The 108048-nt window shown below is 44.1% G+C and overlaps 3 protein-coding genes across 6 annotated transcripts; all 3 read left to right on the forward strand.

The window, feature by feature from the left end:
* The first annotated feature begins 15806 nt into the window (after positions 1-15806).
* Dstyk (dual serine/threonine and tyrosine protein kinase) lies at positions 15807-64923 on the forward strand. The gene is given in 14 exon segments (XM_052736902.1): positions 15807-16276; positions 32412-32800; positions 46108-46771; positions 51592-51719; positions 51721-51828; positions 52703-52786; positions 53706-53882; positions 54528-54657; positions 55023-55179; positions 55590-55722; positions 57097-57210; positions 58657-58771; positions 60975-61109; positions 61443-64923. Coding segments are annotated over 14 exon segments (2787 nt in total). The 5' UTR covers positions 15807-16011; the 3' UTR covers positions 61631-64923.
* A 7224-nt stretch (positions 64924-72147) lies between these two features.
* Rbbp5 (RB binding protein 5, histone lysine methyltransferase complex subunit) lies at positions 72148-101274 on the forward strand. 4 transcript variants are annotated; one of them, XM_052736908.1, is made up of 14 exons: positions 72148-72315; positions 79828-79853; positions 80882-81054; positions 85382-85522; positions 86230-86392; positions 87805-87914; positions 89955-90074; positions 90160-90313; positions 90409-90480; positions 91020-91137; positions 92289-92358; positions 92889-93118; positions 94127-94318; positions 100167-101274. In XM_052736908.1, the coding sequence occupies exons 1-14, from the start codon at positions 72297-72299 to the stop codon at positions 100193-100195; spliced, it is 1617 nt and encodes a 538-aa protein (XP_052592868.1). In that variant the 5' UTR covers positions 72148-72296; the 3' UTR covers positions 100196-101274. The 4 variants fall into 4 exon arrangements, with proteins under 4 accessions (XP_052592868.1, XP_052592870.1, XP_052592867.1 ...); XM_052736910.1 differs by having other exon boundaries at positions 72149-72315; positions 94127-94204; XM_052736907.1 differs by lacking the exon at positions 72148-72315 and adding an exon at positions 72360-74073.
* An 884-nt stretch (positions 101275-102158) lies between these two features.
* Tmem81 (transmembrane protein 81) lies at positions 102159-105571 on the forward strand. The gene has a single exon (XM_052736911.1). It carries the CDS (start codon positions 104186-104188, stop codon positions 104972-104974), a length of 789 nt encoding a protein of 262 aa, XP_052592871.1. The 5' UTR covers positions 102159-104185; the 3' UTR covers positions 104975-105571.
* The last annotated feature ends 2477 nt before the right edge of the window (positions 105572-108048 follow it).

Consider the following 108048-nt stretch of genomic DNA (forward strand, 5'->3'; position numbering starts at 1 on the left):
CATTTAACATGACTGTCAAACAGGAATAAAAATATCCAGGGTCATTGTAAGAATTAATGACATCAACTACACAGATAAAATTCGGGTAAACCATGAGCAAGGATAGGGAGTACTAAGAAATGATCACGGTTGATGCTCAAATATGAGATGTTGAAAATGTATTTGAAGTGCTTTTCTCTGATGTCGTAAATGTAATACTGTTTCCCCCTGCCCCCCTCCCCCTTTGACATCTTCATATACCTTGTTTAAGAAGTGTGTTCATATGGACTGGAAACTTACCTGCAGGGATCACTGAGCCCTGTTCTGAGAATATACTAGATCAGTGCTCTGGGAGGGGAATACGACCCTGAAACAGACACAGGTGCATGTGGCTTTAGTGAAGCTTGTCCCTTGGAGGTCTCTTTTCCCTTTGGAGTTTAGGGTTGGAAATGTCCTCCTGACCAAATGCCTCTCATCTCCCCTTGCTTCAGAACCTGGACCTCTTCTCCATCAAAACACCTCCTCACAGGACTGAGATTATGAGAAATGGGAACAGGCAGGGAGATGAAACAAAACATTGAATCGATTCATGTCAGTATGCTGCTTGTGTCAAGCACTGGGTTTCTCAACTATGGATACACAGACAGTTTAACTATGTTTCAGAAGTCAGCCTTCAGAATCTTCTAGGCTGGGCGGTGATGGCGCAGCCTTTAATCCCAGCACTCAGGAGGCAAAGGCAGGTGGATCTCTGTGAGTTCGAGGCCAGCCTGGGCTACAGAGTGAGTTTCATGAAAGGTGCAAAGCTACACAGAAAAACCCTGTCTTGAAAAACAAAAACAAACAAACAAACAAAACAAAACAAACAAATAAACAAAACCCAGAATCTTCTAGACAACCTTCACCATGACAGTATTAACTTTGAAAAGATTGCTAGGAAACATGGCACAGTGATGCACACATTCAAGGAAGCTGAGACAGGAGAACTGTGAATTTGAGGCTAGCTCATGTAACATAGTGAAACTCTATTAAAAAAAAAGAAAAATGGGGTTGAGGATTTAGCTCAGTGGTAGAGCGCTTGCCTAGCAAGCGCAAGGCCCTGGGTTTGGTCCTCAGCTCCAGAAAAAAAGAAAGAAAAATAATTTTTAAAAGGAAGGAACTCAGGAAGGAAGGAGAATGGGGTATTACTAGGTTTTCATTTATCTATCTTTCTCCATACAGCAGCGACTCAGAGAGTATGACCCATTGTAAGGTGGTTCTATGTAGATAAAGAAATAAAATGAAGACAGTGTATTGGTTACTTTTCTGTTGCTGTGATAAAACACCACAACCAAGAGCAACTTAAAGAAAAGATGGTTTATTTTAGCTTGTGTTTCCAGAGGGATGGAGTCCATAATGGTCGGGAGGGCGTGGCGACAGGCAGAAGGAGCAGGAAGCTTGCGGATCACATCTCCATCCACACGGGAAGCAGAGAGGGATCAAACCGGAAGTGGGCTTCATCAGAACTATAAACCCTCAAAGCCTGCCCCCAGTGATGTGATTCCTCCAGTAAAAGCCCCACTCCTGAAGATTCCATAACTTCCCCCAAACAGCACCACCAACTGTGAACCAAGTGTTCAAAAACATGAGCCTACAGGAGGTGTTTCTCATTCAAACCAACACAGATGGCGTCTACTGAACTGTCAGGTAACATGGTAAAGGAAGGACATAACCATTTATGTTTATTACTTTTTAAATTCATATGAATGTGTGCCTGTGTGAGTTTATGTATGCCAGTCACATGCAGATGCCCTCAGAGAAGGGTGACAGATGCCCTGGAGCTGGAGTTACAGGCAGGTGTGAGTCACCGGATAGGGATGCTGGGAACCAGCTAGGGTCCTCTGAAAGAGAAGTATGTGCTCTTACCCACAGAGCGGTCTCTCCAGCACCAGTCCGTAACCATGGGGGGAAACAATACTAGTTTACTGACACTGCTGATGGAAAATGAATCACGGCCAAGCTATGTTCAGGGCTTCTTCTGAAAATTTTTGGGTCAGTTATTCTACACAAAACAAAATAAAAGAACAGCAACAATCACAACAAAAACCCTTTTGGAAAACCTTGTTCTTCCACTTGGCCTAAAATAAAAATGATCTTTGTTGGGGGTTGTACCAAATTCTCTTTAATTGATTGCCTTCTTTCCCCAGGCTCTGCATCCTCACAGCCAGGGAAGCCACTGATGAAATATTCAGCATTGGGATGATACTTGATGTATAATTAAGTAGGATGCATTTAGCAGTTCAATTTTATAGATCTTTAATCCTCTAGCTAATAAATATTCATGTAGACAATTTCATAAGCAAAAACAAAATATTCTTAGAAATACTATCCTCTTTGGGAAAAGAAAAACATAATCCTGAATGAGCATAGCTATGATAGACAGGAAGACGTGACACAGGACAGAGAGCGGGTAACTGCTTTGCTCGTTATGACATTTAACCTTCATGATGCAATGGAGTAAGGACCATTGAAGAAAAGAATTAAAAATGGCAAACAAGTGTCTTAGAGGATTTACCAATAAGTTTGCTCAGAAAATAGTCACACAGCAGCAGAATTTGCCTGAAGACGCATTGCCTCCGACATACTAATCAAACTTCTTAGACACCATGGAAGGTAAGGGCGGTAGAGTAGTACTTCTAAGATAATTGGGATGTAGGTTCACTGAGCATATACTTCTTTAGAGCTCACTCATTCGGGGCTGCTTGCTCTTGAGGGACCCCTCATCTCATCAGAGGAAGAAGCAAAGAGAAAATAAACTTGGCTGCCTGCTACTCGGAGAACAAACCTCGCTTGTTTAATAGAAAGCTGCGTCAGTGTTCCGCAGCCCAGCGAGCGTAATGTATGGATAACCCAGATAACTGCAGTTTCTTTCTGTAAAACCCACCCCAATTGTTCAGAAAATGTAACGGGGTGGCAACCTAAAAAGCCACCTACTGATGAGAGCATATGTATGATCATAGTATTGTAGCTCAACTTATATTAGCTGTAAAAGATTGCCATTTGTGGCCAGAATCCCATAGGCATTGACCAGGATCAGGATGTGCGCTTTTATTGAAGAGTTTTCCATATTAATCTATGAAGGGCTGGAGTGATTTCTCACTGGGAAGGCTTAATTCTGCCTTCTAAACAATAAAACCTAAAGCTCCGAGAAGCCAAGTGATTAGCTTAAGACAATGAAACAAGCGAGCACCCCAGCCAAGACAGGTTAGTCTCTTTGATTCCACTGTATTTTCTCTAAATATTTTACAGGGCTTTTAATTTTTTTTTAAAAAGTATCATACACTATGACTCACTTCGTCTTCCCAATAACCTGGTGAGGTTGAGTACTGTTAAACAACCTCCCTTCAGTTTTTAAAGGGAGGCTAGGATTTATTTTGATTGACACCGTCAGAGGTCTTAGTCAGGGCTTCATGCACATGAGACAGGCACTCTTTCAACATCTCCAGCAAGCTCCTCTAGCTTCCCGTAGTAAACATTCCATGTTTCTGGCATCTCCAACTAACTCCCTTGGGTATCCATCGAAACTTAGGCTCCTCTCTCACAGCATTACACATCACCCGCTCTGGGCTGCCTGCAGGGATCCTGACCTTTTTCCTATTGCCAGCCTCCCAAGCCTTCCTTCGAAAAGAAAGGAAGCCATTATAGGGTCATAGAAGCCCCCATGACCTTATAATTGCGTTCTGCATGCCTGCAAAGCCAACATCATGTGGATGATGCCTCAGTCCGTTGCTGAATCCAACTGTAGTTGAACTCCTTAGACCATGGCTACATTTGCCTTTGAGAGCCTGGTCAGCTGAGAGTCATGAAAAGAATCTGGAGAAACAGTGTACAAGGTGGGCCTGTTGCTGCTGGACACTCTGGAGATGCTACCCACCTATCTATCTATCTATCTATCTATCTATCTATCTATCTATCTATCTATCTATCTATCTATCTATCCATCTATCAGTCTTTTTATCCATCCATCCATTCATCCATCCATCCATCCACCCATCCATCCATCCATCCATCCATCCATCCATCCATCCATCCATCTATTTACCAGGACAGTCAGAGCTGTTACATGGAGAAAGACCAGCCTGGCCTCAAACTCATCCCAGTGCTGTGATTAAAGGCATGTGCCACCACTGCCAGGCTAGAAAGTATTTCAAATGGCTTGACTTTTTTCTGCTTTTTGACCTGTAATGGGTGGGACCAATTCCTGACATGTCTTCATGGCATCTTTCCTGATGCAAAGTGTGTGACTTTTCTTCTGATGGCACTTTTTTTCCCCCAGAAATCATGCCTTCCTTAACTTTATGTGGGCTTTATGGCCAAACTGTAGCTTTCTATGCTTTCATTTTTTACATATAGGATTACATGTATCCTACATCTTTGAAGCTGCTATGTGTCTGAGCATGACCTTAAACTTCTGATATACCTGCCTCCATCTCCCGTGTTCTAGGGTTGCAGACATGTACTACCATGCTGTCTTTAATGCAGTGCTGAGGATAGAACCCTGGGGCTTCATGCATGCTAGACAAGCACCTCTTAAACTAAGCTACATCTCCAATCTGCTGTGCCGCTTATTGCTCTGATTCTCACTGTAAACCATCAAAACGAAGCCATCAGGAACAACACCACATTCGAAATGCTGGACTGCTTTGTAATTTTCTCTGCCAGGTTAATTCGCCCATCACCTTTTAATTCAGGCTCTCTAAAATAAGTTCCTTTCTAGAATGTTACTCCTAATGGCCTCTAGTCCTTGTCTCTACATGGAACCTCACAAGCCAAGTCTTTGTTGTCCAAATGCTTGTCAGTATTCTGGTTTTCTGAGGTCCCACCTGGATCTTCATTAAGCTGAGGGCTGTAGTTACTGTTCTATTGTGTTACTGTTCTACTGCCGTGATGAAGCACCATGACCAAGGCCACTTACAAAAGGAAACATTTAATTGGGGTGTTTGCTTACAGTTTCATAGGATTAGTCCATGAGCATCTTGGTGGAAAGGATGGTGTCAGGGAGGTAGTCACGGTGCCAGTACAGAGACTAAAAGCTTACATCCTGATATATAGGCAGCAGCAGGCAGAAAGAGAGAGACAGAGACAGAGACAAAGAGAGACAGAGAGAGACAGAGAGACAGAGACAGAGAGACAGAGACAGACAGAGACAGGGAGACTGGTGAGGGCTTTTGAAACTTCGAAGCCCAACCCCCAATGACACAACTCCTCCAAGAAGACCACACCTCTCCTAATCCTTCCTAAACAGTCCATCACCTGGGAACCAAACATTCAAATATATCAGCCTATGGGGCCCATTCACATTCAAACCACCACACTGAGCTTAAGCATTTTAGACTTTCTTTAGCTCACTTCTCCAAACTTTTCCAAGTTCCACCCACAGTTCACCTCGACGATGTTCAAATCTAGTCACAGCAATGACCCCACTTCTCCATAGAACTAATTTTCTATGGATATTTTCAGCTGTGCCAAACATATTCAAGGGAAGACTAATTTCTGAAATCCATCAGAGTTTCTAAGGTTTCTGTTGACAGCCCTAATTCTGTTGACTGAGTCCTTAATGAGGTAGAAGATCACAGTAGCTCAAGGCAAAGGCTACTCAAGTCATGGTAGACAAAAAGCAGACAGAGTGGATCTTTTATCTTTTTTGTGTGTGTGTGTGTGTGTGTTTTGAGACAGGGTTTCTCTGTATAGCTTTGGAGCCTGTCCTGGAACTCACTCTGTAGACCAGGCTGACCTTGAAATCTCAAAGATCCACCTGCCTCTGCCTCCCGAGGGCTGGGATTAAAGGTGTGTGCCGCCGCCGCTGCCGCCACCGCCGCCGCCACCGCCACCGCCACCGCCACCGCCACCACCTGGCTTATCATTTTTTTGTATTTTATTTTATGTGTATGAGTGCGTTGCCTGCATGTATGTATGTATACCACACACATGCCTGGTGCCCATCACGCCACCGCCACCGCCACCGCCACCACCTGGCTTATCATTTTTTTGTATTTTTTTTTATGTGTATGAGTGCGTTGCCTGCATGTATGTATGTATACCACACACATGCCTGGTGCCCATCACGCCACCGCCACCGCCACCGCCACCACCTGGCTTATCATTTTTTTGTATTTTTTTTTTATGTGTATGAGTGCGTTGCCTGCATGTATGTATGTATACCACACACATGCCTGGTGCCCATCAAGGACAGAAGAAGGTGTCCAGTCTCCTGGAACTGGAGTTATAAGCAATGGTCTGCTGACATGTGGGTGCTGGGAATTGAACTCAGGACCTCTGGAAGAACAGCCAGTGCTCTTAACCACTGAGCCATCTCTCCAGCCCACAGATTCCTCCTTTTATCAGAAGTGATCACAGAACCAGCATTAGCTCCCAGGTTTATCGTTACCAATGTGTCAGTTACTGTGATGGTTGGTTTTAAAGTCTGTGCCACAGATTAGAATCACCCGAGTGGGGTGTGTCACCTTAGGAATTGTCCCGATTGCCTTGATCGATGTGGGATGATCTCTCCAAACTGTGGGTGGCATCTTCAGGTGGCAGCCTGGAAAATAGGTCACAGCAGAGGATGGTTTGTCTTCTGCTTCCTCTGCCTTCCCTCTCACCACTGAGCTGAGTTACTAGGCAGCTGCAGCTGCTGATTCCTTCGCTGATATCAGAACCGGCATGTCCAGGCATGCGTTGTTGACTAGGGGCCAGCTGTTTCCCAGGAACCTCCAGGCTTCTAGTGTCAGATTGGGACTGCTGAGTCACCCAGCCTCCTGGACAGAGCAACTTCTGGGTTCTCAGCCTTTCAGGTGTGAGTCACTATTTCAATATAAGCTGATTCAATAAATTATATATATATATGTATATATATATACACATACATATATACATATGTGCACACACATATATACATATATATATTGCAGAGTATTTGTTTACACTGTAAAGATGTGTCTCTGCCTAAGGCCCCTTCTGATTAGTTTAATAAAGAGCTAAATGGCCAATAGCTAGGCAGGAAAGAATAGGCAGGACTTCCGGACAGAGAGAGAGCCTGGGAGGAGGAATCTAGGTGCACAGATTCATCAAGACACAGAGAGGAAACAGGAGGTGCAGGATGGAAGAAAGGTAATGCCACATGGCAAAATGTAGATTATTATAAATGGGTTAATTTAAGTTATAAGAGCTAGTTGAGAACAAGTCTAAGCTAAGGCAGAGTTTGTTATTTGTGAGCTGGCAGCCCAAAGAAAATCTAACTACACACACACACACACACACACACACACACACACACACACACACATCCTATCACTTTTGTTTCTCTGGAGGACAGTTACCTTTATTTGGTGCCTCCTAAGTGTAAGGCATTTTATATGCTTTTCCCTATTATTATCACCCACACAATAACTACTGAAGTGAGCAATATTATTATCCTATTTGGTGGAAAAGAAAAATCAAGACTCAGAAGGGCCAATGACTGACAGATTTTACTACTGTAAAAGAAATGAGAACCCATTTCATGCGTAGTGGTTTGAATAGGAATGACCCCCATAGGCTCATATATGAATGCTTGGTCACTAAGAAGTGGTGCCACTTGACAGGGATTAGGAGGTGTGGCCTTTGTGGAGGAGGTGTGGTCTTGCTGGATGAAGTGTGTCACTGGGGGTGGACTTTGGGGTTTCAAATGCTCAAGCCAGGCTCAGTGTCTTTCTCTGCTGCCTGCTAATTTGGATGTAGAACTCTTAGCTACTGCTCCAGCACCATGTCTGCCTGTGTGCCACCATGCTTCTTGCTGTGACGATAATGGATTAAGCCTCTGAAACTGTAAGCCAGCCCCAATCAAATGTTCTCCTTTATAAGAGTTGCCATGGCGTCTCTTCACAGGAATAGAACATTGACTAAGACACCAGGTTTATAGTATGGTAATGCAGTTGATAAAAGCAGCTATTCTTCCTGGGAGTGGTGGTGCACATCTTTAGTTCCAGCACTCCAGAGGCAGAGGCAGGTCCATCTAGCTCAGGCCAGCGAGAGCTACCTAGTGAGACCCTGTCTCAGGGGAAACAAAACAAAACAACCTGAAAAAAAAAACTGCTCTTTTAAAAACATACTTGGACCTACTTTGAGGTCATGGTAGCCCTTTTAAATACAATTATAATGTAAATATAATTGTAATTATTGCTCCCATTTTACATATAAGGAGCTAAGACTAGAAAGTAAGTGACATCTCTAAGGGAATACAAATTTTAGGAGTGGAGAACAAAGATTTTAATGCAAATTTCTCTGTCAGACTCATTTCTTTAACCCCGAGTCTTTGCTGACTCCCGTAATGTACCTTTGCATCCTTGTTTCCCAAGTTATGGCCCATAGGTCAGCAGCAATGGCACCACCTGACAACGTGTTATAATTGCAAAATCTAAAGCATCTCACAGACTTATGGCCCAGTTAACTTCGGCTGTCAATTTAACATAGCCCAGAGTCATTTGAGGAAGTCTCAGTTGGGGGATTACCCAGATCAGGCTGGCCCTTGGCCATGTCTATGTGGAATTGTCTTGACTGATGATTTATATAGGAAGACCCAGGCCACTATGGGTGGCACCATCCCCAAGCAGGTAGGCCTAACTATATAAGAAAGTTAGCTGGGCAAGCCAGAAAGCAGTTTTCCTCCATGGTTTCTGTTCTAGGTTTCTGCTTGAGTTCTTGCTCAGACTTTCCTCAGTGATGGAGTGTGACCTGGGACATGTGAACTGAAGGAATCCTATCTTCATCTAAGTCGATCTTGGTCATGGGGATTATCACAGCCACAGAAAGCAAACCAGAATGCTCATTGAGTCAGAAATCTTCGTATGGAGGTCCAGTGAGGTGATTCAGTGATTAAAGGCATTGCCATCAAGCCTGATGACCCGAGTTCAATCCCTGGGGGGTGCACATGGCAGAAGGGCAAGACTGATTTCTGCAAGTTGGCCTCTGACCTCTACACACACGCATGGCACACACGTGCCCTTCCCATGCACACAAAATAAATATAAAAGTGCAATAAAAGTTAAAAAAAACCCTCCCTGTGTGGTTGCTGTGCATAGTAAAGGGTGAGTATTGTTTTGCAACACTACTAGCAATGTACAGAATAGACCAAGAAGGGAACTAGATTGTCTACAGTAACACTGATCTAGGGATTTTCAAACATGTTTGGGCTGGAAGAAGGGATGTTTTATTGCTAGACTTGGCATTGGGACCGCTGAGCCACATAAGGAGAGAACTGAATCCAAAACATTATCTCTCACCTCCACACGGGCACCGTAGCATGTGCATCCCTTCCAATCATAACACATACAATTAAAAATAAATTTGATATAGGTGATTGTTTGCCAATTCATAGGAAAAATTAAACTTTCTTCTCATCTCTTTTTCTATAATTTCCCCATTCTTCACAGCCTAGTTTCATTTAGCTGACAAGTAAGATGAAAATTGAGCCAAGTAACTTTCTCTCTCTCCCTCCCTCTCTCCGTCCCTCCCTCCCTCCTTTCCTCCTTCCCTCCCTCCCTCCCTCCCTCTCTCCTGCCTTCCTCCCTTCTTCCCTCCCTTCTTCCTTCCTTCCTTTCCTTTTTGAGACAGGATCTCTCTACACAGCTCTGTCCTGGAATTCACTATACAGACCAGGCTGGCCTTGATCTCACAGAGATCCACCTGCCTCTTCCTCTCCAGCAATGAGATTAAAGGCGTGCGCCACCATGCTTGGCAAAAAACTTTTTCTTAACTCACATGGAAGAATTAAGTATTAATAGTTTTGTTCCACAAACCCACTCGGTTTTTACCTATGCAAATAGGAGGATCAAGTCTTCAAAAATCATCTAAGCAGGGGTTGGAGAGATGGCTCAGCAGTTAAGGGCAGTGGCTGCTTTTCCAGAGTACCCAGGTTCGATTCCCAGCATACATGGTGGCTCACAACCGGCTACAACTTCAGTTCCAGGGGATCTAATGTTTTCTCCTGACCTCCAGGGCACCACAAATGCATATGGTATGCAGACACACATGCAGGGAAAACACCCATACATGTAAAATATTTTTTTAATTAAAAATATCATCTAAGCAAGAACTTGTATTAAAAAAGTTAGAAAGACATATTTGTAAGTCAGATGTGGCAGTACCTATTCAAAACCCAAGCATTTGGAAGGTGGAGGCAGGAGGATCAAGAGTTCAAGGCCAGCCTGGAATACAGAGTAAGACTTTGACACAAAACTACAAAAAGCCAGGTGTGGTGCTGTACACCATTAATTTACTTGGGAGGGAGAGACAAGAGGATCAGGAGTTCAATGCCATTCTTGGTCACATGTTGAACTTTTGAGGCCAGCCTGGGTTACATGAAATGCTATCTCCAAAATAAAATAAAATAAAATAAAAATAAAGGGGACTGGCAGAGGTTAGATTGCAAGTTCAAGATTAATCTTGGCTATGTAGGAAACTTGTCTTGAAAAAGCAAACAGCCAGGCTTGGTGGCACAGGCCTATACTCTCAGCTACTCAGAATGTTGATACAGAAGGACTGCAAGTTCGAAACAAAGAGTAAGAGGAGGACTAGGGATGTAGCTCAGTGGCAGAGTGCCCGTTTTGCGTGTGGAGCACTAGGTTCAAATTCTAGTACGGCAAATAAACAAAACCCCAAACCTATAGATATACCCGACTGGTTCATTCTAGATTGTAAGAATGTGAGTGATTTTTTCCCTCTTCAGGATTTCCTGGATATCCAGAAATGTCTACAGCAAACACTCCTTCTTGTAATACACAGCTAATGAGTGCCTACCGAAGGACAGACAGCAGGCGCTGTTCTAGACGCTTCAAGTATAGCAGGAGCAAACCAAACGTCGCTCCCCACAGCACCGTCTGCTGTCTGTGCTTTGGATCTTTCCTCATGACACTTCTAGTTTCCTGATTGGTGAATATACAGCCAAAGGCCTGGCTACTGGATGGAGAGTGAGGACCTCACGCTCCCATGTATTCACTTACGCTTCCTGCATAAGGTGGAGAACTCTTGTTTAATCCTCTCTGGAGAATAACTCCTTCAGGCTTCTTTGGGCTAGGAACTTAAAGGAGATCCAAGGCTTCAAGGGCTCTTACATAACTTTCAAAATCCTTTAAATAAAAAAAATACATTTATTGATTGGTGTGGTTCTGTGAGTGTATGTGCATGCTCATGTGAGTGCCACAGTAAGTATGTAGAGGCCATAGGACAGCTTTTGGGAGTCTGTTCTCTCCTATAATGAGTGGTTCAGGAATTGAACGCAGGTTTTCAGCCTTGCTGGCAGGTGCCTTTACTCAGTGAGCCATCTCACTGGTCCCTTAAAACCTTTTTATTTTTTCTCGATTTAAAAACGGTGGTGGCGCGCGCCTTTAATCCCAGCACTCGGGAGGCAGAGGCAGGCGGATCTCTGTGAGTTCGAGGCCAGCCTGGGCTACCAAGTGAGTTCCAGGAAAGGCACAAAGCTACACAGAGAAACCCTGTCTTGAAAAACCAAAAAAAAAAAAAAAAAAAAAAAACCCAAAAAACTTATTATTTATTTTATATGTGTGAGTGTTTTGCCTGCATGTATGTCTGTGTACCACATGGAGAGGGTATCAGATCTCCTGAAATTGGAGTCACAGACAGTTGTGAGTCACCATGTAGGTGTTGGTAATAGAACTTGGATCCTCTGGAAGAGCAGGCAGTGCTCTTAACTGCTGAACCATCTCTCCAGCCCCCAAATCTTTGTTTAATTTCTGTTCATGGCCCCTGTACAGCCTATATTTCCAGAACTGACAAAGTGCCAGCCTCTACCAACTTCAGACACTTGGGAGGAGTACAGAATGAAATCCAGGCCAGCTTAGGATATAATGAAATCTTGTTCCAAGAAATTTTTAAAAAAATCCTTCTTGTCATTTTAATGGCATTCCAGGAGAAAATAAAAGTAGATTTGAGTTCATTTTCACTAATTATTTAACTCATCAGTTCTTTATATTAACTTAAATTCTCTACTCCTCCCATTCAACACCCCATTTCCCTCATTTATCCTTTGAATTAAATATTTGAATAAATATGTATTTAAGGAGGGTTTACTGTTTTTTTTTTAACTCTTTGATCTTTTGGGGGCCTGGCACCCAGCTCCCAAATAAATACAGGGAGACTTATTCTTACTTATGAACGCCTGGCCTTAGCTTGGCTTGTTTCTAGCCAGTTTTTTCTTAACTTAAATTATGCTGTTTATCTTTTTGCCTCTGGGCTTTTACCTTTTTCTGTTTCTGTATATCTTTTCTTTCCGTCTTACTCCTTGGCTGGTTGTGTGGAGGGTGGCTGGACCCTCCTCTACTTCTTCTTTCAATCCCTCTCACGTTCTTCTCCTATTTATTCTCTCTGCCTGGCAGCCCTGCCTATCCTTTCTCCAGCCTAGCTATTGGCCGTTCAGTGGGTGTTTTAGACAGGCAAAGTAACACAGCTTCACAGAGTTAAACAAATGCAACATAAAAGAATGCAACACTTCTTTGCATCATTAAACAAATGTTCCACATCATAAATGAATGTAACACATCTTTAATGAATTTTCTACAACAGTTCACTGTTGCAGCCTTAATGGCTTAAATCTTAAAAATTATGAATGTTTGCCTGCATGTATATCTGTGCACCAGGTGTGTGCCAGGTGCCCAATGAAGCCATAAGGGGGTTTTGAATCCCAAAACTGGAATTATGTATGGTTGTAAACCACCATGTGGATTCTGGGTACTGGGTGCTGGGAACTGAACTTGGGGTCAGCTGGGTCCCGGGAACCAGGAAGAAGGCAGTGCTCTTAATCACTGTGCTTTTTTTCCAGCCCCAACACACACACACACACACACACACAAAAGACAAGGCCTCATGTAGCCCAGGCTGGCCTCAAACTAACTCACTATGGTTAAGGATTAGCTTAAACTTCTGATTCTCCTTCCTCTAGCACCCAAGTGTTGGGTTTGCAGGCTTGTGCCAGCATGCCCAGGATATACAGTGCTGGGGATTGCAGGCTTGTGCCAGCATGCCCAGTATATGCAGTGCTGGGGATTGCAGGCTTGTGCCAGCATGCCCAGTACATGCTGGGGATTGCAGATTTATGCCAGCATGTCCAGTACATGCAGTGCTGGGGGCTGCAGGCTTGTGCCAGCATGCCCAGTATATGCTGGGGGCTGCAGGTTTGTGCCAGCATGCCCAGTATATACAGTGCTGGGGATTGCAGGTTTGTGCCAGCATGCCCAGTATACACAGTGCTGGGGGCTGCAGGCTTGTGCCAGCATGCCCAGTATATACAGTGCTGGGGATTGCAGGCTGTGCCAGCATGCCCAGTATATGCAGTGCTGGGAGCTGCAGGCATGTGCCAGCATGCTCAGTATATGCTGGGGACTGCCGGCTTGTGCCAGCATGCCCAGTATATACAGTGCTGGGGGCTGCAGGCTTGTGCCAGCATGCCCAGTATATGCAGTGCTGGGGGCTGCAGGCTTGTGCTGGCATGCCCAGGATATGAGGTGCTGTGGACTGAGCCCAGTGCTTTATGCATGCTTAGTAAGCACTCTACCAACTGAGCGACACCAGCCTAACTTTAAAAATTCTAAGTAACAACAAAACACTGCTTTTCTTGGCAGATCAAAAATGGTGATACATGCTTTCACATTTTCAAATGATGCATAGATTTTAGTTCCTGCTGCAAAACCTGAACGTTCCATCAGTAAAGGACTTGCCCAACAAAACATGCCATCCATATGGTCAAATACTACACAGTTCAAAAGAATGAAGCAGATCTTTATGTTCTGGTAAGAAAGTCTTTTTAAGGCTGTAACAGAGTGTGTGTGGTGTTTATGTTTAAAGTATGTGTGCAATTTTTACCATGGTGGCTGCATCTTGCTGGGAACTAGGTGACTAGGAGACAGGGATGGAAAACCAAGGGAGACTTAGTTTTCCTCATGTACCATTTATATCTTCTGAAGTTTGTACCGGTTTCTTATATCACTTTTCTTGTTGGAAACAGGTCTTACTACCTAAGTCTGGCCTGGAACTTGCTATGTACACCAGACAGACTTTAAACCTCACCATCCTCCTGCCTCAACCTCTAACTTAATTTTTTGAGATTTATTTTATTTTTATTCTGAGTGTATAGCTGTTTTGCCTGTATGTTTGTGTACCATGTGTGCAGTGCAGGGGGACTGGAGTTACAGTTGTTAACTACCATGTGGTTGCTGGGAATTGAACCCTGGACTCCTGGAAGAACAGTCAGAGCTCTTAACCACTGAGCCATCTCTCCGGCCTCCTCCTACTTATTTTTAAAATATAAAGTACTAATCAATAGTTTTGTGATGTTGAGATGAGGTCTAGTTATGTAGTCCTGGCTGGCCATAAGCTTGTGATTATCCTTCCTCGGCCTCCTGAGTGTTGGGATTACAGGTGTGTTTCACTGTGTGTATCTCATCTAGATGGATTCCTCCTCCAGCCTGAGTGTTCTCTCCACTGATCCCCCTAACTGGAAATTCTTGTGTGTGATGAATCATCATGCACTGCTTTCTTAGAAAAGAGACAGGGTCTCACTGTGTATCCCTGGCTAGCCTGGAACTCACTGTGTGTAGATCGGGCTGGTTTTGAACTCACTGAGATCCATAAGTGCTGGCGTTAAAGGGATGTGCCACCACACCCAGCCCATGTTCTATTTTTAAACAACACTATCAACTTTCTTTTCTTGGAATTACCATTTTGTGTTTTCACTTCTGTTTTATTTACTGAGCCTTTTGGAAAGCATGGTAATACAATCTTGTAAAGGAGAAGAATGGGCAGTGGAGAACGCACAAAGGAAGGAGTAAGTTGGAAGGCACACGAGGCCCCCTCTTTGCAGCTAGCCTCCATCCAAGTGCAGATTCATTTGAATCGGTGGGCTTTTAGAAAGTGCCACAAGTTCCTGTTAAAGGCTCCATATTTCACATCAAATTAATCTAACATAATGACATCACTTATTTAAGAGCCCAGGTTACTCAAGATACCATGAGTTGGGTGTGTGTGTAAAATTTTAAAGCTAGACTTAAGAACTGAAAAGCCTTAAAAATCAACTTGTCCAGACATCATAGTTGATAAAACAGGGTTATGTCTTAGGTTACAAGGTGTGTGTGTGTGTGTGTGTGTGTGTGTGTGTGTGTGTGTGTGTAACAGGAAAAAGGTGAAGAGGTTAACTGGTGTCAAGTTCTGTCCCTTTTGTGATTGTGTTAGGAGTCCGTGACAGTCTGAGTGATGGAAGTTTGCCACACTGGCAGAAACGTAGTTAAGATAATCAGAAAGCTTTAGAAGGCTACAGACCTCAACTTCCCCTTATTCAGCCGGCTCTACAAGAAACTGTCCTTTCTTTTATATCTCACCCACCCTTTCACAAACCCCCTTCCACATCTAGAGCAGGAAAAAAGAAAACGTAGACTGTCACACAAACAGGAAAGTTTTCACTATTCCCAGGGTATTTTCAATCAATTCTCTAGTATCCGTTGTGTCCATCTGGGGTAACCATAGAGATATTCTGGCCTCAGTCTTATTTCCTCTTTCGACTATTTAAATCTTTCGCCTCGATTTGAGGTACCCCATTTCTACCGGCGTTCGGACTCCGCTGGTTTTGCCTTTCCCTGGGGACTTGTGTACAGAGCAAGAACACGTTTGAAACGAAACGAGTGTAAGCCCAGGGATCGGTCCGGTCCTCCTGCTCCCGCGCTTTCCCGTGGGCGTTGTGACATTCCACCCTGTCCAGACTACAAGTCCCAGGAGCCCGCGCAACGACGGTGTCTCGGTGAGCGCTTCCCTCGCTCCGCGGGGGAGCGGAGAAAGGTTCTGACCAGTGCCCGGCGCCCTGGCTGCTCTGCCGCGGCAGTGACGAGGCTGGAGGCCCGGCGGAACGCCGGCAGGGGCGTTGGGAGGCGGATTCCGCCTCCCCTGAGCGCTAGGGGGCGGGAAGAGGGGGCCGGGCCAGCGGCGCAGCTAGCCGCCGAGACAGCGGGCTGAGCGATGGAGGCCGACGGGCTGCCGTGGGCCGGCGAGTCCGTTTCGGGCCCCGGCCCGGGAGGCGGCGGAATGATCCGCGATCTGTGCCGGGGCTTCGGCCGCTACCGCCGCTACCTGGGACGGCTGCGGCAGAACCTGCGAGAGACCCAGAAGTTCTTCCGCGACATCAAATGCTCCCACAGCCACAGTTGTCCCTCCTCCCCCGCGGGCGGCGGCGCGGCCGAGCTTGGCCCTGCCGGCGACGTCGCCGAAGCCCCGCTGCCAGCGGGTAAGGAGGACAGGCCCGAAGGAGAGAGGAAAATTGGAGGGTGGCACCTCTGTCAGCCAAACAACCCCGGGAGGAGGCCGCCCGTGGGAGTGGGCCGCGGGGGCGGCGCGGGGCCTGGGCCGCGGGGATCTGAGATGAGGTGGGAGGACATCCCTGGGGAGAGGTGGCGAGGGCTCGGGACCGGGAGGCAGAACCCGAAAAGGCTAAGCGAGGAGTGGGAAAGTTGCTTTGAGTTGGGGGTGCGCAGTTTGGGGGCCGAGTCCTCCCAGTTAGGCATCAAGTTGGGTGTTCCTGGAGTCCCTGGACGCCTTGGGACTGCACTGGCATGTGTGTGCGCGCGCGGGGGTTTGGGTGTGTAAAATGATTGTAATCCAATCAAGAGGCAGCCCTGTGAGATGCCCTCTAAATAGGATTTGGAGTCGCCAAAGAAAAAGATACCGTAAAGGTGCCAGCAATTAACTGGCCAGAGATGTTACTTGGGCTTATGGTGAAAGAGTTAAGGAAGATTTTTTGTTGTTGTTGGGGGTGGAGTGGGGCGGTCCTGAGCCCTTAAAGAACTTGCCCTTCTTGATTTTTTTTTTTTTTCTGGGATGTGTCAGAGGTCCCAAATCACTTTAAATACTGCAAGATCTTTGATCCTCCTTGCTTGCTTTTAAACTGCAGTTGGAGGGAAACTGGAGGGTTTAGCCGCTGTGTCTCCTCAGGAAGTTGATGGAAAGGAGAAGCCACTGGCATTCCATATGGATGTGTTTGGGGGACAACATAACAGCAGATATGTCCTTGGTTTTTATTTAGTGATTCTCAAGCTGCAATGTGGGTTAAAATAACCTCAGGACTGTATTAAAAAAATGCCATGTCCCAGGCTCTGTCTCACGGATTCTTGTTGTGTAACCTTGGTAGGTGGGTCTTAAGAGTCTAATTAGCAGTCAGAGATGCTGGGATCTGATACAGGTGTTTTATTAACACTTTCAGAAATACGAATTTAGATGCTGGTGACAAGTTTGGACTTAAGGTGAACTTGTGAATTGAACCCTACACTCATATTAGATGTATGTTTAATATCTTAAATTTGTCTGAGACTCCGGAAGAGGGGATTTAAAGATGTGCTGGTAAGTTCTGATAGAGTCTTCAATGATGCTGTTCCATTGCCCAGGATAGCAATTTAAACAGTCCTTGTTTTGGGCCAGCAAGATAGCTCAGCCAGTAAATGTACCTGCTGCCAAGTTGATCAGGAGAGAACCTGCTCTTGAAAGTTGACCTTGACCACACCACACCACACACACACACACACACACACACACACACACACACACACACACACACACACACCCTGAATATATATATGTATTTTTATTTATTTATTTATTTATTTTTGGTTTTTGAAATAGGGTGTCTCTGTGTAGCCCTGGCTGTCTTGGAACTCTTGCTGTCGACCAGGCTGGCCTTGAACTCACAGGGATTCAACCTGCTTCTGCCTCCCAAGTTCTGGGATCAAAGGCATGAAATGCCACCACTGCCTGGCTGAATATATGTATTTTTAAAAGATCTTTTTTTTTCTTCTTGTCAATTTTTTTTTGGGGGGGAGGGTTGAGACAGGGTATCTCTGTGTATGTATTTTTATTTATTTATTTATTTTTGGTTTTTTGAAATAGGGTGTCTCTTTGTAGACTCTCCTGGAACTCACTCTGTAGACCAGGCTCGCTTTGAACTCACAGAGATTCGCCTGTCTCTGCTTCCTGAGTGTTGGGATTAAAGGCATGTGCCGCCGCGGCCAGGAGAAAGATCTTACTTACCTCTGGAGATAGAGAGCTCTAGGGTGATCTCTACCTCTTCTGGTAGCTTTTGACACACCCAGAGACTTGCTGTCTAGAAGAGGATATGCCCGCCATGCTTTGCAGCAGCCTCCTCCATCCCAAGACCCTCCTGTAGCTTTGCTTTAAAAGCTCTCTGGTGCTGCTCTGACTTTAAAATGACTGTCTCAGAGTTACTCCTTAAAAAAATAATCAGAATGGATTTGACTTAGATGGAGATTTTCAAATTTTCAAGCATCTTGGTTGGCCTTTGTTTTCTTTAAAGACAAACCTAAGACATACAAAAACACCTTTGTATTCTTGCTTAATTGGCTTTTCTGATTGACTGCATCGTGATCTAATTTTTGCATACTTAAGCTTTTTTTTTACCCTTTGGAATGTGCCCATCTCAATAAAATGCCAGGAGGGCACAGATGACAGGGTGGGGACCAGTTTGATTTTGTTCCATACCATGCTTCCCAGTCATCCGGGAGGGTTCTATGTTTGGGGGTGCGACTGCACCAGAGTTTCCAGTATCTCTTTCTGTGTCTAGTTGAAGGATGCTGTTGTCCTGGTTATTTTGGTTATTTTGTTAGAGAGTAGAACTACTCCGTAAAGGACAATTAGCTCCTTGACAGTTAGGTCAGAGTCACTGGGAGGTGTCTCAACTTTCTTTTGTGAGTGTTGGTTTCTGATTAATAGGGACTCAGAACATGGAGGAAAGGGGCACTCAGTTCTTAACCTAACAAGCCCTTCTTGGTTTAACGCAGTGTGATATTTGAGCAACTGAAGATCTGGAAATAGCTATATTTTGGAGTTGTTGGACTAAAAAGATGGCAACAATAATAGAGCATTTTAAAATATTTCTTTGCATACTATTTGGCATAACACATAACACCATTTTTTAAAACTTTCACTTTCAACCCTAGAGACCTAGGAAGAACCCCAAAATAGCACTTCTCTTTTATTTTTGGTAGGTATGTATTCACTCAAGTTGGTGTATAGAACATAAATAGCTCCAGGATTTTACAAGTTAAGTGTGAGCAGGAGGCCAGGCAGGGTAGGAGGGGTGTCTGTGATCTCAGCCCTGGGGGCAATTAGAAGGATCACTGTCAGGAGGGTCTCTGTTAAATTCAGGGCCAGCCTAGGCCTCATAGGGATTTCCAGACTTGCCAGGTTTACTTAGCAAAACCCTGTCTCACACTGCTCCTCCCCCTCAAAAGAAAAGAAGAAAGGAAAAGAAGTAGTAGATGGAATTAGGCATGGCAGCCCATGCCAGCCACTCCAGTGCTCAGGAGCCTGAGATGGGAGGACTGAGAGTTCTGGGTCAGCCTGGGCTGTGGCGTGGTGGTGGTGGGCACAGTATAGATTAAATAGAGCTCTTAAGATGTTGTGGCTTTGAGGAGCTTTTGCTTGTACAAAGAAAACTGAGCTGTAAAAGAAGGTTCATTGAGTGCGTTCCCCCACTGTTCAAGTTGTCTCATGTAGCCATGCGGGAGAGACCCCTCGACCTGTTGGGGTTTTTTGTTATTTGTCTTTTCTTCTCCTCTGCTAGAGCATTCAGAAGCAGTGAGATAAAGGCTTTGAACCCTTTGTAGGCCAGGCAGGGGAGAACATTACCAAATAGGAGAAGGAAAAACATTTGTCTTATTTTATGATCCAGTGCAGGGCCTGGTTATTGCAGTTCTTCTTAAAGCGCTCCATTTTAAGAAGCTGGAGTGACTCATATATGCCTGGTTGGAAGGCTGTCATTTGTGTTGCCTCCCTTTGTCTTAACTGATCATAACTGTGTTGTGTCACAGCTTCCTCATCTGGAGATGGGGGTTGTCGTCCTTACCTCTAGGATTGTTGGGAGTTAGTATTGCATGTTTAGAGCAGCTCTGCTGAGGGGCTGGTAAGTAGCAGCTGCCATTTGTTCTTGATACAGTCTCCCCGTGTTCGTCCGTCCGGGCTGCTCTTAAGCTCTGTTCAAGGGATCCCTCTGCCTCTGCATCTCAAGTGCTAGGATTACACGTACACACCCAGGCCCGCAGTAGCCATTATTAGATAGATATGTGAGGGCCTGGGATGTGCTGGTCAGTATGTTATACATGGGAGTTAAAGAGTCAAGTCAAGAAAGTTGCCTTGCCTTAGGTGAGTGGATACCAGTCCCCTCACTCTCCCTCCTTTTCTTCTTTCAATAGAGTCTCAAGATGTAGGTCAGGCTGGCCTCAAACCTGTACCCTGCCTCACCTCCTGAGTGCAGAGACTGTAGGTGTGCAGCCCGACTTTGGCTTACACTTGTAAGAAAAACTAATGATAACTGTTATTATTGCAGAGCACCTATTTTCATACGTTGGGTGATGGGAAAGAAGCTGGAGGCCTGAACTTGGTCCTCTGCAGAGGTCTAATCTCACCTCGAACTTACACACATGTAACACGTAAACTGCAAACAGGGAGGTCGAGTGGCTAGATTATAGGCCTTTGGAAATGAATTTTAATTCTTGGGGTTTTAATAGCTGTTTGCTTTTTGCTGTTCACTAGATGTGTCTCTCGGCACTCTTGGGCCTCTTTTGGTCACTCGTAGAATTTCAGAAGCCAGGCACTAACACTTACTGAAAACGGACTTCGTCCTGGAAATCTGCAGCACAGAGTGTAGTCAGCAATGGTACTGTGGCTGGGAGCTGAGCACTTGGAAGGCAGGAGGATCTGGGCTTCAGGATCAGTCTGAGCTATATACAGAGTTCCAGGCTCGCCTGGGCTTCATAGTGAGACCCTGTCTCAAAATCCAAACCAGCAAACAAAAAAGGATCCTTCCTGTCTCACTGAGGTGGGAGTGATAATGCTCACCATACATCGTTGTGACACTTAGAGACGGTGGACACTACAGCTCACGTTTAGGTATTAATAGCTGTGGCTCTTGCCTGTGGTGGGGTGTGGTGAACGCTGGATTAGCAAGGGGGAGCATGGGCTTGGAGGGAGGGGAGAGTAAGACAGAAAGGTGTACGGAAGGACAAAACGGCGCTGTACTGGAGCCAGGTCTCCAGGCTCCAGGTCCAGTCTGCTTCCATGGCTCCTGTGCTTCCCTGACTGGCATAGGAGTACAAGTGCACTCTTCCTAGAGACTGTTAATATGAGTCCTACTGTGGAACCGTGGTTTACCGTAGTAGGAGACCTTATCCCACTCAGTAAAGAAAATGTGACACACCCTCCTCAGGCCCCTTACCTGGTTCCTGTTCCCTGAGGCTCAGGGCTTTAGGGACCACCTTTGCTGATCAGAACCTCACTAGGAAATGGCCTCTTGGAGCACAATAGCCTTTGCACCCTTTCCTTTTCAGTCTGTCTCCCATCTCTCTTAAACTCCTAGGCGTGTGTGATCCTGCTACTTCAGCCTCCTGAGTAGCTGGCACTATAGACATGTGCCACTGTGTCTAGTTGAGCTGAAGTCAGAGTCCAGGCCCTATCCAAAATAACTGTTTTCATGTCCCAAAGAATGATTTTCTCGCAGTACTAACTAGACCAGAGTGCCATCAAGGTGTGAGAAGTGAGTTCTCAATGTTCATGCACTCAGCAGCTCTTTATGTAAGTCATTCTACCCGGGGACCTGAGATGCGCCATTCCAGAATTGCAGTTAGGAAAGGAAGCTTAGCATTTCATCAGGCCCCAGTGAAGGGTGTCTACAGATTGGTTCCCTCCTTAACCATCACCTGTCTTTGAAGAGATGGAGAATGATGGGATGAAGGACATATAAAACTGAAGACCTAAGCAGGGCATGGTGGTGCACAACTTTAATCCCAGCACTCAGGAGGCCGAGGCAGATGGATCTCTGTGCGTTCGAGGCCAGCCTGGTCTACATAGAATACTTCAGAACAGCCATGACTATGCAGAGACCTGTCTGAAAAACAAAACAAAACAAACAAAAGACTGAAGACCTGAATTCAAGCCCCAGAATCCATATGGTAGAAGGAAAGAACCAATTCTTCCTGTAAGTTGTCCTCTGACCTCTACAGGTGTGTGTGTGATGCATATATGTTTTTACACACACACACACACACACACACACACACACACACACACACACACACTAAAAATACTGTATTGGGGCTGGAGAGATGGCTCAGAGGTTAAGAGCACTCACTGGTTGCTTTTCCAGAGGTCCTGAGTTCAATTCCCAGCACCCATATGGTGGCTAACAATCATCTGTAGTGAGATCTGACACCCTCTTCTAAATAAATAAATAAATCTTAAAAAAATATACTGTATTGAAACCAGGCAGTGGTGGCACACGCCTTTAATTCCAGCACTTTGGGAGGCAGAGGCAGGTGGATCTCTGTGAGTTCGAGACCAGCCTGGTCTACAGAGTGAGTTCCAGGACAGGCTCTAAAGCTACACAGAGAAACCCTGTCTCAAAAAACCAAATAAATAAATAAATAAATAAATAAATAAATAAATAAAATACTGTATTGATAAAGAGTTGAGGGGTAAGTTGAGTTAGGTAAGCTCTCTCTACCATGTCTCAGTGGTAGAGAGAGCTTACCTAACTGCAAGGCCCAGAATCTCATCTCCATTTCTGCTAAAAGAAACAACAAACTTTAAAAAGGAGTTGTTAAAAGCATATTTTAGATATGCTTAAATATGTTTAAAAAGCATATTCTGTATGCTTTGTGAGTAGTGATGATTGCCCTGTTTGTGTGGTTCGTTTCGAATGTATCCCATCCCATTACCATTAGTGATCCACCCATCTTTGCCTTTCTTAGAGGAAGATGTGATGCTCCTATGGAAAGGTGGGTTCCCCCCCCCCACACACACACACAAGAGTTGCAAGATCCAAGGTGAATTTACCCTGCACGTAGGAAAATAGCCTCTATGTGGTACAGAGAATCAGTAATATAATGTGGGTGTGTGGAAGGTGCACTTTTCTTTCTTACCTCCCAGGACTTTGGCTGGGTCCCTTGTGGGGATGCCCAGTCTCAGGTCAGTCCCTTTCTGGGCTTCAGGATTCAGTTCTTTGGTGGTTTGGGATCTTGGAACTTGAGAGCTGACAGAGAACATGTGAGTGGTGATAGGGACATGAGCACTCTTGCTTTGAGCTGTATAGATCAGGGTTTCTGTGAAAGCCCCTTATGTATGTTCCTCTCAAGTCCAGACCAGAGCCCTGAAGGAAAGCCAGCCACAGCATGGGGACCTGTTGACAACCTCCTCTCCCCATCTGAAGTGCCAATCTTATGCCCTGTATTTTTGCCCTCTTCTGGGTAATGTGAATGGTGTGGATGTATTCCCCAGCTCGGTGCCGTGTGGCTGTGGGAACCTTTGGACCAGGCTCACTTTGGAATTACGCTTCTGTTCCCTGGGGCACTGTTCTCTGGGCAGGAAGCTGGAAGCAGGATCTCAGAACTGTTTTGCTTTTCACATGTCTAGCTAATTGATGCGTCAGAATTGTTCTGAAGAATAATGTCTTGGTTATGTATTCATAAAAGCCTTTGAGTTTTAAAATACATTTCTTTTTTAAAGTGCCTTTTATCTCTTTACTTGGATGGATGTAAAGTATCTAAATTTAGATTAATCAGATTAAGAACTTTAATGCATTATTTATGTCAGATTGGCTTCTCTTTGGTGGCTTTCACCCTTTCTACTCCAGATAGTGAGGAGAGAAGTTCACAAGATTCCCTGCATCTCTCTCTTCTCCTCTCTTTTCTCTCATCTCTTTCCCCCTGTTCCTCTGTTTTTCTCTCCCCACCTTTCTAACCAGACTTTGCAGGGCCCTGAAGGGGCTAGGTTACAAGACTAGTTTCTATGAAAACCCTTTCTATTCCTATTAGAGAGACCATAGCTGAGCTGTTACAGAGTTTACTTCTTAGGAATATTCTGTAGAACAGACTTTAGCTTTGAAATTGTGAAGACAGGTAAGTTCAAGGAAGGATGTGGAGAAGAACAGCCTGAGCAAAGTCATTCTTGGTTTTTAGCATACAAGGCCCCTTTAGAGAAAGTGATTTCACTTTCTCTTGGAAGAACAGCTGACCTGGTCTCTTGTGCTTTTTCCACGGAGAGAGAGAATTCCTACCAGCCTAACCTGGAAAAGCAGTCTTCTTAGTATAGACTAAAACTATTTTAGGGTGGGAAGGAGGATGCCTGTACTCTTTGGATGTGCTGATGTTTCCTCTACTCCTGGGTGAACAGGAAGGGTCACTTGCAGGCACTGGAAGGTCAAGCTTCTCTGCTGGCTTCTTCAGTAATGAACTTATAGGTAGATCTGCTGGAGTACTGCTGCCTCAGCTTGTGGAGCTGGATTCTAAATTTCATTCTGAACTACTTAGATTAGAGTCCTGAAGGCACCCTCTTCCCCCAAGAGGGAGCAGTAAACCAGAGGAAGAACCAAGATTCGTGCAGGGCAGCAGTGAGGACAAGGAAGGAACTGTTATTAAGTTGTTTATAAATACACTGAATCCTGTTGTTACTGTAGTTGACATTTTTTCCCTGTAGGGTCAAAGTATGTCCCTTGGTCTCTCTATTTCCTGGGATCTAGAGCTATGTCTTTACTGGATGTCCTTTTGGGTCATTAAAGTATTTTGAAATAATTTCAGAGACACACGAACACTTTCAGAAGCATGAAAAGAGCTCGTGTATTTGCTCATATAGCTGTTAGCATCTCCCAGTTGACCCCTGTCCCCCATGTTATGTCTCATCTTTTGGAAGCCTTTAAGAGCAAGATGCAGACAGGTTGTCTCATCTCTAAACACTCCAGTGTGCAGTTCCCCAGACAAGGACATGATTCCACATATCATCATGCAGCTCTCCGAATCAGGAAGTCAGTATGGATTCACTGCCATCCAGTCTTTGGCCACATTCGAGCTTGCTGACTATCCCGACACATGTCCCCGGCATTTCCCTTGAACGCATGTTGCATTTGGTTGTCACACCTCTTCAGACTCGCTTAGGAGCAGTTTCCTTGACCTTTCCTTGACATCTGTATCTGTGCCAAGTTACAAGAACAGTCCTTACCTTGTGTAGAATGACCAATCTGGACCCACATGTCATTGTGATGACTAGACTCAGTCATGGAGAAAAATGACATTCCCATGCCACCTGACAGAGCACAGGCTGCCCTGCCTGACTGGAGGCGTTAAGTGATCACTAGGTGGGTGTCCTCTAGCTAGCTCCACTTTAACCTCACCATTTCTCCCTTTGCTCCTGCTCAGTCTCTTATGCGAATGTGTTCTCAGATTGAACCGATAGCTTGTGCCTCAAAACCCTTTTCCTCTAGACCAGTGGTTCTCAACCTATGTATGGGTCTTGGCCTCATTGGGGTGGGAGTTTAATAACCCTTTCACAGGGGTCTCTGAAGACTGTTGGAAAACACAGATATTTATATTATGGTTCATAACAGTAGCAGAATTATAGTTATGAAGTAGCAATGAAATAATTTTATGGTTGGGGGTCACCCACATCATGAGGAACTGTACTAAAGGGCCGCAGCATCAGGAAGGCCGGGAACTGCTGCTCTAGAGTAGCATCTAGAATAGCATCCACTGATGGCCTTCACTGCTCAGTGGTAGTTTTTATAGCCATCATTCTTTCTGTCTTTCCTGTTGCTATTCTAAAGAGAGCTTGCTTTATTTATATCAGTGTGGACTTGGATTTGGGGATTTTTTTGAGTGGGTCATAACTTTTAGTATTTTTTTTATGATTAAATTATCCTGTTTGGTTAGTGAGACCCCTTTTAGTCTGGTTCCAGTGTCCTTTGGTATGTTCTCACATTTGAGTCATTCCTAATGGTTAATCTGCTTCCTTACAGATGGCAGAACTTGAGTGTGATGCATAGGCCTGGCTTCCTTCGAGGAATGGCTTCCATTTCTGCATCCCATAATGACCCAGCTCAGCTGCCTGTTGTGTTTCTGTTCCCTGTGCACCGTGATGGTGCCAGGAGCACTTTCACTCAGGAAGGAACTGTTGGCAGGCTGCTGAATGTCTTCATCTTTTCACACGGCTCTGGGGTACCAGCTTCTAGGGAGGTCTCCCTTCTTTCTCCAGTCCAGGACAACCTCTATGATTTTTAAAATATGGAGGTCTTCCCAGGGCTACCACACAGAATAACTTTAGCCATACTCCATTGTAGTAGAATATTATTTTAAGGTGTGTTACTTTTGTTTATGTTGCATTTGTTTAAGTCTGTGAAGCTGTGTTACTGTGCCTGTGTAAAACACCTGATGGTCTAATAAAGAGCTGAACGGCCAATAGTAAGGCAGGAGAAAGGATAGGTGGGGTTGGCAGGCAGAGAGAATGTATAGAGGGAAAAATCTGGGAAGAGAAGGAGCCGGAGAAGGGGAGGGCATCAGGGACCAGCCACCCAGCTACACAACCAACAAGCCATGGAGTAAGAGTAAGATTTACAGAAGTAAATGGGAAAAGCCCAGAGGCAAAAGGTAGACGGGATAATTTAAGATAAGGAAAGCTGGCTAGAAACAAGCCAAGCTAAGGCCATGCATTCATAAGTAACCATCTGTGTGTGATTTTGCCCCAAAAGAGCAAAAACACCACCACTCCATCAGCTGGACTTGAGCTTGCAATAAGAACATGCATTTTCTTAAGTCATGTGTCTCCTGTATCATTCAGAATCTTTTATATTTAGTGGATGCTCAGAGAGTCCTTTGGAAATGGTAAATATGTTTCTTATCTAGAAACTTTTTCTCTAAGCTCATGAGAATTTTGTTCTGAGTTCAATACTTCAAAACTTGTAGAAGAATTGATTGTAGCAGAAGACTGTAGCGTTTCTTTTTCAGCATAGGATTGATCCTTCCCTTTACTCTTGGCACATAGAGCTAAAGTAAAGTAAAATTTCACTACTTATTTTGGAAATGTATGTTTGTGTCACAGTTCCTTTCAGTTAACTATAGAATCCTGTTTTTTTTTATTTGCTTTTAGACAGGACTTAGGGTAGCTTGCCACAAAACATAGTATATAGAGAAGTTAAGTTAAAAATGAGATAAACAAAACCCTGAGGAATGTGGTGGCATACACCTGCAATCCCAACAGTAGGAAGGTAGATGCAGGGGGATTATAAATTTGAAGCTAGCCTAAGCTACAGAATGAGACCCTGCCTCAAACAAACAAAAAGCCAAGAGAAGGAAATGTGCTTGGGCACCAGCTGAATTAAGACTTGAATGAACTCTGAAGTCCTTGTCGGTCACTCTTGAGGTGTAGTTCTTTTTCATCTCCAGGTCGAAACCCAGTCTTCTGTAGCAAAACCAGCTTAACAAGCAAAGCACAGTGATGGATTGGAGTTTTATGTGCTCGGAGCTTCATAAACGATGACCTCCAAATCCAGGGAAAGTGGTCGTCGTGCTCAGGTCTGGTGAAGAAGGGATGGCTGGATAGAATGCACTAGCTGAGGTATAATCTAATAGTGGAGACTGAGTGGGGAGGCCCAGCATGGCCTGTCTGTTCCGTTTCCTGGGCTTCTTCTGTAGCCTTCGTTCCTCTCTGTCTGCAGCAAGACACTGCTGAAATCTAGAGAAGAGAAATGAAGTTAAGTGTGGTGGCCCATCAGTAATCCCAGCACTCACTCAGGGCCAGCCTGTCTCAAAAGAAAAAAGAAAAGGAGTGAATTTCCAGCTTTTATGGCTGGCTTGGGATGGAGGATTTCCAGTTTCCATGTCCACCTTCAGGAACAAAATTCTGAATTCTATGGATTAGTTTGGAGGAGAGTAGAACACTGGCAGGTAGAAGATCAGGAGAGAGACTTTATTTCAGAGCCCTTCCAGACTTTAACTCAAAGTATTCAGTGTGCCAAAATGCCATACTTTTGGCAGTCTATTTTCTGGATCCCAATAAGTTGCAGTAGTATAAAAAGGTAAGGAGCAGAGTCACACTTACTCCAGATAGTGCCATAGGCTGATGTTCCCTTGGCCTTTGCTCACCATGAGTATGGATGACTGATTGGGATGGGAAACAAGCAAGAATGCAAGTGTATGGATCCAAGCCCATCTACCATTTCTGCAAATACAACCCAGTATATCAGTGTATCCTAACAGGGCACTGGTGACATGATATGCCTTCTCTTTTTAGGAGTCTTCAAATCCAGACAGTAATGTATCCTGGCTGATGGGAAGAACGTTGAGAACTTTGTAGAAAGGCACCTATACAGCTCCTTGTAGAGAAGGAATTCCAAAAATATGTAGAATAACTAGTGTTTTTGAGTGTGCAGCAGTCAAAAGTAATTCTGTTTATTTATTTATTGTAAAGATTTACTCCCTTTGACCAGGCATAATGGCTCAGGTCTCTAATCTTAACACACATGGAGGCAGACACCAGTGGATCTTTGTGAGTTCAAGACCAGTCTGGTCCACATAGTGAGTTCCATCCAGGACATCCAGAGCTACATAGACAAGTCTTGGAAAAAATACCTGCCCCACCCCCAGCCAAAAAAAACCACAAAAAACAATTAAAAAAAAAAAAAGGATTTACTTTGTTTCATGTGCATGCTGTGTAAGCCCGGAATGTCAGGTGCCTGCAGAGGCCAGGAGAGAGCTTTGGATCCCTGGCTGGAATTGCAGGAGATTGTGAGTTGTTTGACATGAGGGATGGGAACTGAACTTGGGTCCTCTGGAGGAGTGGGCAGTGCTCTTAACCACTGAGCCATCATCTCTCTGGCCTGTTCGTTTTTTATACCTTATGCCCACGTTGGCTCAGACTCCTGGGCTTGCTGCCTCTGCTTTCCTAGTGCTGGGGTTACAGTGTGAGCCGCCATGCCTGGCAGGTCTCTCTGTTTTCTCTCTGGGCTTTATTCCTCATGGTCTAGAGTAACATTCATAGCGACTGTATCAGTTTGTTTTAAATTGAAGTCCTGTAATTACTAGATTTTGTATATTCAGCCCTGGCTTGGGAAATGGCGTGGTGGGTCATTGCCTAGGGTCACTGCTGAGACCAAGGTACAGCTCTGCATAACTGTTTTAGCTCCTTAGATAAGTGGAGAAACCTGGACTGCTTTTGATTTTTTTAAAGCCTATTTTCTAATTTATAAAGGAGGACAGAAATTATCTGGTAGAATCAGGAACACTGAGATGAGGCAAACAGAGATCAGTGTATAGAAAGGGATCAAAATACTATCTAGAACAAGTAAATACGGTGGCTTCCTCCTTTGTTTGCGCTTCTTCCTCCTAACTTGAAGCCTTTGTCAGAAGGAAGCTCAGTCAAGATAACTCTGTATTTAAGAACAACCACCATGAAGAAAGATGGAGAGAGAAAGCCTTGGCTTGCGTTTAGGACAATCGGATTTGAATTTTCCTGCAGTCAGAGTTGGCAGGGTTAATGTGCGCCAGCTGAGAAGCCCCGCTGTTCCCTTCTGGCAGCCCATATGCAGATACTGCTGTATTAATTACCAAAGGAAACCCGATTAGCTCCCAAGTCCTTTAACTGTCTGCGAGGCACTGCTGCAGCTCAGAGGCAGGTTTCCTCCCTCCCTCCAGTGTCAGACACAGCTTCTCGTCTCTTCTGCAGAGCTTGCTAAGACTGCACTGTAGGTCCTTAGAGCCCTTGGCTAGTCTAGTCATCTTTGATCAGAACTGCTTAATAGTAGTTCAGGAGGAGCTTGCGTAATTAAATTCATGAACAACTTAAAAATAAAAACAGCCAGGCGTGGTGACACACACCTTTAGGAATCAGAGGGTGGATCTCTGAGTTTGAGGCCAGCCTTATCTACTTAGTACCCAAGCTAGCCAGGTCTACATAGTAAGACCCTATCTCAGAATAGCATTGCCAACAACCAGACCAGTTAAAATGAGAATTTAGAACCAGAAAGAGTGTTAAAGATGGTCTAACTCTGTCAGTTCATGAGCAGTGCAAGGATCAGAAAGGGCCAGCAGACTGGCAGGATCAGAAAATCACCTCAGGGCTGTTCCCGTCGCCAGCTGTGCTCCTTGTCACAAAGGTGCCCAGAGAAGGAAGAGCATCCCATCTGCTTTCGACTTCATTTCTCTCGTGCACTTATTCAAATCTTAGGGACATGTTGGGGATGAGTGAAAAAGCTCATGGGAGAAGAAAAGGGCTTGGAGAGTGATACATTGGAAAACGAGAGAACAATGCTCTTGGTAAAGGCCTTCCCGACTCAGTAGGCTGCACATGGAATCCTGGCAGAGTGCCTGGAAATGGGCAACAGAACTGGGCTCCACCTCAGCCCCCTTGCCATTGCACTCGTTTTGGCTGCTTTGACTGGGGCAGCTCGTTTCTGCAGACTGTTTTTGTAGGAGAGATGGAGCCTGGGAAGGTGATGATTTGGGTCAGGTGACTAATGGGGTGTGTCTCTGTGGCTTTGGCTGATGCAGCATGCTTTATTGGCTCTGCTGCTGCTGCTACTTTCAGAGTTGTTGTCCTGAAAGAGGCTGGGGTTTCTTTTCCCACACTGCTAGAGGAGCAGCAGTGGCAGAACTTACTTAGGCAGAACTTACTTACTTTGATTTCCTTACAAACTGCCTTTATGATAGTGGAGTCGAGGCTGCCAGTGGGAACGGTCATTTAGGTGAGACTCTGGGAAGGGCTAGAGAAGAGGAAAACGGGGACATGGAGATGAGAGGGAAGGCAGGCCAGCTGACATCTTCCCTTCAAATCCGGCGGTTCTGTCTTCTTCACAGCTGCTCACTGTGTAACGAGGGAGGAACACTTTAGGAATGGCGGCTCTCTTGAAACGTTCGTCACGACGCTGTGCTTTGCAGATGTAGTAGACTCACTTCTATAGACAAGCTTCCCATCTGATGAATCCTTACACAGAACAAATATGTAATTTTCAGTTATGTCCTTTCACAGTCCTTGTGTTAGTGCTGAGGATGCAGAGAAATAGGAAGGTTCTTCAAGCTTTGATTCCTAGAAACAGTTATTAATAGAAGAACCTCTGCTGTATGGTGTATATTACGGACTATAGTGAACAGAGGGACACAGGACTCAGACTTGCCCATTGTTCTTTGCTGAGTAGTCACACAGACCATTGTTTGTTCCTTCCTGGTTTAGAGTGTAGGCCAGCGATTAGAGCTGTGAGTAACCTGGTGTTGGTCACTCTTGTGCTTCTTAGACAGCTGCCACACAACAGGCACTCGGGAAATGCTTTCTAGACGTTCAGAGAGTAGGTTCCCATTTCTAGTGTTGCTGCTGTAGAGGCTAAGGCCAGGGTGCTGCACTTGTGGCTAGACATGCAACAGAGGACCATAATAAATGCAGAGAGGGACTTGGGGAGGGCAGCCCTCTTGAATCTCTCTGGGGAAGGTGAGGGAGCATGAGGCAGGTACGTTCTGAAGAACTACCTTTTCAGTGAGTCAAGCCTCTTACCTCATGAACAAAACAATTCCACAAGTGGTTTGATATAATAATGTTGTTAGCTGACTAAGGCAAATAGTATCTCAGTGTTACCTACCACCTTAACCTTCAATTATGACGTGTGTGTTTGGCTCAAAGATTGGCTCTCCTGAATCCTAGATGGCTGGAGACCCCACTGCTGAAACAGTTTGAGAATGAGTGAGTTCTTTCTTGAACATTTCAGGAACCAGTTCCATATTCTTTCCCAAGCAGGTTTTTAAGCTTTCTGGTCTGTATAACACTAGGAAATCTGTTTGAGGAAGTGAACCCTTTAGGTTGACGGTGGTATCCACAAAGGAGATTATTTTTGAGATCACATCTCTTAGATTTGCCTAGATTTGATCCTGCTGGGCAGTTCTGTCCCTTTGTCTTACTCATGGTCTTGTCAGCTATCAACAGAAAGAGTGTGAGTTGATTAGGGAGTAGAGATTGCAATTAAACATCCAGTATCTTAAGAAGACTTGGCAGCTGGGGTGCCGTCATCGGCTATCAGGGTGATGAACTGCAAAACACTTTAGAGCTCATGCCATCTTGCAGAGGTTTTTACCTCCCCTCCATTTGTGTGTTTATCAGCATTTAGGCATAAAATAAGTTTAAATGAGGAGCACAAGCTAAAACTGCATAAGGTAGGGATTTAAAAGGGCTGTGTATTCAAGTATTCCACCTTCTGTCAGAAGGAAGGTTTTCATTTTGATACATTTAGATATAGTTTCTGCTTGGACTCAGACCCTAGTTATTGCCATTTAATACTCTTGTGTTTGTGAGGGACTCCTTGGAAGCTGTCCCTCCACTGTATGAAAGAAAGAGGAGGGACTGTCAGATCACTGTCACCTTTCCTTTCCCGTGATGAGCTGGTCAGGTGACTATCTGACGTTTGAAGAACATTTTCTGACTAGTGCGGTACCTCCTTTAACCAAAAGTTTCCTGGAGATTTTCCCTCTAGGACTGTGCTGTTCTAGTTGAGTCTCTCTCTCCTCCCCTCACTTTATCTACTTCTTTTTCCTCCACTCTCCCCATTCCCCAACCAGGCCAGCTGAGCTGCATTTCCTTCCCACCTAAGGAAGAGAAGTATCTCCAGCAGATTGTGGACTGCCTTCCCTGTATATTGATCCTCGGCCAGGACTGTAATGCCAAGTGCCAGCTGTTGAACCTGCTGTTGGGGGTGCAGGTGCTCCCCACCATCAAGCTGGACAGTGACGAGAGCTGTAAGCTTCGGCGTCTCCGCTTCACCTACGGGACTCAGACTCGGGTCAGCCTGGCACTCCCTGGTCAGTATGAACTAGTACACACGCTGGCTGCACACCAGAACAACTGGGAGACCATCCCTGAGGAGGACTTGGAGGTTCAGGAAGACAGCGAGGATGCTGCTCATGTTTTAGCTGAACTGGAGGTGACCATGAACCATGCTCTCCTACAGGTACCAGCCTTCCACGTGTGTCTGTGCCAGCTTCTTCTCTGGCTTTAGAAAAGTAGTCTGGTGCTGTGTATTCTGGGATCTGAAAGGAACATAGACTAGGAGGAATGTAATCCACGAAGCTGATTGGGCGGGAGCAGTTTGGTGCCTGCCTCTGCTCATCATACTGTAGGCTCTGGGGAATGTTTCTATCTGGCAGACAGGAAGGGGTGTGTGATTGTTGCATCTTGACAAGATCTTACAGAGTAGTTATCAAAGTTAAAAGGCCCTTTCTGTTTCTAGAACTGTTTTTAGCCATATCTTTCTAAAGGGACAGTGATATGATGAATAATTAATATTCTTAGTAGAACTGAGACCATGTGAAAAAAATTTATTGCTTTCTCCATAGTGCTAGCTGTTAATTTACTGAGTGGGGCAATTCATTTCCCCAACCTTATAAGGAACCCAGGTTTGATTCAATATAAGGGAACAAAGCATCCCTATCATCTGAAGAATACCTTGGCTGCTTTGTATGTAAACTCCCAAAGAAAGCTTAGGTGCTGTGCCATCTCCTGTGCTATCATGTTGCCTCTCCATCATTCCTGCCTCTGCGCAAGAAGGACTCCTCTTTTTCTGGCCTTCATTTGCTACTAGATGGCTAGGACTAGGCCATGGCTAGACAGAAATAGGGGTTGGGGAAGGATGTGGTGTTGGGGTCAGAGCAGGTAGGATTAGAAGAGCATGATAGTGCTCAAAATGCAGGGTTCTTCACCTCGCATGGCTGTGCTAGACAGGACGGGCTAGTTTGGCCCACTTGGGAGAGTGCCTCTGTCTTTGTTAGTACTTCTCCATCTACTAAGATAAGTACATCTCCATCTTCTAAGATAGTTGGTCTTTCTGTCAGTGACTGTGATCTGTAAAAGAGACAGTCTTCTCATTTCCTTCTACATGTTTCTTTTTTCTTTATGTGCTGGAGTGGGATATTGAACAATCCCCATTTTCTCTCAGTTCAGTTTTAGTGGTGGGCTTCCTCTGTTTTCAGGCACTCTACTGCTGAGCTAGCTACAGAGCAACCCAATTTGATTTAAATTTTTAGGGTTTTATTTGTTTTTATTTATTTACTTAAGTGTGTGTGTGTGTGTGTGTGTGTGTGTGTGTGTGTGTGTGTGTATGTGTGTGTATGTATGTGTGTGTTTAGTGTATGTGTAGAAGCCAGAGCACTATGTCAGGTGCTCATCAATCATGCTACACACACACACACACACACACACATACACACACACACACACACACACACACACACACACACACACACACCCCAAGATTATAATTGAGGAGGGTACTGGAATTACAATACCAGAGCGGCCTTTTCTTTGCATGGTTAAAATGAAGATTATCACTCTTCCTTAGAAGCTCTTTCCTGTGGCTAATGAGATTTCCCTTAAGCAGTTTCTCCAGATTTGCTTTCTTCTCCAGTTCTCTGATGTGGAGCTGGGAGCAGACTCCAAGGATTCTAAGCTTAGCGTCCTGTGATGCTGGGGGCTGTATGGCCTCTGTGGGTTTGGCTACCACTCTCTCTCTCACCACAGGCTTTCATCTGGTGAGTGATCAAGGGTGCTGAACTCACTGCTGGGAGCAGGGCACAGCTACCTGGAGAGTGCTCATGACCGTGAAGAAGATATTTTGTTCAGCTCCAGTTATATTTAGGATCAATGAGTTCATGCTTCTGTTTGATTTGGAGAGGGGGGTGGCAAAGAAAGGAAACATTTAGCTGAAGGAAACCAAAATTGAATTAGGGGAAATGGATGTCCCTTTGAGTTGTCAAGCTATCAAGGCAGAATTTCCCCCTGCCCTCTTATACAATGGTTATTTTTCTAATACTAACGTAAAGTCCTCATAACCTTGCCATTTTCAGCATATTCCAAAATAGACCAACTTATATCAGCTCACACTGCATGGTATTTCCAACTTGTTAGTCTGGCTAATAAACCCTGAGATTCCTGCTTTATACTTTAATAGGAGGAACACTGTTAAGCCATTAGTATTTGAGACTTTCTTTAATGTTCAAATATGGCTTTTTCCCCAGTTGGCAGTACATTTCTAATTCCTCATACAAAGTATTTTATATGCAAAAGTGCTTTCCCCTCCTATCCCCCACTTTCTGGCATCTGCATCTCCCCACCCCTTTTAAAAATCTCCTCTTACAGGGCTAATGGAGCAGTGGTCTGCCTCACACTTGTACAGTCTGGTGGGAGTGGGTGTGTGCGTGCGTGCGTGCGTGCGTGCGTGCGTGCGTGCGTTTCTTTTGTAAAGATTCGATTTGCTCAGCCTGAGAGGATTCCCTCAGCCTCAGCAGTGCTTCCTTTACTGTGGCCGTTACATAATTTCAGTTGCTCTGAGGTTGTTGTTCTTCCTCTTTTTCTCCTCCCCTCCTCCTGTTCTCCACCCTCCTCCTCATCCTCTTCCTCTCCTCCATCATCATCATCACATCATCATTGACATAAATGTTACTTATTTTGCACAAGCTGGACTCAAACTTAAAATTCTGCCTTAGCCTACCACATGCAGGGACTCCAAATATGATCCATCACAGCCAGCTGTGTTGTTCTGCCCTAATCAGTAGCCTGTTTATCCTGACAGGTGCTTCTTGGCCCTTTGGGAAATGTACATGTCACCTGCAACTAGCCTGCCACACAGCTGGCTGGTTATTGGCTCATAATGATCCTGGTGAGGTATTTCAGAGAACAGAGGAAGACTAATATTTCCAGACAAGGTCTTACTTATTTATTTGGCAAATATTTTTAATTAACCAGTTACAGTGATGATTTTTCTCTTTATAACGTCAACTAGATATCAGTGGGAATAACTTGTTTTTAATATATATACTGATTTTTTTTTTTTTTTTTTTTTTTTTTTTTTTTTTTTTTTTTTTTGGTTTTTTCGAGACAGGGTTTCTCTGTGTAGCTTTGCGCCTTTCCTGGAACTCGCTTTGTAGACCAGGCTGGCCTCGAACTCACAGAGATCCGCCTGCCTCTGCCTCCCGAGTGCTGGGATTAAAGGCGTGCGCCACCACCGCCCGGCATATACTGATTTTTAGTTATATTTTAGCAGTCAGTGCTTTCAAAATCCGGTCCCACAAAGCATCAAAAAAGAACAAAAAATTTATGCAAAAATTTAACCCTGAAATTTCCTAAGATTGTTGCTAGGAGACTAGCTTCTCTCATGTTCTGGCTAGTTATTGGCATTTATTCTGGTGCCTAATAAAACAAACATTGTATGTTGCCTGCCTTAGTTAGGGTTTCTGTTGCTGTGATGAAACACCATGACCAATAAGCAAATTGGGGAAGAAAGGGTCTATTTGGCTTACACTTCCACATCACTGTTCATCGTCAAAAGAAGTCAGGACAGGAATTCAAACAGGGCAGGAACCTGAAGGCAGGAGCTGATGCAGAGGCCGTGAAGGAGAGCTGCTTACTGGCTTGTTCCCCTGGCTTGCTCAGCCTGATTTCTTATAGACCCCAGGACCACCAGCCCAGGGGTGGCACCACTCACAATGCACTGGGCCCTCCCCCATTGATCACTAATTGAGAGAGTGCCTTATTGCTGGGTTCTATAGAGGCAGTTTCTCAACTGAAGTTCCCTCCTTTCAGATAACTGTTGTTTGTGTGTCAAGTTGACACAGGACCAGCCAGCACATTACCTTTAGTCAGATGCTGCATTGTCTATAGAATGTAGTAGTAGATGAAAAGGTAAGAGTTGATAAGTTAGAAGTAGAAAAGAAAACTATGGCAAGATGCTGTTGGGCAGAAAGAATGCATGGAATTAGGTCCAGAAGGTTTTCCAAGAGAAAATAAATAAGGGTAGGTTAGAATATCCAAAGGAGAGAAGTAGAGAGTGATATTTTAGAGAGCTCCTTGATGGAAAGAATGGATTGTTTTATGGGGCAAGAAAGGGAAACTGAAATGATGTGTTGGGTAGGATATAGGAAGTTCAGGCCAACACTGAATCATAAATACCATGGAGACAGTAAGCGTGTGGTTTTTGCCTAGCAAGCTTACCCTTCGCCTACTATACACTACATATATAGTGAAATGCAGCCATTCTGCTTACACTGTTTGCCAAAGAAAATCAGGACCATCTAGTATAGGTTAATAGACATACTAAGTAGATGTGTGGTTTAAAGGTGAATGTTTTCTTTGGTGCTAGGGATTGAACTGAAGGCCTTGTGTATACCATCATGAGTTCTATCACTGAACCAAACCTCTAGCTGGGAATTTTTGTGTTTTAAATTCTTAACTAGGTGCTAAGGATGAAACTCAGTTGGTACATGTTCTGAATAGTTTTATGTCAACTTGACACATTAGAATCATCAGAGAGGAGGAACCTCAATTAAGAAAATGCCTCCATAAGATCAGGCTGCAGACAAGCCTGAGGGACATTTTCTTAGTAATTGTTGGGTGTGTGTGGGGGGGGCTCAGCCCATTGTCAGTGATGCCACCCCTGGGCCGGTGGTCCTGGGTTCTATAAGAATGCAGGCTGAACAAGCCAGGGGAAGCAAGCCAGTAAGCAGCCCTCTTCCATGGCCTCTGCATCAGCTTCTGCCTCCAGGCCCCTGCCCTGTGTGAGTTCCTGCCCTGACTTTCTTCAGTGATGAACAGTGATGTGGAAGTGTAAGCCAAATCAACCCTTTCTTCCCCAACTTGCTTTTGGCCATGGTGTTTCATTGCAGCAATAGAAAGTACCCTAACTAAGACAGTAGAGCACCTGTCTAGCACACCCAGAACCCTGCATTCCACCCCAGCATAAATGAGGCATGGTGGGTCATACCTGTAATTCCAGCACTCTGGAGGTAGAGGCAGGAGGATCAGAAGTTCAGGGCCATCTTTAGCTACATAGAGAGTTTGAGACCACCTGAGATATATGAAATCCTGCCTCAAGAAAACAATCCTGGGTCAGGTGTGGTAGCACCCTCATCTAATCCCAGCCCTTGGGAGGCAGAGGCAGGTGGATCTCTGTGAGTTCAAAGCCAGCTTGGTCTATATATGAGTTTTAGGAATCTATGGCAATGTAGAGAGACCTTGTCTCAAAAAAACTGAAAAAGGAAGAAAAAATCCTAAGGTGTTTCTTTGTTCCACAGTGACTCTTAAATAGCACTTGATAGGACGCTGTCTCTTCTTGGCTCACTCCTCATTTGCCTTTGCCCTCCAGGCTAGCTCTTGGGGGCTGACAGTTCAGAGTCCTAATCTTCCTCTTCCATCTTCTCCCTTTGCTACTGCTGTCCTGCACAATACTGGTTTTCTCCCCTTCAAACCCTGGTATGTCTCCCTCTGAGGAAAGGCTAGTGTGGGGAGGGAGTCTTTCTCTGTCCAATCTCAGGAGGCTGGCAGGCTTGTCAGTAGGCAGAAGGTTCTGGACAGTATCTGCTCTGTCATTTCTTCTGTGGTACCTCAGCCATTCTTAGAGGATGCTGTCTTGTTTCACATGGAGTCTACCTTGCAGCCAGCGTACTTCTTAAGCATACAGTGAGAGAGGATTCTTCAGACCCCTGCTTAGCATGTCATGCCTTCTAACTCTTTCAGAACTTCCCTGATATCAGATCAGACAGTTCCTGATACATAGTAGGCCTTCAGGAACCACTTAAACACAGCCTTTGTGGCTAGGTAGATGAGGGACTGGGTAGCCACCTGGGTTTGTCACTTACCTCTGTGACTGTGTGAGGGGGGCCTAGTCATCCCTATCTTTTGGGATTGATGTGGAGATAAAATAAGACAAAAGTATAAAGAACCCAGCAATGTTGGTACAAAATAAGCCAGCTCCTTCTTCCATTTAGATGAATAAATCAGTGTTCTTAAGAAGAGTCCTGGGCTGGAGGGGTGACTCAGTGGTTAAGAGTGTTCTTGCACAGGATCTTAATTCAGTTCCCATCACCATCAAGTGGGGCCAGTCATAACTGCCTGTAACTCTAGCTCCAGGAGATCTGACACCCTCTTCTGGCCCCTGCAGGCACTGCACTCACATGTGCACACACACACACACACACACACACACACACACACACTTTAAATTTTTTACTTTTGAAAAGAACAAACTTCCTATTTCTCAGTCATTTGTCTCTTCTCTGATAATCAGCCAAATACAGACTTTTCCTTTTTTTCAAACTGAAGTCCATGGGCCAGCTAACATTAGTTATCCAGCCTTACTAGAAATTAAATTCTTCATAATTCATTGGCTTGCTTTTATAGTAAGATGAAAGGAGAAGGTTCTTTAAGAAGCTACAGTACAGAAGTGTATGGAAACTTAACTCAGATCTTTCTTTCCATGTGTTTTCTCTTTGCCTGTGAACCTCACCAGTAGCTGAATAAAGCTTTCGATTCCCATTGAGGTGATCTGTCCATCCCCTGTGCTTCTGGGATGAAGCTCTGGGATGGCCTCACAGGAACCCCAGTTTCTTAGGAGGCGTCTCATGACCTAGAAACCCATTTATTTAAGTTTCCCTTTGGAGAGCATTTGCACTGACCATAGTCAATATATTTTCTATAATATGACAAGTAGAGCAGCATTTTCTTCAATATGTAATTAATATTTAAAGTGAGGAGCAGGTGAGATAGCTCAGTGAGTAGACTGGTTGAACAAGCCTGAAGACCTGAGTTTAATCCCCAGAACCCATGGTAGAAGGAGAGAACTGATTTCTTCAAGTTGTCCTTTGACCTCCACATCTGTGGTATGGCACACAGCCACCTGTTCTCTCTCTCACACACATCGTCCACACCTAATGATAAATAGAGCCAAGTTTCAGGAAAGTGGGAGGGAAGTCAGAGTCAAGCCTGTAGAACAGTAAGAAACCTTTTCAAGTGCCCATAAGAGAGGCCGGGGAGGAATACAACGGGCAAAGATGGGGAGGGCTCTCTCAGTGGCAGAGAGACGCCGAAGATCCGCCCTGTGGGGGACAGCCCTTCCCAAGCCTCTGATAAAGTGTTTTGCCTCAAAAAAAAAAAGAAAAAGAAAAGAAAGAAAAAAAAAGGGTGGGTAGGGCAAGGGCTGCACTGTGTGGTGGCTTTACAAGAGCAGGGCTGTTACAGATTAGTGTCCGCTGCTTTCCATGTGGTCATGAACCTGAGGCTTTGGATGTGGAAAAAGGCAAGACACTTGCCAGTTCCCAACTTCAGCTTGAATATACAGCTTTGGAGTCACAGAACAGTCACCTGTCTGAGTTAGGTCTCTGTTGCTGTGGTGAACACCATGACCCAAAGCACCTTGGGGAGGAGAGAGTCTGTTTCAGCTTGCAACTCTCGGGCCTCACTCCATCACTGAGGGAAGTCAGGGCAGGAACTCAAGGCAGGAACCTGGAGGCAGGAACTGAAGCAGAGGCCACGGAGGGGTGCTGCTCACTGGCTTGTTCTTCATGACTTTCTCAGACTGCTTTCTTACAGAACCCACGCCACCTGCTCAGCAGTGGTACCACCCACAATAGGCTGGGCCCCCTCAGATCAATCACTAATTATGAAAATATCCCACAGGCTTGTCTCTTTTGAGACAACTCTAGCTTGTGTCAGGTTGAAAAAAAAAGAAAGAAAAAAGAAACAAAACCAACCAGGCCATCATCCTTTATGTAGCTGAGCTTTAGCAGTGTTTTGTGAGCGACAGAGTCCCTACCAGCAAGAGCAGATATTCTTAGGAAGCACTCAGCCATCTTCAGGGATGGAGTGATTGATGCCGCTTGGTGATTGCCACTTCATACGAAAGAGAACCAAAGAGCTGTGATTCTAGTGTCTGAGAGTAGTGAGCACTTTCTTTTCCATTCTTTCTTTTTAAAAATTTTCCTTTTTTCTTCTTTTAAGTTCTTCTCTCATACAATATATCGTGACCACAGCCTCCCTTCCCTCCACTCCTCCCAGTCCCCACCTCCCCTTCTTTTACACTCTCTTAATCCTGCCAGAGAAGTGGCTGGTTAACGGAAACCTTCTCTGGGGTCTGTGAATTTGTGCAGAGTGTGTTCTACTGGAGAACTCTTCTATTGTGATTCAAATGAAATCAAGGGATTTCATCATGATCTCCTGAGATTTTTCCCTTGATTAAGGAAAAAAAATGCTTAGTTATTGCTTCAAACAGCAGTTTCAGATAAATGTGTGTGATGTGACCTGAAGGGTGGAAGAGTTTATATGATGATTGCATGTGGTTTTGAGCAAGTAATAAAAGCATTGTTTCTTCATCAATTAATCTGCAGTTCCTTACTGTATGCCGTCTAGTTATAGGCACTGTTCTGGGTGGTAGGAAGGTATATACCCTTCATGAACTAGACCATTGAGGTCAGACTTCTGTCTCAGGTGGCTATGATGGACTTAGGACCACTCTGGTTCATCCACTCAGTATTAATTATTATTTTCTACTCTCTGCCTCCAGAAGACAGTACTGGCTTCCCTTTTGTTTACACCCATAACATATGAGTCATCCCTTAGCCGTGGTTGTGCTACAGAATCAAGTCACACCGCAGTCTAGGTTGTACTGACTGCTGCTTGAGTGTCAGTGTGCACTCATGGGGGAGTCGTGAGACCAGCTGCCCAGTGAACTGTCTGGGGACAGGAGGAGAGGCTGGTTTGTCTTCTGTCCAGTTTCGTTTAGTGCAGCACATAATTTACAGATAGCCAGGCGTAGTAGTCCTTCCAGCATTGAGGAGGTTGAAACAGGAAGATTCGAAGTTGGAGCCTACTTTGTGCTACATAGTGAGTTTAAGGCCTACATACGTGGAGAGCCTGTCTCAGAACAAAAACAGAACCCCTAAAACAAAACAGAACACCACAAAACAGCAATGCAGCGGTTTAGGAGTATACAGTTTTTCTCAAAAGTGCCAATATATCATTACAAAGCCCTTAATCTGCCAGGTGTGGTGGCACCTGCCTGTAATCCCAGCACTTCAGATGTGAGGCAGGAGGATTGACACAAGTTTGAGGCCAACAGAGTATATGTAGTAAGGTCCAGGCCAGCTGGGGCTATGTAGCAAAGTGAGCTCAGGAAATGTACTGTGCACTAACTTTCAGAAAGTCCTTCCCTAAAGGTTGCTGGCTCTCCAGCACACAGAAGTCAGGGCAGCAGCAGATGTGGTTCTGAGCAGCAAGGTGAGTGTCAAGCAGGTTTTCCAACCAGGACCCATTTCCTGCAGTTGGAGGCACTGACACTCTTTACCTTTTTTTTGTTTTTTGTTTGTTTGTTTTGTTTTGTTTTGTTTTTTCGAGACAGGGTTTCTCTGTGTAGCTTTGGAGCCTGTCCTGGAACTCACTTGGTAGCCCAGGCTGGCCTCGAACTCAGAGATCCACCTGCCTCTGCTTCCCGAGTGCTGGATTAAGGTGTGCGCCGCTCCCGCCCGGCTCTTCCTGCTGTCTTAAGGGTAGGTGTTGGTCTTAGGGACTCGACAGTTCTGGCTGACGGTTTCCTTATGCACCAAGTGGTCCTTTGAGGAAAACCTGAAAATTTACTTTATAAAATTGAACCAAATAAAATTATTCTGAAAAAAATTAATTTGATGAAATATATCTTTTATTTATTCTTTGACAATTTCTTAACGTAACAAATCCTCATCATTTCTATCCTTAACCCTTTCCCTCTCACTCTTTCTAAGCACCTAACACGTCCCCATCTCCACTTGATGTGTCCACCCCCACCCATTTTTTGTGACCATTTAGTCCAATGAGTGCTGCCTGTTGGAATGTTGACTGGTCTTGTTGACTTGATCTTGTGCAGGTGACTAAAGCTACAGCGAGTTCATGTGTACCCTGGCCATGTCTTCCAGAAGATGGCGGTTCTCAGCACTCCTCCCCATCCTCTGGCTCTTAGATTCTTTCTACCCCCTTCCCACCATGTTCCCTAAGCCTTAATGCATGTGGGGTTTATAGAGATATCCTATGTAGGGCCCAGTCACATAATCTCAGCATTTTGACCAGTTTTGCGTTTCCTAGTTAATTGCTGGCCACTACAGAGAGAAGCTTGTCTGGCTAAGGCTGAGGCCAGCTGTTTGACAGCATGGTTAGTTAGCAAGGCAGCAGTGGGCATTTCCCTCCTGTGGCCTGTGACCTCCCAGCCTTGGGCTTTTGATCAGGTTTACAGTGCCAACTATGAATTCCCTCAAGCGAAAATTTTCTAAATAATACTTTGATTTCAGATATTTTGCTTCCTTCCTATAATAAAATTGATTATATCTTTCTACAATATATCCCAGGGGGCTGGAGTATAGCTCAGTTATAGAGTGCTTGCCTACCACATAGGAAGCCCAGGGTTTAGTCTTCAGCACTGCATAAGGAAAGCATGGTAATGCATGTCTGTAATGTAGCATTCAGAGGTGAGGCAGGAGGATCAGGAGTTCAAGATCCTTCTTGACAACATAGCAAGTTTGAGGCCAAACTGGGCTACCTGAGACTCTGTCTCAGGGGTCGGGGGTGTACAATTAGAGGAGCTGGGTTAAAAACCAAACCAAACCTGTGTATATTTTATCTAGTGTATGAGCCAGAGAGGTGGTTCACTGGGTGAGAGCAGGCCTAAAATCCATCTGGAGCCTCCTGACAAGCCTGATGTGCCAGCACGCATTGTAACCCCAGGGTCCTCAGCGAGGTGGGGAGTTGAACTGAGGCAGGAGAACTGAGTGGGTCAGTTAGCCTGGAGTGTGCAGCACAGCAGCAGAAACTAGAAAGCTCGCCTCACGATAATGAGGAAGGAACCAACTCCTGAAGAGTCCTCTGACCCCATCATACAAATACCAGCTTCCTCCTCTCATTCTCGCTTTCCCTCTGGTCCTTAGGACTCTCTTAGTCTTTTCTCATCATTACATGTGACTTTGCTGCTGTTATTTATGTAATTGTGTATTCCAATCTAAACCTCGAAATTTGTTACATACCAGCATTTTGAAAATGATTCCCCGAAGTGACTGCTCACATTCCAGTATGTGTAAGTCAGGGTAGTAAAAAGGGTTGTTCTGGACAGCAAGATGAGAGCCAGGCATGTTTTCCAACTAGAACACACTCCCTGAAATCTGAGGCAGAGATGAAACAGCAATTCCTCTTGACCTGGGTTTGGGTAAGGAGTGGATGGATTTATGTAGTTTGCTCAAATTACAAATGAGGAGATGCTGAAAGACTCTTCGATTCCTTGGAGTTCAGGTGACTAAAGTATCATGTGACTTACCTGAAAATAAAGTTTAGGGTTCTTTTTGGGTGGGGGGATGTTTCGAGACAGGGTTTCTTTGTGTAGCCCTGGCTGTCTTGGAACTTGCTCTATAGACCAGGCTGGCCTCCCAACTCAGAGATCTGACTACCTCTGCTGGGTTTAAACCACAGCCTGGCAAGTTTAGTTCTTTGTTAGCAAGAAGGTGAGAACTTGTGCTTTGTAAAGAATGGAAAAGATGAAGAACAAAACAAAAATATAGTACAAACACGTATCAGTGCCAATAGAAGACAGGTGCTGGATAGAAACACAGGCCAGCTTTCCCTGGCTTTTCGTATCTAGAAAAGTATCAGAGGGGAGGAGACCTCAGGATTTCATTTTAAAATATATTTTATCAAATATAGATACCTCCAGAGCAGGCAAGATGGCCTAGTGTGTGTGCCTCCAGACCTGACAGCTTGACCTATGGTAAAATGAACAAATTTCTGCTAGTTGTTTTTTGATTCTACATGCGCGCACACTCACACACACACACACACACACACACACACACACACACACACATGCACACACACAAAGTAAAATGTAAAAAGAAGAAAGTTGCTTCCAGCCCAGAATAGTAGTACAGGACTGTAGTACAGGCACTTGGGAGGTAGAAGGAGGATCAGGAGTTCAAGGCTAGTGTTGGCTATGTAGCAAGTCTGAGGGCAGGTGGCTACATAAGAGAGACCCTGTTTCAAAAAAAACAAAAACAAAAACAAAAACAAAACAGAAACAACAAACTTGTCTTAGGTTTCAAATAAATATTCAGTCTGGCAGTTGTTAAGGACTTAAACTTGAGCAGATGTAGGATGAATTCTTTTGGAACTTTGTAAGATCTATTCTGTAAGTTAACTCTGTAGATCTCTGAAGGCAACAGGAATTGTGTAGTTATGTACATAATTGATGACTGGCCAGAGTCCCCACTCACACGTTTGTGACATAGTTTCAGAGAGGTAAGGAACAACTGTACACTAGATAGAAATATATGCCCCTCCTCAGGAGAGAGAGAAAAGGCAAAAGCAGAAACTATAGAACAGGAAAAAGACCCATGGAGGATTGATTTCAAAGCCAAAGGGCATTCTGGAAGCATCCTTACAGATTGGGAATATCGATCAGTTAAGAGGAAGTTCTGTTGTGTGCTGTTAGCCAGGGAGCCTCCTCCCCAGCCCCCGAGTGATCATCTTCTTACTGGCATTACCACAGCGAAACTCGACTGAGCCATTACAACATCTGTGGAGTCTTGGACAGGATAGCAGTGTTTGGTGACCTTGGCTATCAGTCTGCAGAATGATCTCTTGGTTCAACAACTGATTATATTGTGGATTTACTTGTGCTAGACATTGGCATTCTAATAGTGAGTAAGTAAATATGGTCTCTTCCTTGAAAGGATTTATAGGCAGGGAACAGGGTCTCTTCTCGTCCCTTCCTTTCCTTCCCCCTTCTCGTTCTTTCTCTCCTCTTCTTCCCCCTCTTCTCATCATTTCCCTTTCTCACTTCTCTTTCTTTTCCTCTTTCTTCCTGTTCCCTTCCGAGATAGGGTTTCCCTAAGTTCCAGCCCAGATTGGCCTGGAATGGACTGTGTCCTAGTTGGCATGTACCGCCACTCCTGTCTGAACAAGATGAGTTTTACTGAGTACACTATGAATGTGTTGAACATAGATAAGGAGAAATAGAGGAGTGCCAGGGGTTCTGGAACAGGAAAGACTGTAAGGTATGACACGCTCACACACCAACAGTTAAAAGCTGCTGGAGTTATCCAGGCTGGCGGGGGGGGGGGGGGGGGGGGGGGGGATGGAGATGTGAGAGGAAGGCAAGAGGAAGAAGAAGGATTACTTCCTGTCTGATAGTTGCCCTAAGAATCCATTTTTCTTACACTGTTTGTCTCCTTTCCATGGGGAATCAATAGGAATTTGGACCTGCCATCCTTTCTACATATTGTTTCACTATCTATATGAATGCTTGCCTTTGTAGGTCACAGAAGGGGGTATAGAACCAAGAAGGAGGTGGACAAGTGACTGGGGTACACTGAAGTCCAGTTGCTCCATTATTCATCTGGATGTTGGTCCCAGTGTAGATGAAACTCAAGGGAGGCAAGGATTGGTTTCTACCCTGAAGTACTGACCTGACCCCTCTCCTTCTAGGAAGTGGATATTGTGGTGGCACCATGCCACAGCCACCGGCCTGCCGTAGATGTTCTGGGTGACTTGGCCAATGATTTCTTGCCTGTGATAACCTATGCACTTCACAAAGATGAACTGTCTGAGAGGGATGAGCAAGAGCTTCAGGAAATCAGAAAGTATTTCTCCTTTCCCGTGTTCTTTTTCAAAGCACCCAAGCTAGAGATAATGGACCCCTCCAGTGGGAGAGCAGAGTGTGACAGATCACCACTGTATCGACAGCTAGTGGAGCTGGGCTATCTGAGCGGCAGCCACAGGAACTGTGGAGGCTCCGACCAGGACAGCAAAGCTCAGAGCATGTTGGTGGAGCAAAGTGAGAAGCTGAGACAATTGAGTACATTTTCTCACCAGCTGCTACAGACCCGCCTAGTGGATGCAGCCAAGGCTCTGAACGTAGTGCACTGCCACTGCCTTGACATCTTTATTAACCAGGCTTTTGACATGCAGCGGGACCTGCAGATCACTCCCAAACGTCTAGAATATACTAGAAAAAAGGAGAATGAATTGTATGAATCATTGATGAATATTGCCAACCGAAAGCAGGAGGAAATGAAGGACATGATTGTTGAGACACTTAACACCATGAAAGAGGAACTTCTGGATGACGCTGCCAACATGGAGTTTAAAGGTAGGTTCTAGAGCTTAGCGGGTGCTGGGACTGCAGAGGCCTCTGATTCTTTGGGCTAGAAATTGAATACCCTGATTCTTAAGTCCAGCAAGAGGGCACCTGTCATAGTTAGAGTTTCTGTTGCTGTGAAGAGACACCATGACCATGGCAACTCTTATAAAGGAAAACATTTAATGGTGTGGCTTACATTTTCAGAGGTTTAGTCCATCCATTATCATCATGGTGGGACATGGTGTCATGCAGGCAGACATGGTGCTGGAGGAGCTGAGTTCTACATTTTGATCCTCAGGCAGCAGGAGTCTATGTCCATACTGGGCATAGCTTGAACATATAAGACCTCAAAGCCCAGCCCCAACAGTGACACACTTCCTCCAAGAAGGCCACACCTACTCCAACAAGGCCACACCTAATAGTGCCATTCCCTAGGAGCTTATGGGGACCAATTACATTCAAACCACCACAGCACCTTAATCATTTAGATGAGGTGGCCTCTTGCTTTCATGGACTTAAGATTTACTTTCATTCCTCTGTGGGCCATGAGCTTAGCTTTAACTAAGTTTATCCTTAGCGCTCCCTAATCTCTGCCTTCTGTCTGCATCCCAGGATTCCTGAGAAGAGCTGCTTGAAGGACTTTCCTCTGTTGTACCTTGACCTTTGCTCTGTCAGCATGGCCTCACTGGGTTGCTTTTTGTCCTGTGGTCTTATCTTCTCCTCAGGCTGCTCCTGAAACCCAGCTCAGGAAAATTTCCCAAGGCATGTTGAACATTTCTGGCAGTCTCTCATTCATCACACATGACTACTAAGAAAACTGGGGAAAGCCATCAGTCAGGGCTTTTGGTGTCTGAGGTTTCATTGCTGCTGACTTTTATGCTGACGGCTTTTTGACTCTCCATGCATGAGCCGTAGCTCTACCGCAGAGTAATTCAAATGACACTGTTTTCAGTTATTGTTTAGATTTTCAGGCATGAGTACACATGCACATCATCTCAGGGGTGCTAAAACCATGAAAGGCCACGCTGACTTGGTCAGTGCTGTGTCTGTCAGAACCTTCACTGTATAGGTTCTGCTGATTTTTGTTGTTTAGATGAGAGAACAAAAAGGCTTAAAAGGGTTAAGCAATTTTGCTAAAGGTCCTACAACTAGTAAATAATAGAGACAGAATATGAACCGAGACAGCCTAATTCTTGAGTGTGTGTGTGGGTGTGTGTGTGACACACACACATACATTTTTATATATATATATATATATATATATATATATATATATATATAGAGAGAGAGAGAGAGAGAGAGAGAGAGAGAGAGAGAGAGAGAGAGAGAGGGTTTGTTAACATAGTCTCACTGTGTAGCCCTGGATGTCCTGGAACTCACCATGTAGACCAGGTTGGCCTTAAACTCACAAAGATCCACCTGCCTTGGCTTCCTGAGTACTGGGATTAAAGGAACGCACCATCACACCCAGTCCTTGAACCTGTATTTTATAGTTCAGTGCTTTACTGCTTAAGCCAGCTGTTTTCAACATGTGGGTTGAGACCCCTTTGGGGGTCGAATGACCCTTTCACAGGGGTCACATATCAGATATCCTGCATATCAGATACTTACATTACAATTCATAACAGTAGCAAAACTACAGTTATGAAGTAGCAACAAAATAATTTTATAGTTGGAGTCATCACAACATGAGGAACTGTATTAAAGGGTCACAGCATTGGGAAGGTTGAGAACCTCTGGCTTAAACTATTCTGTTACTGATGTCCCCTTCTTCCTGTTACCCAGCTTCAAAGCCTCAGCATATTCCGAATTCTCTTGTTTAACTAGTTGTCACGTACCCATGAGTTCCTTGCAATTTTATATCTACCTATGCTTTGCTTTTCTGTATATATTTTGAGACAGGATTTCATTGTATAACCCAGGCTGGCTTTGAGGCAATCCTCCTGTCTCAGCCTCTCTAAGTGTTGGGATATAAGCATTCAAAACACTCCTGGTTCCATTCTGTCTTTAGTCTGTCTGGAGTATTTTTACCTAAGCAGTCTCCTAGCTTGTTTCTCTCTTTCTCTACTTCATCTGTGCTGGCTTACTCTTCCACAGGCTAGTATTGAGTTCTCAGTCTATTCTGAGAGCTTCCAGAGCCTTTGTCAACTGTGCCAGTCTTGGTCCCACTTGTCACCTCCCTGCAGTTTTAACTGGGTTGGTCTTCACTGCTCGCTGTCCCCCATACACTCTCCCGACCTCTTCTCTGCATGTGTCCAGCCTCAGAGCTGAAATACCTCTTACTGTTCTGCCGTTTTCCCACCTTCAAATGCTGCTTTTGTGAGTCGTCACTAGTTCTGCCGTCTACTGTCACCTGTGCTCAGTTACGCCCCCACGCATTTCACCTGTAACTGCTGTCAGATTTCACTTTCTTTTAGTGTACACCTCTGTGCTCTGAAATGCCAGAGTTGAAGAATATGAATGTGGGGTTATTCATCGTCTTATACCTTGCAGCAAAAGACAAAGTTTCTCCTCCTTGCCTTCCTCCCTTCTTTATTTCCTCTCCTTTCTCAGTAAAAATGAATAGAGGGATTTTTAGTGGCTGAGAGAGGCTCATTTCAGGGAAGCTCTAGGGAGTCCTCTGAACCCGTCACTAAGCGTCCTGGAACGCCAGTGCTGCTGTCTTCCCCACTGACGACAATGACGACAGCAGCCGGGGGCACAGGGCTAGGCAGACAGTGTAAGGTTGGAGTGGGTTGTGGCAGGCATACCAAGTTGAGTGTCTTTGATACAGTGTTTAGTTGAAGAGCTGTGGAAGTACCTGGAGCCAGCCGCTCAGTGTCAGACTCTGCTTTCTGCATTGTAGGTCTGTGGACCCACACACTTCAAGAGCTACGTATTAGGTGCAATTCAATGTCTGATTCTCGCCTTGTTCTGAGTCCTTTCTGAGTACCTTTGAAGCAATAATAAAGTGATTTAAAAGAGGGCTTGCACATAATCCGGTAGAACCAGATTTCTGTTGCTGTTTGTTTTTAAATAACGGTCTTGGATGTATGCTGGGGAACAGGATGTACATACGTTAGAAAATATTTATGTTTTAATCTAGGTGTGGTGGCATATGCCTGTACTCCCAGCTCTCAGGAGACAGAGGCAGAAGAATCGTAAGTGTGAGGTCAGCCTGGGCTATGTAGGGAGTTACATGTCAATTTTTTTTCCTTGTTTTATAGTAGTGGGAATTGAGCCTAGGGCTCATGCATGCTAGAGAATATACCACTGAACTGCATTCCCTCTAATAAGATAAATGCATATATATGATATTTAATTCAAACACATGAGGATGCTGTTCCCCAAACATCCAGTTCCTCTCCTTAGGTCCTTTTGCATTTCCCTTCGACTTCTAATGTGTATCTCAGAGAACTTTCTGCAAATGTTATTTAAGTGTGTCTTCTAATGGATATACCTTGTATCATTTTCAGCCTATTTATTATTACAAATGATTGAATTAGTAGCATTGTACATACAATCTGAGATTTGTGAGGACTGAGTTCTGGAGAAAGAATTTCCAGAAGCATAGCTATTCAGAGGGTGTATACAGTTGTCATTGTTGGTTTAAAATTTGGACACCTGTGCCTGCACAGGTGGTATCAGTGCTTGTCTGATTACTGTGCCAGATAGTGTGAGATTTAACAAAGATCCTAGATTTGGAAGTGAGGTTGGCTGTATTGCTTCCTGACTGCTCATCTTTTCCCCCAGTGCCCTGTAAGATGAATTGGTAAATGGTCTTATTAATAAAAAACTCAGAGCCAGATATTGGGGTGAAAACCGAGAGATCAGAGGAATAGGACAAGCCACAGCCAACCTCACCTCACCAACTCCTCAGCCTCTGGAGAGAGCTACTTCCTGTATACTCACGCCTATATGCCTTTCTGTTCTGCCATCTCACTTCCTCTCTCCACCCAGCTACACCACTTCCTCTTTCTGCCCAGCTCTATCACTTCCTGTCTTTCTGTACAGACCTCCAGACCTCTATGGTTAACTAGCACTGGGATTAAAGGCATGTGCCACCATACCTGGCTCTGTTCCCAGTGTGGCCTTGAACTCACAGAGATCCCCATGGATCTCTGCTTCCCGAATGCTAGGATTAAAGGCATGTACTACTACTGCCTGACCTCTATGTTTAATATAGTGGCTGGCTTTTTCCTCTGATCCCCAGATAAGCTTTATTGGGGTGCACAAATAAAATATCACCACAGTGCCCAATTTGTCTTATCTCTGAGGCTGTTTCATGACCTATCCATTAATATCTACCAACAAAGGTCCCTTGAAGATGAAGTTAGGTTATCTACATATAGTGCCTTTCAAATAGTTTCCACTGAGTGAAAATGGTGTTCTTTTCCTCCTGTAACTGAACCTAAAAGCTGCTAAGATCAACAGACTCATTTTGGACATAACTGTTCATTTTCAGGATCTTATTTAATGTAAGTGGCTGAGCATTGCCTGGCTCTTGATCATACTAAGAGTCAGAATTTGATAGCCAACCATATCTTTTCTTTCTTTTTTTTTTTGGGGGGGGGGAGGGCAGTTTCGAGACAGGGTTTCTCTGTGTAGTTTTGGTGCCTGTCCTGGATCTCACTCTGTAGACCAGGCTTGCCTCGAACTCACAGAAATCCATCTGGCTCTGCCTCCCGAGTGCTGGGATTAAAGGCATGCGCCACCACCGCCCGGCTCCAACCATATCTTTCCATGGCCACCATCACGGTAGTTCACCGGTGATGACTTGGGAGATGCCCTTATTTAATGTGTCCGCACCTTTCCTTCACGGCTAACTAGTGTAGTCTCTACCTCTGTAGATGTCATTGTCCCTGAGAATGGAGAAACAGTAGGCACCAGAGAGATCAAATGCTGCATCCGACAGATCCAAGAGCTCATTATTTCCAGGCTTAACCAGGCGGTGGCCAACAAACTGATCAGCTCAGTGGATGGATTACCTACGGGAAAGCTTTGTTGGGACCCTGGAACGGTGTCTGCAGAGCCTTGAAAAATCACAGGATGTCTCAGTTCATATTACCAGCAATTATCTCAAACAGGTATGAAAAGAATGGTCGCTAAAACACTGTGTCACAGATAACATCTAGAATAATTCACACACAAGCCCAACCTCAAATTAGCCAAGGATTTCCCTTTGAAACAGTCTAGTTGAAATTTCATTTTGTTTTCCTACTACATGACTACTACTACTACTGCCTGGGGAGGTGCTGATGAATTGTAAAATCACAGTTGATAAAAATAAATAGAAAGTAAAGAACCTAATTAGTCACAAAGTAGGGGTGATGAACTTGAGTTGACTCTCTATATATTGAGGGATAAATTTGTGAATATTCAGGCTGGACTAATTCTTTTGTTTGGGCAGCAGAAGGTAGGAGTGGGGACCATGTAGCCAAGACTGGCCTGGCCTTGAACTTGCTCTTCTGGTCAAGGGTGGTCTTGAACTCCTCATTCTCTTGTCTCCACCTCTCTACCTCCCAAGTGCTGGGATTACAGTCATGGTTTGTGTCTGGCCAACTACGATTTTTGGTGTGTGTGTGTGTGTGTGTGTGTGTGTGTGTGTGTGTGTGTGTGTGTTTGAGAGAGAGAGAGAGAGAGGAGAGAGAGAGAGAGAGAGAGAGAGAGAGAGAGAGAGAGGAGAGAGAGAGAGAGAGAGAGAGAGAGAGAGAGAGAGAGAGAGAGAGAGAGAGAGAGAGAGAGAGAGAGAGAGAGAGAGAGAGAGACTCTCACTCTGTAGACCTGGCTGGCGGAGAACTTGCTATATAGAACAGAGTGGCCTCAGAGAATCCCGCCTTCTTCCTCTTCCTCCCAAGTACAAGGATTAAAGGTGTATACCACCACACCCAACTTGGACTTGCTCTTGAAGTTGTTCTGAAATGACTATCTGTATATACTTCTTCACATGTTCTCTTTCAGATCTTAAATGCCGCTTATCATGTTGAAGTCACATTTCACTCTGGGTCCTCAGTTACGAGGATGCTTTGGGAACAAATTAAGCAGGTGAGTGTTCCTCAGAGAAGTCTTTTCAATCTATGTTGGGCTACTTACATCTTAGACTCTCCAACAGAACAGATTCTTAGATCATGCTGTTAAAGTAGAGTAGTCATTATTCTGGATTGGCTCTCTGAGAGAATTCTGTTGTATGCCTATTCTCAATTAATGACTACAAATGCTCCCCTTAACCCTTAAAAAGCCATAGATTTATGTAACACTTGATGAAGCCACAAAATTCCACCTCACTAGTTTCTTCATCTTTCTTTTATTCAGCATAAATGTTTTCTCAAAAGTAGGTATTGTTGGGCCTGGAAATACAGCTTGGTGATAGATGGTTTGCATAATATATGCAGGGTCATAGGTTTGATTCCCCAGTACCAAAAGAGCAAACAAGTAAACAAACAACAAAAATCTAGACATTGAGTTGGTTATGGTGGCATGTGCCTTTAATCCCAGCATTGAGGAGGCAGAGGCAGGCAGATCTCTGTGAGTTCAAGGCCAGCCTGGTCTACATAGTAAGTTTCAGGATAGCCAGGGCTGTGTAGAGAGACCTGCTTCAAACAAAACAAGCACACACAAAAAAACAGGCATTGTTGCTGGGGGCCAAGAGTGTGGTTCCTGTCCTGGCCTTGCATCTATGTAGAGTTATTACTGCTTCAGGAGACTCATCAGTTACTCTGGCCCAGAGGATAACATGTGGAGAGTTGTGAGCATTTAGATTAGGCTTACTGGTCTTTGGTGCCTTCCTCTGGCTGAACCCTGGTTTTGAGGTAGATGGAGTTAGAGATGATGTTGGATTTCCTAGGCTCCTACATTAAGAGCTGCTCCTGATGAGTAAGAACCCCAGTGAAGGAAGGGCATTGTTGGAGCTGCCTGGGAGTTCCTCCTCCTTCCTTCGGTGATTTTACTGTCCTCATCTTGGCAGATCATCCAGCGCATCACATGGGTGAGCCCACCTACCATCACTCTAGAGTGGAAGAGGAAGGTGGCCCAGGAAGCCATTGAGAGCCTCAGTGCCTCCAAGTTGGCCAAGAGCATTTGCAGCCAGTTCCGCACTCGGCTCAATAGTTCTCATGAGGCTTTTGCAGCATCCTTGAGGCAGGTAGGTGTGCAGGAAAGGAGCGAAGGCTGGAATAAGCAGAAAAGAGGCAAAGAATTTGCTCTCTGCTATCCTTATACTTTAAAAAATCAGTATATTTTTATTCTGTTAAAGAATAATAATATGCTATAGAAAGTTTCATCACCAAATTTTTCATATGGGTCTTTTTATAACTCTAGAAAAGTTGGAGTGAGTGCAGTTAATTTCTTCCCATATAACTGAATGAAAAAGAGTATAAAGGGTACACACTTTATATATAAAGTTTATATTGTATTTTAAGAATGAATGACAGAGGAATGACTTTCTAACTTAATACCAATTCATAATTATGTGCTCCCTTCTGGAGTGCGTGCGTGCGTGTGTGTGTGTGTGTGTGTGTGTGTGTGTGTGTGTGTGTGTGTGAGAGAGAGAGAGAGAGAGAGAGAGAGAGAGAGAGAGAGAGAGACAGACAGACAGACAGACAGACAGACAGACAGACAGAGACAGAGAGGATGAATCGATATGAATAATCATATCCCTATTAAATATGTCATGTATATGCCGTTCAGTTCTCACGGTTGTTGGCGTGAAGGAGATACTATTATTTCTATGTATCAGGTGGAGAAGCTGAGGTGAGGACTTGAGTCTTGTGTTGTCTTTTTCTCCTAGCTAGAAGCTGGCCACTCTGGCCGTCTGGAGAAAACTGAAGACCTGTGGCTAAAGGTTCGAAAAGACCATGCCCCCCGCCTGGCCCGCCTTTCACTGGAAAGCCGGTCTCTACAGGATGTCTTGCTTCACCGTGAGTCCCTGTTTCTTTCCAAGTAAATGGAGGAAAAGCAGGGTCCTCCAGCATTCCTTTGCCTGCCTCCAAGAATGCCAGTGGCAGGTGCTCCTGCCTTGCAAAGCTGCCTCAGCACTTAGTGATGCTTCGGAATTCATTTTGGTCCTGCTGCTTATGTAATATGAGTAACAAGATCAAAGTTTATTCAGAATCACCCAGCTCAGTTATCTCTCCTGGGTTAGAACAACTCTTGAGTTTCTTCCCATTGCATGGTTGCATGGTTACCTTCTGGCCTCTAGGCCGGGTTGCATCTAAGAATCTTCAAGAGAATGCCTGGTGAGTTCCTATTCCTTCTGCCTTATTGCTGTCTTTATATCTTATAGGTAAACCTAAATTAGGCCAGGAACTAGGCCGGGGCCAATATGGTGTGGTGTACCTGTGTGACAACTGGGGGGGACACTTCCCTTGTGCCCTCAAGTCAGTTGTTCCTCCCGATGAGAAGCACTGGAATGACCTGGCGCTGGAGTTTCACTACATGAGGTAGGTCTTGGCTTCATTAATCTCTCTGGGGAAGACCAGAGAAGCCAAAGGCTGGATTAGTTTTGTGCCACAAGCTACAGCATGTCTGGTCTCTATATACCTATATACCTATAAACCTACAAAACGTTGTAACGTAACTAGTGTTTGTAGATTTAGGCCAGACATGCTATCTTTGCTTAATCTTTTCCCATCATAATTCCTCAACTCTTCATTCTGTTATCTTCCTTAGTCACCAAGGACTGTCAGTATTGATTGTCCACGGTGTTTTACCTTGGTGGAGAAGTAGTTCTCTTTTCCCTCTGTCTGGACTTGGACTAAGCGTGGCTGTGAGGTTCTTTCTCCCTACACCCTGGCATTTCATGCCGAATGAGAGCCCAAGTGTGGTGGCCCAACCTTTCTCTTTCTCACAGGTCTTTGCCAAAGCATGAGCGACTGGTGGATCTGCACGGTTCGGTCATTGACTACAGCTACGGTGGCGGCTCCAGCATCGCGGTGCTGCTCATTATGGAGCGGCTGCACCGGGACCTCTACACAGGGCTGAAGGTGAGGGAGACCAGGGCCAGCTGGAGCCAGGCTCCACCCTCCTCCTTGACTTCATCCTTTCCTGTTTATTCAGGACTTCTGACGTTCACAGAAGTTGTTGAAGTAATCTGGCTTTACTGCATTATTTCCAGAAAAATGTCGGACATTTCTCAGAATCCATTTTTGTCCCAGTCTATTTCTGTAATGTTTTTATTCACTACTTTTTAAAGTTTTTTGTTTATTTGCTTGTTTTTTAAGACAGGGTCTCACTATGTAGCACTGAACTCTGCTCTGTAGATTAGGCTAGTCTCTAACTGACAAGAGATCCACATGCCTCTGCCTTAAAGGCAGGTGCCACCAAGCCCAGCTTATTTACCATTTTGATGTCCTGTGGTATGATGAAAATACAGATTCTTTGGAAGAGTAGAATAGCTTCTTATTACTCTTCTGGATAAAGCCAGTTTCTGTTAAGTGAACAAGTATTTATTAATGACTATTTTGTGCAAGGCCTTGTATTAAGCACCATTAGATAATAGCAAAATATGTAATTTCCAGGCACATTTAAGAAAATTGTAGTGTATGAGAGAGATGTGGGGTGGGGCAGCCACAGAGTCACTTACATGATCTTGTTATGTGATCTTGATTTTTTAAAAAATAAATTGGGGTATGCCACTGAAGAATACATTTGAATGAAGGTGAAACTCAGTTGAATGCTGAGTTTAAACTCTCATCTAAAAAAAAAATCACCAGTAAGGGATTTAGGTTTTTCTTGTCTGTCCCCTTCATTGGAGCTGAGTAGAAGGAGAGAGAAGCTGATCTCAGTGTCTGGATTCCCCTATATGAGCTTACAGGGAGACTTTCAGAAGTAAGGTAGAGAAAACAGGAGTCACAAGAAATTGGTGAGATGAAGAGGAGCCAAGTAGTTCCTTCTTTATCTCAGGAGCACCTGGAGTTTTCCTGTAAATGGGCTCCAAGATCCATTTGAGGATCCTGGAGGAAATTAATAGGGCAGTTTTCAGAATCACGAAGACTCCAAGTTAAAGTAATCAGAGTGCCTTTGGAGTTGGAACCTATAAACGCAAACCTGGGCTAACCAAACCTGTGAAAGCAAATCTTCCTCGAGGCAGTGTCAGAGTCACTGTGATGCTGGGAGTGAGATGCTCTTAGTCCTTGAACTTCTTCTGCTCCGATATGGATGTGGTCCTGCTGACCAGCTGCAGCCTGCAAAGGGCTTCATGTTGCTTTGTGTCCTGTACAGCTTGTTCTTCCTGCACCTCCCATTCACTGCTCTGCCCTTTTGTGCCACCGTAAGTCATTTAGTTGGTCACAATTGGAAGTCTCAGTTGGGTTAAGGAGTTGGGCTCCTGTGACATCTAGGCTCTTTCGTCTTCCCAGGCTGGGCTGACCCTGGAGACACGTCTGCAGATAGCTCTGGATGTGGTGGAGGGAATCCGCTTTCTGCACAGCCAGGGGCTTGTCCATCGGGATATCAAACTGAAAAACGTGCTGGTAAGTAAGAGCGAGCTCTATTCAGAGAGGATCCCTGCGCCTCTGCAGAGGGTCTGCGTAAAAGGCACTTTGATTTAGGAAAGTCTACATGGAAAGCAGGCACGGTGACGCGATGGTGGGTGGATGGTGTCCTAAATTTAAGCTTAAGGAGCAATTTCAACAGAGCGCCTGTGTCAAATACTTTCCCTCCACTGTTGAGAAATTTTAACTTCATAGAAAAGTTAAGAATGGCATAATGGAAACCCAGACACCTTGTATCCTGCGTTCCTGTCAGGATACCCACTCAGTTGTAATTTCTGTTTATCTTCCTGCACCACATGAAGGTCAGTTGTTGATAACACTTCACTCCTAAGTATGTCAGTGTGTCTGTCTCTCCTAAGAAAGAAGAATCTTCTACATAATTAAAATGCCATTACCACACTTGAGAAATCAGAACACTGATACAATACTGTTATTAACATACATTCTGCTATTGTCTCCATTATATGCAGGTGCTCCAAATATGGTCTGTTTGCTGTTTGTTTTTAATCTAGGATCTAATCCAAGGATGCTGTAGTACTATCTTGTTATCATGCTATTTCAGCCTTCTTCAATCTAGAATAACCTTTGTCCTTTTTTGTTAACGTCATTGATATTTTTGAGAAGTCCAGGTCTTTGTTATTTTTAGGGCTTAATCAGAGATGCTAGATGAGAGCTAATGTGCATAACACACCTTAAAAGGTCCCATTGCATAAACCATAGGAATCTTTTGACTGACTCCTCTTGAAAATATCCATCAGGGTCACTGAGATGGCTCACAAACTATGGTACCCATTATTATATAGTGGAAGGAGAAACAGACTCCTACAACTTGTCCTCTGGTCTATACCACAAAGTAAATAAATAATTTAGAGAAAAAATACCTTCTAGTATCACCTGTCAACACCCCATGAAGTTGCAGTTTCGGGGAGAGAAAGATAGCCCAAAAATTATAGATAGGAAGCTAAGAGACAATCAGTAGCCAGACGAGACACATTTCTTCTCTGGGATCAGTATGTGCTGACTTGTTTTTGTGCCATTGCTGTTCTCTCTGCTGTGCTGGAGTAGAGCCAGGGTCTGTGCATGCTGGCTCAGGTCTCCACCACAGAGGTATGCCCTAGCCCTGTATTAGAGCCTTAAGAATTAAAGAATCACTTCAGCTGACTAAGAGGGAAATCAGGTGCCAACATGTTTTCCGCATTTTACAGACCTCCATTCCTCACTCTTCCAAGAGTCTAGGGATCCTAGCATGTTCCAGGCATGTAAAGATGAAGGAAACACTCCCTGCCAGCAGGTTGCTCACTGTGGGGAGGAGGACAGTGACAGGAGGCAGTCTGAGACAGTGAGGCTGGAGGCAGGACTCACTAAGTACTGCTCTGAGGCTGGGTGTGCCGACCCAAGGTGACTCTGACTTGCTCTTTTTGGCAGCTGGACAAACAAAACCGTGCCAAGATCACTGACTTAGGATTCTGCAAGCCAGAAGCTATGATGTCAGGCAGCATTGTTGGGACACCCATCCATATGGCCCCTGAACTTTTCACAGGTAAGACTAGAGGGCAGAGACTAGAGTGGGTTTAGGCAGACCCCAGTACTCTGCCTTGGGGTGCTTCACCTCGGGGTAAGTAGTGTGTACAAGTCCTGCCAGCAGGACAGGGAGAGGAAGAGGTAAAGGAGTGAGAGAGACGGTGAGATGTAATGGAGTTACCAAGTACTCTTTCAGATGTGTCTCTGGGCTATTAGTGCTGTAATTGCCACACTTAGCACCTACTTAGTCATAAAGTTTGGTTGAATAACTTGTAGGTGATGGAACCTGTCATTAAAGAACTTATTATCAACATAGAGATGTACTGAAAGAGGTAAAATCATTTGGAAGCAGTGTAAGGCAGCATTAAGTGCTAAATTATAGTGCTATGGTGTACTGCGATGCAGAGTGAAGGAACAAACTAAGGCTGGAGTGCTGGGTGGTGGTGTGGTAGAGGTGAGATTCGGGCTAACATTTGAGTCCCGGCTGGAAAAATAGGCAGTGGAAAGGGAACTCAGGATTGGGTGTCCACTTGCAGAAGGCAGGGCAGGTATGTTTCTGGAGGTCTTGTTTTACTTAATCCTTTCAGCAAGCCTGTGGTGACGTTGGTATATTTTTATGTCAGATTCATAGATTAAATCGGGACTGAACTGATGCAGTAACTGACCCCTAAAACACTGAGGTAGAAGGCCTGACCCTGTGATTTGAATCTAGGCCTTTCTGTCTCTACAGTCTAGTCATGAGGGCAGAAACATCTGGAGGCTGGAGAAGGGGAAATACCAAAGGAAACTGCAAAACAGAAATATTTATGACAGGAAAGAAATCCACTTGGCAAACAGTGACAGACAAGGCCCGAGAAGTCCATAGACTGAAAACCTTGTGGAGGGTTAGGGTCTTGTTCGAGTAAGGAGGTGCTGAGCTTTTGAGCAGGGGAGGGTGGCAAAGGACATATGCCTGGACCAGCTTCACAGCCATTGGTGGAAGGGATGTGAAGGAGAAGAATCCGTGTGAGGTGCCCAGTCAGGCAAAGATTGTGTCCATGGCTAGGTTGGTACTGATGCTGAAATAAACAGGGTTACAGATTTGAGATCAATTCAGAGGACAATGGGGAAGCTTTTTTTTACTGCCTTGATGTGAGTGTTGAATAGAAAAGAATGGCTGGCATGGAAGATTGAAACTCTGAGCCATAGTAGATGGAGAATGATGGTACTGTGCCAAGGAAGATGGGAAGAAATCACAGGTCAGTCGCTAGTATTGATCTGAGGAAAAATTAGCAATGCATTTCAATTTCTTTTTTATATTTATTTTATTTTATGTATAGGAATATTTTGCCCACATGTATGTTTGCACACCAAGAGTGTGCCTGGTGCTCAGGGAGGTCAAACGAGGTTGAGTTCCCTGGAACTGGAGTTACATGTGTCGTGAGCCATGTGGATGCTAGGAATCAAACCGCGGCCCCTGTAAGAGCACCTGTGCTCTGAAGCCCTGAGCTCTCTCTCCAGCCCTGAATTCCATTCATTTCATAGAGGCTGTCACCTGGCTATTCACTGGCTGACACACAGAAGAACTAGGAATTAGCAAACAGCTGTAGTCTGACCCTCACTGGAGCCAAATAATGACGTTTTCTTTTCCTAGGGTTACTTTATTCTGTCCCTGCTGCTATTACTCTGCCTTGCCTGCTGCTTATTTAAATCCCCTTCAATGTTGTCCACCCTGTTGCTGTCTTTTGTATCCCTGCTCTGAAAAAAAAAAAAAAAAAAAGACCTGCTGCCCACCAACTCTAGACTCCTCTCTGCCTTTAAAATCTTCCTATGAGAGATAGAATCTTCCTATGTATCCTAGACTGGCTTCAAATGACCCTTCTTCCTGTCTCTTTGAGTTCTGGAATTGCAGGTGTGCACCACACCTGTTAATCTTTATCTTTATAATCTTTATTTTCTGGTTCCCATCCATATTTCTCTAATATGGCCTTTTAGAATTGATCTTGCAGACTGTCTCATTAAAATGATAAAGTCATTAAAACGAGTTTCCTTCTCTTTTGACAAATTCTTATCTCTCAGCTGCCTACAATATAGGATCTCTATATTGTAAAGTGGGCATTACAAATGTGCCTTGCCTACCAAGCAAGTTGTGAAGAACAATAGAGTTAAAAGCTTTATAAATTGTGTAAGGACCTGTAGAAGCAAAGTGGCAGCTCACTGTTGCTCATCTGTCTTTACTGTAGGAAAGTATGACAATTCCGTGGATGTCTATGCTTTCGGGATCCTCTTCTGGTATATCTGCTCAGGCTCTATCAAGCTCCCCGAGGCATTCGAGAGGTGTGCTAGCAAAGATCATCTCTGGAACAACGTGCGCAGAGGTAAGAGCCACCAAGCTGCTTTGCTTTGACTCCCTCACTGAGAACAGACAGCCTGGACACCACAGCAGGGCACCCTTACGTTCTGGCCACTGCACAGCATGACCACATCAGGCGGACCATCATAGAATGCAAAAAGGTTACTGTAAACCAAACCTTTGCTGCTGGATAGCACTCAAATACGGTGTTTGCCACAGTTTTTAGAGTTGGCTTTTCTAAGCCAGTGTGTTGGTTTTCACCGTTCCTGTTAGGTTAGTCTAGGTATCTGCAGTGAAAACCCGTGCTCTTTGCTCTCCCAGCTCTGCTTGATGGGCTGATTTCCTTGCTCTCCTCTAGGGACCCGTCCAGAGCGTCTTCCTGTGTTTGATGAGGAGTGCTGGCAGCTGATGGAAGCATGTTGGGATGGTGACCCCTCCAAGAGGCCTCTCCTGGGCATCGTCCAGCCTATGCTCCGAGGCATTATGGACCGGCTTTGCAAGTGCGACTCTGAGCGACCAAACAGAGGACTAGATGATTCTACTTGAAGACCAAACCTTTCTCTTCCACTCTTCCTTCCTTCCCTCTTACCTTTTGGCCATGGGGAGAATTTGTCATTTGTTCATTAAGGGAGCTCCTAAGGGAATTGGTGCTTGTTGGCAACTCAAGACCTTCCTGGGCAGAGATGGCTCCTGGACAGTGAAGAATTCAGTGGCTGTTTCAGTATTCATGCTGCCTCACACTATCTCTTTAGCAAAAGATTGTCTCAGATGTGTAAAAGCTGAAGAATGTGATGTTCTGGCCTCAGAACGGAAAAGGAGGCAACTGTTACCACTGTCTAGTCACTGTATATGTTTCTAAAACACATGGGGCCCTGCAGCGCAGGGCATCCAAACTATCATGTCACGACTTCAGCTCTAGCTGGGAACAGTTCCGTTCTGTGCAGTGGTAGAGACCACTTAGAAACATGACCTTAGTTCAGGAGTGTATGATTGTAAGGGCAAAAACAAAACAAAACAAAAAACCAACTCAGCCAGATATATGTTGTGGTTGCCAGGATCTCAGGTTGTAAGTCAGAAGCCCCAGGAGGCAGCTGGGTGTGAAGCTGTCTACCCTCACAACCCAGTGTTTACATTTCCAGGGTAAGGGAGCCCTGGTTTCTGCAGGGCAGGGCTAACCCAGAAGAGAGTCTGTTTGATTCGTGGGCTTCCCCCACCCTCTGCCTTCTTTCCCTAAAAAGGAGGGAGTACTCCAGACAGCATGGGAATACTCCAGACATCATGTTACTTGGACTTGGGCATCTGATCAGAAATAGATTATAATTTTGTTGTGTTTAATGGGATGTAGCCCAGGCTGGCCTTAAAATCTCATCCTTCTGCCTCATCCTCCAAAGTGCTGAGATTACAGGCATCTGCTACCATGCCTGGCTTTTAGCTATATAACACTCTTGTATTTCCTTCTTCAGTGCTGGGGGCAGCCCCACAGCCTCGGATGTGCTGTTAAGTGCTCTCTCACGAGCTACACTCCAGCTTTCTAGAGCTTTCAAAGCTGACTTTTAACACTAGGCACCGTGAGCTTTGATAACGATGCGGTTGAGCATGATGGTCTCCTAAATACTCACAGCTCCTCAGAAATGCCATGCAATGCTTTCTACATGCAATTGTAATGGACAAGTGATGGGCCCAGTGTCTTTGGGTTCGTTGGCTCTGGCCTCATTTTTTGTAGAATGCTTGGTTTAGCTCTTAGAATTTTAACATCTACTCAACTATACCTAGTTACTCTGCTCTGAGCATTAATTTGTTGTCCTCTGGATATAGTAGGATGTACAGGAAGTCAGGCGTCAAGAAAGAAGAAATGAGTCATCTCTATTAGTTGGGTCTGTTGTGTGTGACACTTTAAGAGGCTTTGTGTAGCAGCCTCTTGAACTCTAACTGTAATACAAAGGCTATAGTTCCAGTATGGAAGCCATATTCCTGGCATTCTTTGCACATCTTAGCTTAGGCTCAGACGCGTAAGTGAGAGGTTAGATTTTTTTTTCCCCATCCAGGGTCCATTTTCAGTCTCTTGTCAGATTACAGGTTCTTTTTTTTCAATCTTTAATTTTTAAAAAGAAGATTGCCTACATTTTTCTACACAGCGAAAGGGAGAGGCTAATGCCAGGTAAGGAGATAAAAGAGTAGTCTTATAGTTCATTCATAAAAAAGTATCCGGAAAAGTCCAAGATATTCCTGAAAGTGTCCGGACAAGCTAAAGGCCACATGGGGGTATTTGGTGGTGGTATTTCAATGCTCAGCAGGCTGAGCATGTGTACACGTATGTCTAATTTGTGTGTATTTTACTTTATAACATTGTAAGCTAATTTTGGATTCTTTGTTTTTTAGCATCTATTATTATTTCAGTGATAAAATGCCATGAAATGTACTGTATTGTATGTCACTTGGGAAGACACTAGGTCCTCAGAGAAATGAGGTGGCACTTAGGGTAGTACAGGGCTTAGTAGGGCCAAAGTTTTGAAGATTGACCTCCAGGCTGAGGCAGAAAGAGGGGTAGCATAGAGAATTACCTTTACTGTGTGCCATCCTCCAACAACAATTTCCGTGAGGGCAGTTTACTCTAGCCGAGAAGTGACCACCTGGCTGCTGCTTAGGAGATGAAAACCTGGTCTCTCATTTTCTTTGGAATGGGGGACAGGCCTTCCTGCAGAGCAATCAGAAGACATGCTGGCAGTCTGGCCCTGCACGGCTTGCCTGTGCCCTTGAGCTTCCTGACTGAGCAGCCTTCCACTGCCCTCAGAAAGAGGACTGCCCTGGTTGTTCCCAGACCAAAGAGAGTCACTTCCAACTCGTCCACTTTAAGGGACAGGGCTAGGCAGCCACTGCGTCAAAACGTTAACACTAAAGCTCAGAAGCTGAGGAAAGGCTGCATTGCTCCACAGCTAGAGCTAGGTCATGGCAAAGTCTGAACACTCGTCAGCTCCCCGAGTGCTGTCAGAGGGGTTAGAGCACTCAGGGTCGTGCAGTTCAGGGGTAGAATGTGCTTAGCATGCGCGTGGGCTTGGGTCAGTGTCTAGTACCAAAACAAAGCAAACACAGAGGTCAAGAGGGCTTGGACAATGTTCTTCCTGACAGTGGCCTGGGGCAGTGGGACTGTGAGTGACAGCTGCACTAACGACACTTTGTTTTTGTTGTTTCTTATTCAGCACTGAGCAGCCGGGGATGGGTCGGTGCAGTCACACTTTGGGAAACTGAGGCACCCTCTGATCTCACTCTAGAGAGATGCCCTGCTTGTTTGGTCTAGCTTACTGGGAGACCTCCCAAGCCCACCTTGTGTCAGGATGGATTAACAGCCTTGGAAAGTGCATTCCAAAGGAGGAGCTGCTTTTAAGTGTTCAGAACTTGCATTTTGCACTTGCTGGGTCAAACATTCCACATTTTCCTTAAAAGAAAATGAGGATTTAGTCGTCTAAGTGTTGGGTATGTGGGGTAGAGCTAGTGTGATGTTAGAGTGGCCTTAAGACATCTGTACTACAAACTCCCCTAGAAGTTTCAAGTGGTACTGTTGGTCTTAAAAGAGTTTTATTTTAACTTTGTCTGCTTTTTTTAGCACTTAGTGTGATTGACGTAGTGGTGGAGACTGTGAACATCTGACGTCGGGGAGGCCAGCTAGCCCAGAGGGTGGACAGGAAACAGTCTGGATGGCTTGCTGGGTTTTCGGTTTTTTTTTTTTTAGGTAATGTTTTTATTTGTTTTAAAGAACTAATGTTTATTACAGTATTATATAAAAGTGTAACATACTAAGTGTGTAGAATAAAGTGCAATAACAAAAAATTACTTTTGACACACTTTCAGCCTCTGTACCTCCTTTTTGTGCGGTGTGGCTCTTTTCGTGGCATTGTGACAGTGGGACCATTTTACTTGTGTGTGTGTGTGTGTGTGTGTGTGTGTGTGTGTGTGTGTGTGTGTGTGTGTGGTTGTTTTTTTTTTTTTTTTTTAGAGACACAGCCCTAGGCTTTGTCTTCATTTAGTGTAATTTGAATGGCTGCACTGGGTTCTGTGGTTGTTAAGATGTGGATACCAGGTGTGCTGCATAATAAAGACCATATTTATGTTTCAGGGTCACCTGTTTGGCTTCAGCTTTTCCTCACTTCCCTTCACATGTTCACAGGATGCTCCCAGGCCCTGCTTCCCTCCATGACCTGTTGTCCTTCCATTTTTGGGAGATTGCTGAAATACTCCCAACTCTTCAGCTTTGTTGACTGAAACACACTTCTCTCTCTTGAGCTGGTTTCATACCCAGTCTGCAGCTTTCCTTGGCAGACATCCCACGACTCTGGCATCTCCAATGTCTTGGAGTCTCCAACACAATCCAGGTTTTACCTTCACAGCATCGCACAGCGGCCTCTCTGGGCCTCCATGCAGGGACACCCCAGACACACACCTGGCCTCAGCAGCTTTCCTTACCTGTCCCTTTCTTATATCTTTGACTCTAAAGCCAGAACCACGTGGCAGTCTGAAGTTGCCAGGTTCTGGTGTTTGATGGGGCTGGAACTTGGCCTCCTATTCAATTACATTTGCATCAGCTTTCTTTTTTTCTTTTTAAAGATTTATTTATTTACTTATTCTGTAAGTAATAAATATGTTTATTACTATGCCTGTACACCAGAAGAGGGCACCAGATCTCATTATAGATGGTTGTGAGCCACCATGTGGTTGCTTGGAATTGAACTGTAGACCTCTGGAAGAGCAGGCAGTGCTCTTAACTACTGAGCCATTTCTCCAGCCCCTTGCATTGGCCTTCTATTGTTGATGGTTTCCTTCACTGCTTAAGCTTTTCTTTAATTCCTTTTCACAAGATGGAAGCTTAGCTGGGTGGGGTCTTGACCTGAGGTCACAACTCCCTTTATGCCATTTAGCATCAGGCTTTTCTTTAAACATTTTCATCTCCACAAGAACTGGACTTAGCACTGATTACACTTCCTGGTGCTCCTTTTCTCCTCAAATTGTACATTTTGTATTTTTCATTGTCTATCTTGCTTCTTTTCATTATAGGTCTGCATAAGAGAGATTGATTACTAATAACCACACTATACGGGCAATACTAGGCTGTCTTGAAATCTCTTCTGCCAACATCATTAATCCAAAACTCTTCAATTTTGCCTCTGGCAGTTTTAGGACAGGGCAAAACCCAGCCACATTATTTACCAAAATATGACAAGAATATTCTCTAGGCCACTTACTAATAGTCTTCCCCTCTGAAACTTCTTGAGCTGCCCCCCCAGTTCAAATCACCTTCAGCACTGTCTTCCATGCTCCTACTATGATGCCCACTAATCCCTGCTTAAAGTGTCCAGCCCCCTTTCTAGTCCAAAGTCCCAGAGTCTTCTGTATTCCTCCAACAAACAGCACAGTCAGCCCTGTACAGCAATACATATTTCCTTAGTCTTCTGGGTCCTTAAAAAAAAGCAAAAAACAAGGCCTTATTATGCAACCTTGGCTGACCTGGAACATCCTATGTAGACTAGACTGGCCTCAAGCTCAGAGATTCCCCTGCCTCTCCTGGGACCTGGGAATAAAGGGGTGCACCGCCAATGCCTGGAAGCTTGCTGAGTCTTAAGTGCCTCTTCCTCTAGGAGGAAAATCCAGAGGAAAGGGCTACACAGTGGAAGGTGAGAATTTGATTCTTCTCTAATTTAAAATCTATAACTAGGGGTGCCGGGAGATGGCTCAGAGTATAAAGGCCACCAAGTCAGATGATCTGAGTTCAATTCCTAGGACCCACATAGTAGAAAAAGAATTGACTCCTACCCCAAGATTGTCTTCTGACCTCCACAGGTTTGCCATGGACACACACCTACACACACACATTAAGTAAATAAGTGAATAAGTCTAAAAAAATTTAATCTACAAACGAGGCTAGAGCACTCAGCAGAGCACTTTGTTCAGCATGCACAAGGCCTTGGGTTTTGTTGCAGTGAAGTCAACGTTAATGTTAAAAGAAATGCTAGAGTTAAAGTGCTGACGTCAGGAAACGTTGAAGAAGGTAAAAAACAGGGCTTTGCAGCTGGGGCTGAGTCAGTCAAGCTGACCAGATAAGAGGAAGGACAGGGATTCTGAGAAAAACAAGGTCAGTGTCAGCAGGCTGGCTGGCTCCTACTCCCATGGAACCCCCCTCCCCCAACATATGCCAGCTACGGCTGCACTTTCATATACTCTCATTTCCAGTGCAGCTGGTTATCACTCTGTAGACCAGGCTGGCCTCAAACTCGGAGATCCTCCTGCCTCTGCCTCCCAAGCGCTATGAATTAAAGGTGTGCACCACCACTTCCGGCCTCCAATACAGCTAGTTCTAACAGATGAAACTGTAAGTAAGATTAGCTTCTAAAAACTCTCTACCTATTCCAGAAAGGAGACTACCCTAGACCACAGACACAGAGCTGGATGGGAGGTAACTAGAGATGACATCTTGGTAGCTATGATGGGACTTAGCTCCCTGCTAGAATAAAAACTACACGCTGTCCACAGAAGTATGAGCAAAGAGAACAGTCTAATAAATGACTCCCAGATCCTGCCAAGGTCTGAGGTGCACATACCCACAAGCTTGGCATCCAATAAGTACTGACCAGTAGACAGATGAGGTCAACAGCTAACAAAGCAAGTCGAAATACCCAGGGTAGCAGAGACCCAAAGATGTGTTTCCTCCTGACAGTCAGAAGATGGGCATCAGGATGGAAGGGGAGCCTCATTCCATCGGTCTGGAAAAAGGACCCCAGGAGACTCAGGCGGGTTTTTTTTTTTTTTTTGTAGTTGAAATTATATTAAGGGAAAGATTCAAAAGAGAAAAATTGATCCAGTAATAGAGGAGAGGATAAACTTAATGCTGACTCGTTGCTACCAGAGATTCTGACTGTAATTGTCTAGTTGGTCCCTAGCAAGAAAGCAAAGCAGTTTTGAGTGGTTCAAGATGATGTAAGTCCCAAAGATCGAGCAGCTGCTAAGGATGGGGTGATGCTTGGGAAAGGTAGACATGGAAATCCGAGCACACGAAAACCTTGCATCTTTCCTTACACTTTCTGATACATTTCTCCTCTCCTTCCCCCGTCGTCTCCTCTCCTTTCCCTCCCCGATTCCTTTTTAAGTTTAGTTTTTTTTTTTTTTTGGTTTTTTCGAGACAGGGTTTCTCTGTGCAGCTTTGCGCCTTTCCTGGAACTCGCTTTGGAGACTAGGCTGGCCTTGAACTCACAGAGATCCGCCTGCCTCTGCCTCCCGAGAGCTGGGATTAAAGGCGTGCGCCACCACCGCCTGGCTTAAGTTTAGTTTTTGAGAAGGCGTCTTGCTATATAGCATGGCTCAGGTTGACCCTGAACTTTAGGTCCCCTGCCTCAGTCACCCAAATGCTGGGACTGAAACTTGCACCGTGCCTGCCCTTGGGCCGTCTTTAAAAGCTTCAACATTTACCATGGCTATGAGTTCTTTTTCTTTCTGGATAAATTAGCTTTGCAAGTATATAATATCAACAGAAAAAAAAATCTATGTTTCTAAAGCTTCTTGTCACAAAGTTGTACAAAGGGTTTCTTTTTGTCTTTGTACTGCTGAGGGTTGAACCTAGGGTCTCACACATACTTGATAAGCAAGGGCTCTGTGGTTGAGATACATTCTCATCCCCAAAGTGTAGCCCAGGCTGGCCTCAAACTCACTATGCAGCCGAGGCTAGCTTTTAACTCAAAACCATCCTTTATTGGCCTCCTGAGTGCTGGGATTCAGGTGTGAATGGCTATATCTAGTGGAAGGCAGTGTTTACAATTATTTTATTTTCATTCTTTTGCTGTCACTTTTGAACGACAGATTTACTTTTTTTTTTTTTTTTTTTTTTTTTTTTTTTTGGTTTTTCGAGACAGGGTTTCTCTGTGTAGCTTTGCGCCTTTCCTGGAACTCACTTGGTAGTCCAGGTTGGCCTCAAACTCACAGAGATCCGCCTGGCTCTGCCTCCCGAGTGCTGGGATTAAAGGCGTGCGCCACCACCGCCCGGCCAGATTTACTTTTTAAAAAAAAACTTAATAATGTGAGAGATGAGGGTTTCTTACTGGTAAATAGTTTTATCACCCATCTATAACGTATTTTTATTTATTTGGAATCATAAAACATGTTTTCAACAATTAATTGGTGTTGTAAAGAATAAATAGTACTGAAGACAGCAATGATTGATAAACCCGAGTTACTTCATGCATAATCTGTGATCACAACAAACTCCTGGGGATTTCCTGCAAAGAAGTTTGCTTTTATCTACAGATAAACATAAAAAGCTAGAAGAGATGATAGATTTGAGATAATCTCAACATATCTTCTGCAGAATGAATAAGAATGAAAAGCTCAAGCTCCCTGCTTTTCAAAAATTTTAACTGTTGCAATTAGATGGCAATTACAGATACTACTGCAAGGAATAACCGTGTGCGCGCTCGCGCTTCCATCGTTGGCCATGTGTTTTCAAGAGAATGGCATCTATACCGATACACTTTTCTTCCCCTCTCAATTTTCTGCTCTCCAGGGAATTCAGAGCTGTGTTGCAATTGTTCTTGTTTCCTCTCTTTAACTACCCTGAGTCTGTAATTCCACTGACAATAAACACGGGCTGTGACTGCGCACTTTTTCTGAGAATGGCTTTAATCCCTGTCTCAGCCAGTGTGGTGGATGCCACCCCCAGCCCTCTGCTGTAGCTCTCAACCTGGTCTGTATGCTGGGGTCACATGGGAGCTTTCAAATGCACTCATGCTATCTGAGCCAGCTGCCCAGAGGATTTCTTGGTTGACTGTGAAGCAGAAGTGTTTCAGGCAGAGATCTCCCAACCCTGTCTTCTCCCATGGTGTTTCAGGATCAAACCCAAAACTTCACACAGGCGAGGGCAAGCTCTACCACCAAACTATAACCCAGCCCAGAATTTTTGATTTTTATCTGGAAGAGAGGTGGTAAATACTAGCTGGCCTAATGCATGAAGGACATAAAATACCTTAATGAGAGGGAAGTTTGGCCTGGCTAAGAACCAAGTTCTTCTTTCACAGCATCAGAATGACAGGTGTAAATTGCTCCAGGCCCCTTCAGCACCAAATTCAGATACCCTGTTCCTATTTGTTTTGTTTTTGTTTTTGTTTTTTGAGACAGGGTTTCTCCGTGTAATTTTGGTGCCTGTCCTGGATCTCACTCTGTAGACCAGGCTGGCCTCGAACTCACAGAGATCCGCTTGGCTCTGCCTCCTGAGTGCTGGGATTAAAGTTGTGCCCCACCGCTATAGCTTATGGGTATGGCCTGTTGGTAAGGTTCTAGGTTCAATCACTAGCACCAGTAAGATAAAAAACAAAACAAAACAAACAAACAAATCTCACCAAAAACCCAAAACCACACAAACAACAAAACAACAACAACAACAACAACCCTTTAAATTTTATTTCCTTCTTCCCTCTCACACCAGGATCACTATATAGTCTAGGCTCCTGAGTGCTGAGATCACACATATGTGCTACAAGGCTGGGTAGGCGTCTTCTTTCTTTCTTTCTTTCTTTCTTTTTTTTTTTTTTTTTTTGTTTTTTGAGACCGGGTTTCTCTGTGTAGCTTTGTGCCTTTCCTGGATCTCACTCTGTAGACCAGGCTGGCCTCGAACTCACAGAGATTCATCTGCCTCTGCCTCCCAAGAGCTGGGATTAAAGGCGTACGCCACCACCGCCCAGCTGCATCTTATTTCTTAAACATCAATTTGATCATTTTATCCCTTCTTTGACATTTTTACAAAATGCATGCTCTATTAAAAAAAATTGGCAAGGGACACAAAATGACTGCCTCACAGAAGAGAAGAATGAAGATGTATATACATGTGAAAAGTTCGTCACTATTACTAAACAAGTGAAACAATGATTTTTTTTTTCCACTTATCCAGTGGGTATAGCTGAAGAGACTTGATAATAAGTCATTTCGAGGAGTGCAGAAAGACTTCTATAGACTAGTCCTGGTAGTATAGTACTTGGGTAGCATTTTGGGAAAATTGTATATGCAAAGGAGTGAAAATTGTCTAATAGCTCTGAGCCTCAATTACTGCTATTAGGTTAAATGGCTACAAGAAAGTGACATATTTAGGACAAGGAAATTGGTGAATAATGGCTAATATTTGCTGTCACCTGCTATTTTAGGTGCTTGTATGCTAACCCATTCCATCCTCATAATCCTGTAAGTAGTATTATCACTACTCCCATTTTACTCATAAGGAAACGGAGGCACAGAGGAATAAATAGCTGTAAGGGGTGGAGTCAGTTAGTAGGACCTCTAGATTACTCCGCTGTATCTGCATAGGAGAATCGTGCAGTAAGCCTTTTCCATTCTTTCCTTTTTGTAAATGCCCACCATATCTACAGTCGGATAAACACCCCCTACCCCACGCCCATTATTTACCAGCGGCTGGTCTTCTCTGATTGCTCTGTGTACTTCATCAAGTCTGACAACTGGGGAACTCAGTCCATCTCTCTTGACAAATCTTTTCCTGTGCCCTAATCGACACTGTGTACACAGTAAAACCGGAGATAGGGCGTAACAAATGCTATCATACCCTTTTCTGTGGCGTATGACATACTTCTAGAGACGTGAAATAATCTTCACGGAATTAAGTCATACACATAGTAACTATAGTACCCATAGCGTGAGCCAAGCCAGCGCACGCTCTGAAAACGTCTAAGAGCTCCAACACTCCGACACTAGGGGCCGACCTTTCCCGCTTTCCTGCCTTAGAAAGAATCACCCGGAACCTTTCTTGCGGAGTCACAGGCAGCCGCCCGAACTACCCGAGGAACACACAGCACAGTAAGTATTAGTGGGTTAGTGATATGCCTGAAATTTCTTGCTCGCTTACATAGTCCCGGAGAGAAAAGCCTTACATTCGTGCACTTTTTGGAGTTCTGACCGACGATATCATTTTTATATCTCAAAAATATTGTAATTGGTTGATTCCAAAAGCGTTTAATCTTTTTTTAAAATTAGGGATAAATGTGGACAGCTACGTAAAACGAACAAGGAAGGCGGGGGAGGAAAGCGGAAGCCGCGGGGCCTTCTAAGTCCGAAAGTCTCCGGAGCTTGCGCCAGGCTCTTCGCGGCGCCCCCCACTTAGACGCGGGGCTTCTGAGCGGGTGGGGGAGAAGGGACTGTTGCCGGTGCGGAGAGCAGGCGGCCAGCGTCCGCAGGGATGAACCTCGAGTTGCTGGGTGAGGAGGACTGTGGCTGCGTATTAGCTAACCCTTTGGTACTGGAAAGGAGGGAACCCGGGCGGGAGGGAACGCAGGCTGCAACCTTCGGGACGCTCTTCTTAGAGATGATTCTTTGAATGCGCATGATGCGGAGTTGCAGCAACAGGAGAAAGACCAGCTTCTGTCAGAGAAGAATGCATTACCTTTCCGAGTCCACTTTCAGATCAGTTGTGGAGTCATAGGGGCACTTTTGGACTGAGCTGTGATTTCGAGGATCTCAGGTGCTGAAGTAACGGAGCAGGCAGGACCAGAGTTTTGGAGATGCAATCTAAGGCAAAGTGACCTAGGGTAAAATTGTGAAGAGTTGTCAGGGGATCGGATATCTAGATAGAAGTAACTCTTTCTAGAAATGTGTTATTTAACCAGATCTCAGAAAAAGGATAAGAGTGTTGTGACTGGGCACTAAGTGATGTAGTTGGTACTTGGAATCTGGTTATCTTGACTTCCAGTTTAAGGTCCTCAACCGTAAGGAGGTGTAGATCACCGAAGTGTGAACTACACAAGCAGTTGTTTTATTCTCACTATGTCTTTAAATCATTGATTCCCAACCCCGTATCCACATTGGTATTTTCTTGTGGCCCTCTATGATGTATTTTCAGCATGGCAGCCTGGTGACATCTGTTTTCAGGAGCTTCTACATGAGTTGGCTGCCTTTAATGGTTGTATTTTTTTTCTGAGAAGGGACAGAGGGTTACAAAGATTATTTTAAAGTGTTCTTTGTCTTCAAGTAGCTTTTTGGAGCGTGCATAATGCATGTGGATATAATACAGACTAAGTATGAAAATATGTGGAAGATGTGTCTGAAATAAGACATTAGTGAGAGTTGCTTTTTGTTGTGGTTTGTTTTTTTAAATGTGTCTGGGTGTTTTGTCTATGTGTATGTCTGTGCGCCAGTGAGGTGCCTGGTGCCCACAGAGGCCAGAAGAGAGAGCCAGAGCCCCTGGAACTGGAATTAGAGATAGTTGTGAACTACCATGTGGGTGCTGGGAGTCAAACCTGGGATCTTTGTAAGAGCAGCCAGTGCTCTTAACCTCTGAATCATTTCTCCAGCATCCCCTGTGAGAGAATTTTTCTGCTTGGGCAAATGTGTATATTTTGATAAAGAGATGACCAAGAGTTTAGATTGGTGCTATTTATTTATGGACACCAGGTTGGACAGTTGGCTTTTTAAGGAAGGTAGGGCAGATCCATTGACAATTCAGTTGGAGAACTGATCTGTAAAGTTTATCTGACAGTAATGTATAGTTGAAAAAATAGAAAACCAAGTTGGAGGGCTACAATGGATGAGTGATAAGGAATGTGTGAGCTCGGATATGGAAAGAAAAAAAAACATTGAGGAGACAGTGTTGGCAGAATTTGAGTGTAGTGGTTTTGAGAAGATGAACTAAAAATAATGATGCTATTGATAAGATGTAAGGACATTTGAAAGGTAGCTTGGATATGTTGAATGTAGACTGAGCTTGGGAGACAAGTGTTGACTTCTGATCACCATTCCTTTTGACTTATTGAAACCCTGTGAAGAAGTGGAAGGGAGAAGATGAGAGGGACAGAAAAGAAAATTGCCAGGGACAAGACCTTTGGTTACTTACTTGTATTTGGAGGAAAAGCGATGAGCAAATGATTATAAATTGTATATGCAGTGCTTCCATGAACTAGGCACGTTTTCAGATACCTTCCATGTAGTTCCCTATGTGCATCAGCTAGAAGAGGATCCAGGTGAGTAGTTCCTTCCTATAGACACTAATTGCAGAGCAGTTGGGGCTGAAAACTGAGAAAGGCTGCTCCATTTCATCCCCGGGCAACTTGCACCCCTTAACAGTCTAAGATGAAGATAGAATCAGTGATTTTTTAGGAAGGTGTGAGAGAAGTAGAGACCAAGAGATGATCCTTATTTATAAGAGGAAAGATGTTACAATAGTCCTTTGAAAGAGTTAACAGAGTCACAGGGAAAGTTCTTTTGAATGATACAGAAGGCTCATAAGGGGGAAACTTAGGAATATTTAGCATATCGAACAATTAAAAAGCAGTCTGGGTCTCCAAAAGGTAGAAGTCTCTGTAGAAGTGACTGAGTTTGAAAGTGAGAAGGTTAATGGTTGTATACAAGCAGGAAAAAGGGACAGAAGTGCTCTGGTTGTGGGAACACAGTAAAGGACATCTGGGCAGATAAAGGAAACGAAGGAAGGATAATAGGTTGGGGAATGTGGCCACTCAGGTGCTTCCCAGACAGGATACAAATTCTGCTTCTGTGACCATCTGACCACTTTTTGAGATGTTGCTGTGTCTACGTTGGAGATGCATAATTACTAAGACAGCCTCTCTTCCATCTCAGGGTATGCGCACGCAGGCAAATGCTACATCACCAGGCCAAGATAGTTTTTCAAACTCATTTTTCCCCTATAACTCATATGAAGAAATACTTTGTTTTTAAAAATTAATTTTAAAATCTGTTTAGTGTGTGTAGGTTTGTGTGTGTGTGTCGGGGCGGGGGTGCATGCAGCAACTCACATGCAGGTCAGAGGACAACTTTGGGTAGTCATTTCTCTCCTTTTACCCTGTGGGAAGTTCTGGAGATCTAACTCAGGTCCTTAGACTTGGCAGCGGGTGTCCTTAGCCATCTCACTGGTCCAAGAAATAAACTATCACAGCCGTTATGTATGTACTTGTGTCATTAGAATATTTTTGTCATGGGTGTGTCTGTGTGATGTATGTCTGTATTTGTGTGAGTGCATATGTGTGTGGGTAAGTTTGTGCACTCGGGCCAGAGAAATCATTTATACAGAGGTGGCGTGAAACTTCCTTTGTCAGTCTTTGCCCTTTTCCTTTGAGGCACAGGCTTTTCCATCAACTTGGAGCTCATGTTTTTCAGCTGCACTGGTAACCAGCAAACCCTCTCCTGTCTCTGCCCTCCTCAGTGCTGGGGTTACAAGCATGTGCAGGACTGTGCTAGACTTACTGTGTGCCAGGATCTGAGCTCTAGGTCTTATGCTTTGCAGCAAGTGCTTTTAATCACTGAGCCATCTCTCAGGCCCTAAAATTTTTTGAAATTAGCTGGGTGGTGGTGGCACACGCCTTTATTCCCAGTACTTGGGAGGCAGAGCCAGGTGGATCTCTGTGAGTTTGAGGCCAGCCTGTGAGTTCCAGGAAAAGCGCAAAGCTACACAGAGAAACTCTGTCTCGAAAAACAAAAAAAAAAAGAAAGAAAGAAAGAATTATACTTATCCTTTTGTTCATTATCCTCTGATATTTCCTGCACTAATTTATTAAAAACTTGTTTTAATGGGCTATGATGATTTATTCATTTTTGGAGTGGGCTGAATTATACCAGCTGAAAACAGAATAAGATACTGCTTTTGTCCTGGATAAAAACACAACCAGGAGAAGAGAAACAAGTAGCTGTATAATACAGAGTTATAGTATCTTAGTTCAATGTGGGGAATCCATATGAAAGCAGCTAGTTCTACACTGTTGGTGGGATTGATGTAAAATTTGGGGAAATTTTACAGAGGTACTTCTCAACTGAAAATACTGAGATGGAGATCAAACCAACCAACCAACAAAAAACTGGAGCAGGAGCTTTCTGTGGGGTTACCTTCCAGTGGAGGAAACTATAGAAGCAAACATTCCTAGGCATGCATGAGTGTGCGTGTGCAGGAAACTGGTGTGTTCTGCAGCTGGTACTCAGGGCATGGTTAGTTCTGGCACAGGTGCCGATCGTGTATAAACAAAAGACAAAATGAAAAGGACTGGCTAGGGCCCTGCTGAGATTGCTTTTCAAAATTATACTTCAAGAGTTTTGTTCATGGACTGGAGAGATGGCTCAGTGGGTAAGAGCGCTCTTCTAGAGGTCCTGAGTTCAATTCCCAGCATCATTCCACATGGTGACTCACAACCATCTATAGTGTGCTCTGATGCCCTCTTCTGGCATAAAGGCTTACATGCAGATAGAGTGCTCATATACATTAAAAACAAGGTTTTGTTTTTTTTGGTTTTTGGGTTTTGGGTTTTGGTTTTTTGAGACAGGGTTTCTCTGTGTAGCTTTGCGCCTTTCCTGGAACTCACTTGGTAGCCCAGGCTGGCCTCGAACTCACAGAGATCCGCCTGGCTCTGCCTCAAAAACAAGGGTTTTGTTCATTTTGTTTATCAAAGAAGGATTTTAAGTGAGTGAGTGCTGTTGGATAGTTGTAGGTGGAAGAAGTTAGAACTGCAAGTTATTTGAAAGATTGATCAAGGGAGGCAAGACCGGGCCCAAGGCAATGTAGCAGGAATGGTCATGTTAGACTAAAGGTCGGGAGGGTAGTATCCATTGCCTAGACACCTATCAATTGGATTTCTCTGAAGGAGACACTGACAGAGCCATCACCTTTTAAAGGCAGCAGAATGGGCTGCTACTATGGTCTCAAACTGTTCTGAAAGGGAGGAATTTGTTGGCAGTTAGAAAACAAATAGAACCATTGAGAAAAGCTCATGACAGCCACGTCTTGAGAGAGATGCAGACATTATCCCATATGATGGGATTGAGGGGAAGGCTGGAGAAGCTATTTGAAGCAAGGATCCCACAAGGGAAGGAAGATCTGAGGAGGTGCTCAAAGAAGCTGATGAGCTTGCACTGGAAGCTAACTGAATTCAGATTCCAAAAGAGTAAGTTCAGAGAGAATCCACAGGCAAAGGTGTGTATGTGAGGAGCACACAGGCTCTTAAGAACAGGTAGGAAAGCTATTGTAACTGAAGAATCCACAGGCAAAGGTGTGTATGTGAGGGGAGCACAGGCTCTTAAGAACAGAGGTAGGAAAGCTATTGTAACTGAAGCCAAGATTGAAAGAATAAGGGGACAAGAAAGGGTTCCAGTGTTTTATGAAACATGGAGAACAAAGAAATCTTGAAGGCTGGTAGGAACAACAGTTAATCTTTCAGAACTCTGATAAACCTCATGAGTGCCCACTATGAATTTTATAGGCAAAGGTTTGCTGGATGGTTCAGTTCTTGCTTTTTTTTTTGGTTCTGTTGCAAGTGGGTGATGTTTTGGAACAGAATAAAATGAATAATGGTTGTTGCCAAGAAAGTTCTGATTAGGTAATGATTCTAGGTAGATCTCTTTAGCTCACATTGCACTTTTGCCCAGAAAAGAGCTTGTGAATGACATCACTGTTGATTATTCTTGAGGATTTGAGGAAAATGGAACATTAGCTATGCTGAAAAGGAGATGGGGTACATTTTGACTTTCAGGAAAAGGCAGGTGTGTTTTGTAAATCACAGAGTAGTAAACTAATGGGCAAATTCAGGCAAGATTCTAGGAGTTAGGTTATAGGCACAAGCGTTGTTTCTGGGTCAGTCGGGATCTTGCCGGTTTTTAACTGTGGGACTTACCCTTCATCTATAATATCGAAGTGTGGAAATGCCTATTTAGCAGTGAATTGAGAGGACTGACTAAGGTAGAATGTGGGATTTGTAGTAGCCCACACTGGTTTGAACCCCACATATAGCTTACTTCCGACTTAGTCCTGCCTCAGTCTCCTGAGTGCTGGTGTTTATAACAATGCCTTTCTTGATGATTTTTAAATTTTTGTTTTTTGATTAAACATTTTGTGTGTATATGGTATGTGCACCTGTTTGTGTGCATGCATTTTGTACAGATGCACATGTTTGCTTGTATGTGTTGAGGCCAGAGACTGATGTTGGGTTTCTTCCTCTTCCTGTTTTCAGATGAGGTCTGCCACTGAACCCAGAGGTCTCTGATTGACTAATATGTCTGACCAGTGAGCTCCAGGGCATCTGCCTGTCCTGTTCCTCTGTACACTCACCTTTACCCTTTACGTGGGTTTTGAGGCTCTGAAATTCCATCTCTAGCCAAATTATTTTTAAAACTTTACATTAAAAGTGTGTGTGTGTGTGTGTGTGTGTGTGTGTGTGCATGGGGTGGTCAAAGAACAGCCTGTGGGGGTTGGTTCTCTTAACTTATGGGTCCTGGGGATCGAACTCAGGGCTGCAGGGTTGGCTCTCAGCGCCTTTACCTGCTGAGCCATCTTACTGACCCTGATTTTTGTTTTTAATGTTTGAATGAGTTTGCACTTTTGTTTACTTCTCAACCATGTGAATATAGTTTATTGATTGGGAAAGAAACACTGGCTTTCCCAATGAGAGGAGCAGGTCACCTTGTAATATGTGTAGTAGTTTATTTGAAAAACTTTGAGCAAATGTCTGTATGAACATATTATAAGTTTTTACTTTGCCAAGTGGGTTGAAGGCCGTTATCTTTTGATTACACATTTCGTGTGTGTGTGTGTGTGTGTGTGTGTGTGTGTGTGTGTGTGCATGCCATGGTGCTCTTGTGGAAATCAGAGGGAACTTGCAGAAGGTGGTTTTTCCCTTCTCCTGTGGGTTCCGGTGATTGAACTTGGTTACCAGGCTTGCTTGGCAGGTGCTTTTACTCGCCCACGGGCCATCTTGCTGGCCCTGGCTCCCACCTCCCTGTTTCAGGTGGGTGCTGTGGATACACACTCTAGTGTTCAGTGTGGCCAGCAAGTCCTTTAGCCACGGAGCCACCTCTGCAGCCCCAGATGCGCTTTTCTAGGTGACACATGCTCTACTTCAGTAACTTTAAACACAGTTTTCCAGCACACTTTCCTGGATACATTTCAGCATTTGCTTTCATTCCCTTCTTTCATAATTGAATGCGTTACAAGCAGCTGGCTGGGGGTCCTTTGAATCCTGATAGGCAGTGAGGACAGTTGGTGACCCTGCATTCTGGTGGCTCACGACTGTCCCAGTCTCACAGTTTTATATTCTAATGCAGGAGAACTAAAGGTTTATGGCTCCAGATTTCCGAGCCAGAGGCTTGTTGCTCAGGTGCTGAAGCGGAAGCTTAGGGCTCTGGGCTCAGCTCACCGGCGCACCAGCACACAGCAGCTCCTGGGCTCTGCGTCTCAGGGCCCTGGGCTGTGCCCGTGCTGGCTCTCTTGATTCTGGTCTCTAGGTCTTGTGTTCTTCACGGTCTCAGCTCCTGCCTTTAGCTCTTCAGACTCTCTCCTCGTAGTCTGTCTGCCCCCCTAGTACGCCTCCAAACTGCACCAGGTGGCACTTTGGACTGTTCGTCTGTCCCGAGTGTTACAGCTCACAGTTAGGATCCCTGGCTCTCCACTTCCTGGGGCTTTTGAAAACAAACAAACTCGGGTGAGAGGAAAGGCCAGTGCATCTTGACAAAGTCTCTTTAGTATTTGCCCACATAGAAGGTGGTTGGATTCACATCTCTTCTGTACTCACTTTGTTAAGATATCACAGCCTCGGAATACTTTCCTGTATGCTTATGAGATGATGATAGGAGTTTAAAAAAGCAAATGCCATCTGCCTGTGGTGATGAGTAGTGTGAGCTCATGGGTGCCGAAAGGGCCAGTGAGCTGTGTGCTGTTCGTGGGCCGCGTGGGCCCTTGAGTGTGCCTTATGTTTCATCCACTTTCTTTCTTTGCCTTGTTGCAGAGTCCTTTGGGCAGAACTATCCAGAGGTAAGTTTAGTTTTGTCGTAATGTGTGGAAAATGGTAACTGCCTTTTATTTTTTAATGACAAATAACTAAATGTGACACACACATCCATATATTGCTGTGGTAAAATGAGCTGTTTAACTTGGAACAACAGGTAACATACAATTTTGGCTGGAAATCTCAAAGTAATTTTTTAAATCTTAAGATTCTTTTTTGTTTGTTTGTTTGCTTGAGACAAGGTTTCACTCTGTAGCTCTGACTGTCCTGGACCTTACTCTATAGGCCAGACTGTCATTGAACTCACTGATCCACCTACCTCTGCCTCCCGAGTACTGGTATTAAAGGTGTGCGTCACCACCGCCTGGAAGAATTCATTTTTCTTTAAAAGGAAAAAATATTCACAACTTTAATGGAAGTGCTTTTTAAACAAATACTTCCATCATTTATACAGGAACTTTTTTTGTGTGTGCTTTATAAGTTTTGATAAATGTATTTACATAGTAATGATCACCATGTGTAATTGTGCATTTGTAACATTTCCTGTGCTTCATTGTGGTTATTTGTTAAAGCTTGACATTGTTGTAAAATAATGTAATTTTCTTAATGTCAGTCACACAGGCTGCTTCGTAGTTTTTACATTTTCCTGTAATCAGCCGGGTGGTGGTGGTGCACGCCTTTAATCCCAGCACTCGGGAGGCAGAGGCAGGCGAATCTCTGTGAGTTCGAGGCCAGCTTGGTCTACAGAGTGAGATCCAGGAAAGGCGCAAAGCTACACAGAGAAACCCTGTCTCAAAAAAATCAAAAAAAAATTTTTTTTTCCTGTAATCAGAGAACTCTTGTAGTTACCTCTATGACACTTTGTCCGTTGACCTCCAGAAAGTTTGTGTAAGAGATTGATCATCACTGTTTCCAAAAGGTTTTGGTTAGCTTTTATAATTATTTGTTCATTTTAACCAATTTAAAAGGTGTAAGAACACTTGCAGAGATATTTCTGTGTGCATTGTCTTTCATGATGAGAGCCCTTGTGTATACTTCTGCATTTATCTTCTAGGAAGCGGATGGGACTTTGGATTGCATTAGCATGGCCCTGACGTGCACCTTTAACAGGTGGGGCACGCTGCTTGCAGTTGGCTGTAATGATGGCCGAATTGTCATTTGGGACTTCTTGACAAGAGGCATTGCTAAAATAATTAGTGCACACATCCATCCAGTCTGTTCTTTGTGGTAAGGAATTTTTATTTTATTTACTTTCTTTTTTGTGGTATTGGAGATTGAGCCCAGGAACTTATACATTCTGGGTACTTTACTACAGAGTTATATAAATGCCTCAGGCCCATGATTTTTTTTTCCTTTTTTTAAAATGTGCTTGTGTATAGTTATGTTTGCATGTGTATGGCCTCGTGTGTGTGTGTGTACACGAGGCCATACACATGCAAACATACCTATACATATGTGTATGGAGGCCCAGGGTTAATTGCAGTTATTATAGACCTGGTAGGAAAGGTAACCCCAGTCTTTGTATGCAGACTTGACCTTAGTCCCTCATAGTTAAATCCTTAGCTTATTTCTGCCATCATTTGTCTCCAGAGTCTAGGAATATGTTTACCTCATCTCTCATACAAATGACTGAATATTTTCTGAACACTCCTTACATGCTAGGCATTGGATTACAAACTTTATATATATATATTAACTCTAATTGTCTCAGTAGTCCTCTATAAGGAAAGACTTTATCCTTCTTATCATAGATGAGGAATTGAAGCCCAGAAAAACCGTACACTTCCCTAAGACCACACAGCTAGAAAGTTAAGTCATGTCTAGGTGTGAGCAGAGGTCTGATTGTGAGCTTCTCCTCTTCTTGTGTTGGCTGCTGAGTTCTCCAGTAACAAGCATTTTTCATTACACAGTTTTGTTTTTCCTTTGTGCTCCTTCTATATTTCCTTTCTCTGATGACTGCCTTCTGTGGGTTACTTGAACAAATTTAGGGTTTTGTATTGATTGATTTACAGTGTTCTTTGTGTACCTTCTAATCTAGTAACCACTCGATACAATATTACACACCTGATTAGCCACAGTCTAAAATACCCCAGGGCTGACTTGGCAGCAGTTCAGATAAAGAATAGAGCCCTGGCCTTCTTTCCCGGGCTGCCTCCAGTGTGTAAATGTAATTATCTTATACATTTCCTCTGCATACATTGTAACTGGCAAAAGACAAACCTATAGTGTCCTAAGATTTCATTTTCTCTTTTTCTTTCCATTTAGAGAACTTGGTTTAGCCTCTTTGTTGTTGTTTTGTGAGACAGGGTCTCTCTCCATAGCCCAGGCTTCCCTTCTCTGTGTAGACCAGAATGGTTTTCCACTCAGAGAGATCCTCCTGTCTCTGCCTTAGGAGTGCTGGGATTGAAGGGGTGTGCCACCATGCCTGACTCTTGACCTCTGTAGTTTTTATGAGAAACTGTTATCCTTATGTTCCTATTTTTCTGTAGATGGGGTACCATTTTCCTAGTACCACTTTTAAGATTTAAGATTGAGGATGTTTCTGCATTCAACATGTTTGTATTCTGGAATTTTTTATTTTTAATCTTATTAAATTTTTTGATGTTATAGTTACATCATTTACTCCTTCCTATTCCTCCCTTCAGACCCTCCCATGTACCCTATCCCTTGCTCTTTTTAAAATTAATGATCTCTTTTTCTTAATTTTTGGGGTGGTGTGTGTGTGTGTGTGTGTGTGTGTGTGTGTGTACACATACATGTATATATTCCTAAATATATAAAAACAACCTACTCAATCCATATAATGTTATTTGAATGTATGTTTTCTGGGCTGACCATTTGGTATTTGATAACCATTTGTTGTGCTCTTTCTTGAGGAAGATTTTTGTTCTTAGCCTTCCTTGGTTGCCTGTAGTTCACTGTCTAGGTTGAGGCCTGTGAGCTTTTACCCATCCATGTTGTAGTTATATTGGTAAAACTGTATGGGTGTAGCTTCTGACATTCCTAGGAAACACAGTCTCACAGCACACTTCCTGTCCTCTGGTTCTTACACTCTTCCTACCCCATCTTCCACAATGCTCCCTCGAACCTTAGATGCAGGAGTTGTGTTGTAGATGGATCAGTCAGGCCTGGGCTCCACTACTCTGCATTTGATTGGTTGTGGCTTTCTGTAATGATCTCCATCTGTTGCAGGGAGAAAGTCCCTTGATGGGCAGCCCTAACCAACAACTCAAAAGAGGGTTCTCATGCCTGCTGTTATGGCCTTGTGTGCTTAGGCTGATCTTAAATTAGTCATGGATGACCTTGAACTTCGAATCCTCCTTTTCTCTCCCAAATGCTGAGATTACAGTGTGTGTTCCTATGCCTGGTTTGCACAGTACTAGGAGTTCTAGGCAAGATCTCCACCAACTAAGCTCATCCCCAGCTCCTGGATGGTTCCTTTGGCTTATATTGTTTGATTTCGGTCACCTGTTTTAGTCGGGAGGGTTTTGGGTTTTTTGGTATATTTGGAGAAATGTAGCTGTTGTTTCTTCATGTACTTTAAAGCCACACTCTGTTCTTTGTAGGACTCTGATGACATGGATAGTCAATGGCTATTAAATTATTTGTTGTTGTCTGTCTGATCCCTGAGGCAGTGTTCCTCCCACCCACTTAAATTGTTTAAATCTATTATCCATGTTTAGTAGCTTTTACTCTTCCAGTTTACGGTTTCTTATCTTTCCTCTGCTCCATTGACTGCTGGAATCCTCTCCTGAATTTTTACTTTGTTATTATATTTTCAGTTCGAGAGTTCCCTTAGGTTTTTTCTGTACACCTTTGCAGAGGCTACTGGTAGGGTTGAAAGTAGAGACTCCAGGGTCTCTGCTGACATCATCTTGTTTGGGAAGGACAGAGGCCCGTTTGACCTCCACAGGCACTGTGGTGGGAGATCTCACTAATGAAGCTGTTTGCGCTCAGCCGTCTGACAGCACCCGTGAGGAGGTCTGTCTGTCCGGACCTTGCTGATGAGGACAGAGGGGTGCAGGTTTTTCTCTGGGGCTTGTCTTGGGTGGGGAAAGAAGAGGAGGATTGTGTGTAACTGTTGGCATTACCCAGTTGTTGACTTCTTCGCCCAGTCCAGGGTGTGTGAGGCAGATCCAGGGGATTCAGTCTTGAGTCATCCTCTGGGCTCTGCTGTCTCTAACTAGTCAGTCTACCTTTCAGTCTTTGTTTAACAGAATGTCTGTATACCTGCATTTAAGAAATGACTATTCCAGTGGTGGCGCACGCCTTTAATCCCAGCACTCGGGAGGCAGAGGCAGGCAGATGTCTGTGAGTTCGAGGCCAGCCTGATCTATAAAGTGAGTTCCAGGAAAAGCGCAAAGCTACATACACAGAGAAACCCTGTCTCAAAAAACAAACAAACAAACAAAAGAAATGACTATTCATTTCTTTCTTTTTTTGTTTGTTTGTTTGTTTTTGTTTTGTTTATTGAGACAGGGTTTCTCTGTGTAGCTTTGGAGCCTTTCTTGGAACTCACTCTGTAGCCCAGGCTGGCCTCAAACTCACAGAGATGAGCCTGCCTCTGCCTCCCAGGTGCTGGGATTAAAGGCTTGTACCACCGCCCGGCTCATTTCTTAATTTTTATTGTTTTTGCTTCTGAAACAGTTTTGGTCTGTAGCCCAGGCTGTCCTTGAACTCATGAACCCCTTCCCCACCCCCTGAGTGTTAGGATTGCAGGTACTTTAATTATTTTGAGGTATCATATTTGTCTCTTGTTGGTGCTTGTAGTGATATATTGTGTATCAAATAAAGCTTGCCTGAGGATCAGAGGACAAAGGCAGCCACTAGATTAGACATTGAGGCCAGACAGTGGTGGCACACACCTTCAATCCCAGCACTTGAGATCTCATGCCTTTGCTTGGGATGGACACAGCCTTTAGTCCCAGCACTAAGAAGGAAGTGATGGCTGAGTGGAGAAAGGTATATAAGGTGTGAGGAGACAGGAGCTGAAGCCTTTTCAGGCTGAGGAGTCCTAGAGGTGAGACTTGGCAGTGGCTTGTTCCTTTGTCTCTCTGATCTTTCAGCATTTACCCCAATATCTGGCTCCGGGTTTTTATTATATAAGACCTTTAGAGATTCAGACAACAGATGCTGTGATGGAGGGCTGTAGGAAATTCAGATGGTCTTCATCTCTGAAACCTCCCAAGCCCTTTTTATGTTTCATGGTCTTAAAGGTCGACTGATTTGGGAATTTAACTAAGATGCTCAAGTCTGTTATTTTGGGTACTGACCATAGTGTTATTTTGAAATAGTACCATTACTATATATTTAAAGATAGTACAAGAGCCAGGCATGGTGGCGCATGCCTATAATCTCAGCACTTGGGAAATAGAGACAGGAGGATTGTGAGTTCAAGGTCAGCCTGGGTATATAATGAGAAGGTTTGTTACAAATTTGGCTATACTTTTAAAAATGTTGGCCTGTGCAATTAGGTCAACATTTTATCCATAATAGTGGTATATATACTTTACCTTCTACCATGTGCTAAATTCACCTCTGTTTTTTCCCCTAGTTGGAGTCGAGATGGTCATAAGCTCGTGAGTGCTTCTACAGATAACATAGTGTCACAGTGGGATGTTCTTTCAGGCGATTGCGACCAGAGGTTTCGATTCCCTTCACCCATCTTAAAAGTCCAATATCATCCTCGAGATCAGTATGTTTAAGATATTCCTTTCCTAGGGTGGGATCTCATTCTGAGTGGATTAGCTCTGGGCTCTGACAACTTTTTAAGAGGCAAACACAACACCTTTTCAAGCCTATATAAAATAATTTTTCTGTCTAGGTTGGTTCTACTGAATATATTGTAAGGAGATTGTAACTGATCAATATTAAGACTTTGGAAATGACCAAAGGTGGGAATAATGTAGTGAGTGGGCCCTGGCCTTGACTCTTTAGACTACTTTAGTATGAGGAAACAATTTAATATTAAGACTACGTTTAAGGAAAGGTTGCCTAGTATTCCATTGCTCAGACACAACTTTTCATTTCTTGGGGATCTCTCATAGTCTCTTTCTCTGTAAGTATGATGCTCATTATATGTGCCTCAAGCCCAGGCCATATTTGATTCACATACACATATATCTGTTAACATAATTAAAAATCAGTATTTTGTTTGTACTTTATTTAGTATCTTACTGGTTTACTAAATATTTTTAATGATCACATTTTATTTGTCAAGATAGGCTGTCATTCTTTTAGTCTGTTTATCAGGAGTGTAGACTTCATATGATTTCACCATTTCACATTTGCTGGAGCTGGGAGAGCCAGTGAAGGAAGTGGGCAGGGATCAGGGGAAAAGGACAGGGACTCAATCTGCTGATACCAAAGCAATAGCCAACATGTGTTCATATTTTTAAACAGGAACAAGGTTCTCGTGTGTCCCATGAAATCTGCTCCTGTCATGTTGACCCTTTCAGATTCCAAACATGTTGTTCTGCCGGTAGACGACGACTCCGATTTGAACGTGGTGGCTTCTTTTGATAGGCGAGGGGAATATATTTATACAGGAAATGCAAAAGGCAAGGTAAGCTCTGAGGTTAGCGGAAAAGGCTGGGCGTCTGCCTTGGCTCATACTTCCTTCTACTTTAGGCTTCTTCTATCCTGGGAATAATCTCTGAACTGATAATGTAGCTAGGTTTTCTTTCATGCCTATTAATATAATTTCTATACTTTGAATTAGAGTAGATTATGTGATTTAGATAAGGATGGAGACAGTGTGGTAGCTTATTTTGTAATTCTTCCAGCACTTGGAAAGCAGAGATAGGAGGATCACTCCACGTTCGAGAACAGTCTGAATTAAATAGTGAGATCCAGGCTAGTTTTGGACTACACAGCAAGGCTTATCTCAAGACACTAAGAGAAAGAAAAGAAAAGAAAAAGCTGGGCTATAACTTAGCTGTGAGTGCTTGCCATGTACACAAGAGGCTGTAGGGTTAATCCCCAATGCCAGAAAAAAGCCAGGAAAGGACAGAAAGTTCTTGACTGGTAGTGGTAATGAAGAGAATAATATTTAAAAGTCATTAACTAGAACATGCTGATGAAAATGCTTTAATATCTAGTTGTATGAAACCTAGTATAAACATGCACATGTGTGCACATTCACACAGAGAAACATGGTATATTTCAGGCCAGTACTGAGGATAGTACTGAGACTATCAATTTTCTTTTTTTCTTCTTGTTAAACTTGTCCTTTGAGATGTTTGGACGTGTAGACTGTTGGGGAGTAGTACATTGTAGGTGTTTCCAGTAGCAGTTTTTTAAAAATTGTGGTTAAGGTACATATTAACAGCTATAGAGTGCTTGCCTCCAGGGTGAGGTCCTGGGTTCGATCCCCAGCACAAAAAGGAATAAATAAAGAAGATGCACACAGATTTTATCCTTTTCAACATTTTAAAATGTTGAGCCTAGCGGTTACTCAGAGCATGGTGGGACTCATTACCATCCTCTGCAGACCTGCTTTATCTTGCAAACTGAATGGCTGTCATTGAGTGCTGTCCCCATTCCCTGGCAGTGCCATTCTGTTTCCTGTTGCTGAATCTCCACTGTGAGCACTTTGTGGAAATGGAATAATACTGTATTTTCCTATTTACAACTAGTATATCTCATACAGCATTGTGTCCTCAAGGTAACTGTTGTACTGTGTGTCAGAATTTCCCTCATCTTCAAAGTTTAATCATTGTATGTGTATGCCACATTTTACCTGTTTATCTGTCTGAGGATTCTGGGGTGGTTTCCACCTGTTGGCTGGTGTGGATAATATTAAGAGTAGATGTTTAAGACTCTGTAAAACATAGTATCAGTTAATAAGATTGAATATATAGGACTAGAAGTGTTTGAATTTTTACCAGGTCTCTGCACAATTTAAAAACAAGTCAGATCTAATTACTAGTAGTCATCAGGATATTTACTTTTTTATTTTTGTTCTGTAAACTTCAGATCTTGGTCCTGAAAACAGACTCTCAGGATCTTGTTGCTTCCTTCCGAGTCACAACAGGAACAAGCAATACCACAGCCATTAAGTCCATTGAGTTTGCCCGGAAGGGGAGGTGAGTGGGCCCTGTCTGCCTGCGTGGATGGAGTTTTTGTATTGGTTTTTGTAACAGAATCTTACTACGTAGCTCAGGCTGGCCTAGATCTTGTGGTCTTCCCACCTCAGCCTCCTGAGTGCAGAGATTACAGAATGGTAGTACCATATCCAGTGATGTCTTTGATTTTCTTTAGTTTGGTTTTTTTTTCAAGTGAATGGAATGTAAATAATAATATTTGTAGTGTATGTAATTTATAAAATTTATTAAAGCTGTTAGAATCTCTCACTGTCTGGTTCTTAGGTTCATACAATTTCCCTTATTGAACCAGTAGTCACATCTGTGTTGTTGGAAGGTTACAAGGCAGTTCTTTTACAGAAAAGATGTTTAAGTGTTGTTGCTTAGAATCAAAATGCCTGGCACATAGCACTGAGTAAAAATTTTAAATATTTCACTTATTTATTTTTAGCAGTGCTAGGGAGAGAGAACCCCAGGGCCTCCCTCATGCTAGACAAGTGCTCTAAAACTGAGGTGCATCCCCAGTTCCAAATATGTCAGCCTGTCTTAATTAAGGTTACTTTGTGATGAAACACCATGACCAAAAGCAACTCGGGGAGGAAGAGATTTATTTCACTCACAGTTTCATATAACAGTTCATCATCAAAAGCAGTGAGGGCACATACTCAAGCAGGGCAGGAACCTGGAGGCGGGAGCTGATGCAGAGGCCATGGAGGGGTGCTGCAAACTGGCTTGCTTCCCATGGCTTGCTCAGCCTGCTTTCTTGGAGAACCCAATGTTACCACTCCAGGGATGGCACCACCCACCATGGGCTGGGCCCTCCCTATCAATCACTAATTAAGAAAATGCCCTTCAGCCTGATCTTATGGAGGCATTTTCTCAGTTGAGGCTCCCTCCTTTCAGATGACTCTTTGTGTCAAGTTGACATAAAACTAACCAGCACATAACTTGAACTAATGTTATGGAATTCATATTGCAGTTGAGCATGCACTTAAAATCTGCTAACTGATTTAATTCCAGACATCCACTGAAGTTTGTAAGACATAGATGGAGTGACAGAAACAAGAAGACAGTGGCATGTCAGTCAGCAGTAGCACTCTTTTCTCTTCTTTTAGGAACACTCTTAGTGTTTGGGATGCATTCCCCTTCAAAGTGCTTGGTCTATCTGGGTTTTGAACTTGGAGTTGCCTGCATGCGGGGCAAACACTCTACCACTGAGCCACAGCCCAGGCACTCGGATTGCTCTTGAGTCCAGAATAATTAAGTCATGTAGAAACAAAGAAAGGAAAAGAAGCCATAACTTTGAGAGAATGAGGGGGGGGAGGGGGGGGGTGTTTGCATGGGAGGGGTTCCAGGAAGGAAGGGGGAAAGTGATGTAATTATAATTTCAAAAAAATTTACTATTAAAAGTAGTCGAGTAAATAGAGACTGTAAGAAAATGATGAAAAACGTATTTTAAACATTACAATAAAAAGTTAGCTATTTAAAAGTGACATATTTAAGGCCAGAGAACTGGCTCAGCAGGTAAAGAAGCTTGCTGCCAAACCTGAGGATCTGAGTGGCTCCCCAGGGCCTCCGTGGTGGAGGGAGAGGACTGACTCTTCCAAGTTGTCTTCTGACCTCCATAAGTGTGCTATGGCATGTGCATCCCTCCCCAAATAAATAAACATAACTGAAAAAACACACACTTGGCTTATTGACTCATTAATGATCATTGGCTAGATAAGTGCAGTATTTAATTATTGAATATTACACATTATGAACTCGTGAATTGAGCAGGCTGACTTTGGTTCAGAGGTCTTGGGATCTCAGTTAAGTCCAGGCAATATTGACATGAGGTTTGGGGATACACAGGATAAGGCACATATATTTTCACTTTACTGGTTTGGAGTGACAAGAAGATACATAAGCTTCGAATCTTGGCCATTCTCAGTTTCTCTCCAGCTAACTAGTTGGTCTGTGGCGCTAGTCTCAGTAGTAGTGATAGAAATTGTTAACAGGGACAGACGTCTGACTGGTCGATAATCTCTCTCCTTTCTGTAGTTGCTTTCTAATTAACACAGCAGATCGAATAATCAGAGTTTATGACGGCAGAGAGATTTTAACGTGTGGAAGGGATGGAGAGCCTGAGCCTATGCAGAAACTGCAGGACTTAGTGAACAGGTAGGTGGTGTTGCCGGGAGAGGATGTAACTGACCTTCCCTGGGCTCTTCTCCAGTTTCTCTTGGGGATGTTCTTTGTCTTTTAGGACCCCATGGAAAAAATGTTGCTTCTCTGGGGATGGGGAATACATAGTGGCGGGCTCTGCCCGGCAGCATGCACTGTATATCTGGGAAAAGAGCATTGGCAACCTGGTGAAGATCTTGCATGGAACCAGAGGAGAACTCCTGCTGGATGTGGCTGTAAGTAGAGCACTGTATGGCTTTGGTTGCTCACACACTGTAGGATGGCTTAAGTCGGTTCTGACAGTTCTTCTCTCTCTTACATTACAATTTAGTGGCATCCAGTTCGACCTATCATAGCTTCTATTTCCAGTGGAGTGGTGTCCATTTGGGCCCAAAATCAAGTAGTAAGTATTTTTCTGGTTGATTTGCTTTGAAAGTAAATATTTCTTTTTGTCAAAAACTCTTTATACAGAGTAAACTAAATACTACTTTAATTGCTTTGTTTTACATCTGATCCTTGCAGCCTAATTAAGTAAGTTCATTATATTCCGTTTCACTTCACTTCAGAGGGACATTCTTAGTCCTGAGTGGGTTTCCAACTTTGTTTCCATGTATATACACTTTCTGCAACCTTTTAACATTATTTTGCTTTTCTTATTTTCAGCTCAGTTTATTTTATATCGGTGAACACTTTTAAACTACCTTTGTGAAGTACACTTAAAAAAGATTAAAGGACGTAGTTATTTAGAAAAGAAATGCAGTTAATAACTTAAAATGTTTATATAGAAAATACATCAAGATTGCAAACACTTAGATAGCTAAGATTTTATTTTCTTATCCCAAATTGAATCTTAGAATGCTTAGTCTGTATCATGCTGAATATAAGTTGTCAGAACTTACATTGTTACTGATTTTTCACGTGGTGACTTGTCTGTCTTGTCAGGAAAACTGGAGTGCATTTGCACCAGATTTCAAAGAGTTGGATGAAAATGTAGAATATGAGGAAAGAGAATCAGAGTTTGATATTGAAGATGAGGATAAGAGTGAGCCTGAGCAAACAGGTAATGCCTCTCGATTGCAGTCGGTATTTCCAAAAGGAAAAACGATGGTTTCCTTAATATTCTTACTGAGCGTTGTAACTGTATTTTTGTGCTTTATCTGCTGCCTTTTCCCCTTAAGCATATGTAGTTACCACAGTGCTCGAGGAGTCGTAATCTATGTTCTAGTTAAGGGTTCACATAGGCATCACCAATGCTCAAGCAGCTCTTGACATTTCATCTGTATCTCCTGGTGAGTCACAGATGATTAAATGAGGATTTGCATACAGCACCCTGCAAAGCACAGAGATGCGCTCAGGCTCAGCTTGGGTCGTGTTTTCTGTTACATCTTTGTCAGTTGGAGAAAGGTCAAGAGCATGAGCTGTGATACCAGACAGCTTTGGGCAGAATACTTCAGCTTGCATCCTTCATCTCTAATGTGGAGTAAAGGTAGCACCCACTTCTTTGCATTGTAGAGGATAAATGGAATAACTCATACAAAGCAAGTAGTGCCCAAATGTAAGAAGACCCCCAAACAAAGTCTTTTATTGTTATGACCTTAGTCGTCATTATTTTTAATCTCATCTTCCAAATTTCTGAATAGGAACTCCTTGAAAATAAAGATTCTGACTCTTTTGTTGCTGTTTGGAGACAAAAGTCTCATTATGTGGCACAAACTCCCAGTCTTTCTCTACCAACCTTCCCAGTGCTGAGAATACATGTGTGCATCGCCACTACCTTGAGATTTGATTTATCTTCGTGATTTCTACCACAGAACTTGGTACATAGTAGGGGGGTGTGTGTGTGTGTGTGTGTGTGTGTGTGTGTGTGTGTGTGTGTGTGTGTGTGTGTGTGTATGGGGGGTGGGAATGATTATGTGAATGATTACTATGGCACTGTAATTAATGGCCAGATCTCTGACACCTGGACCACTTCATAGTGCTAAGAATTAGGGAATCAGGATTGAAGTTAGGTCTCTCCAGCTTGAAAACTGCTCCCCTTTTGGGTTTTGGGTAACTTACATGTCTCGTGGGTTTTAGGAATACCTCCATGGATGCAGAGCATCGTAGACGGTTTTGGCAGTTTTGGATTATGTTTTGTGAACCTTTTATTCTGAGGCAAAAAGCAGTTTTCCATTTCTTTTCTTCAAACCTCTCCAATGTTCTGTCCTACAGGGGCTGATGCTGCTGAGGATGAGGAAGTAGATGTCACCAGCGTGGACCCTATTGCTGCCTTCTGTAGCAGGTGAGTGCCTTGGAAGGCTTGCGATAGTTCCTGTCTCTTGTGCACTGCCCAGTTCCCTCAGCTGTCCCTTCACTTCCAACTGCTTAGTAGTGGGAATAGCGCACAGTCCTTTGCTGAACAAAATGTGATGGAGAGTTTAAGAAGCTGAAGTAAAACCAGGCATGGTAGCCTTCACCCTTAATCCCAGCACTCTGGAGGCAGAGGCAGGTGAATCTCTTGAGTTTGAGGTCAGCCTGGTCTACAGAGTGAGTTCCAGGACAGCCAGGACTACATAGAGAAATCCTATCTCGGGGACAAAAAGAAAAAGAAAAAAAGAAAGAAAGAAACTGCAGTAATGAACTAGTCTATTTGTGGTTATGAGCCCACTGCTGTTCCCCAGTTTCTTTCCTTCGTCTCAGCTTCCTTAAAGTCTAGGTCTGTAACTGTTGTGTGTACTAAATATAGGCATTAGAGGAAAGGCTGAAGGGCTTGTGGTTTAAGCAACTATCTCCTCTTTTTTCCAATCCCTTGTCTGGTCCTGTTCCAAATAGTGATGAAGAGCTGGAAGATTCAAAGGCTCTGTTGTATTTACCCATTGCCCCTGAGGTAGAAGACCCTGAAGAGAATCCATATGGCCCCCCGCCGGATGCAGTCCCAACCTCCTTGATGGATGAAGGGGCTAGTTCAGAGAAGAAGAGGCAATCTTCAGCAGATGGGTCCCAGCCACCAAAGAAGAAACCTAAAACGACCAATATAGAACTCCAAGGAGTGCCGAATGATGGTAAGAGCTGCCTCTTTATTCCAGTGCCTCTGTACAGTAATTTATATTCTTGGGCACAAATAAGTCATTTCCTTTTTGAGCCATTTTTACTTTAAAGGAGTTTTCCCATGAGTCTTTTTCTATATTGCTTCACAGTTCTGTGATGATTGCATTTGTGTTCACTTCTTTTAAAATGGGGACATTCTGCCCTGAACTACCTTGCCGAAGATGTCAGACTTAGTCTTCTGATACATGACTTAGAACTTGTTTCCTTGAACTGTTCATCTTTCTGTTTTTCCCAAAGAGTGGTTTTGCTGCCTGGTAAAGTGCCAGTCAGACCTGCACGGTCTTTTCTTCCTTCTCACTTACCCAGTGGGATTGGGAGCTTTTATTACTATGTGTTGCAATGATTGGCTAGGGGTGGGGTGGTGTTAGCATTAGACATCTTCCATTTTTTTCTCTTACAGCTAATGGTAGATCAGTTAATTATCCAGCTGTATAATCTCTGGTGTGTATACTTTATTCCAGGCAGCAAGGTATAGTTTCTGTACCACTGCTCAGTTTACATCACCCCTGCAAGTATTTTATTATTCTTGCTTTACAAAGGAGAGAAGCTGAGCTGAAGCTGCATAGCTTGTCCAAGTTCTCACAGAAAATGGTAGAGTCAGACTCTGGCCCTGGTCTGTCCATTTGTTTTCTGACTGCTATGCCCATGTTGTGTGTTCATTTCCCACACACTCCTCTTCACGTTTGAGTGACTTAGAATGAGTGGGTATTTTAACTTTTTCAATTTGAAGTTGCTGTAGTTTGGTATAAACCATATAGACCGTGTACGCCTTTTGGTCTAGCAAGTATTTGTCAATTTAGTAGCCATCCTTTTGTAGTTTTAAAAATAATAGTCCATTTTCTTTCTTAGATTAGTGATGTGGGCCATAAAGAGCAATACTGTTTGCACTCAAAGGTCTGGTTGGGATGTGGACCGGTGTGGCGTGGACTGTGTCTCATGGGTGTCTGTCTGTCCTCCTGCAGAAGTCCATCCACTACTGGGGGTGAAGGGGGATGGCAAATCCAAGAAGAAGCAAGCAGGCCGGCCTAAAGGATCAAAAGGTAAAGAGAAAGAGTCTCCATTTAAACCGAAACTCTACAAAGGGGACAGAGGTTTGCCTCTGGAAGGCTCAGCGAAGGGTAAAGTGCAGGCGGAACTCAGCCAGCCCCTGGCAGGTAAGGACACATTGGGAGCACTGTCTGGCTTGCTCTGTGGCCTTGCTTTGTACAGCTCCTGACTTCCTTTAACTGCAGCGGGACTTCCCTCCCTCTCCTCCTTCCTTTTCCCCAGCATCAAGTCAATCTTTGGGTTTTAAGCTGCTCAGGGCAAGCTAAACCAAAATTGGCTTAATTCATTGGCTGTCAGTCTTAGGTCCATAAGTAGATTACAGGGGTTCTGCTTTCTTCAGATACCTGCCAAGTACATGTGAGTGTTTTTCTAGGAAGGATGCCTGCTTTCCATTAGATTCCTACAGGAAGGTCTGTGACCCAAACGATCCGAGCCCCAGCTAATGCAGCACGTCGACTGTGTCTGCCTTAGCTGTGTTGTTCTAAACTTTCACTTGCAGATGACTCTGTAGTTGGTTTGTGTTTTTGCCTCAGACAGATGTCCAGAAATGCAAGCTAAGCTGGTTTAATGTGGCACCTGACTGTTAAACTGCAGCATCTTCACATTGTTCATAGACTCCAAGTAGTCTTCCTTCTCGACAGTCTAGAGAAAGGAGAAATTCTTATCAGTACCATAAGGTTAAAGAGAAAACGGTCTTTGAGGTTTCCCCCAGTATCTGAAAATAGGGGAAAATTGCCAAAAAGACAGAGTGTGGCTTCCTAACATCTAAGTGTCCTTTTGGTTGTGAGCCTTAGCCCTTACCATCTGAGCCACGTCAGCCCCCGACACATAATATATGACTGAGGGAGTTTATCAAGGAATGGAAATTCCTAGAAAAGACCTGTGAACCGGTTAAGTGGTGTTTGTTTGAAAAATAATGATCAATCCCAGGCGGTGGTGGTGACGCACGCCTTTAATCCCAGCACTTGGGAGGCAGAGGCAGTTGGATCTCTGTGAGTTTGAGGCCAGCCTGGGCTACAGAGCGAGATCCAGGACAGCTAGGGCGGCTAAACAGAGAAACCTGTCTCGAAAAACCTGTCAAAAAAAAAAAAAAAAAAGGAAAAATAATGGTCCAGTTAGAGTCATCTCCCCTCAAATGTCCTTGGGATTTGAAAGTCTGTATCTGTCCATTAGGTTAGACACACACACACACAAGCATGTGCTTTTGTTAATATAAAACTCTTTTTTTTGTGGCTAATTGACACAGGATAGATAAAATGTCAGTGGTTATATTTAGTTTTTTCCCCCTCTAAATTTTAAATTAAAATTTAATTTAAATGTGTTAATCCACATATGATAAATAGTAGAATACAAAGCAGAATTCCTTGTTCAGTTTGTACCTTATGCTAGTTAATTGATGCCTATAAATAGAAATTATTTTCTATAGCAAAATTGAAAAACAGACTGAGTCATTAGTCCCCTAAGTTTGCTAGATCTAGACTTGAGTTTTTCATGCTTCAACACCCATACCACTGAGTAGGAGAGTCCCCCACAGCAGTGATTACAGCACCTAGTAAGCAGTTCCCACCTCCATACTGAGTCCTGAGCTGTGTGTGGATAAAGGAAGTGGTCAGTAATTGACTCTAGCTGACCAGTTAGTTGACTACTAACAAATAAGATGGCCCCTCTGTAGCCTATGTGCATACACTCTGTCAGTTCAGAAGAAACCCAATTTGAAATTTGAGTAGATTTTCCTGCCACAAAAAGTCCAGTTGCTTTTAGCATGATTTAAAATGTGGCCAGACATATAAAATTAATTAAAACACTTTAGGACATAATCTCTATGCTTCTGTGTAGACCAGGCTGGCCTCAAACTCACAGAGATCTTCCTGCCTCTGCCTCCAGAGTGCTGGGATTAAAGGTGTGTGCAAGCACGCCTGGCTTTTGTCCTGTAAGTAGTTGGGAGCCCTGGGGTATGGCTCAGTGGAGCGGCACTTGCCTGACTGGTGCAAGGCCCTGTGTTTGAGCTGTATCGCCAGAAAAACCAACACTACTAGTTAAAATGTATCTTGTGCTTTTCAATAGGAAGTATATATAGTAAATGGTAAATAAACCACTATAGAATTTTAAAATTGTCTTTCTCAATAATAGAAAGACTTAAAATTCAGTTTTTTGGTTTTTTTTTTTTGTTTTTTTTTTTTTGTTTTTTCGAGACAGGGTTTCTCTGTGTAGCTTTGCGCCTTTCCTGGAACTCACTTGGTAGTCCAGGCTGGCCTCGAACTCACAGAGATCCGCCTGGCTCTGCCTCCCGAGTGCTGGGATTAAAGGCGTGCGCCACCACCGCCCGGCTAAAATTCAGTTTTAATCAATATGTTCACCAGTAGTCACAGTAACTCAATGTCTAAATGAGAACCAGAATCAAAATGTTGGAACATTTACTCAGTCCTCGAGAATGAACTTTTTATTCCTCAAATTCATTAATGTTATTATCTTAGTAGTAAAAAAAGAATTTCAGTAAAATTCTGAACTGTATGTGAAATGCATACTGGTTATTTATGCAGGCTAGCAAGAGCAGGTACCTGTGTCTAGGGTCTTTTTGAAAATGACCCATTGTCACTTGGTTTAGTCTCAAGGTTGACGGAAGTACTGAACAGTGTCTTTAGTAGCAGGGTGCTCCCTGCTGGCCTTTTGTTTTCTAGTTACTTTTGTTGAGTACTGAAGTGGGTCAGCCTTAAAGGGAAGCAATTGTTTGAACATCTTTATCCTTAAGGAGGACTAGAGAACTTGCCCCTGGTGGGGTGAGGGGAAGGATCCATATTCTTAGGGGCAGAGCAGCTCCAGTCCCGCAGTCCCGCAGCTCCTCAGGATTGCATGCAGCCTGTGCTTCTCCATGCAACTCTGTCCTTCTTCCTGTGTTCTCCTTTCTTCTCTGGCCTTGGTTCATTGATCTTTTCCTGAATGGAAATCTCCAGAACAGATGAAATACCACAGTGCTAAGGAGCAGGATCATCAGCACAACCTCAGCAGGGATCTTGAGGCATGGTTCTAAGGCCTTCAGAGGGTCGCCTGTGGCTTTACTGATGGTTCAATACAATTTGGAACTTTGCGAGGCTGCAGATTTGTGAGTGGTGACACTGGATGTCCCAGATAATTCCAGAATATCAACTTTCAGGATAAACTATCATATCTTGTATGTGGGGTTCTTTGGTTGAAGTAAGGGCTTCATTCAGTAACACAGTGGTTTTTGGAGGGTCTTGAGCAAGCAGAAGCTGGACCTGCTGTTGATTTGTTTGTGGCCCTCCAGGGGCCTCTGAGGAAAACTGATATTTTCGTGAATAACTCATGTTATTTGATACTTCAGAGATTTTCAATAAAAGATAGTATGTAGCCATTGCTTTCCACCAGATATTAAGAAATAAAACTCATCTGGAATGCTTATAGCAGAGATCTCTTTGAAAATTAGCCCAGGGTTTAGGGGTGTAGGTCCGTGTTAGCATCTGCCTAGCATGCCCAAGGCCCTGGGATCTGCTCTCAGCATTGCAGAAACAAACCAGTCTACTCCGAAGATTATGTTAAAGGTTCATTCCTGTGAACTCCCTTTAACTGGATAACTTTTGCATTAATGTCACATTTTTGTAGGCAGAATTGTGGGGGAAGCTGTGTAACACTCAAGCTGGATAAATGATAGCTGTGTATTAATAATGTGGGCAACTGGACGGTCACCATAGAATCCATTTTGTAAACCTGGATTACTCTAACAAAAAGCTGCTTTTAACTGTTGTATGTTCCAAACAGGAGATTAGGATTTTAGGGGAAATGGGAAGGCAAATAGACCACTGTTAATCTGGAATCTGGGGCTACTGAAAATTCTTTTCATCTCGCACAGCTCATTAGTGTTGACTAGCATAGGAGGACCCGCACCCGAGGATTCTTGTGTGGAGGGAAGCCTGGTAAGGGTAACCCTGAGTTGAGGACTCTCCAGGGACAGGCCTGCTGTTACCGTTTGTCTAATACCTGTTTCTGTTCCCTTAACTCTATTTCTGAGCTGGAGATGAAAACACAAGCCAAGACCTAAGGTTCCCCAGCAGCAAACCTCAGCAAAATGCCACCAAGACTGGTTTGTCACATATATAATCCTCCTGCCCCTGTTAGACACCACTGGCTGATGTACACCTGAATATGTCTGTTGAACATGACAGAGGCCAAAGTGGGCAGAAGAGCTGCTCTTAGGGCACTGGGCACCATGCAGATTGCCCTACCTTGGACCACTCTGCAATTACTCATTGCCTTCTGGAGCTCCGCCCCTCTAACTACTTACAACAACCTTGGTTTTAAATGCCCAATAGTGAGTGAACTGTACATTGTCCTCTTCCTCCTTCTCTTCTCCTCTTTTTAGAAATAGTCACTCAAAGGCTAACTTATGGATTCTACTGATTTGATGCTTAGCTGGATGTTCTGTCTCATTCTGTGTGATCCACCTAGCTGACCAATGAAGGATTGGAAATCATGTCAGGATGTTCTCTTTGGCCATCCTGAATTAGGCTCCTCCTGGGAGAGACCAAAAATAGCTGTTCATCTTAAGCTGAATTTTTCTTAATACTGTACTGCTGGAGATTTCCTGTATGATGCAACTAAATATTGTTTCCATGGGCCAGATGCTGCAGGCCTTTGTAGAGCTGTTTTCCCATATATTACCTTGCTAATAGTATTGCTTGCTTTGATTTTAGTTTGTTGCCTAATGCCTCAGTAAGCGTATATGTGTAAATATGCATGCACATCTTTCATAAGAATGGGGGTGGTGTAGAAATGTGAACTATTTTGTACAGTAGAAGGTTTTCATTCGTTGAATTGAGTGTCAATTTGTGATCAAAACACCTTTTTCCACCGTGATTAATGGTTAAAATGGTGGTGCTGTGTTTTTGTAAACTGAAAACTCAGTTGGTCAGGGTGCCTATGGAAGCAGTCAGTGAGACCAGCAGGAAGTAAGTGAGCTGAGTCTAGGAGACTGCATTCTCTTAAGTTTTAAATCCACTCAGAAATTCTTTATATTTTATACTGAAGGAGATTTGAAAAGTAGTTTGCAAAATGCTAGCGTATCTTGAAATGCTATAACATTCAGCTATAGCATTTGAAATGATACAGCATTCAGCTTTAGCATTTGAGATTATATAGCATTTATTAGAGAGCTTGTATCTTGTCCTTATCTCAGCCTGTTCTTAGCAAATGTGTTTTTATTGTCAAGTTTTCGTTTTTATTAGAACTTCATTTTAAAAATAGCATTCAGAGCAACTTTGTGATTGAATACTTTTCTTTCAGTACTTATGTGATTAATTCTCACCATTTTAAACTCCAAGCATCATGTAGTCCCTCATTTAAATTACACCCAAGAGGCCTTTCTTCACCTTGTTCTCTGTTTGTACTTCCTAGTTAATATTTCACAGCCGCCCATTTAGAGATGTCCCTCAGAAGTGAACAACTTCTATGGAGTCATCAGGGAAGTGCTTATTTGATCTTACTATTTAGGATTTTATTCACTTACCAGTTCTCGGTGCATAGAAGCACAGATAGTAGCTTTCATCAACAGCACATGCTATCTGGGGTTCCAAGCAGATAAAAATGTCACTTAAGGAACAGTGGGGCTTGGACAGGGATGTCTTGTTCACTGTTATTTGTTAGTGACTGATTAGTCTAATATATGAAAGATTGAAAGGGTTGGTACCCTGGAGTTATTTTGTCTGTTGTGACTGCCCGAGAACTTGGTTATCTGCCTAGGTTGGGTCGAGGCTCATCCATTTACATTCCCTACACACACACTGGGACAGTACTGAAACAGTATTGGGTGGGGATTTGGGTTTAGATTGACAGTTGCTTCCGTGAAGAGTGACTGGGAGCTGGGTTATGCACTTCAGAGGGGGACATTCTTGACCCGTGTGTGCCTGTGATACTAAAGGAAATCTTCCGGTGTCTCTCTCTTAGCAGGAGGAGCGATCTCAGAACTGCTATGAAGACGGTGAAACTCATCGTTTTTCTCATGCTGTCGTCAGGTAGCCTTTGGACAGTGCGGCCAGTCATTTGAGATTGGCTTTAATCGAAAACAAAGGCCTCTGCCTCCCACCCAGGAGGTGGAAGGAGGATTTTATGTTTGAATGAAGAAGTGAATTATGGAAGAAGAGCACAGGTCCCTGCCTTCCCTTTCAAGCATAAGTCCAAATAGGCTCTCAGGAATGAGGATACGTGAAGACGTCGGGAGATCTGACTCACTTCAGCTTCACACTTGGTTGTGTTGCTGGTGAAAAATGCCCGTGTTTTGTTCACCTGACTGTTGAAGTCACATCCTTTGGACATGTCATCCCCATCTCCTGCTGCCTTCCATCCTCAATGCATGTCCTTGTGACTTGTTCTTTTCTGAAATTTCGCTACCAGTGTCCTAGGAAACCCGGTGCATTTTCTGTTTCTTTCATTCATAACTCCCCTTCTCAGATGCTTCCTGTATTTCTATATTGTGTATAAAGGTTGGACAGAGAAGCGAGTGCTTGAAAGATTTCAAATTGGCAGAAAAGGAAGGAATCTAGAAGGCCCCTGTCATTCTGTCTCGGGAGGCTGGGCTCTAGAGAAGCTGGGGTTTCCCTTGCATTGCATGTTTTCCAGTATCAGATCTGTTTGATAATCATGGTTTTTGGATATGATTAGTTTTACCCATCTCCAGCTAAGGATCATCAGTAGTTTGTGTATTACTTTATCCATGTTGACTTCCAGAGTTAGAAACAAAGCAAGGTGTGTTTCTCCACAAGCTTCTGTATCATGGGGGTGGGGCACCTATTCGAGGACTGACGTGAAACCCCCAAAATCAAAGCAGCAGCAGCTCGCTTCAAATCAAAGATGAGGTTCATTCGTTCAATCATTGCCTGTGGAGAACCTGTCCGCACCAGCCCTAGTGTGTCTCTCTTCCTGGAGCCAGGCCCCCTGTGTTTTCACACACTTCCTTTCTGTGAAAGGTTGCTTAGCTTTTTTTTACCCTTCTCTTTCTCACCCTGGCTCTCTCTGCATTTGCTGTTCTTTTAATAAAAATAGCAAATTGGATGGATATGTACAATAAGTGTTTGAAATTTTCTGAAAATCCAAAGTCAGAAAGCCAAGTGTGGAAAGTGTTGGTTAGTATCGTCTCTGGCAATAGCTTTTGGCTTGCCCTGGGTCATACTTTCGGCATTGAAAGGGGGGTTAAATGCTATGCTAATTGTGAATCTCTATCAGTTGGCGGAGGCTCCTTCAGATAGCCCAGCCTGTTGACTCCTTTATCCTGGGGGTAGACGTGACAGTGGACCCCGCAGGAAGTCTCCAGGATCACTGTGGTGCTGCCTCAGGTGTGAGTGAGACCAATGGCTGTGATTGGTGAGTGGCTCACAGGACATGTTCCTATTTATAGGTATTGTATCCATGTCATGTCTCTGGACAGCACCCCGCAAGTAGTGTGCAAACAGACACGGGTCTCTGCCTTCCCTGTGTGAAGTGCTTGATTTCCTCCATCGGACGCTAGCGCTGTGTCCATTTCCATTAACTGGCTACTGAGAAATCAGCTCAGGCCCTGCCAGGCTGTCTCTGGCAGCAGCTCCCAATAATTATTTATGCTTTTGGAATTTTTCGTCAGCTCCTGAAACCTCCCGTCCACTTTGAGCTGGGCCTTTTTGATCTGTGTGATATATGTATATTCTTCTCTTCTTTCTGTTGCCTTCCCTTCCTCTCCATTCTGTTCCTTAAAATGTTCTGTAGTTTTGTACAAGGTGAGAGAGACTCAGCCTTGGGGACTTCTTGCTAAAGCTTTAATGCTTTGTAAATAAAATGGGATGTTTACTAAACCACAAGTATAGATGTTCGTTTGTAAACTGCCTGCTTCTGGAACTCAGCAGCCACTTTGTTTCTGTACAATAGAAGATAAGTGTAGAGTTTAGATCTTTCTCTGTGGTCATCCAGATCTAGAAAGGTCAGGCAGTTTGGATTTCTTCCTTTGTACAAACTAGAAATAAATGATTTGAGCTAAAAGCTGGCGTTAATTAAAAAAAAAAAAGGTCACCTAGGAATTTCTTTTCATATTCTTTAACTCAGTATAAGCTTTGAAGAGCCCACAGTGCTAGGCATTCTGGGAGGTTACAGTAATGCATCCTAGAGGTTCTAGCCTTCCAAGGATCTTTGTTAGTCTAAATATAGTTACATTCTTCCTTGTTAGTCATTTTCTCTGATTAAATAACTTTAACATCCATACTGAATATTCATTGTCTCATAATAATAATTTGTCTCAGAGACTGTAGTGCAGTGGTTCTCAACCTTCCTAATGTTGCGACCCTTTAATACAGTTCTTCATGTTGTGGTCAACCCCAATCATAAAATTATTTTCATTGCTACTTCATAACTAATTTTGCTACTGTTATGAATCGTGATGTAAATATCTGATACTCAGTATATCTGATATGTGACTCCTGTGAAAGGGTCATTTGATCCCCCAAGGAATTGAGACCCACAGGTTGAGAACCACTGCTTTAGTGGTATGGTTTTTGTTTTTTGGTTTTTTTTTTTTAAGATTTCTTTATTTATTATGTATACAGCATGTATGACTGCAGGACAGAAGAGGGCACCAGATCTCATTACAGATGGTTGTGAGCCACCATGTGGTTGCTGGGAATTGAACTCAGGACCTCTGGAAGAGCAGTCAGTGCTCTTAACCTCTGAGCCATCTCTCCAGCCCCTAGTGGTATGGTTTTAATGAACACCAAGTTGAGCTCCTTACTAATCTTCTGTCTTGTCACTCAGAACCCATCTTTATCATCACAGCTGTTTCATAGCAACCTTCACTGATGTAAACAATGAGCTCCCCTGTTCTGCAGGGTAAATAGAACTAGAATCAAACAGCATTGTTCATCCTCACACCCAGCAACATCCATCCTGCTTCCCTTGGGAAAGAGAGTACCTGGAACAAGACAGGAGCTGCCTCTGCTGTAGCCTCACTTGCTCCTTTTGGAAGGGTGTGTGGGACTAAATTTTCACACACCCACCCTTTAGTATCTTTATCTCTAACCCCTGTGAAGCTGAGAATGACCTGGAACTTCTGATCTTCGTGAGTGCTGGGATAAAGAGTATGTTGCCACACTCAGTTTGTGTGGTGTTGGGGATCAACCTGGAGCGTCATGCATGCTAGACAAGCATCATACCAGCACTCCACTGAGCTTCTTCTTTTCTTTTGAGACAGGTCTCATCTTGTAGCCAGGCTGGCCTTGAACTTGCTCACAGTCCTGCCTCTGCCTCCAGGCATTGTCGCCACACCTGCTTTCCATTCCTTTAAAAGTCTTTACAAATGAAGGTAGTTGACACTGGATAAAAGTGTTTTCAGGTGCAGTGTTCAAAGTGACCTCCTGAAACTGGACAGGGAGATCTTGGCTTACAAAGGAAGAAAAATAGAAATGTGGGGAGTCAAGTGACTCCAGTCCAGAGTTATCTTTTTAATAGATGTGGTTTAGGAACATTCACAGTAAAGAATTCAAGGTATTCAAATTAACATCCCAACCCAGCCCCACCTCATCCCCTTTCTTAAGACGAGCTTTTCTATTTGGTCAGGACTTTGAAACTCTTGCGTAGTTTGGAGGGAGGGAAAGAGTTAACTCATGCATTTGGGGTAATGTAGAAACTGACTTCAGCTTCTGAGGTCTTTTCCTTTTTTGTTCTCAAGCCTGTGGGTTTGAATTCATTAGGCAGAAGGGACAAGAATGTCCCCTGGGAAGATGCCCCCGGCAAACCTAGTCCGACACCAGTAGTCCAAGTCTTTTTCCTGCCTGTGGCCTCACCTGAGAAGAAGGACTGCACTTCTGGGCACATGTGTGCATATGTCCTGCTGACAGCTGTACATCATCATCTCTCAATGCTAGAGGTTATTCCAGGCTGGAGGATCTGTGTTATAGCACAATAGAGTGTTCGTCTGGAATGCCTGCTGGTGAAATGCCTACTGAGACATGAAGACTGGGACCACTGTTTTTATCCTTGGGAGCCTGGTCTCGATCATCTGCCTGCCTTTGGTGTTGACGTCCCCTAAAACACTGGCCATCCCTGAGAGGCTACAACAAGCTGTGGGGAGAGTCATTGTCAATGCCACAGCGTGCACCGTTACATGTGGCCTTGGCTACAAGGAAGAGACCGTCTGTGAGGTGGGTCCTGATGGGGTGAGGAGGAAGTGCAAGTCCCAGCGTCTGGAGTGTCTGACCAACTGGATCTGTGGGATGCTCCATTTCACTGTTGTCCACGGGCAGGAGTTTGAGCTGAGCTGTCTGAGCGCAGACATCCTGGAGGTGGGGCAGGAAGCTTTCCGCTTCACCTGGAAGCTTGCTCGGGGCATCATCTCGACTAACGATGAGGTTTTTAAACCCTTCCGAGCCAACTCTCACTTTCTGCGCTTTAAACCCGCCTATGAGTATGACTCTGGGACATACCGATGTGATGTGCAGCTGCTGAAAAACTTGAAGTTTGTCAAGAGGCTCTATTTTGGGCTGAGGGTCCTTCCTCCAGACTTGGTAAACCTGAATTTCCATCAGTCCCTTACTGAGGACCAGAAGTTAGTAGATGAGGGCTGGGAGGTTAGTCTAGACAACCATTCGAAGCCTCACCTCCCAGAGTGGCAAAAGAAGGTGGCATCAGCCGTGGGCATAGGGATCGCTGCCGGAGTGGTCGGTGGCGTGCTGGTAAGCATGGCTATCCGCATTGCGCTGAGGGAGATTGATGGTAACGGCAGCCTTAGCAGCTTATAATGGAACCCTTACTCCTGGGAGGCTGACTGCCCAGGAGGCCGAACTAGCCTGTACACGAGTACCCTGTCCCTCTGGTAGTGGAGTGGCAAGAGAGGGCTCTCGGAGCCTAAGGTTGGCTAGGTGGCTTGGAGGATGCTCAGGGGAGCAGTATCCACCCCTGTGTTCAGGTTTTCTCATCCTGGGTGCTCAGTAGGCTTTGCTTCTGTTCCCAGGGAAGTTCTGTCTTCCAAGCTTGCTTTTCTTTCCACGCTTCACAGCGTGTGTACCACTCCCTCCACTCCACCTCTCCGGCCACCACTCCCTCCACTCCACCTCTCCGGCCACCACTCCCTCCACTCCACCTCTCCGGCCACCACTCCCCTCCACTCCACCTCTCCGGCCACCACTCCCCTCCACTCCACCTCTCCGGCCACCACTCCCCTCCACTCCACCTCTCCGGCCACCACTCCCCTCCACTCCACCTCTCCGGCCACCACTCCCTCCACTCCACCTCTCTGGACAGTGTGTATGGACCAGAATGTACTATTAGCAGTTTGGGCGGAAACTTTCTATTTTTGTTCAATAAAAATAATTCACAGTAACTGTATGGCAACCCAACCCTTTGTTATTTTATATAAGATTTCTCCCATGTAGAAACTGTCCCGTAGGTGGCCTGCTTTTCATTTTCTTTGGGTTTCCTAGAGCATGCGGTGGGCAGACTGTTTGTATCGGCTGTATGCCTGTATGTTGTAAAGGTGAGCCATGATGCCTGACTCGGCTGACTGACAGTCTTAGTGTCTGCCCTCCCTGTTCTCTCTAGATGATCCTCTGAGCTCAGAATCAAATTGAATGTCCTGGCAGAACCCAGGCTCCTGGGCACTGCACACAGTCCTTGTCTTGCTACTCCTTTGGCACTGTCTGTACCTGGGTTTTGTGCTCTTCGAAAGGTCAAGTGTCCTGGTTTCTTACAGCCACCAGGATCCCCAAGGGAGGACTGTTGACTTCACTTCCCCTTAGGAAGTCCGGTCTTCAGGCCCTTCAGGGTCATTTAGACAGAGTCTGCGGTAATTGGCTTATGGAACCCTCGGGGAAAAGGCTCTTGGGCGCCAGCTGAAAGCAGGATAGCATTTCTCCTCACTTTTCTCTAGCTGCAGGAGTGGCAGAATCCTGAGGCCATGTTCCTCTTCTGTAGCTGTGCCAGAATCACATGACAGAACCCCCCAACCCAGGGACGCTAATTCAGTTCAGATCATGACTAGAGGATGATGACTAGTGTTTACTTCGAACTTTACAAGGTTTAGTGACCACCTGCATTCGTTATGTTCCTATTGCTGTGATAAAACACCACAAAAAACGGCAACTTACAGGAAAAGTTTATTTGGGGTTTACAGTTCAAGGGGGACAGATGATGGCAGAAGTAGCTGGCTGGCAGCTGAGAGCTCCTATCTCAAGGAGGCAGAGAGAGAGAAACCTTAAAGCCCACCCCCAGTACCGTGCTTCCTCCATCCAGGTCACACCTATCCTTCCCAAACAGCCTCCAACTCGGAACCAAGTACTGAAATGCTCTAGGCTTATGGGGGCATCTCATTCAAAGCACCACACCACCTGGAGATGCTCTGCCCAAATTCATCAGTTCTTAACCTTTCCTCATAAGAACCCTAAATGTATATTGATTTATGGAATCATTTGAAAACTAGACCCAAACATGACTCTGTGTGTGTGTGTGTGTGTGTGTGTGTGTGTGTGTGTGTGTGTGGTATAGAGGTCAGAGGTCAACCTTGGGTTTTCCTCAGTTGGCATCCACTGTGGGGTTTTGTTTGTTTTTTGGGTTTGGTTTTGGTTTATTTTTGAGACAGGGTCTTTTGCTGAGACACAGGGCTCACAGAGAAATCAAGACTGGCTGGCCACTGAGCCATAGGGTTCCACCTGTCCCTGCCTCCCCAATGCTGGGATTATGAGTGTGTGTGCATCTCTGTACCCAACTTTTTCTGTCCTCCAGGCCTCATGCTTGGACGGCAGCAATCCCTTGGCCAGCTGAGCTTTCTCCTACATGGCCAAGTGCCTCTGTCACACCCAAGAAAACCAACAGTTGCCAGTCCTACATCTGGCTTCTGTTCAGTTTTCATTTTCAAAACCATTAAAGCTTTTTAGTGTAATTTAATCCAGTACCAAAGATTCGTGTGCCGCATTCAGTGTTTGTGTCTCGGGTCTCTTAGCTAGTCCCTCACGTTGCTTCTCATGACAGGGATGCACTGAAGAGGCAGGCTTTTCCAGTGGTCTGAGATGCTCTCCCACAGCCTGGACTTGCCATGCCCTTGTGATTAGCTTCGTGAGGAATGTCTTCAACATTTTGAGAAGAGCCCTACACAGATCCATACTGTGTCACAGCAGGAGGCTGATGTCACCCCTGTCTGTTGCCTCAGAAAGGAGGAGTTTCAGAAGACCTGGTCCTGTCCCTGCTCTGTTGTCAACCATATGACAAAGCCAGTCTCAACTTTGACACAGGTGTTTGTGAGGGCCCAGGGATCAGTTGAGATAAGCTGTTTTGTAAAATGAAGTACTGGGCTTGGGGAATGTCATTCAGTCCTAGGCCGTTTGCTGAAACATTCAAGGATAGCTTACTCTAAAGAGGACTGTGAAGGATTTTGTTGTAAGAAACTCAGTAACAGGCCAGGGGGTGGTTGCACACACCTTTAACCCCAGCACTCGGGAGGCAGAGCCAGGCGAATCTTTGTGAGTTCGAATCCAGCCTGGCTTACAAAGTGAGATCCAGTACAGGCTCCAAAGCTATACGGAGAAACCCTGTCTTGAAAAAAAAAAAAAAAAAGAAAGAAAAAGAAACTCGGTAACACACTGCTGAAGGGTCCTGCTTCACATCTTGTAGCTGGAAACCACGTGGGACCAAACTGATGCTTTTCCAGCATTCTGTTGCAGGCCGGTAGTCCAGCCTGAGGCGGCTGGCTCTCGGGTCACAGCCTCCCTTCTCTGTGTGCCTTGGGCTCTTGAATTGTGACTTGGGATTTGTAGCATTTGAGAAGAGAACAAAAGACTTTCCGATGGGTTTTGTAAAGATAATAACTTAGTTCTAACTGGGC

The sequence above is a fragment of the Peromyscus californicus genome, unplaced genomic scaffold (assembly GCF_007827085.1).
Source record: "Peromyscus californicus insignis strain IS unplaced genomic scaffold, ASM782708v3 Scaffold_14__1_contigs__length_90479793_seg_2, whole genome shotgun sequence".
NCBI classification, from domain to species: Eukaryota; Metazoa; Chordata; class Mammalia; order Rodentia; family Cricetidae; genus Peromyscus; species Peromyscus californicus.

Bases quoted from the DNA above. Each gene is read 5' to 3' on its own strand.
- Tmem81 (XM_052736911.1), top strand. From the start codon at position 104,186: ATGAAGACTGGGACCACTGTTTTTATCCTTGGGAGCCTGGTCTCGATC.
- Rbbp5 (XM_052736907.1), top strand. From the start codon at position 73,992: ATGCAGTGCTTCCATGAACTAGGCACGTTTTCAGATACCTTCCATGTA. The intron at 85,523-86,229 runs GTATGTTTAAGA...ATTTTTAAACAG, and splicing joins CAATATCATCCTCGAGATCA to GAACAAGGTTCTCGTGTGTC. The intron at 90,481-91,019 runs GTAAGTATTTTT...CTGTCTTGTCAG, and splicing joins TTTGGGCCCAAAATCAAGTA to GAAAACTGGAGTGCATTTGC.